We start from the raw sequence: 144,179 nt of genomic DNA on the forward strand, positions 1-144,179 counted from the left end.
CCCCCATACACCTCAGCTCTCCTCCTCCTCCCCCATACACCTCAGCTCTCCTCCTCCTCCCCCCATACACCTCAGCTCTCCTCCTCCCCCCATACACCTCAGCTCTCCTCCTCTTCCTCACCCCATACACCTCAGCTCTCCTCCTCCCCCCATACACCTCAGCTCTCCTCCTCCTCCCCCCATACACCTCAGCTATCCTCCTCCTGCCATACACCTCAGCTCTCCTCCTCCTCCCCCATACACCTCAGCTCTCCTCCTCCTCCCCCCATACACCTCAGCTCTCCTCCTCCTCCCCCATACACCTCAGCTATCCTCCTCCCCCCATACACCTTAGCTCTCCTCCTCCTCCCCCCATACACCTCAGCTCTCCTCCTCCTCCCCCCATACACCTCAGCTCTCCTCCTCCTCCCCCCATACACCTCAGCTCTCCTCCTCCTCCCCCCATACACCTCAGCTCTCCTCCTCCTCCTGCCATACACCTCAGCTCTCCTCCTCCTCCCCCATACACCTCAGCTCTCCTCCTCCTCCCCCCATACACCTCAGCTCTCCTCCTCCCCCCCATACACCTCAGCTCTCCTCCTCCCCCCATGCACCTCAGCTCTCCTCCTCCCCCCATACACCTCAGCTCCACTCCTCCCCCCCATACACCTCAGCTCTCCTCCTCCTCCATACACCTCAGCTCTCCTCCTCCCCCCATACACCTCAGCTCTCCTCCTCCCCCATACACCTCAGCTCTCCTCCTCCCTCTATACACCTCAGCTCTCCTCCCCCCATACACCTCAGCTCTCTCCTCCCCCCTCTATACACCTCAGCTCTCCTCCCCCATACACCTCAGCTCTCCTCCTCCCCCCATACACCTCAGCTCTCTCCTCCCCCCTCTATACACCTCAGCTCTCCTCCCACATACACCTCAGCTCTCCTCCTCCCCCCATACACCTCAGCTCTCTCCTCCCCCCCATACACCTCAGCTCTCCTCCTCCCCCCATACACCTCAGCTCTCCTCCTCCCTCTATACACCTCAGCTCTCCTCCTCCTCCCCCCATACACCTCCTCTCTCCTCCTCCCCCCATACACCTCAGCTCTCTCCTCCCCCCTCTATACACCTCAGCTCTCCTCCCCCATACACCTCAGCTCTCCTCCTCCCCCCATACACCTCAGCTCTCCTCCTCCCCCCCATACACCTCAGCTCTCCTCCTCCCCCCCATACACCTCAGCTCTCCTCCTCCCCCCCATACACCTCAGCTCTCCTCCTCCTCCCCCCCATACACCTCAGCTCTCCTCCTCCCCCCCATACACCTCAGCTCTCCTCCTCCCCCCATACACCTCAGCTCTCCTCTTCCCCCCATACACCTCAGCTCTCCTCCTCCTCCCCCCATACACCTCAGCTCTCCTCCTCCTCCCCCCATACACCTCAGCTCTCCTCCTCCTCCCCCCATACACCTCAGCTCTCCTCCTCTTCCTCCCCCCATACACCTCAGCTCTCCTCCTCTTCCTCCCCCCATACACCTCAGCTCTCTCCTCCCCCCATACACCTCAGCTCTCCTCCTCCCCCCCCCATACACCTCAGCTCTCCTCCTCCCCCCATACACCTCAGCTCCCCTCCTCCTCCCCCATACACCTCAGCTCTCCTCCTCCTCCCCCCCATACACCTCAGCTCTCCTCCTCCTCCCCCCATACACCTCAGCTCTCCTCCTCTTCCTCCCCCCATACACCTCAGCTCTCCTCCTTTTCCTCCCCCCATACACCTCAGCTCTCCTCCTCCTCCCCCATACACCTCAGCTCTCCTCCTCTTCCTTCCCCCATACACCTCAGCTCTCCTCCTCCCCCCCATACACCTCAGCTCTCCTCCTCCTCCCCCCCATACACCTCAGCTCTCCTCCTCCCCCCCATACACCTCAGCTCTCCTCCTCCCCCCATACACCTCAGCTCTCCTCTTCCCCCCATACACCTCAGCTCTCCTCCTCCTCCCCCCATACACCTCAGCTCTCCTCCTCCTCCCCCCATACACCTCCGCTCTCCTCCTCCTCCCCCCATACACCTCAGCTCTCCTCCTCTTCCTCCCCCCATACACCTCAGCTCTCCTCCTCTTCCTCCCCCCATACACCTCAGCTCTCTCCTCCCCCCATACACCTCAGCTCTCCTCCTCCCCCCATACACCTCAGCTCTCCTCCTCCCCCCATACACCTCAGCTCCCCTCCTCCTCCCCCATACACCTCAGCTCTCCTCCTCCTCCCCCCCATACACCTCAGCTCTCCTCCTCCTCCCCCCATACACCTCAGCTCTCCTCCTCTTCCTCCCCCCATACACCTCAGCTCTCCTCCTTTTCCTCCCCCCATACACCTCAGCTCTCCTCCTCCTCCCCCCATACACCTCAGCTCTCCTCCTCTTCCTTCCCCCATACACCTCAGCTCTCCTCCTCCTCCCCCATACACCTCAGCTCTCCTCCTCCTCCCCCCATACACCTCAGCTCTCCTCCTCCTCCCCCCATACACCTCAGCTCTCCTCCTCTTCCTTCCCCCATACACCTCAGCTCTCCTCCTCCTCCCCCCATACACCTCAGCTCTCCTCCTCCTCCCCCCATACACCTCAGCTCTCCTCCTCCTCCCCCCATACACCTCAGCTCTCCTCCTCCTCCCCCATACACCTCAGCTCTCCTCCTCCTCCCCCCATACACCTCAGCTCTCCTCCTCCCCCCATACACCTCAGCTCTCCTCCTCTTCCTCACCCCATACACCTCAGCTCTCCTCCTCTTCCTCCCCCCATACACCTCAGCTCTCCTCCTCCTCCCCCCATACACCTCAGCTATCCTCCTCCTGCCATACACCTCAGCTCTCCTCCTCCTCCCCCATACACCTCAGCTCTCCTCCTCCTCCCCCCATACACCTCAGCTCTCCTCCTCCTCCCCCATACACCTCAGCTATCCTCCTCCCCCCATACACCTTAGCTCTCCTCCTCCTCCCCCCATACACCTCAGCTCTCCTCCTCCTCCCCCCATACACCTCAGCTCTCCTCCTCCTCCCCCCATACACCTCAGCTCTCCTCCTCCTCCCCCCATACACCTCAGCTCTCCTCCTCCTCCTGCCATACACCTCAGCTCTCCTCCTCCTCCCCCATACACCTCAGCTCTCCTCCTCCTCCCCCCATACACCTCAGCTCTCCTCCTCCCCCCCATACACCTCAGCTCTCCTCCTCCCCCCATGCACCTCAGCTCTCCTCCTCCCCCCATACACCTCAGCTCCACTCCTCCCCCCCATACACCTCAGCTCTCCTCCTCCTCCATACACCTCAGCTCTCCTCCTCCCCCCATACACCTCAGTTCTCCTCCTCCCCCATACACCTCAGCTCTCCTCCTCCCTCTATACACCTCAGCTCTCCTCCCCCCATACACCTCAGCTCTCTCCTCCCCCCTCTATACACCTCAGCTCTCCTCCCCCATACACCTCAGCTCTCCTCCTCCCCCCATACACCTCAGCTCTCTCCTCCCCCCTCTATACACCTCAGCTCTCCTCCCCCATACACCTCAGCTCTCCTCCTCCCCCCATACACCTCAGCTCTCTCCTCCCCCCCATACACCTCAGCTCTCCTCCTCCCCCCATACACCTCAGCTCTCCTCCTCCCTCTATACACCTCAGCTCTCCTCCTCCTCCCCCCATACACCTCCTCTCTCCTCCTCCCCCCATACACCTCAGCTCTCTCCTCCCCCCTCTATATACCTCAGCTCTCCTCCTCCCCCCATACACCTCAGCTCTCCTCCTCCCCCCCATACACCTCAGCTCTCCTCCTCCCCCCCATACACCTCAGCTCTCCTCCTCCCCCCCATACACCTCAGCTCTCCTCCTCCTCCCCCCCATACACCTCAGCTCTCCTCCTCCCCCCCATACACCTCAGCTCTCCTCCTCCCCCCATACACCTCAGCTCTCCTCTTCCCCCCATACACCTCAGCTCTCCTCCCCCCATACACCTCAGCTCTCCTCCTCCCCATACACCTCAGCTCTCCTCCCCCCATACACCTCAGCTCTCCTCCCCCTCCCCCCCATACACCTCAGCTCTCCTCCTCCCCCCATACACCTCAGCTCTCCTCCTCCCCCCATACACCTCAGCTCTCCTCCTCCTCCCCCCATACACCTCAGCTCTCCTCCTCCTCCCCCCATACACCTCAGCTCTCCTCCTCCTCCCCCCATGCACCTCAGCTCTCCTCCTCCTCCCCCCATGCACCTCAGCTCTCCTCCTCTTCCTCCCCCCATACACCTCAGCTCTCCTCCCCCCATACACCTCAGCTCTCCTCCTCCTCCCCCCATACACCTCAGCTCTCCTCCTCTTCCTCCCCCCATACACCTCAGCTCTCCTCCTCCTCCCCCCATGCACCTCAGCTCTCCTCCTCCTCCCCCCATGCACCTCAGCTCTCCTCCTCTTCCTCCCCCCATACACTTCAGCTCTCCTCCTCCTCCCCCCATACACCTCAGCTCTCCTCCTCCTCCCCCCATACACCTCAGCTCTCCTCCTCCTCCCCCCATACACCTCAGCTCTCCTCCTCCTCCCCCCATGCACCTCAGCTCTCCTCCTCCTCCCCCCATGCACCTCAGCTCTCCTCATCTTCCTCCCCCCATACACCTCAGCTCTCCTCCTCCTCCCCCCATACACCTCAGCTCTCCTCCTCCTCCCCCCATACACCTCAGCTCTCCTCCTCCTCCCCCCATACACCTCAGCTCTCCTCCTCCTCCCCCATACACCTCAGCTCTCCTCCTCCTCCCCCCATACACCTCAGCTCTCCTCCTCCTCCTCCCATACACCTCAGCTCTCCTCCTCCTCCCCCCATACACCTCAGCTCTCCTCCTCCTCCTCCCATACACCTCAGCTCTCCTCCTCCTCACTTTCCGGCATGCTGCAAACAGCTTCTTGCCTTCTACTACAAATGAACGCCTGCAGCTGGGCCGAGTGACAGATCGCTATCACGTGACCATGTGACGTCAGAGGCCCCTCCTCTCTGGTAGTCAGCCTCCACCATCTTACTGCAGGACGGGTCTATCAGTGACGTCACTTCCTGCAAGCCCCGCCTTATCTCCGCCCATTATTGTCACGTGGTGCTGATGTCATCGCAGGTCCTTTAGCTGCTGCAGTGCGGTAGGTGCAGGTTGTTGTCTCTGGTGTCAGGGTTGTGGCTAAATCCCAGTCGGCTAAAGGACCTGGTCCTTCTGTGCACTGGGATTTAGGCTAGGTTCACACTAGCGTTGCGCCGCCCTGCGTCGGCGACGCAACGCGCGACGCATGTAAAAACGCGCGCAAACGCGCGCGCGTTTTGCGACGCGTGCGTCGTTTTTGACGAAAATCGGACGCACAGAAAATGCTACAATGTAGCGTTTTCTTGCGTCCGACGCTAGCGTCGGAAACGACGCACGTGGCGAAAAACGCCACCAAAACAACGCACGCGTCCCCTATGTTAAACATAGGGGCGCGTCGCCGCTGCGTCGCCGGCGCAACAGCGACGCACATTGGCGGAACGCCAATGTGAACGTAGCCTTAGCTTTCTCACACAGTCGCTATTTCCCAGTCAGCAGAGGGACCAGGTCCTTTAGTGACTTGGATTTATCCTGCTCTATATAAGATGCTAAATCCCAGTAGATAGAAGGACCCTTATTGTATAGATATATATGAATACTGGGATGTGATTTTTTTTGAGCCGCAGACTAAATATGACATCTGATCACACATTTATTTATATGTGACGATTATACGCAAGAATTTTCCCCTTAATCCCAGTGTGTACAATATTCTGCGCCAATCTCATCCGCGTCCCGTTTTATTTACTGGTGATCATTTTTGTAGATTACACGACCACAGATTTTTTTCAATGCATGCACCTAGGAGTGTTTTAACCGTCGGGCGATTTTCCGTTTTTTAATATTTTTTTTCCTGTCCATAACTTATTTTTCCATCCACATCGCCGTTGGGATTTTTTTTTTTATTTTGGCGGGACGTTCTTATTGATACCATTTTGGCGCGGATACCATGTTTTGATCACCTCTTATTTTATTGCAATGTTGCGGCAACCAAAAAAAAGTCATTATGGCGTTTCGAGTTTTTTTCTCTTTGTGCCGTTTACTGATCAGATTATTTTACATTTTGATTGGTCAGACCTTTCTGAACACGTCAATTCCAAATTTCCAATTTTTTTTTTTTTAAATGGAGCAAAAGTGATATTTTTTTTTTATATATTTTTATGATATATGATGCAACTATATCATGCGTTGTGAAGGGGTCAATTCTATAACTATTGGCCAAATGGACCAGGTCCTTCTGCCGACTTGGATTTAGCCGGCTCTCTGTGAGAAAGCTAAATCCCGGTCGGCTAAAGGACCAGGTCCCTGTGAGTGTTTTAATACTATAGGAGGCTAAAGGACCAGGTCCCTGTGAGTGTTTTAATACTATAGGAGGCTAAAGGACCAGGTCCCTGTGAGTGTTTTAATACTATAGGAGGCTAAAGGACCAGGTGCCTGTGAGTGTTTTAATACTATAGGAGGCTAAAGGACCAGGTCCCTGTGAGTGTTTTAATACTATAGGAGGCTAAAGGACCAGGTCCCTGTGAGTGTTTTAATACTATAGGAGGCTAAAGGACCAGGTGCCTGTGAGTGTTTTAATACTATAGGAGGCTAAAGGACCAGGTCCCTGTGAGTGTTTTAATACTATAGGAGGCTAAAGGACCAGGTCCCTGTGAGTGTTTTAATACTATAGGAGGCTAAAGGACCAGGTCCCTGTGAGTGTTTTAATACTATAGGAGGCTAAAGGACCAGGTGCCTGTGAGTGTTTTAATACTATAGGAGGCTAAAGGACCAGGTCCCTGTGAGTGTTTTAATACTATAGGAGGCTAAAGGACCAGGTCCCTGTGAGTGTTTTAATACTATAGGAGGCTAAAGGACCAGGTCCCTGTGAGTGTTTTAATACTATAGGAGGCTAAAGGACCAGGTGCCTGTGAGTGTTTTAATACTATAGGAGGCTAAAGGACCAGGTCCCTGTGAGTGTTTTAATACTATAGGAGGCTAAAGGACCAGGTCCCTGTGAGTGTTTTAATACTATAGGAGGCTAAAGGACCAGGTCCCTGTGAGTGTTTTAATACTATAGGAGGCTAAAGGACCAGGTCCCTGTGAGTGTTTTAATACTATAGGAGGCTAAAGGACCAGGTCCCTGTGAGTGTTTTAATACTATAGGAGGCTAAAGGACCAGGTGCCTGTGAGTGTTTTAATACTATAGGAGGCTAAAGGACCAGGTCCCTGTGAGTGTTTTAATACTATAGGAGGCTAAAGGACCAGGTCCCTGTGAGTGTTTTAATACTATAGGAGGCTAAAGGACCAGGTGCCTGTGAGTGTTTTAATACTATAGGAGGCTAAAGGACCAGGTCCTTCTGCCATCTTGAATTTAGCCTGCTCTCTGTGAGAAAGCTAAATCCCATTCGGCTAAGGCCTCTTTCTCACTTCCTTTTCTTGCAATCCGTCGCAATCCGTCATTTTGGGCAAAAACGGATCCTGCAAATGTTCTCGCAGGATGCGTTTTTTTAACCATAAACTTGTATTAGCGACTGATCGCGACGGATTGCCACACGTCGCGTCCGTCGTGCTACGGATCCGTCGTGTTTTGGCGGACCGTCGTCACAAAAAAATGTTCAATGTAACGTGTTTTTGTACATCTCGTCCGCCATTTTCGACCGCGCATGCGCGGCTGAAACTCCGCCCCCTCCTCCCCAGACTGCAGAATGGGCAGCGGATGCGTCGAAAAACTGTATCCGCTGCCCACGTCGTGCAAAACTTTCACAACGTCTGTCAGTACGTCGGCCCGACGCATTGCGACGAAAGATGATCTACTAGATCTAGCAGGCTAAAGGACCAGGTCCTTCTGCCAACTTGAATTTAGCCTGCTCACTGTGAGAAAGCTAAATCCAAGTGGGATAAAGGACCAGGTCTCTTGAAGTGGTTTAATACCAGACTTAGGCTAGGGTCACATTGCGTTATGTGACCGCGATTAATTGACTATGTTACACCGCGGCATAACGCGGTGTAACGTAGTCCGTTAACGCCGCCATAGCCTGTAATGGCGAACGCATCGCTAGCGCACGCCCACATTGGGCATGCGCTAGCGATGTGCCGTCATTTGAGTGTCGGACCGCGAACACTGCTTGCAGCGTTCGCGGTCCGTTCCTCGCTAGCGCAGATCGGGGATCTGCACTAGCGGGATCGGCTAATGCGATCCCTTTTGGGACATTGCGTTAGCGCAGTCCATAGCGCTATGCGCTAAACGGACTGCCCTAACGCAATGTGACCCTAGCCTTAGTAAGCTAAAACACCAGGTCCTTCTGCCCACTTAGATTTAGCTTGCTGTATGTAACAAATTCTAGTGGGCAACGCAGTCCAACAGTGATTCACCATCTGATGCACTGTAATGATTCCACTGGTTCACTGTCGGACTTCCGTACTGTAGTGTCCCTGTGTCACGCAGGGGGCAGTCCGGCAATCCAACCTACTACAATGTTTCCGCCAGGTTATGCGTATTGCTGGTCACTGTGCTCCTTGAGTTCACCTCAAGTGACAGTTGACAGCTCAGAGGGTTCTGTGATAACCGCAAACTGTAATCTCCAGTGACCTCACAGGTGGTGGCTTCCATGTCACCCTTAGGCCGTGGTCACACTCGGCGTAAGACAATACGGTCCGTAATTTACGGCCGTAATACGCAGAAAAGTCCCCAAAATAGTGGTCCATATCTCCTCCGTAGGCAGGGTGTGTCAGCGTATTTTGCGCATGGCATCCTCCGTATGTAATCCGTATGGCATCCGTACTGCGAGATTTTCTCGCAGGCTTGCAAAACCGACCTATGGACATACAATGGATCCATGTGCTCAAAAAATCGTAACAACATATATACTGTCTATATATATATATATATATATATATATATATATATATATATATATATATATATATATAGGTATATATATATATATATATATATATGTCAGTAGACACATATATGTATATATATTAATATTTCATCCAGCGCGAGATAGCAAAAGCCGGCAATTGAATTATCGGCTTTAAAGCTATCTCCTTCCTAAGCCCGACATGATATGAGACATGGTTTACATACAATGAATGAACAAAACGCACCAACCCATTTCCTCAGGTTACCAATGGGCCACATTCCAAGCTCAATATAAACATATTGACCATAAGGTAATAAACCCTAGTCACGAAGTGTATTCTTTAAGACAAAATCTTTATTTAACATACATAAAACAACATATAAATATTAAAACAGTGCCTCACAATCAGATGAAATACTACACCAAGGTGAACAGCGAACATCACAGGTATATAATCTTAAGTGTATTTTATAGTTACCTAGAAATCATCGGATAGATATTTCCTATTTCATATCTCCACCAGAGTAGTAAAGCCAGTGACTGAGGGCAGATAGTCCATGGTTATTGGCCCCCTCCCTGGCTAAAAACATCTGCCCCCAGAAAAGGCACATCTGGAAGATGAGCCTATTCTGGCACTTGGCCACTCTCTTCCCATTCCCGTGTAGCAGTGGGATATGGGGTAATGAAGGGTTAATGTCACCTTGCTATTGTAAGGTGACATTAAGCCAGATTAATAATGGAGAGGCGTCAATTATGACACCTATCCATTATTAATCCAATTGTATTAAATGGTTAAAACACACACATTATTACAAAGTCTTTTAATGAAATACAAACACAGGTTGTTGGAATATTTTATTATCCTGGTAATCCACCTGAAGACCCTCACTCTGTAACAAAGGAAAAATAAAAAACAACAATATCTCATACCTTCCGATGATCTGTCACGTCCCACGATGTAAATCCATCCGAAGGGGTTAAAATATTTTACAGGCAGGAGCTCTGCTATAATGCAGCTGTGCTCCTGCCTGTAAAACCCCAGCGAATGAATGGAAAGTAGGTCAATGACCTGTAGTTACCTTCATTCGCGGTGATGCGCCCTCTGCTGGTTGTCCTCATATGACCTCGAGGCTGGGAGAATATTCTGAAAAGTTCCCACGCTCGAGGTCATATGAGGACAACCAGCAGAAGTGTCTATCAGCCATAGGCCGGCGTCACACTCAGCGTAAGACAATGCGGTCCGTATATTATGGCCGTAATACGCTGAAATGTCCCCAAAATAGTGGTCCATAGCTCCTCCGTAGGCAGGGTGTTTCAGCGTTTTTTGCGCATGGCATCCTCCGTATGTAATCCGTATGGCATCTGTACTGCGTGTTTTTCTCACAGGCTTGCAAAACCGACATACGGCTATACAGGGGATCCATGTTTAAAAAACAAACAAAAAACATATATACTGTCTATATATATGTCAGTAGACACATACAGTATATGTATATATATATATATTAATATTTCATACAGCGCGAGATTGAATTACCGGCTTTAAAGCTATCACCGGCTTTTGCTATCTCCTTCCTAAACCCGACATGATATGAGACATGGTTACATACAGTAAACCATCTCATATCCCCATTTTTTTGCATATTCCACACTACTAAGGTTAGTAGTGTGTATATGCAAAATTTGGCCGTTCATATGAGGGCGCCCTCTGCTGGTTGTCCTCATATGAACTCGAGCCTGGGAGCTTTCTAGGAAAGTTCCCACGCTCCAGGAACAGCCAGCAGAGGGCGCCTCACCGCGAATGAAGGTAAATATAGGTCATTGACCTACTTTACCTTCATTCACCGGGGTTTTGCAGGCAGGAGCAGCGCTGCATTAGCAGAGCTCCTGGCTGCAAAATGTTTTAACCCCTTCAGATGGATTTACATTGTGGGACCTTACAGATCTTCGGAAGGTATGTATGTTGTTGGTTTATTATTTTTACTTTGTTACAGAGCGAGGGTCTTCAGATGGATTGAGCGTAGAATAAATTATTACAACAACCTTTGTTTTTATTTCAATGAAATAATTTTTAATAATGTGTGTTTTTTAACCCTTTACTAGTATTGGATTAATAATGGATAGGTGTCATAATTGACGCCTCTCCATTATTAATTTGGCTTAATGTCACCTTACAATAGCAAGGTGGCATTAACCCTTCATTACCCCATATCCCACCGCTACACGGGAATGGGAAGAGAGTGGCCAAGTGCCAGAATAGGGGCATCTTCCAGATGTGCCTTTTCTGGGGTGGCTGGGGTCAGATGTTTTTAGCCGGGGGGGGGGGGGGGGCAATAACCATGGTCCCTCTCCAGGCTATTAATATCTGCCCTCAGTCACTGGCTTTACTACTCGGGCGGAGAAAATTGCATGGGGGCCCACGACAATTTTTTCCGCAATTTTACCCTTTAATTTAATAGATAGAGCCCCCAAATTTTACACCAAGACACTTCTTACATTACTAAAGAGGAATATGTAATAAAAGAAGAGATATGAGATGGTTTACTGTATGTAATCATGTCTCATATCATGTCGGGTTGGGGAAGGAGATAGGAAAAGCCGGCAATTGAATTACCGGCTTTTCTGCTATCTAGCGCTGCATGAAATTATATATATATATATATATATATATATATATATATGTGTCTCACTGACATATATATATATACCTATACTATGTATAGACATTTATTTTAGCTATTCTATTCTAACCTGTCAGTGTGATTTAACTGTACACCGCACTGAATTGCCGGCTTTTCTCTATCTGACACCGCTGCGTCTTTCTCGCAAGACACACTGTTGGTCCGTGTGTAATCCGTATTTTTCTCGCCCCCATAGACTTTCATTGGCGATTTTTTTTTTTGCGCAATACGCTGACAAACGCAGCATGCTGCGATTTTCTACGGCCGTAAAAGACCGTATAATACGAATCTATAAAATACGGCAGATAGGAGCAGGGGCATAGAGAATCATTGTACCGTGTGCAATCCGTATTTTCTACACCTCTCATACATCCGTAAAACTCGCTAGTGTGACGCCGGCCTAACTCTCGACTCTGCCCTGTCCATCAAACCGCACGTCCAAACTCTTGCCACCTCCCGTCGCCTCCAACTCAAACATATTGCCAGAATCCGTCCCTTCCTCTGCCCTCAATCTACTAAAACGCTTGTGCATGCCCTCATCATCTCTTGCCTCAACTACTGCAACACCCTCCTCTGTGGCCTCCCTGCTAACTCTCTTGCACCACTCCAGTCTGTCCTCAACTCTGCTGCCCGGCTAATCCACCTCTCTCCTCCCCTCTGCAAATCCCTCCACTGGCTCCCAATTCCCCAACGAATCCAGTTCAAACTACTAACACTGACCTACAAAACCATCCACAACCTGTCCCCTCCCTATATCTCTGAACTATTCTCCCAATATCTTCCCTCACGTAATCTTCGATCCTCCCAAGACCTCCTACTCTCCTCCACACTTATTCATTCCTCACACAACCGCCTCCAAGATTTCTCCCCAATATCCCCCATCCTCTGGAATTCAACACCTCAACACGTCTGATTAGCCACTAGTGCCACCACCCTCGGATCCTTCAGACAGAACCTGAAAACCCATCTCTTCAGGAAAGCCTACAGCCTGCAATAACCATTCTGCCGCCTCCCCACCACCAGAGCTGCTGCACCCCCGACCTTCTGTCTCTTTCCCATTATCCCATAGAACATAAATCCGCAAGGACAGGGTCCTCTCCCCTCTGTACCCGTCTGTCATTGTAAATTTGTTCACTGTAAATGATATCTATAACCCTGTATGTAACCCCTTTCTCATTGACAGCACCATGGAATTAATAATGCTATATAAATAATAATTCATGCCAGGCTGCCCAGAGGCAAAGACAAACTGTCCTTTGTGGGAGGTGTATGGTCTATGTCCTCCCTGCCATGCTCCAGTGATGCCCGTGAGCTACTTTGAGTGCCACCCTGTTGTGTTCACGACATGGTGAAGTGTTGTTCCACAGAACTACTCACCCGTGCGTGCTGCAGCTGAAACTCCAGTATTGCTTCTGCTCGCACAGCCTCTACAGCGTATTCACCTTTTGAGTTCCACCTTGTTGATGTCACATATGAGGCGCTGAGCGAGAAGGCAGAAGTGACGCTGCAGCGCAGACCGTCGAGCAGCTGCAGGGTGTGAACGCCATAATCATGCACAGACGACCTCTCACATATGGGTAATTTTTAAGAAAGATTTGCACCACTAAACTTGACACATGTGCCAGGCAAGGGATGTGGTCAAACCAGCTAGGCCTAGAGGTGCTACCAGATTCCGCCCGTTATTGCACACCACCAGGCCTGGATTTAGGTCCAGCAGCACCAACCACTCATCAGTCTCGTTTATTCCTTGTCCACAGCTCTTGAGCAGTATGGAACTTGTCCCCCAAAATGATGAGTTTGAGAACAGCCTACTGTCTTTTCCCCCTGGCTGTGTTGAAGTTGCAGGTGCAAGTCTTACTGCTAGGTGATGGAGTAAGCGGAGTAGGCCACATGGGCAGAGCAATGTCCAACAATAGATGTAGGACATGCGCTTGGACGCCTTCCTCCTCTGTCCCAGCTGCCACATTTACCCAGTGTGCAGATAGGGAGATGTAACGTCCCTGCCAATACTTACTGGTCCACGTATCGGTAGTTATCTGGACTGTGCCACTGATGGCGTTGCACAGTGCACACCTGATTTTGGTTGCAACGTGTGTGCTGGGCAGGGATGGCCAACTTGAAACATTAGTGGTGGATGGGAACCACGTACTTAGCAACAGCCACCACCATCATTTATTTAAAATGTTTTTTCTCCATCAGCTGGAATGGCAGTGTTTCAAAGGCCAGGAATTGGTAAATGCTGTTATTCAGGACCAGGGCCTGTGGGCGGGTAGTGGGGTATTTCCTCTTTCTCTATGGGGTTTGGGTGATGGAGAGATGAACACTTCAATGGGACAGGGTGGAGATGCTTGGTGACACTGCTGGTGGTGCTGGTGCCGTCACATCCTGTCTTTGCGGGTAGGCTGTTGTTCGTGAGCTGGATGAAGAGGTCAAGACAGCAGCAGAAGAGGAAGCAGGAGGAAAGCTCACATCTGTCATGCTTTTTTTTTTTAAGGTGTCTACTCTACTGCTGCTCGTACTTAGAACTCAGATGCAGGTGGTGCTCAGGTTAAGAAAATGTTAAAAAAAAAAAAAAAAAAAAAAAAAATCAGAAGAGACTGCTTCATGACTTTGGGCTGATACTGCTTGGCCGATTTGCAAAGGGGTGAGGTGGTAGAAAGATGCCCACGGTCCTCAGGTGAAAACTGCGCTTTCAGCAGTGGACCCAGTGGAAGGAACTAGAGGCGCTCTCAGCCATCATAGATGAGGAGGTTTTATTGTCCTGTGATTTAGGTCTGATCCAGGGTTGTGAAGTCTCCAGGAGGTCTGAGGGAAAAGCCGGATTACGTACCAGTAATGCTCTTTTAATGAGTCCACGACAGCACCCCACATGAGAGAGAGGGATCCGCCCATAGGAACAGGAAACCTACAGAATAAAAGGAGGCGGTCCCCTCTCCTCCTCAGTTTAGTTACAGAGTATAAAAAGGGGAACCGCAAAAGTGTTAGTATTCATTCTTATTCAGTCACATAAATTTCTTAACGCTATACAACCATTATTTGTGACCTTAAAGGAAAGAGCTGTGCATAATTTAGGGAGGGTAATACATGGGTGCTGTCGTGGACTCATTAAAAGAGCATTACCGGTACGTAATCCGGCTTTTTACCCTTCGCCACGACAGCACCCCACATGAGAGATTTTCAGAGAGTCATTATTTGGGTGGGATTACTGTATTAAGAACAGCTCTACCAATGGTCAGATCAGAAGACGTGGACAGATCAAGTCTATAATGGTTGTAGAAGGTAGAAGGTGTAGACCAAGTTGCAGCCTTACATATTAAATGGATCGGTACATCTGCTTGTTCCGCCCAGGAGGAAGCCATGGCTCGTGTTGAGTGCGCTTTTATACCCACTGGAGGAATCTCGCCTTTTGACGTATAGGCCAAGCAGATAGCCTCTCTGATCCACCGAGATATGGTAGCTCTCGTGACCCCATGTCCTTTCTTGTGGCCCTGAAAGGAGATAAACAGAGCCCTACTCTCCCTCCATGTCTGACACCTTTCTATATAAGTCAGGATGGCTCTTCTGACATCTAAGGTGTGGAACTTATGATGTTCTGGAGTTACAGGTGAATCAAAAAAGGAAGGGAGAAATATTTCTTGTGACCTGTGGTAGGTGGACGCTACCTTAGGGAGGTATGAGGGGTCTGGTTTCAGGACTATCCGATCATGAAATATCAGTAAGAAAGGTGGGTCTACTGATAGGGCCTGGATGTCACTAACCCGTCTAGCTGAGGTTAGGGCTACTAGTAAGGCTACTTTATATGTTAGGATTTTTAAAGGTATTGAATCTAATGGTTCAAATGGAGAGCTTGTTAAGGCCTCTAATACTAGATTTAAATCCCACGGAGGTAGACGGGGAATATGGACCGGTTTACTACGTTCACAAGATTTTATGAATCTGGAGATCCACCTATTAGCTGCTATATTGCATCCATATAGGGCTCCTAATGCCGAGACCTGAACTCTTAAGGTATTTACAGATAGTCCTAACTCTCGGCCTTTTTGCAAGAACTCTAGGATAGGTGTGAGTGGAACTTGCTTAGTGAACGGTACCGTGTAGAAGTCTAAAAATTTATTCCATACCCTACTATATATTAGGGTGGTAGATCTTTTCCTGCTCAATAAGAGGGTGTTTACTAGTTCTGTTGAGAACCCTCTGGAACTTAATAGTTGCCTCTCAAATTCCACGCCGTCAAGTGAAGACCTTTCACTTGCGGGTGGAAATAGGGGCCTTGGTACAGCAGCTCCTTGTCTGATGGGAGGATCCAAGGATCGCATAGGCACATGGTCTGGAGACAAGAGAACCATGGTCTTTTCGGCCAGAATGGTGCAATGAGGATTACTCTTGCCTGTTCCCTCCTGATCTTTCTGATCACTAGAGGAATCAGAGACATTGGAGGAAAGGCATATGCCAGTCTGAACCGCCAAGGATGGTGGAGAGAGTCCAACATATCTGGGTGATCCCTGGTGTTCAGGGAAGCGAACCTTTGTACTTGCCGGTTGTCTCTTGTGGCAAATAGGTCGATTTGTGGTATCCCCCATGCTTCTGTTATCCTTCTGAATATGGATTTGTTTAAGGTCCATTCTCCTTGACGCAACTCGTTTCTGCTGAGGTAGTCTGCCCTGATGTTCTCTACACCTTTGATGTGCAGGGCTGTTAAGGATGTTAGATGAGCCTCTGCCAGCTGAAAGATGTTTGCAGCTATGGTCATCAGACTTCCTGACTTTGTACCACCCTGACGGTTCAAGTATGCCACTGCGGTGGAATTGTCTGAGTAAATTCTTACATTTGTTCCATGAATCTGCGGAAGAAAATGATATAAGGCACATTCTATTGCTTTTAACTCCTTCCAGTTGGAGGAACATATTAATTCTGTCTGATCCCAAGTATTTTGGGCCAGATTGTCTTCCATATGTGCTCCCCACCCAATAGGGCTGGCGTCGGTGGTAATTATTTTAGACGGGTCTATTATCCATGGCACACCCCGTGATAGGTGGTCCATGTCTAGCCACCAGGATAGCGATTCTAAGACATTACTGGAAAGAGTTATTCTACTTTCTAGATAACCGTCTTTCCCCTGAGCCGACAATACTTCGTACTGCAATTGACGGGTATGGAATTGTGCCCAAGGTACAGCAGGGATACATGATGATAATGACCCCAGTAAGGACATGGCCTTTCTTAGTGTCATGTAGGGTTTGCGTATTGCGTCTGATACCTTTGATTGTATAGTCAACCTCTTTGACTGAGGAAGAAAGCATTTCTGACTTACGGAGTCTAGCTGGATTCCTAGAAATGTCTGAACGGTTTCTGGATTCAGCCGAGATTTTTCGAAGTTGACGATCCAACCTAACTCCTGTAGGGACGAGATCGTATTAGATAAACAAGTTTTACATTGAAGTGCAGAGCTTCCTACCACTAGAAAGTCATCTAGGTAGGGTATTATCAAGGTATCTCGTTGGCGTAGATGAGCCATCACTTCTAGTATCACCTTAGTGAAGACGCGGGGAGCCATAGAAAGCCCAAATGGCATTGCAACATACTGAAAGTGACGAACCTTTCCCTCCAGGGTGACTGCTACCCTTAGGTACTGCTGATGTTCGGCATGTATGGGAAGATGGTAATAGGCGTCCTTTAAGTCTATTCCGGCCATGACACACCTAGGGAATAAGAGTTTTATGGTAGAACTAATGGATTCCATTTTGAAGGTATGATTACGCAGGAAAGAATTTAATTTTTTAAGATTTATGATGGTTCTAAATGAACCATCTGGTTTATTAATCAGGAATAAAGGGGAGTAGAACCCTTTCCCTTTTTGATCCTGGGGAACTTCTATCAGGACTTTTTTAGATAGAAGAGATAGGATCTCTGATTCCAGAGCCCTCTGTTGGTCCTGACCTTTTGGAGATGTTATTATGAAGGAATCCCAAGGGATTCGATCAAATTCTAATTTAAGGCCGTATTGCACAATGTCCAGAATCCACTGGCTGGATGTTATCTGTTCCCATTGGGGAAGAAAAAATTTTAATCTGCCGCCTACTTCCTGGTTAGCGGTATTTACGTCTCGGATTATGGGACCCGCTAAAAAAGGCACCTTTTTGCTTTGGGTCCTTCGACTCCCATCGCTCTTTGTTCAAGCGGCTTGTTCCTAGTAAAGGGGCGTCTCCTGAAGGCTCTCCTGTAGGATGGAAGATACTGGTTAGGGAAGCCTTTCTTCCTTTCACCTGCTTTATTCAGGAGTTCATCCAGCGTCTTCCCAAAAAGGAACTCACCCTGACAGGGAATCGCACAAAGTTTCGCTTTAGCTTGTGCGTCCCCCTTCCAATTCTTTAGCCAGAGTGCACGCCGGGCTGTGTTGACTAGGCCGGCTGACCTGGCTGCAAGACGTAGCGAGTCCACTGAGGCATCAGCTAGGAATGCTACTGCTTCTTTAATTTGAGGCAATTTCAGCAGGATATATTCCCTCGAAGTTTTGCCTCTAATCTGTTCCTCCAATTGCTCCGTCCATAAAGTAGAGATCTTGCAGTACAGGTACTAGATATGGCGGGCCTGAACGCCCCCGTATTGACTTCCCATGACCTCTTTAGTAAAGCTTCTGCTTTACGGTCCAGCGGGTCTGTCAGGACCCCTGAATCCTCCACTGGTAGGACCGACTGTTTGGTTGTGGAGGCTACCGCAGCATCAACTTTTGGCACCTTTGACCAGGTGTTTAGGTCTTCATCGCTGAAGGGATAGCGCCTTTTAGAGGATGATGGTAAAAACCCTCTATTCTGCTTGTCCCACTCCTTTTTAACAATATCTTTGATGGTTTGTATGACGGGGAAGGACCTACGTTTCCTCTGTCCTAACCCCGCAAACATTATGTCCTGTGCTGATTTCTTTTCTTTCCCATCTGGGCACCCCATCGTGCTCCTGACAGATTTTATTAAATTGTCCACATTACTGTTGGGAAGACAAAGTCCCCCTTCAGTCTCGGATGAGCTCGGCTGAGATCCCTCTTCGTCTGAAGAAATACATACACCCTCTGACTCCGAACTAACCGGAGACCGGGACCTGCTAGGCTGACGGGTACTGGCGCTACTTGTCTGCGCCAAACCCTGCATCTCTTCTCGGATAATAGCTCTGACATCTGAGGGAGTCATGATATTTTCCTGCCGTAGAGTTTGCATGATACACTCTGCACACAGTTTTTTGGCATAATCATCCGGGAGGGGCTGCGTACATAAAGCACACTCTTTATGCTTAGATTTGTGTGTCCTTTTCTTAGTCTAGAGGAAGGATACAGGAGGAACATATATCAGCATATAGGAAGAGACTCTTTCAAAAACTCACCCAGTGAAGCTGACAGGTACCGGTTCTGGAGGCGGAATTCGTTTGGTGGTAGAACTCTTCTCTGGAGGTCGGCCACCACTCTTTGTGCTGCTCCTCGTGCTTCTCTCCCTGCTGGGAGAGCGCTGTTGCACTGCGGGCAGGTACGCTTCGTCGGCCGGTGAAGCCATTTCACACACACCGGCCCGACGCTAGCGCTGCATTTTTAAAACTGCCGCCCATTCTCCTGCCTCCCCGGACGTGCTCCCGCGACTTCCGGGTTAGACGCGCCGCTCTCACTCACCATGCGGCAGCCGGAGGCTATTAAGCCGGCCGCTGCAGCGCGCGCGTCCTCACAGTGCCGGCCGGACCTACGGTGACCGGACCCGGACCGTGAATGTTTGGCCAGACGAGGGGGGAGGCTGCAAGCAGGGGCTCCCCCGCCGCTGCTTCTGGTACCGCAGCCCCTGCCATTCCCACAGAAACCGGCGCAGGCGGGTGCATGGCCCAGGGATCCTCTTCATCTGTAGGTAAGCCGGGTCCCTGTAGGAACAGGAAACCTAAACTGAGGAGGAGAGGGGACCGCCTCCTTTTATTCTGTAGGTTTCCTGTTCCTATGTGCGGATCCCTCTCTCTCATGTGGGGTGCTGTCGTGGCGAAGGGTAAAACATTCCTTAATTGATGGAGCGAGATAAATACATGCAACACATTCATTCCAGCTGTGTCACAGGTCGTCAGAATTTTGTAAACCATTAGTACAAAAAAAATAAAAAAGTATGTAAATATTGCCTAACATTCCAGAGATACATTATTCCTCTGGAAAATATGTCACAGCCTGTCCCATCAGCTGTGGCAGCAGCACCCTCAGAGTAAGCCAGCTTATGTCTTTTACAGAAAAAACAATTATGGATTTAAAAAAAAACACCCAAGTGCGGGTCCGGTCTACTGGTGAGGACATCCCTACAGATAGTTTCCCCAATAACCTGCAATGTGTAAACTCAGCCTGACACAGATCCAACTCCTTACTCTCCACTAATGTCACCCCGCGCTTAAGAATTATAGAAATGAAAATTCAACTCATAGCTGTCAAACAATTTTATTACAAGTCAAATAGTTAGAAATAAAAGAGATAGTAACATAGTAACATAGTTAGTAAGGCCGAAAAAAGACATTTGTCCATCCAGTTCAGCCTATATTCCATCATAATAAATACCCAGATCTACGTCCTTCTACAGAACCTAATAATTGTATGATACAATATTGTTCTGCTCCAGGAAGACATCCAGGCCTCTCTTGAACCCCTCGACTGAGTTCGCCATCACCACCTCCTCAGGCAAGCAATTCCAGATTCTCACTGCCCTAACAGTAAAGAATCCTCTTCTATGTTGGTGGAAAAACCTTCTCTCCTCCAGACGCAAAGAATGCCCCCTTGTGCCCGTCACCTTCCTTGGTATAAACAGATCCTCAGCGAGATATTTGTATTGTCCCCTTATATACTTATACATGGTTATTAGATCGCCCCTCAGTCGTCTTTTTTCTAGACTAAATAATCCTAATTTCGCTAATCTATCTGGGTATTGTAGTTCTCCCATCCCCTTTATTAATTTTGTTGCCCTCCTTTGTACTCTCTCTAGTTCCATTATATCCTTCCTGAGCACCGGTGCCCAAAACTGGACACAGAACTCCATGTGCGGTCTAACTAGGGATTTGTACAGAGGCAGTATAATGCTCTCATCATGTGTATCCAGACCTCTTTTAATGCACCCCATGATCCTGTTTGCCTTGGCAGCTGCTGCCTGGCACTGGCTGCTCCAGGTAAGTTTATCATTAACTAGGATCCCCAAGTCCCTTCTCCCTGTCAGATTTACCCAGTGGTTTCCCGTTCAGTGTGTAATGGTGACATTGATTCCCTCTTCCCATGTGTATAACCTTACATTTATCATTGTTAAACCTCATCTGCCACCTTTCAGCCCAAGTTTCCAACTTATCCAGATCCATCTGTAGCAGAATACTATCTTCTCTTGTATTAACTGCTTTACATAGTTTTGTATCATCTGCAAATATCGATATTTTACTGTGTAAACCTTCTACCAGATCATTAATGAATATGTTGAAGAGAACAGGTCCCAATACTGACCCCTGCGGTACCCCACTGGTCACAGCGACCCAGTTAGAGACTATACCATTTATAACCACCCTCTGCTTTCTATCACTAAGCCAGTTACTAACCCATTTACACACATTTTCCCCCAGACCAAGCATTCTCATTTTGTGTACCAACCTCTTGTGCGGCACGGTATCAAACGCTTTGGAAAAATCGAGATATACCACGTCCAATGACTCACCGTGGTCCAGCCTATAGCTTACCTCTTCATAAAAACTGATTAGATTGGTTTGACAGGAGCGATTTCTCATAAACCCATGCTGATATGGAGTTAAACAGTTATTCTCATTGAGATAATCCAGAATAACATCCCTCAGAAACCCTTCAAATATTTTACCAACAATAGAGGTTAGACTTACTGGCCTATAATTTCCAGGTTCACTTTTAGAGCCCTTTTTGAATATTGGCACCACATTTGCTATGCGCCAGTCCTGCGGAACAGACCCTGTCGCTATAGAGTCCCTAAAAATAAGAAATAATGGTTTATCTATTACATTACTTAGTTCTCTTAGTACTCGTGGGTGTATGCCATCCGGACCCGGAGATTTATCTATTTTAATCTTATTTAGCCGGTTTCGCACCTCTTCTTGGGTTAGATTGGTGACCCTTAATATAGGGTTTTCATTGTTTCTTGGGATTTCACCTAGCATTTCATTTTCCACCGTGAATACCGTGGAGAAGAAGGTGTTTAATATGTTAGCTTTTTCCTCGTCATCTACAACCATTCTTTCCTCACTATTTTTTAAGGGGCCTACATTTTCAGTTTTTATTCTTTTACTATTGATATAGTTGAAGAACAGTTTGGGATTAGTTTTACTCTCCTTAGCAATGTGCTTCTCTGTTTCCTTTTTGGCAGCTTTAATTAGTTTTTTAGATAAAGTATTTTTCTCCCTATAGTTTTTTAGAGCTTCAATGGTGCCATCCTGCTTTAGTAGTGCAAATGCTTTCTTTTTACTGTTAATTGCCTGTCTTACTTCTTTGTTTAGCCACATTGGGTTTTTCCTATTTCTAGTCCTTTTATTCCCACAAGGTATAAACCTCTTACACTGCCTATTTAGGATGTTCTTAAACATTTCCCATTTATTATCTGTATTCTCATTTCTGAGGATATTGTCCCAGTCTACCAGATTAAGGGCATCTCTAAGCTGTTCAAACTTTGCCTTCCTAAAGTTCAGTGTTTTTGTGACTCCCTGACAAGTCCCCCTAGTGAAAGACAGGTGAAACTGCACAATATTGTGGTCGCTATTTCCTAAATGCCCAACCACCTGCAGATTTGTTATTCTGTCAGGTCTATTAGATAGTATTAGGTCTAAAAGTGCTGCTCCTCTGGTTGGATTCTGCACCAATTGTGAAAGATAATTTTTCTTGGCTATTAGCAGAAACCTGTTGCCTTTATGGGTTTCACAGGTTTCTGTTTCCCAGTTAATATCCGGGTAGTTAAAGTCCCCCATAACCAGGACCTCATTATGGGTTGCAGCTTCATCTATCTGCTTTAGAAGTAGACTTTCCATGCTTTCTGTTATATTTGGGGGTTTGTAACAGACCCCAATGAGAATTTTGTTACCATTTTTCCCTCCATGAATTTCAACCCATATGGACTCGACATCCTCATTTCCTTCGCTAATATCCTCCCTTAAAGTGGACTTTAGACAAGACTTTACATAGAGACAAACCCCTCCTCCTCTCCGATTTTTACGATCCTTTCTAAACAGACTGTAACCCTGTAAGTTAACTGCCCAGTCATAGCTTTCATCTAACCATGTCTCGGTTATTCCCACTATGTCAAAGTTACCTGTAGATATTTCTGCTTCTAGTTCTTCCATCTTGTTTGTCAGGCTTCTGGCGTTTGCGAGCATGCAGTTTAGAGGATTTTGTTTTGTTCCAATCTCCTCACTGTGGATTGCTTTAGAAATGTTCTTACCTCCCTTCTGAGTATGTTTTCCTGGGTCGTCTTTGTTCGAGTCTAATGTTTTTCTTCCCGTCCCCTCGTCTTCTAGTTTAACGCCCTCCTGATGAGTGTAGCGAGTCTTCTGGCGAATGTGTGTTTCCCAGGTTTGTTGAGGTGTAGTCCGTCTCTGGCGAGGAGTCCATCATACCAGTAATTCACACCGTGGTCCAGGAATCCAAATCCTTGTTGTCTGCACCATCGTCTTAGCCAGTTGTTTGCATCAAGGATCCTGTTCCATCTCCTGGTGCCATGCCCATCTACTGGAAGGATAGAAGAAAAAACTACCTGTGCATCCAGTTCTTTTACTTTCTTCCCCAACTCTTCAAAGTCCTTGTAGATTGTCGGTAGGTCCTTCCTTGCCGTGTCATTGGTGCCAACATGTATCAGAAGAAATGGGTGGACGTCCTTGGAGCTGAAGAGCTTTGGTATCCTATTGGTCACATCCTTGATCATCGCACCTGGAAGGCAGCATACTTCTCTTGCAGTTATGTCCGGTCTGCAGATGGCTGCTTCGGTGCCTCTCAGTAGTGAGTCTCCCACCACCACCACTCTTCGTTGCTTCTTGGCTGTACTTTTTGCTGTCACTTGTTGCTGTGTGCCCTTTTCTTTTTTGCTTGCTGGTATTGCTTCATTCTTAGGTGTGCCATCTTCATCCTCTACAAAGATTTGATATATAAATATCAAATATAAATATATGCATAAATAGAAATGAATAAGTTGTGTTTTAGAAATCAAAACAATAAATTAAACATTAAAGACAGATTAATGATAAAAAAGCAAAACACATTTTGTACCAAAGTCCCCTGTGCTTTAGCTGCAAAAATTGTATTGTGGTGCTTAAAGGGAACCTGTCACCCCCAAAATCAAGGGTGAGCTAAGCCCACCAGCATCAGGGGCTCATCTACAGCATTCTGTAATGCATTCTGTAATGCTGTAGATAAGCCCCCGATGTATCCTAAACAAATGAGAAAAAGAGGTTAGATTATACTCACCCAGAGACAGTCCCGATCCTGTCCGATGGGCATCGCGGTCCGGTCCAGCGCCTCCCATCTTCATCAAATGACGTCCTCTTCTTGTCTTCTCACTGCGGCTCCAGCACATAGTACTGCAGTGCGCAGGCCCCAGGCATCTCTGACCTTTCCCGGCGCCTCCGCACCGCAGCGTGAAGACAAGAAGAGAACGTCATCCTAACAAGATGTGAGGCCCCGGACCGCAACGCCCATCAGATCGGACTGCCTGCGTGAGTATATTATAACCTCTTTCTCATCTTTTAGAATACATCGGGGGCTTATCTACAGCAACAGCATTACAGAATGCTGTAGATAAGCCCCTGATGCTGGTTAACTTAGCGCAACTTGAATTTTGGGGGGAGGCGGAGGGACCCGGCAGGGCTGGGGAGGCGGAGGGACCCGACGGGGCCGGGGAGGCGGAGGGACCCGACGGGGCCGGGGAGGCGGAGGGACCCGACGGGGCCGGGGAGGCGGAGGGACCCGACGGGGCCGGGGAGGCGGAGGGACCCGACGGGGCCGGGGAGGCGGAGGGACCCGACGGGGCCGGGGAGGCGGAGGGACCCGACGGGGCCGGGGAGGCGGAGGGACCCGACGGGGCCGGGGAGGCGGAGGGACCCGACGGGGCCGGGGAGGCGGAGGGACCCGACGGGGCCGGGGAGGCGGAGGGACCCGACGGGGCCGGGGAGGCGGAGGGACCCGACGGGGCCGGGGAGGCGGAGGGACCCGACGGGGCCGGGGAGGCGGAGGGACCCGACGGGGCCGGGGAGGGACGTTTTGCTTTCTTGGGGGTTTTTTGTAGGAAATATACTCATCTGTCTGACATTATCAGACACCCACAGTGCCATCACTTTGGGTCCTCGCATGGATTGTGGGGGCACAAGCATTCCACTTGGTGAAGAGAAGTCCAGTGATGAAATGACATCTGTAGGGAGGTCTCTGCTCTCGAGGACACAGGATGGGGTAAAGCCACAATACCTAGAATAAAACAGAAAAAATCATGTAGAAAACTCAAGTAGTGGCTGACACCAGTGGCCACCAGGCTAATACTGAACAGAATAGCGTGCGAGGAGAGAATAAAGGCCGGGATCTGCTGACATTATTATCACGCAGTTTTACTCCCAGAGGTCATAGGTCAGTCATCATCCTGACGTCATGTGCGCCCAATAATATTAATGAGAAAGTTTTATTTATAAAAAAAAAAAAAAAACCACAACAGGACCGACTCACCATCAGGCAGAGATTCTCATGTTAAGTAATATCAATCCCTCAGATCTCCATCATCATTCATCCCCTCCCCTGTTCCCCCCTCACAGGTAGCACTATACTTCCCTACACACCCCCCACCGCAAGTGACATCACACACTGACCTGCACAGTATGTGACAACAGCCCCCCACACCATGCAGACCCATGCAAATAACATCAGCCCCACTCAGCAGGTAGACCCCCCTGCACACAGATCCCCCACGCATGCAACATGACCCCCTTCCCAACAGAGACTCCAGCACACAGCCTCTCTTCCCCAGAGACCCCCAGCACGCTGCCCCCCTTCCCAACAGACACCCAGCCCCGCTCGCAAGGAACATGACCCCCTTCCAACAGAGACCCCCAGCATGCAGTCTCCCTTCCCCAGGCAGGCCCCTCCAGCACACAGTCCCAGGCAAGCAATGTCACCCCCTTCTCCAGGCAGGCCCCTCCAGCGTGCAGTCCTACGCAAACATCACCCCCTTCTCTCCAGGCAGACCCCCCTCCACTATACACATGTAGCCCCATGCAAGCAACATTACCCCCTTCTTCCCAGGAAGACCCCCCGTCCAGCATGCACATGCAGCCCCACGCAAGCATCACCCCTTTCTCCCCAGGCAGACTCCCACTTACCTGATCTGTGACTATGGAGAACGACCCAAAACACTCCAAATCTTGCACAAAATCCTCGAAATCCGCCATGACATCCACAGCTCCCTCCTGTCTGCTCTGCTCTATGGAGGAAGAAGCTCCGCCCCTTCCGGTCACATGGGCATGACGTCAGCAGAGGTCCCTTAGCCGACTTGGATTTAGCCTCTACCCTGGTGTCAGCGGCTCCTGTCTGCTGTCCATTATCTGCAAGGTGAGAGGCCGCAGAGGATTGTGGGAGGCTGAGAGGGAAGTCAGGGGGGGGGGGGAGAGCTGAGGTGTATGGGGGGAGGAGGAGGAGAGCTGAGGTGTATGGGGGAGAGGAGGAGAGCTGAGGTGTATGGGGGGAGGGGGAGGAGAGCTGAGGTGTATGGGGGAGAGGAGGAGAGCTGAGGTGTATGGGGAGAGGAGGAGAGCTGAGGTGTATGGGGAGAGGAGGAGAGCTGAGGTGTATGGGGGGAGGGGGAGGAGAGCTGAGGTGTATGGGGGGGAGGAGGAGAGCTGAGGTGTATGGGGGAGAGGAGGAGAGCTGAGGTGTATGGGGGAGGAGGAGAGCTGAGGTGTATGGGGGGAGGGGGAGGAGAGCTGAGGTGTATGGGGAGAGGAGGAGAGCTGAGGTGTATGGGGGGAGGAGGAGGAGGACAGCTGAGGTGTATGGGGGAGAGGAGGAGAGCTGAGGTGTATGGGGGGGAGGAGGAGAGCTGAGGTGTATGGGGGAGAGGAGGAGAGCTGAGGTGTATGGGGGGAGGGGGAGGAGAGCTGAGGTGTATGGGGGGAGGAGGAGAGCTGAGGTGTATGGGGAGAGGAGGAGAGCTGAGGTGTATGGGGGGAGGGGGAGGAGAGCTGAGGTGTATGGGGGGAGGAGGAGAGCTGAGGTGTATGGGGAGAGGAGGAGAGCTGAGGTGTATGGGGGGAGGAGGAGAGCTGAGGTGTATGGGGAGAGGAGGAGAGCTGAGGTGTATGGGGGGAGGGGGAGGAGAGCTGAGGTGTATGGGGGAGAGGAGGAGAGCTGAGGTGTATGGGGGGAGGAGGAGAGCTGAGGTGTATGGGGGAGAGGAGGAGAGCTGAGGTGTATGGGGGAGAGGAGGAGAGCTGAGGTGTATGGGGGGGAGGAGGAGAGCTGAGGTGTATGGGGGAGAGGAGGAGGAGGAGAGCTGAGGTGTATGGGGGGGAGGTGGAGAGCTGAGGTGTATGGGGGGAGGAGGAGGAGGAGAGCTGAGGTGTATGGGGGGAGGAGGAGGAGGAGAGCTGAGGTGTATGGGGGAGAGGAGGAGAGCTGAGGTGTATGGGGGGGAGGAGGAGAGCTGAGGTGTATGGGGGAGAGGAGGAGAGCTGAGGTGTATGGGGGGGAGGAGGAGAGCTGAGGTGTATGGGGGGGAGGAGGAGAGCTGAGGTGTATGGGGGAGAGGAGGAGAGCTGAGGTGTATGGGGGGGAGGAGGAGAGCTGAGGTGTATGGGGGAGAGGAGGAGAGCTGAGGTGTATGGGGGGGAGGAGGAGAGCTGAGGTGTATGGGGGGAGGAGGAGAGCTGAGGTGTATGGGAGGAGGAGTGCTGAGGTGTATGGGGAGAGGAGGAGAGCTGAGGTGTATGGGGGGAGGGGGAGGAGAGCTGAGGTGTATGGGGGGGAGGAGGAGAGCTGAGGTGTATGGGGGAGAGGAGGAGAGCTGAGGTGTATGGGGGAGGAGGAGAGCTGAGGTGTATGGGGGGAGGGGGAGGAGAGCTGAGGTGTATGGGGAGAGGAGGAGAGCTGAGGTGTATGGGGGAGGAGGAGGAGGAGAGCTGAGGTGTATGGGGGAGAGGAGGAGAGCTGAGGTGTATGGGGGGGAGGAGGAGAGCTGAGGTGTATGGGGGAGAGGAGGAGAGCTGAGGTGTATGGGGGGAGGGGGAGGAGAGCTGAGGTGTATGGGGGGAGGAGGAGAGCTGAGGTGTATGGGGAGAGGAGGAGAGCTGAGGTGTATGGGGGGAGGGGGAGGAGAGCTGAGGTGTATGGGGGAGAGGAGGAGAGCTGAGGTGTATGGGGAGAGGAGGAGAGCTGAGGTGTATGGGGAGAGGAGGAGAGCTGAGGTGTATGGGGGGAGGGGGAGGAGAGCTGAGGTGTATGGGGGGGAGGAGGAGAGCTGAGGTGTATGGGGGAGAGGAGGAGAGCTGAGGTGTATGGGGGAGGAGGAGAGCTGAGGTGTATGGGGGGAGGGGGAGGAGAGCTGAGGTGTATGGGGAGAGGAGGAGAGCTGAGGTGTATGGGGGGAGGAGGAGGAGGACAGCTGAGGTGTATGGGGGAGAGGAGGAGAGCTGAGGTGTATGGGGGGGAGGAGGAGAGCTGAGGTGTATGGGGGAGAGGAGGAGAGCTGAGGTGTATGGGGGGAGGGGGAGGAGAGCTGAGGTGTATGGGGGGAGGAGGAGAGCTGAGGTGTATGGGGAGAGGAGGAGAGCTGAGGTGTATGGGGGGAGGGGGAGGAGAGCTGAGGTGTATGGGGGGAGGAGGAGAGCTGAGGTGTATGGGGAGAGGAGGAGAGCTGAGGTGTATGGGGGGAGGAGGAGAGCTGAGGTGTATGGGGAGAGGAGGAGAGCTGAGGTGTATGGGGGGAGGGGGAGGAGAGCTGAGGTGTATGGGGGAGAGGAGGAGAGCTGAGGTGTATGGGGAGAGGAGGAGAGCTGAGGTGTATGGGGAGAGGAGGAGAGCTGAGGTGTATGGGGGGAGGGGGAGGAGAGCTGAGGTGTATGGGGGAGAGGAGGAGAGCTGAGGTGTATGGGGAGAGGAGGAGAGCTGAGGTGTATGGGGAGAGGAGGAGAGCTGAGGTGTATGGGGGGAGGAGGAGAGCTGAGGTGTATGGGGAGAGGAGGAGAGCTGAGGTGTATGGGGGGAGGGGGAGGAGAGCTGAGGTGTATGGGGGAGAGGAGGAGAGCTGAGGTGTATGGGGAGAGGAGGAGAGCTGAGGTGTATGGGGAGAGGAGGAGAGCTGAGGTGTATGGGGGGAGGGGGAGGAGAGCTGAGGTGTATGGGGGAGAGGAGGAGAGCTGAGGTGTATGGGGAGAGGAGGAGAGCTGAGGTGTATGGGGAGAGGAGGAGAGCTGAGGTGTATGGGGGGAGGGGGAGGAGAGCTGAGGTGTATGGGGGGAGGAGGAGAGCTGAGGTGTATGGGGAGAGGAGGAGAGCTGAGGTGTATGGGGGGAGGAGGAGAGCTGAGGTGTATGGGGAGAGGAGGAGAGCTGAGGTGTATGGGGAGAGGAGGAGAGCTGAGGTGTATGGGGGGAGGAGGAGAGCTGAGGTGTATGGGGGGAGGAGGAGAGCTGAGGTGTATGGGGAGAGGAGGAGGAGGAGAGCTGAGGTGTATGGGAGGAGGAGAGCTGAGGTGTATGGGGAGAGGAGGAGAGCTGAGGTGTATGGGGAGAGGAGGAGAGCTGAGGTGTATGGGGGGAGGAGGAGAGCTGAGGTGTATGGGGAGAGGAGGAGAGCTGAGGTGTATGGGGAGAGGAGGAGAGCTGAGGTGTATGGGGGGAGGAGGAGAGCTGAGGTGTATGGGGGGAGGAGGAGAGCTGAGGTGTATGGGGAGAGGAGGAGAGCTGAGGTGTATGGGAGGAGGAGAGCTGAGGTGTATGGGGAGAGGAGGAGAGCTGAGGTGTATGGGGAGAGGAGGAGAGCTGAGGTGTATGGGGAGAGGAGGAGAGCTGAGGTGTATGGGGGGAGGAGGAGAGCTGAGGTGTATGGGGGGAGGAGGAGAGCTGAGGTGTATGGGGAGAGGAGGAGGAGGAGAGCTGAGGTGTATGGGAGGAGGAGAGCTGAGGTGTATGGGGGGGAGGAGGAGTGCTGAGGTGTATGGGGGGAGGAGGAGAGCTGAGGTGTATGGGGGGGAGGAGAGCTGAGGTGTATGGGGGGAGGAGGAGGAGGAGAGCTGAGGTGTATGGGAGGAGGAGAGCTGAGGTGTATGGGGGAGGAGGAGAGCTGAGGTGTATGGGGAGAGGAGGAGTGCTGAGGTGTATGGGGGGAGGAGGAGAGCTGAGGTGTATGGGGAGAGGAGGAGAGCTGAGGTGTATGGGGGGGAGGAGAGCTGAGGTGTATGGGGGGAGGAGGAGGAGGAGAGCTGAGGTGTATGGGAGGAGGAGAGCTGAGGTGTATGGGGGGGAGGAGTGCTGAGGTGTATGGGGGGGAGGAGGAGTGCTGAGGTGTATGGGGAGAGGAGGAGAGCTGAGGTGTATGGGGGGAGGAGGAGAGCTGAGGTGTATGGGGGGGAGGAGAGCTGAGGTGTATGGGAGGAGGAGAGCTGAGGTGTATGGGGGGGAGGAGTGCTGAGGTGTATGGGGGGGGGGAGGAGTGCTGAGGTGTATGGGGGGGAGGAGGAGAGCTGAGGTGTATGGGGAGAGGAGGAGAGCTGAGGTGTATGGGGGGAGGGGGAGGAGAGCTGAGGTGTATGGGGGGAGGAGAGCTGAGGTGTATGGGGGGAGGAGGAGAGCTGAGGTGTATGAGGAGAGGAGAGCTGAGGTGTATGGGGGGGGAGGAGAGCTGAGGTGTATGGGGGGGAGGAGGAGAGCTGAGGTGTATGGGGGGGGAGGAGAGCTGAGGTGTATGGGGGAGGGGGAGGAGAGCTGAGGTGTATGGGGGGGGAGGAGAGCTGAGGTGTATGGGGAGAGGAGGAGAGCTGAGGTGTATGGGGGGAGGAGGAGGAGGAGAGCTGAGGTGTATGGGGGGAGGAGGAGGAGAGCTGAGGTGTATGGGGGGAGGAGGAGAGCTGAGGTGTATGGGGGAGGAGGAGAGCTGAGGTGTATGGGGGAGGAGGAGAGCTGAGGTGTATGGGGGGAGGGGGAGGAGAGCTGAGGTGTATGGGGGGAGGAGGAGAGCTGAGGTGTATGGGGGAGGAGGAGAGCTGAGGTGTATGGGGGGGAGGAGAGCTGAGGTGTATGGGGAGAGGAGGAGAGCTGAGGTGTATGGGGGGAGGAGGAGGAGGAGAGCTGAGGTGTATGGGAGGAGGAGAGCTGAGGTGTATGGGGAGAGGAGGAGAGCTGAGGTGTATGGGGGGAGGGGGAGGAGAGCTGAGGTGTATGGGGGGAGGAGGAGGAGAGCTGAGGTGTATGGGGGGAGGAGGAGAGCTGAGGTGTATGGGGGAGGAGGAGAGCTGAGGTGTATGGGGGAGGAGGAGAGCTGAGGTGTATGGGGGGAGGGGGAGGAGAGCTGAGGTGTATGGGGGGAGGGGGAGGAGAGCTGAGGTGTATGGGGGAGGAGGAGAGCTGAGGTGTATGGGGGGAGGAGGAGAGCTGAGGTGTATGGTGGGAGGAGTGCTGAGGTGTATGGGGGGAGGAGGAGAGCTGAGGTGTATGGTGGGAGGAGTGCTGAGGTGTATGGGGGGAGGAGGAGAGCTGAGGTGTATGGTGGGAGGAGTGCTGAGGTGTATGGGGAGAGGAGGAGTGCTGAGGTGTATGGGGGGAGGAGGAGAGCTGAGGTGTATAGAGGGAGGAGAGCTGAGGTGTATGGGGGAGGAGGAGAGCTGAGGTGTATGGGAGGAGGAGAGCTGAGGTGTATGGGGAGAGGAGGAGAGCTGAGGTGTATGGGGGGAGGGGGAGGAGAGCTGAGGTGTATGGGGGGAGGGGGAGGAGAGCTGAGGTGTATGGGGGAGGAGGAGAGCTGAGGTGTATGGGGGGAGGAGGAGAGCTGAGGTGTATGGTGGGAGGAGTGCTGAGGTGTATGGGGGGAGGAGGAGAGCTGAGGTGTATGGGGAGGAGGAGGAGTGCTGAGATGTATGGGGGGAGGAGGAGAGCTGAGGTGTATAGAGGGAGGAGAGCTGAGGTGTATGGGGGAGGAGGAGAGCTGAGGTGTATGGGAGGAGGAGTGCTGAGGTGTATGGGGGGGAGGAGGAGTGCTGAGGTGTATGGGAGGAGGACTGCTGAGGTGTATGGGGGGAGGAGGAGAGCTGAGGTGTATGGGGGTGAGGAGGAGTGCTGAGGTGTATGGGGGGGAGGAGGAGTGCTGAGGTGTATGGGGAGAGGAGGAGAGCTGAGGTGTATGGGGGGGGAGGAGGAGAGCTGAGGTGTATGGGGGGAGGAGGAGTGCTGAGGTGTATGGGGAGAGGAGGAGAGCTGAGGTGTATGGGGGGGAGGAGGAGTGCTGAGGTGTATGGGGGGAGGAGGAGTGCTGAGGTGTATGGGGAGAGGAGGAGAGCTGAGGTGTATGGGGGGGAGGAGGAGTGCTGAGGTGTATGGGGGGGAGGAGGAGTGCTGAGGTGTATGGGGAGAGGAGGAGAGCTGAGGTGTATGGGGGGAGGAGGAGAGCTGAGGTGTATGGGGGGAGGAGGAGTGCTGAGGTGTATGGGGAGAGGAGGAGAGCTGAGGTGTATGGGGGGGAGGAGGAGTGCTGAGGTGTATGGGGGGGGAGGAGGAGTGCTGAGGTGTATGGGGGAGGAGGAGTGCTGAGGTGTATGGGGAGAGGAGGAGAGCTGAGGTGTATGGGGGGGAGGAGGAGTGCTGAGGTGTATGGGGGGGAGGAGGAGTGCTGAGGTGTATGGGGAGAGGAGGAGAGCTGAGGTGTATGGGGGGGAGGAGGAGTGCTGAGGTGTATGGGAGGAGGAGTGCTGAGGTGTATGGGGGGGAGGAGGAGAGCTGAGGTGTATGGGGGGAGGAGAGCTGAGGTGTATGGGGGGGAGGAGGAGTGCTGAGGTGTATGGGAGGAGGAGAGCTGAGGTGTATGGGGGGAGGAGAGCTGAGGTGTATGGGGGGAGGAGGAGAGCTGAGGTGTATGGGGGAGGAGGAGAGCTGAGGTGTATGGGGAGAGGAGGAGAGCTGAGGTGTATGGGGGGAGGAGAGCTGAGGTGTATGGGGGGGAGGAGGAGAGCTGAGGTGTATGGGGGGGAGGAGGAGAGCTGAGGTGTATGGGGGGAGGAGAGCTGAGGTGTATAGAGGGAGGAGGAGAGCTGAGGTGTATGGGGAGAGGAGGAGAGCTGAGGTGTATAGAGGGAGGAGGAGAGCTGAGGTGTATGGGGAGAGGAGGAGAGCTGAGGTGTATGAGGGAGGAGGAGAGCTGAGGTGTATAGAGGGAGGAGGAGAGCTGAGGTGTATGGGGGAGGAGGAGGAGAGCTGAGGTGTATAGAGGGAGGAGGAGAGCTGAGGTGTATGGGGAGAGGAGGAGAGCTGAGGTGTATGAGGGAGGAGGAGAGCTGAGGTGTATGGGAGGAGGAGAGCTGAGGTGTATGGGGGGAGGAGGAGTGCTGAGGTGTATGGAGGAGGAGAGCTGAGGTGTATGGGGGGAGGAGGAGGAGAGCTGAGGTGTATGGGGGGAGGAGGAGTGCTGAGGTGTATGGGAGGAGGAGAGCTGAGGTGTATGGGGGGAGGAGGAGAGCTGAGGTGTATGGGGAGAGGAGGAGAGCTGAGGTGTATGGGGGGAGGAGAGCTGAGGTGTATGGGGGGGAGGAGGAGAGCTGAGGTGTATGGGAGGAGGAGAGCTGAGGTGTATAGAGGGAGGAGGAGAGCTGCGGTGTATGGGGAGAGGAGGAGAGCTGAGGTGTATAGAGGGAGGAGGAGAGCTGAGGTGTATGGGGGAGGAGGAGGAGAGCTGAGGTGTATAGAGGGAGGAGGAGAGCTGAGGTGTATGGGGAGAGGAGGAGAGCTGAGGTGTATGAGGGAGGAGGAGAGCTGAGGTGTATGAGGGAGGAGGAGAGCTGAGGTGTATGGGAGGAGGAGAGCTGAGGTGTATGGGGGGAGGAGGAGGAGAGCTGAGGTGTATGGGGGGAGGAGGAGTGCTGAGGTGTATGGGAGGAGGAGAGCTGAGGTGTATGGGGGGAGGAGGAGAGCTGAAGTGTATGGGGGGAGGGGGAGGAGAGCTGAGGTGTATGGGGGGAGGAGGAGTGCTGAGGTGTATGGGAGGAGGAGAGCTGAGGTGTATGGGAGGAGGAGAGCTGAGGTGTATGGGAGGAGGAGAGCTGAGGTGTATGGGGGGAGGAGGAGAGCTGAGGTGTATGGGGGGAGGAGGAGAGCTGAGGTGTATGGGGGGAGGAGGAGGGCTGAGGTGTATGGGGGGAGGAGGAGAGCTGAGGTGTATGGGGGGAGGAGGAGAGCTGAGGTGTATGGGAGGAGGAGAGCTGAGGTGTATGGGGGGGAGGAGTGCTGAGGTGTATGGGGGGAGGAGGAGAGCTGAGGTGTATGGGGGGAGGAGGAGAGCTGAGGTGTATGGGGAGAGGAGGAGGAGGAGAGCTGAGGTGTATGGGAGGAGGAGAGCTGAGGTGTATGGGGGGGAGGAGGAGTGCTGAGGTGTATGGGGAGAGGAGGAGAGCTGAGGTGTATGGGGGGAGGAGGAGAGCTGAGGTGTATGGGGGGGAGGAGAGCTGAGGTGTATGGGGGGAGGAGGAGGAGGAGAGCTGAGGTGTATGGGAGGAGGAGAGCTGAGGTGTATGGGAGGAGGAGAGCTGAGGTGTATGGGGGAGGAGGAGAGCTGAGGTGTATGGGGAGAGGAGGAGTGCTGAGGTGTATGGGGGGAGGAGGAGAGCTGAGGTGTATGGGGAGAGGAGGAGAGCTGAGGTGTATGGGGGGGAGGAGAGCTGAGGTGTATGGGGGGAGGAGGAGGAGGAGAGCTGAGGTGTATGGGAGGAGGAGAGCTGAGGTGTATGGGGGGGAGGAGTGCTGAGGTGTATGGGGGGGAGGAGGAGTGCTGAGGTATATGGGGAGAGGAGGAGAGCTGAGGTGTATGGGGAGAGGAGGAGTGCTGAGGTGTATGGGGGGAGGAGGAGAGCTGAGGTGTATGGGGAGAGGAGGAGAGCTGAGGTGCATGGGGGGGAGGAGAGCTGAGGTGTATGGGAGGAGGAGAGCTGAGGTGTATGGGGGGAGGAGTGCTGAGGTGTATGGGGGGGAGGAGGAGAGCTGAGGTGTATGGGGAGAGGAGGAGAGCTGAGGTGTATGGGGGGAGGGGGAGGAGAGCTGAGGTGTATGGGGGGAGGAGAGCTGAGGTGTATGGGGGGAGGAGGAGAGCTGAGGTGTATGAGGAGAGGAGAGCTGAGGTGTATGGGGGGGGAGGAGAGCTGAGGTGTATGGGGGGGAGGAGGAGAGCTGAGGTGTATGGGGGGGGAGGAGAGCTGAGGTGTATGGGGGAGGGGGAGGAGAGCTGAGGTGTATGGGGGGGGAGGAGAGCTGAGGTGTATGGGGAGAGGAGGAGAGCTGAGGTGTATGGGGGGAGGAGGAGGAGGAGAGCTGAGGTGTATGGGGGGAGGAGGAGAGCTGAGGTGTATAGAGGGAGGAGGAGAGCTGAGGTGTATGGGGAGAGGAGGAGAGCTGAGGTGTATAGAGGGAGGAGGAGAGCTGAGGTGTATGGGGAGAGGAGGAGAGCTGAGGTGTATGAGGGAGGAGGAGAGCTGAGGTGTATAGAGGGAGGAGGAGAGCTGAGGTGTATGGGGGAGGAGGAGGAGAGCTGAGGTGTATAGAGGGAGGAGGAGAGCTGAGGTGTATGGGGGGAGGAGGAGAGCTGAGGTGTATGGGGGAGGAGGAGAGCTGAGGTGTATGGGGGGGAGGAGAGCTGAGGTGTATGGGGAGAGGAGGAGAGCTGAGGTGTATGGGGGGAGGAGGAGGAGGAGAGCTGAGGTGTATGGGAGGAGGAGAGCTGAGGTGTATGGGGAGAGGAGGAGAGCTGAGGTGTATGGGGGGAGGGGGAGGAGAGCTGAGGTGTATGGGGGGAGGAGGAGGAGAGCTGAGGTGTATGGGGGGAGGAGGAGAGCTGAGGTGTATGGGGGAGGAGGAGAGCTGAGGTGTATGGGGGAGGAGGAGAGCTGAGGTGTATGGGGGGAGGGGGAGGAGAGCTGAGGTGTATGGGGGGAGGGGGAGGAGAGCTGAGGTGTATGGGGGAGGAGGAGAGCTGAGGTGTATGGGGGGAGGAGGAGAGCTGAGGTGTATGGTGGGAGGAGTGCTGAGGTGTATGGGGGGAGGAGGAGAGCTGAGGTGTATGGTGGGAGGAGTGCTGAGGTGTATGGGGGGAGGAGGAGAGCTGAGGTGTATGGTGGGAGGAGTGCTGAGGTGTATGGGGAGAGGAGGAGTGCTGAGGTGTATGGGGGGAGGAGGAGAGCTGAGGTGTATAGAGGGAGGAGAGCTGAGGTGTATGGGGGAGGAGGAGAGCTGAGGTGTATGGGAGGAGGAGAGCTGAGGTGTATGGGGAGAGGAGGAGAGCTGAGGTGTATGGGGGGAGGGGGAGGAGAGCTGAGGTGTATGGGGGGAGGGGGAGGAGAGCTGAGGTGTATGGGGGAGGAGGAGAGCTGAGGTGTATGGGGGGAGGAGGAGAGCTGAGGTGTATGGTGGGAGGAGTGCTGAGGTGTATGGGGGGAGGAGGAGAGCTGAGGTGTATGGGGAGGAGGAGGAGTGCTGAGATGTATGGGGGGAGGAGGAGAGCTGAGGTGTATAGAGGGAGGAGAGCTGAGGTGTATGGGGGAGGAGGAGAGCTGAGGTGTATGGGAGGAGGAGTGCTGAGGTGTATGGGGGGGAGGAGGAGTGCTGAGGTGTATGGGAGGAGGACTGCTGAGGTGTATGGGGGGAGGAGGAGAGCTGAGGTGTATGGGGGTGAGGAGGAGTGCTGAGGTGTATGGGGGGGAGGAGGAGTGCTGAGGTGTATGGGGAGAGGAGGAGAGCTGAGGTGTATGGGGGGGGAGGAGGAGAGCTGAGGTGTATGGGGGGAGGAGGAGTGCTGAGGTGTATGGGGAGAGGAGGAGAGCTGAGGTGTATGGGGGGGAGGAGGAGTGCTGAGGTGTATGGGGGGAGGAGGAGTGCTGAGGTGTATGGGGAGAGGAGGAGAGCTGAGGTGTATGGGGGGGAGGAGGAGTGCTGAGGTGTATGGGGGGGAGGAGGAGTGCTGAGGTGTATGGGGAGAGGAGGAGAGCTGAGGTGTATGGGGGGAGGAGGAGAGCTGAGGTGTATGGGGGGAGGAGGAGTGCTGAGGTGTATGGGGAGAGGAGGAGAGCTGAGGTGTATGGGGGGGAGGAGGAGTGCTGAGGTGTATGGGGGGGGAGGAGGAGTGCTGAGGTGTATGGGGGAGGAGGAGTGCTGAGGTGTATGGGGAGAGGAGGAGAGCTGAGGTGTATGGGGGGGAGGAGGAGTGCTGAGGTGTATGGGGGGGAGGAGGAGTGCTGAGGTGTATGGGGAGAGGAGGAGAGCTGAGGTGTATGGGGGGGAGGAGGAGTGCTGAGGTGTATGGGAGGAGGAGTGCTGAGGTGTATGGGGGGGAGGAGGAGAGCTGAGGTGTATGGGGGGAGGAGAGCTGAGGTGTATGGGGGGGAGGAGGAGTGCTGAGGTGTATGGGAGGAGGAGAGCTGAGGTGTATGGGGGGAGGAGAGCTGAGGTGTATGGGGGGAGGAGGAGAGCTGAGGTGTATGGGGGAGGAGGAGAGCTGAGGTGTATGGGGAGAGGAGGAGAGCTGAGGTGTATGGGGGGAGGAGAGCTGAGGTGTATGGGGGGGAGGAGGAGAGCTGAGGTGTATGGGGGGGAGGAGGAGAGCTGAGGTGTATGGGGGGAGGAGAGCTGAGGTGTATAGAGGGAGGAGGAGAGCTGAGGTGTATGGGGAGAGGAGGAGAGCTGAGGTGTATAGAGGGAGGAGGAGAGCTGAGGTGTATGGGGAGAGGAGGAGAGCTGAGGTGTATGAGGGAGGAGGAGAGCTGAGGTGTATAGAGGGAGGAGGAGAGCTGAGGTGTATGGGGGAGGAGGAGGAGAGCTGAGGTGTATAGAGGGAGGAGGAGAGCTGAGGTGTATGGGGAGAGGAGGAGAGCTGAGGTGTATGAGGGAGGAGGAGAGCTGAGGTGTATGGGAGGAGGAGAGCTGAGGTGTATGGGGGGAGGAGGAGTGCTGAGGTGTATGGAGGAGGAGAGCTGAGGTGTATGGGGGGAGGAGGAGGAGAGCTGAGGTGTATGGGGGGAGGAGGAGTGCTGAGGTGTATGGGAGGAGGAGAGCTGAGGTGTATGGGGGGAGGAGGAGAGCTGAGGTGTATGGGGAGAGGAGGAGAGCTGAGGTGTATGGGGGGAGGAGAGCTGAGGTGTATGGGGGGGAGGAGGAGAGCTGAGGTGTATGGGAGGAGGAGAGCTGAGGTGTATAGAGGGAGGAGGAGAGCTGCGGTGTATGGGGAGAGGAGGAGAGCTGAGGTGTATAGAGGGAGGAGGAGAGCTGAGGTGTATGGGGGAGGAGGAGGAGAGCTGAGGTGTATAGAGGGAGGAGGAGAGCTGAGGTGTATGGGGAGAGGAGGAGAGCTGAGGTGTATGAGGGAGGAGGAGAGCTGAGGTGTATGAGGGAGGAGGAGAGCTGAGGTGTATGGGAGGAGGAGAGCTGAGGTGTATGGGGGGAGGAGGAGGAGAGCTGAGGTGTATGGGGGGAGGAGGAGTGCTGAGGTGTATGGGAGGAGGAGAGCTGAGGTGTATGGGGGGAGGAGGAGAGCTGAAGTGTATGGGGGGAGGGGGAGGAGAGCTGAGGTGTATGGGGGGAGGAGGAGTGCTGAGGTGTATGGGAGGAGGAGAGCTGAGGTGTATGGGAGGAGGAGAGCTGAGGTGTATGGGAGGAGGAGAGCTGAGGTGTATGGGGGGAGGAGGAGAGCTGAGGTGTATGGGGGGAGGAGGAGAGCTGAGGTGTATGGGGGGAGGAGGAGGGCTGAGGTGTATGGGGGGAGGAGGAGAGCTGAGGTGTATGGGGGGAGGAGGAGAGCTGAGGTGTATGGGAGGAGGAGAGCTGAGGTGTATGGGGGGGAGGAGTGCTGAGGTGTATGGGGGGAGGAGGAGAGCTGAGGTGTATGGGGGGAGGAGGAGAGCTGAGGTGTATGGGGAGAGGAGGAGGAGGAGAGCTGAGGTGTATGGGAGGAGGAGAGCTGAGGTGTATGGGGGGGAGGAGGAGTGCTGAGGTGTATGGGGAGAGGAGGAGAGCTGAGGTGTATGGGGGGAGGAGGAGAGCTGAGGTGTATGGGGGGGAGGAGAGCTGAGGTGTATGGGGGGAGGAGGAGGAGGAGAGCTGAGGTGTATGGGAGGAGGAGAGCTGAGGTGTATGGGAGGAGGAGAGCTGAGGTGTATGGGGGAGGAGGAGAGCTGAGGTGTATGGGGAGAGGAGGAGTGCTGAGGTGTATGGGGGGAGGAGGAGAGCTGAGGTGTATGGGGAGAGGAGGAGAGCTGAGGTGTATGGGGGGGAGGAGAGCTGAGGTGTATGGGGGGAGGAGGAGGAGGAGAGCTGAGGTGTATGGGAGGAGGAGAGCTGAGGTGTATGGGGGGGAGGAGTGCTGAGGTGTATGGGGGGGAGGAGGAGTGCTGAGGTATATGGGGAGAGGAGGAGAGCTGAGGTGTATGGGGAGAGGAGGAGTGCTGAGGTGTATGGGGGGAGGAGGAGAGCTGAGGTGTATGGGGAGAGGAGGAGAGCTGAGGTGCATGGGGGGGAGGAGAGCTGAGGTGTATGGGGGGGAGGAGGAGAGCTGAGGTGTATGGGGAGAGGAGGAGAGCTGAGGTGTATGGGGGGAGGGGGAGGAGAGCTGAGGTGTATGGGGGGAGGAGAGCTGAGGTGTATGGGGGGAGGAGGAGAGCTGAGGTGTATGAGGAGAGGAGAGCTGAGGTGTATGGGGGGGGAGGAGAGCTGAGGTGTATGGGGGGGAGGAGGAGAGCTGAGGTGTATGGGGGGGGAGGAGAGCTGAGGTGTATGGGGGAGGGGGAGGAGAGCTGAGGTGTATGGGGGGGGAGGAGAGCTGAGGTGTATGGGGAGAGGAGGAGAGCTGAGGTGTATGGGGGGAGGAGGAGGAGGAGAGCTGAGGTGTATGGGGGGAGGAGGAGGAGAGCTGAGGTGTATGGGGGGAGGAGGAGAGCTGAGGTGTATGGGGGAGGAGGAGAGCTGAGGTGTATGGGGGAGGAGGAGAGCTGAGGTGTATGGGGGGAGGGGGAGGAGAGCTGAGGTGTATGGGGGGAGGAGGAGAGCTGAGGTGTATGGGGGAGGAGGAGAGCTGAGGTGTATGGGGGGGAGGAGAGCTGAGGTGTATGGGGAGAGGAGGAGAGCTGAGGTGTATGGGGGGAGGAGGAGGAGGAGAGCTGAGGTGTATGGGAGGAGGAGAGCTGAGGTGTATGGGGAGAGGAGGAGAGCTGAGGTGTATGGGGGGAGGGGGAGGAGAGCTGAGGTGTATGGGGGGAGGAGGAGGAGAGCTGAGGTGTATGGGGGGAGGAGGAGAGCTGAGGTGTATGGGGGAGGAGGAGAGCTGAGGTGTATGGGGGGAGGGGGAGGAGAGCTGAGGTGTATGGGGGGAGGGGGAGGAGAGCTGAGGTGTATGGGGGAGGAGGAGAGCTGAGGTGTATGGGGGAGGAGGAGAGCTGAGGTGTATGGTGGGAGGAGTGCTGAGGTGTATGGGGGGAGGAGGAGAGCTGAGGTGTATGGTGGGAGGAGTGCTGAGGTGTATGGGGAGAGGAGGAGTGCTGAGGTGTATGGGGGGAGGAGGAGAGCTGAGGTGTATAGAGGGAGGAGAGCTGAGGTGTATGGGGGAGGAGGAGAGCTGAGGTGTATGGGAGGAGGAGAGCTGAGGTGTATGGGGAGAGGAGGAGAGCTGAGGTGTATGGGGGGAGGGGGAGGAGAGCTGAGGTGTATGGGGGAGGAGGAGAGCTGAGGTGTATGGGGGGAGGAGGAGAGCTGAGGTGTATGGTGGGAGGAGTGCTGAGGTGTATGGGGGGAGGAGGAGAGCTGAGGTGTATGGGGAGGAGGAGGAGTGCTGAGATGTATGGGGGGAGGAGGAGAGCTGAGGTGTATAGAGGGAGGAGAGCTGAGGTGTATGGGGGAGGAGGAGAGCTGAGGTGTATGGGAGGAGGAGTGCTGAGGTGTATGGGGGGGAGGAGGAGTGCTGAGGTGTATGGGAGGAGGACTGCTGAGGTGTATGGGGGGAGGAGGAGAGCTGAGGTGTATGGGGGGGAGGAGGAGTGCTGAGGTGTATGGGGGGGAGGAGGAGTGCTGAGGTGTATGGGGAGAGGAGGAGAGCTGAGGTGTATGGGGGGGAGGAGGAGAGCTGAGGTGTATGGGGGGAGGAGGAGTGCTGAGGTGTATGGGGAGAGGAGGAGAGCTGAGGTGTATGGGGGGGAGGAGGAGTGCTGAGGTGTATGGGGGGAGGAGGAGTGCTGAGGTGTATGGGGAGAGGAGGAGAGCTGAGGTGTATGGGGGGGAGGAGGAGTGCTGAGGTGTATGGGGGGGAGGAGGAGTGCTGAGGTGTATGGGGAGAGGAGGAGAGCTGAGGTGTATGGGGGGGAGGAGGAGAGCTGAGGTGTATGGGGGGAGGAGGAGTGCTGAGGTGTATGGGGAGAGGAGGAGAGCTGAGGTGTATGGGGGGGAGGAGGAGTGCTGAGGTGTATGGGGGGGAGGAGGAGTGCTGAGGTGTATGGGGGAGGAGGAGTGCTGAGGTGTATGGGGAGAGGAGGAGAGCTGAGGTGTATGGGGGGGAGGAGGAGTGCTGAGGTGTATGGGGGGGAGGAGGAGTGCTGAGGTGTATGGGGAGAGGAGGAGAGCTGAGGTGTATGGGGGGGAGGAGGAGTGCTGAGGTGTATGGGAGGAGGAGTGCTGAGGTGTATGGGAGGAGGAGTGCTGAGGTGTATGGGGAGAGGAGGAGAGCTGAGGTGTATGGGGGGGAGGAGGAGTGCTGAGGTGTATGGGAGGAGGAGAGCTGAGGTGTATGGGGGGAGGAGAGCTGAGGTGTATGGGGGGAGGAGGAGAGCTGAGGTGTATGGGGGAGGAGGAGAGCTGAGGTGTATGGGGAGAGGAGGAGAGCTGAGGTGTATGGGGGGAGGAGAGCTGAGGTGTATGGGGGGGAGAAGGAGAGCTGAGGTGTATGGGGGGGAGGAGGAGAGCTGAGGTGTATGGGGGGAGGAGAGTTGAGGTGTATAGAGGGAGGAGGAGAGCTGAGGTGTATGGGGAGAGGAGGAGAGCTGAGGTGTATAGAGGGAGGAGGAGAGCTGAGGCGTATGGGGGAGGAGGAGGAGAGCTGAGGTGTATAGAGGGAGGAGGAGAGCTGAGGTGTATGGGGAGAGGAGGAGAGCTGAGGTGTATGAGGGAGGAGGAGAGCTGAGGTGTATAGAGGGAGGAGGAGAGCTGAGGTGTATGGGGGAGGAGGAGGAGAGCTGAGGTGTATAGAGGGAGGAGGAGAGCTGAGGTGTATGGGGAGAGGAGGAGAGCTGAGGTGTATGGAGGAGGAGAGCTGAGGTGTATGGGGGGAGGAGGAGTGCTGAGGTGTATGGAGGAGGAGAGCTGAGGTGTATGGGGGGAGGAGGAGGAGAGCTGAGGTGTATGGGGGGAGGAGGAGTGCTGAGGTGTATGGGAGGAGGAGAGCTGAGGTGTATGGGGGGAGGAGGAGAGCTGAGGTGTATGGGGAGAGGAGGAGAGCTGAGGTGTATGGGGAGAGGAGAGCTGAGGTGTATAGAGGGAGGAGGAGAGCTGAGGTGTATGGGGAGAGGAGGAGAGCTGAGGTGTATGGGGGGAGGAGAGCTGAGGTGTATGGGGGGAGGAGGAGAGCTGAGGTGTATGGGAGGAGGAGAGCTGAGGTGTATAGAGGGAGGAGGAGAGCTGCGGTGTATGGGGAGAGGAGGAGAGCTGAGGTGTATAGAGGGAGGAGGAGAGCTGAGGTGTATGGGGGAGGAGGAGGAGAGCTGAGGTGTATAGAGGGAGGAGGAGAGCTGAGGTGTATGGGGAGAGGAGGAGAGCTGAGGTGTATGAGGGAGGAGGAGAGCTGAGGTGTATGAGGGAGAGGAGGAGAGCTGAGGTGTATGGGGGGAGGAGGAGGAGGAGAGCTGAGGTGTATGGGGGGAGGAGGAGGAGAGCTGAGGTGTATGGGGGGAGGAGGAGAGCTGAGGTGTATGGGGGAGGAGGAGAGCTGAGGTGTATGGGGGAGGAGGAGAGCTGAGGTGTATGGGGGGAGGGGGAGGAGAGCTGAGGTGTATGGGGGGAGGAGGAGAGCTGAGGTGTATGGGGGAGGAGGAGAGCTGAGGTGTATGGGGGGGAGGAGAGCTGAGGTGTATGGGGAGAGGAGGAGAGCTGAGGTGTATGGGGGGAGGAGGAGGAGGAGAGCTGAGGTGTATGGGAGGAGGAGAGCTGAGGTGTATGGGGAGAGGAGGAGAGCTGAGGTGTATGGGGGGAGGGGGAGGAGAGCTGAGGTGTATGGGGGGAGGAGGAGGAGAGCTGAGGTGTATGGGGGGAGGAGGAGAGCTGAGGTGTATGGGGGAGGAGGAGAGCTGAGGTGTATGGGGGAGGAGGAGAGCTGAGGTGTATGGGGGGAGGGGGAGGAGAGCTGAGGTGTATGGGGGGAGGGGGAGGAGAGCTGAGGTGTATGGGGGAGGAGGAGAGCTGAGGTGTATGGGGGGAGGAGGAGAGCTGAGGTGTATGGTGGGAGGAGTGCTGAGGTGTATGGGGGGAGGAGGAGAGCTGAGGTGTATGGTGGGAGGAGTGCTGAGGTGTATGGGGGGAGGAGGAGAGCTGAGGTGTATGGTGGGAGGAGTGCTGAGGTGTATGGGGAGAGGAGGAGTGCTGAGGTGTATGGGGGGAGGAGGAGAGCTGAGGTGTATAGAGGGAGGAGAGCTGAGGTGTATGGGGGAGGAGGAGAGCTGAGGTGTATGGGAGGAGGAGAGCTGAGGTGTATGGGGAGAGGAGGAGAGCTGAGGTGTATGGGGGGAGGGGGAGGAGAGCTGAGGTGTATGGGGGGAGGGGGAGGAGAGCTGAGGTGTATGGGGGGAGGGGGAGGAGAGCTGAGGTGTATGGGGGAGGAGGAGAGCTGAGGTGTATGGGGGGAGGAGAGCTGAGGTGTATGGTGGGAGGAGTGCTGAGGTGTATGGGGGGAGGAGGAGAGCTGAGGTGTATGGGGAGGAGGAGGAGTGCTGAGATGTATGGGGGGAGGAGGAGAGCTGAGGTGTATAGAGGGAGGAGAGCTGAGGTGTATGGGGGAGGAGGAGAGCTGAGGTGTATGGGAGGAGGAGTGCTGAGGTGTATGGGGGGGAGGAGGAGTGCTGAGGTGTATGGGAGGAGGACTGCTGAGGTGTATGGGGGGAGGAGGAGAGCTGAGGTGTATGGGGGGGAGGAGGAGTGCTGAGGTGTATGGGGGGGAGGAGGAGTGCTGAGGTGTATGGGGAGAGGAGGAGAGCTGAGGTGTATGGGGGGGAGGAGGAGAGCTGAGGTGTATGGGGGGAGGAGGAGTGCTGAGGTGTATGGGGAGAGGAGGAGAGCTGAGGTGTATGGGGGGGAGGAGGAGTGCTGAGGTGTATGGGGGGAGGAGGAGTGCTGAGGTGTATGGGGAGAGGAGGAGAGCTGAGGTGTATGGGGGGGAGGAGGAGTGCTGAGGTGTATGGGGGGGAGGAGGAGTGCTGAGGTGTATGGGGAGAGGAGGAGAGCTGAGGTGTATGGGGGGGAGGAGGAGAGCTGAGGTGTATGGGGGGAGGAGGAGTGCTGAGGTGTATGGGGAGAGGAGGAGAGCTGAGGTGTATGGGGGGGAGGAGGAGTGCTGAGGTGTATGGGGGGGAGGAGGAGTGCTGAGGTGTATGGGGGAGGAGGAGTGCTGAGGTGTATGGGGAGAGGAGGAGAGCTGAGGTGTATGGGGGGGAGGAGGAGTGCTGAGGTGTATGGGGGGGAGGAGGAGTGCTGAGGTGTATGGGGAGAGGAGGAGAGCTGAGGTGTATGGGGGGGAGGAGGAGTGCTGAGGTGTATGGGAGGAGGAGTGCTGAGGTGTATGGGAGGAGGAGTGCTGAGGTGTATGGGGAGAGGAGGAGAGCTGAGGTGTATGGGGGGGAGGAGGAGTGCTGAGGTGTATGGGAGGAGGAGAGCTGAGGTGTATGGGGGGAGGAGAGCTGAGGTGTATGGGGGGAGGAGGAGAGCTGAGGTGTATGGGGGAGGAGGAGAGCTGAGGTGTATGGGGAGAGGAGGAGAGCTGAGGTGTATGGGGGGAGGAGAGCTGAGGTGTATGGGGGGGAGGAGGAGAGCTGAGGTGTATGGGGGGGAGGAGGAGAGCTGAGGTGTATGGGGGGAGGAGAGCTGAGGTGTATAGAGGGAGGAGGAGAGCTGAGGTGTATGGGGAGAGGAGGAGAGCTGAGGTGTATAGAGGGAGGAGGAGAGCTGAGGTGTATGGGGGAGGAGGAGGAGAGCTGAGGTGTATAGAGGGAGGAGGAGAGCTGAGGTGTATGGGGAGAGGAGGAGAGCTGAGGTGTATGAGGGAGGAGGAGAGCTGAGGTGTATAGAGGGAGGAGGAGAGCTGAGGTGTATGGGGGAGGAGGAGGAGAGCTGAGGTGTATAGAGGGAGGAGGAGAGCTGAGGTGTATGGGGAGAGGAGGAGAGCTGAGGTGTATGAGGGAGGAGGAGAGCTGAGGTGTATGGGAGGAGGAGAGCTGAGGTGTATGGGGGGAGGAGGAGTGCTGAGGTGTATGGAGGAGGAGAGCTGAGGTGTATGGGGGGAGGAGGAGGAGAGCTGAGGTGTATGGGGGGAGGAGGAGTGCTGAGGTCTATGGGAGGAGGAGAGCTGAGGTGTATGGGGGGAGGAGGAGAGCTGAGGTGTATGGGGAGAGGAGGAGAGCTGAGGTGTATGGGGAGAGGAGAGCTGAGGTGTATGGGGGGGAGGAGGAGTGCTGAGGTGTATGGGGGGAGGAGAGCTGAGGTGTATAGAGGGAGGAGGAGAGCTGAGGTGTATGGGGAGAGGAGGAGAGCTGAGGTGTATGGGGGGAGGAGAGCTGAGGTGTATGGGGGGGAGGAGGAGAGCTGAGGTGTATGGGAGGAGGAGAGCTGAGGTGTATAGAGGGAGGAGGAGAGCTGCGGTGTATGGGGAGAGGAGGAGAGCTGAGGTGTATAGAGGGAGGAGGAGAGCTGAGGTGTATGGGGGAGGAGGAGGAGAGCTGAGGTGTATAGAGGGAGGAGGAGAGCTGAGGTGTATGGGGAGAGGAGGAGAGCTGAGGTGTATGAGGGAGGAGGAGAGCTGAGGTGTATGAGGGAGGAGGAGAGCTGAGGTGTATGGGAGGAGGAGAGCTGAGGTGTATGGGGGGAGGAGGAGGAGAGCTGAGGTGTATGGGGGGAGGAGGAGTGCTGAGGTGTATGGGAGGAGGAGAGCTGAGGTGTATGGGGGGAGGAGGAGAGCTGAGGTGTATGGGGGGAGGGGGAGGAGAGCTGAGGTGTATGGGGGGAGGAGGAGTGCTGAGGTGTATGGGAGGAGGAGAGCTGAGGTGTATGGGAGGAGGAGAGCTGAGGTGTATGGGGGGAGGAGGAGAGCTGAGGTGTATGGGGGGAGGAGGAGAGCTGAGGTGTATGGGGGGAGGAGGAGAGCTGAGGTGTATGGGGGGAGGAGGAGAGCTGAGGTGTATGGGGGGAGGAGGAGAGCTGAGGTGTATGGGGGAGGAGGAGAGCTGAGGTGTATGGGGGGAGGAGGAGTGCTGAGGTGTATGGGAGGAGGAGAGCTGAGGTGTATAGAGGGAGGAGGAGAGCTGAGGTGTATGGGGAGAGGAGGAGAGCTGAGGTGTATGGGGGGAGGAGAGCTGAGGTGTATGGGGAGAGGAGGAGAGCTGAGGTGTATAGAGGGAGGAGGAGAGCTGAGGTGTATGGGGAGAGGAGGAGAGCTGAGGTGTATAGAGGGAGGAGGAGAGCTGAGGTGTATGGGGGAGGAGGAGGAGAGCTGAGGTGTATAGAGGGAGGAGGAGAGCTGAGGTGTATGGGGAGAGGAGGAGAGCTGAGGTGTATGGGGGAGGAGGAGAGCTGAGGTGTATGGGAGGAGGAGAGCTGAGGTGTATGGGGGGAGGAGGAGTGCTGAGGTGTATGGAGGAGGAGAGCTGAGGTGTATGGGGGGAGGAGGAGGAGAGCTGAGGTGTATGGGGGGAGGAGGAGTGCTGAGGTGTATGGGAGGAGGAGAGCTGAGGTGTATGGGGGGAGGAGGAGAGCTGAGGTGTATGGGGGGAGGGGGAGGAGAGCTGAGGTGTATGGGGGGAGGAGGAGTGCTGAGGTGTATGGGAGGAGGAGAGCTGAGGTGTATGGGAGGAGGAGAGCTGAGGTGTATGGGGGGAGGAGGAGAGCTGAGGTGTATGGGGGGAGGAGGAGAGCTGAGGTGTATGGGGGGAGGAGGAGAGCTGAGGTGTATGGGGGGAGGAGGAGAGCTGAGGTGTATGGGGGGAGGAGGAGTGCTGAGGTGTATGGGAGGAGGAGAGCTGAGGTGTATAGAGGGAGGAGGAGAGCTGAGGTGTATGGGGAGAGGAGGAGAGCTGAGTTGTATGGGGGGAGGAGAGCTGAGGTGTATGGGGAGAGGAGGAGAGCTGAGGTGTATAGAGGGAGGAGGAGAGCTGAGGTGTATGGGGAGAGGAGGAGAGCTGAGGTGTATAGAGGGAGGAGGAGAGCTGAGGTGTATGGGGGAGGAGGAGGAGAGCTGAGGTGTATAGAGGGAGGAGGAGAGCTGAGGTGTATGGGGAGAGGAGGAGAGCTGAGGTGTATGGGGGAGGAGGAGAGCTGAGGTGTATGGGAGGAGGAGAGCTGAGGTGTATGGAGGAGGAGAGCTGAGGTGTATGGGGGGAGGAGGAGGAGAGCTGAGGTGTATGGGGGGAGGAGGAGTGCTGAGGTGTATGGGGGGAGGAGGAGAGCTGAGGTGTATGGGGGGGGGGAGGAGGAGTGCTGAGGTGTATGGGAGGAGGAGAGCTGAGGTGTATGGGAGGAGGAGAGCTGAGGTGTATGGGGGGAGGAGGAGAGCTGAGGTGTATGGGGGGAGGAGGAGAGCTGAGGTGTATGGGGGGAGGAGGAGAGCTGAGGTGTATGGGGGGAGGAGGAGTGCTGAGGTGTATGGGAGGAGGAGAGCTGAGGTGTATGGGGGGGAGGAGGAGAGCTGAGGTGTATGGGGGAGGAGGAGGAGAGCGGAGGTGTTTGGGGGGAGGAGGAGGAGAGCTGAGGTGTATGGGGGGAGGAGGAGAGCTGAGGTGTATGGGGGAGGAGGAGAGCTGAGGTGTATGGGGGGAGGAGGAGAGCTGAGGTGTATGAGGGGGAGGAGGAGAGCTGAGGTGTTGGGGGAGGAGGAGGAGAGCGGAGGTGTATAGAGGGAGGAGGAGAGCTGAGGTGTATGGGGGAGGAGGAGAGCTGAGGTGTATGGGGGAGGAGGAGAGCTGAGGTGTTTGGGGGGAGGAGGAGGAGAGCTGAGGTGTATGGGGGGGAAGGAGCGCCGGCCGGCCGTAAAGCAGAGCACAGCGGTGATGTCACCGCTCTGCTTTACGGCCGGCGCTTACACAGTGCGGGAAGCTGAGGCCGGGGGACGCGACAGACACCGGAATGTAAGTATGTAGTGTTTGTTTTTGTATTTTTTACATTTACAATGGTAACCAGGGTAAACATCGGGTTACTAAGCGCGGCCCTGCGCTTAGTAACCCGATGTTTACCCTGGTTACCCGGGGACTTCGGCATCGTTGGTCGCTGGAGAGCTGTCTGTGTGACAGCTCTCCAGCGACCACACAACGACTTACCAACGAAAACGGCCAGGTCGTATCGCTGCTCGTGATCGTTGGTAAATCGTTTAGTGTAATGGTACCTAAAGGCTCAGGACACGTCCGCTGCCACCAGCTCCTATTTCTTAATTAATAAGGGGTCCGGACGCCACCCCACACCATTACTGACCCACGGCCAAACAGGTCATTCAGAAGGATGTTGCAGGCAGCAGATCGCTGTCCACGGCGTCTCCAGACTCTGTCACCCTCAGTGTGAACCTGCTTCCATCTGTGAAGAGCACAGGGCGCCAGTGGTGAATTCGCCATTCCTGGTGTTCTGTGGCAAATGCCAAGCGTCCTGCACGGTGTTGGTCTGTGAGCACAACCCCCATCTGTGGACGTCGGGCCCTCAGACCATCCTCATGGAGTCGGTTTCTGCAGACACATGCACATTTGTGGACTGCTGGAGGTCATTTTGCAGGGCTCTGGCAGTGCTCCTCCTGTTCCTCCTTGCACAAAGGCGGAGGTAGCAGGTCCTGCTGCTGGGTTGTTGCCCTCCTACGGCCCCCTCCACGTCTCCTGGTGTACTGGCCTGTCTCCTGGTAGCGCCTCCAGCCTCTGGACACTACGCTGACAGACACAGCAAACCTTCTTGCCACAGCTCACATTGATGTGCCATCCTGGATGAGCTGCACTACCTGAGCCACTTGTGTGGGTTGTAGAGTCCATCTCATGCTACCACGAGTGTGAAAGATCAACCAACACTCAAAAGTGACCAAAACATCAGCCAGAAAGCATTGGTACTGAGATGTGGTCTGTGGTCCCCACCTGCAGAACCACTCCTTTATTGAGGGTGCCTTGATAATTGCCAATAATTTCCATCTGTTGTCTATTCCATTTGCACAATAGCATGTGAAATTGATTGTCAATCAGTGTTGTGTCCTAAGTGGACAGTGTGATTTCACAGAAGTTTGATTTACTTGGAGTTATATTCTGATGTTTGTGTTCCCTTTATTTTTTTTGAGCAGTATATATTTTACTCCAAAAGTAGGCAGTGTTTACAAAAGTATAAAGATATATTATAAGAGGAGACAAGTATCGTATGTACAGAAAATTACAAAATAAAAAGGGAATAAAGGAAGAAAAACATAGTGGCTTAAGTCATTTCATAGCAGACCGTGCGGGGGAGGGGCAATGCATTGCAGAGTGTCTCTCAGCTAGTTCCCTGGACAAAAAACTCCTGCCAAAATGAGGTCTCCCTGTCTTATACTTGTGCCCAAAACCAAGGCCCCCCCCCTGTGCTGACCTCACTGGGTGGCTGAATACTCCCCATTTTGAAAGATATGAAATCCTGCTATTACCCATATCTTTTAGGGTGAACCTCGTAGAAGAAAGACAAAATTATCGTTATGCTTAGCATGACATGGGGGTTCATTTAAGTATAAACACAATGTGGATACATGACCTGCTTATGGAGAAATCGGCTCCTTAAATTTCGATGGGTTTGGATCCTAGAGATTTAAGTGGGTCTTACATCTAACGGTGGACATTCGGAATATGTAACTTTTATATCTATCACCACTTGGAGACGAAATATTCATCTTGAATAACTCACACAAACCAGAAAGCGCATGGCTGCAGACAAGAGCTGAGTTCTGCTAATTAACACATTCATGAGGGGGGGGCTGTATAGGATTAGGGTACCGTCACACTTAGCGACGCTGCAGCGATACCGACAACGATCCGGATCGCTGCAGCGTCGCTGTTTGGTCGCTGGAGAGCTGTCACACAGACAGCTCTCCAGCGACCAACGATGCCGTTAACCAGGGTAAACATCGGGTAACTAAGCGCAGGGCCGCGCTTAGTAACCCGATGTTTACCCTGGTTACCATCCTAAAAGTAAAAAAAAACAAACACTACATACTTACCTACCGCTGTCTGTCCTCCAGCGCTGCGCTCTGCACTCCTCCTGTACTGTGTGTGTGAGCACAGCGGCCGGATAGCAGAGCGGTGACGTCACCGCTCTGCTTTCCGGCTGACCGACGCTCACAGCCAGTACAGGAGGAGTGCAGAGCACAGCGCTGGAGGACAGACAGCGGTAGGTAAGTATGTACTGTTTGTTTTTTTTTACTTTTAGGATGGTAACCAGGGTAAACATCGGGTTACTAAGCGCGGCCCTGCGCTTAGTTACCCGATGTTTACCCTGGTTACCAGTGAAGACATCGCTGGATCGGTGTCACACACGCCGATCCAGCGATGTCCACGGGAGATCCAGCGACGAAATAAAGTTCTGGACTTTGTTCAGCGACCAACGATCTCCCAGCAGGGGCCTGATCGTTGGTCGCTGTCACACTGGACGATATCGCTAGCGAGGACGCTGCAACGTCACGGATCGCTAGCGATATCGTCTAGTGTGACGGTACCTTTACACAGACAGTGAGAAGGAGAAAAGCTGTTTTTTTTCTCAGGTGAAGGGGGGGCTGTCTTCACCCACAGGCATGTCTGCAATAGAGCTTTGCTTTTGAAACAGCAAATGCAATGAAAAGTTCCGAAAATGCAATTGGGCCAACAAGACATTCTCCCGATTTCCTGACATCTATGGGGGGAGAAAAATGGCCAGACCCCATTTCACATCTATGCGGAGGAGGTGGGGAGAAACATGGCCAGGCCCCATTTCACATCTATGCGGAGGGGGTGAGGAGAGAAATGGCCAGGCCCCATTTCACATCTATGGGGAGGAGGTGGGGAGAAACATGGCCAGGCCCCATTTCACATCTATGGGGAGAGAATTGTCCAGACCCCACTTCACATCTATGGGGAGGGGGTGAGGAGAGAATTGGCCAGACCCCACTTCACATCTATGGGGAGGAGGTGGGGAGAAACATGGCCAGACCCCACTTCACATCTATTGGGGGGGGGGGGGGGGGGCAGGAGAAATGGCCAGACCCCATTTCTCATCTATGGGGGGGGGGGGGGGGGGGGGAGAAATGGCCAAACCCCATTTCACATCTATAGAAGGGGGGAGAACTGACCGGACCCCACTTCTCATCTATGGGGAGAGAATTGTCCAGACCCCATTTGTCATCTATTGAGGAGGCGGGAGAAATGGCCAGACCCCATTTTACATCTATAGGGAGTATCAAAGATATTATAAAAATGAGACCAGTATCGTATGTACAGACAATTACAAAAATAACAGGGATTAAAGATGAAAATAAACCTACAGTTGCTTATGTCATTTCATAGCAGACCATGCAGTGCGGGGAGGGGCGATACATCCCGATGCATCTCAGAGCGTCTCTCCGATAGCTTCCTGGGCAAAGACTGCTGCAAAATGAGGTCTCACTGTCTTATACTTGTGCCCAAAAACAAGGCCCTCCTCCTGTGGTGACCTCACTGGGTGGCTGAATACTCTCCTTTCTTGAAGATATGAAAACCATGTCTACACATATCTCGGAGTATGAACCTCGTATAATGACAATGAACGTATTGCATGTCCTCTCACGAGGTTAGCTTCCATTTAAGTCTACACATGGGGTAGCTGGGTGCCCCGGTTAAGTAGTAACCAGTTTCTCTGTTTCTGCTAGGTGCTGTGCTTAGAAAACGCACTGGTGTGTAGCCCTATTGTTGCACATCCAAAATATGTAACTTTCATATCTCTCTTTACCTGGGGTCGAATTATTCATCATGAATAACTTTCACACAAAGCGCATGGCTGCAAACAAAAGAACTAGTCTTTCTGCTACCCCCCACATTCTCGAGGGAGGGGGAACAGTCACACACTGGAGTTTCACATTACAGCTGCATGCAGGGAGGAGGGAGCAGTGAAAAGAAAAGCTTTCTAGGCAGTGTGAAGAGCCCACAGCGTGTGTCTGAAAAGCCATGGAACCTTCTATGTGTATTCTCCAAATATGGCATATTTATATTATCGTGACAGTTGTAGTGCTGGAGCATGACATGTGTGTTTGTATATGGTGTAGTGCTGGGGTTTGGTGTGTGTGTGTGTGTGTGTGCGGTGTAGTGCTGGAGTATGACGTGTGTATATACGGTGTAGTGCTGGAGTATGACGTGTGTGTATATACGGTGTAGTGCTGGGGTTTGATGTGTGTATATACGGTGTAGTGCTGGAGTATGACGTGTATATACGGTGTAGTGCTGGAGTATGACGTGTGTGTGTGTATATACGGTGTAGTGCTGGGGTTTGATGTGTGTATATACGGTGTAGTGCTGGAGTATGACGTGTATATACGGTGTAGTGCTGGAGTATGACGTGTATATACGGTGTAGTGCTGGAGTATGACGTGTGTGTGTGTGTGTGTGCGGTGTAGTGCTGGAGTATGACGTGTGTATACGGTGTAGTGCTGGAGTATGACGTGTGTATACGGTGTAGTGCTGGAGTATGACGTGTGTATACGGTGTAGTGCTGGAGTATGACGTGTGTATACGGTGTAGTGCTGGAGTATGACGTGTGTATACGGTGTAGTGCTGGAGTATGACGTGTGTATACGGTGTAGTGCTGGAGTATGACGTGTGTATACGGTGTAGTGCTGGAGTATGACGTGTGTGCGGTGTAGTGCTGGGGTTTGATGTGTGTATATACGGTGTAGTGCTGGAGTATGACGTGTGTGTGTGTATATACGGTGTAGTGCTGGAGTATGACGTGTGTGTATATACGGTGTAGTGCTGGGGTTTGATGTGTGTGTGTGTGCGGTGTAGTGCTGGAGTATGACGTGTGTATATACGGTGTAGTGCTGGAGTATGACGTGTGTATATACGGTGTAGTGCTGGAGTATGACGTGTGTGTGTGTGTGTATATACGGTGTAGTGCTGGGGTTTGATGTGTGTATATACGGTGTAGTGCTGGGGTTTGATGTGTGTATATACGGTGTAGTGCTGGAGTATGACGTGTGTGTATATACGGTGTAGTGCTGGGGTTTGATGTGTGTGTGTGTGCGGTGTAGTGCTGGAGTATGACGTGTGTATATACGGTGTAGTGCTGGAGTATGACGTGTGTATATACGGTGTAGTGCTGGAGTATGACGTGTGTGTGTGTATATACGGTGTAGTGCTGGGGTTTGATGTGTGTATATACGGTGTAGTGCTGGGGTTTGATGTGTGTATATACGGTGTAGTGCTGGAGTATGACGTGTGTGCGGTGTAGTGCTGGAGTATGATGTGTGTATATACGGTGTAGTGCTGGAGTGTGACGTGTGTATACGGTGTAGTGCTGGAGTATGACGTGTGTATACGGTGTAGTGCTGGAGTATGACGTGTGTGTGCGGTGTAGTGCTGGGGTTTGATGTGTGTATATACGGTGTAGTGCTGGGGTTTGATGTGTGCATATACGGTGTAGTGCTGGAGTATGATGTGTGTATACGGTGTAGTGCTGGAGTATGATGTGTGTGTGTGTGTGCGGTGTAGTGCTGGGGTTTGATGTGTGTATATACGGTGTAGTGCTGGGGTTTGATGTGTGTATATACGGTGTAGTGCTGGGGTTTGATGTGTGTATATACGGTGTAGTGCTGGAGTATGACGTGTGTATACGGTGTAGTGCTGGAGTATGACGTATGTGTATACGGTGTAGTGCTGGGGTTTGATGTGTGTATATACGGTGTAGTGCTGGAGTATGACGTGTGTATACGGTGTAGTGCTGGAGTATGACGTGTGTATACGGTGTAGTGCTGGAGTATGACGTGTGTATACGGTGTAGTGCTGGAGTATGACGTGTGTATACGGTGTAGTGCTGGAGTATGACGTGTGTGTGTGCGGTGTAGTGCTGGGGTTTGATGTGTGTATATACGGTGTAGTGCTGGAGTATGACATGTGTATACGGTGTAGTGCTGGAGTATGACGTGTGTATACGGTGTAGTGCTGGAGTATGACGTGTGTGTGTGCGGTGTAGTGCTGGGGTTTGATGTGTGTATATACGGTGTAGTGCTGGAGTATGACATGTGTATACGGTGTAGTGCTGGAGTATGACGTGTGTGCGGTGTAGTGCTGGGGTTTGATGTGTGTGTGTACAGTGTAGCGCTGGGGTATGGTGTGTGTGTATACAGTGTAGCGCTGGTGTATGATGTGTGTATACAGTGTAGCGCTGGGTATGGTGTGTGTATACAGTGTAGCGCTGGGGTATGGTGTGTGTGTATACAGTGTAGCGCTGGTGTATGATGTGTGTATACAGTGTAGCGCTGGGTATGGTGTGTGTATACAGTGTAGCGCTGGTGTATGATGTGTGTATACAGTGTAGCGCTGGGTATGGTGTGTGTATACAGTGTAGCGCTGGGGTATGGTGTGTGTGTGTGTATACAGTGTAGCGCTGGGGTATGGTGTGTGTGTATATAGTGTAGCGCTGGGGTATGATGTGTGTATACAGTGTAGCGCTGGGGTATGGTGTGTATACAGTGTAGCGCTGGGGTATGATGTGTGTGTGTGTGTACAGTGTAGCGCTGTAGTATGATGTGTGTGTATACAGTGTAGCTCTGGGGTATGGTGTGTGTGTACAGTGTAGCGCTGGTGTATGATGTGTGTACAGTGTAGCGCTGGTGTATGATGTGTGTATACAGTGTAGCGCTGGGGTATGGTGTGTGTACAGTGTAGTGCTGGTGTATGATGTGTGTGTATACAGTGTAGCGCTGGGGTATGATGTGTGTACAGTGTAGCGCTGGTGTATGATGTGTGTACAGTGTAGCGCTGGTGTATGATGTGTGTATACAGTGTAGCGCTGGGGTATGGTGTGTGTACAGTGTAGTGCTGGTGTATGATGTGTGTACAGTGTAGTGCTGGGGTATGGTGTGTGTACAGTGTAGCGCTGGTGTATGATGTGTGTACAGTGTAGTGCTGGGGTATGGTGTGTGTACAGTGTAGCGCTGGTGTATGATGTGTGTGTATACAGTGTAGCGCTGGGGTATGGTGTGTGTACAGTGTAGCGCTGGTGTATGATGTGTGTACAGTGTAGTGCTGGGGTATGGTGTGTGTACAGTGTAGCGCTGGTGTATGATGTGTGTGTATACAGTGTAGCGCTGGTGTATGATGTGTGTATACAGTGTAGCGCTGGTGTATGATGTGTGTGTATACAGTGTAGCGCTGGTGTATGATATGTGTGTATACAGTGTAGCGCTGGGGTATGATGTGTGTATACAGTGTAGCGCTGGTGTATGATGTGTGTATACAGTGTAGCGCTGGGGTATGGTGTGTGTACAGTGTAGCGCTGGGGTATGGTGTGTATACAGTGTAGCGCTGGGGTATGATGTGTGTGTATACAGTGTAGCGCTGGGGTATGATGTGTGTATACAGTGTAGCGCTGGGGTATGGTGTGTACAGTGTAGCGCTGGGGTATGATGTGTGTGTATACAGTGTAGCGCTGGAGTATGATGTGTGTATACAGTGTAGCTCTGGGGTATGATGTGTGTATACAGTGTAGCGCTGGGGTATGGTGTGTGTGTGTACAGTGTAGCGCTGGGGTATGGTGTGTGTACAGTGTAGCGCTGGTGTATGATGTGTGTGTATACAGTGTAGTGCTGGTGTATGATGTGTGTATACAGTGTAGCGCTGGGGTATGATTTGTGTATACAGTGTAGCGCTGGTGTATGATGTGTGTATACAGTGTAGCGCTGGTGTATGATGTGTGTACAGTGTAGCGCTGGTGTATGATGTGTGTACAGTGTAGCGCTGGTGTATGATGTGTGTATACAGTGTAGCGCTGGGGTATGGTGTGTGTACAGTGTAGCGCTGGTGTATGATGTGTGTATACAGTGTAGCGCTGGGGTATGGTGTGTGTACAGTGTAGTGCTGGTGTATGATGTGTGTACAGTGTAGTGCTGGGGTATGATTTGTGTATACAGTGTAGCGCTGGTGTATGATGTGTGTACAGTGTAGCGCTGGTGTATGATGTGTGTATACAGTGTAGCGCTGGGGTATGGTGTGTGTACAGTGTAGCGCTGGTGTATGATGTGTGTATACAGTGTAGCGCTGGGGTATGGTGTGTGTACAGTGTAGCGCTGGTGTATGATGTGTGTACAGTGTAGTGCTGGGGTATGGTGTGTGTACAGTGTAGCGCTGGTGTATGATGTGTGTGTATACAGTGTAGCGCTGGGGTATGGTGTGTGTACAGTGTAGCGCTGGGGTATGATGTGTGTATACAGTGTAGCGCTGGGGTATGGTGTGTGTACAGTGTAGCGCTGGTGTATGATGTGTGTACAGTGTAGTGCTGGGGTATGGTGTGTGTACAGTGTAGCGCTGGTGTATGATGTGTGTGTATACAGTGTAGCGCTGGTGTATGATGTGTGTATACAGTGTAGCGCTGGTGTATGATGTGTGTGTATACAGTGTAGCGCTGGTGTATGATATGTGTGTATACAGTGTAGCGCTGGGGTATGATGTGTGTATACAGTGTAGCGCTGGTGTATGGTGTGTGTATACAGTGTAGCGCTGGGGTATGGTGTGTGTACAGTGTAGCGCTGGGGTATGGTGTGTATACAGTGTAGCGCTGGGGTATGATGTGTGTATACAGTGTAGCGCTGGGGTATGGTGTGTACAGTGTAGCGCTGGGGTATGATGTGTGTGTATACAGTGTAGCGCTGGGGTATGATGTGTGTGTATACAGTGTAGCGCTGGGGTATGATGTGTGTGTAGCGCTGGGGTATGGTGTGTGTATACAGTGTAGCGCTGGAGTATGATGTGTGTATACAGTGTAGCTCTGGGGTATGATGTGTGTATACAGTGTAGCGCTGGGGTATGGTGTGTGTGTGTACAGTGTAGCGCTGGGGTATGATGTGTGTACAGTGTAGCGCTGGGGTATGGTGTGTGTACAGTGTAGCGCTGGTGTATGATGTGTGTGTATACAGTGTAGCGCTGGAGTATGATGTGTGTATACAGTGTAGCGCTGGTGTATGATGTGTGTGTATACAGTGTAGCGCTGGTGTATGATGTGTGTGTACAGTGTAGCGCTGGGGTATGATGTGTGTATACAGTGTAGCGCTGGGGTATGATGTGTGTATACAGTGTAGTGCTGTAGTATGACGTGTGTGTGTATACAGTGTAGTGCTGGTGTATGATGTGTGTGTGTATACAGTGTAGCGCTGGGGTATGATGTGTGTATACAGTGTAGCGCTGGGGTATGGTGTGTGTGTGTGTATACAGTGTAGTGCTGGTGTATGATGTGTGTATACAGTGTAGCGCTGGGGTATGATGTGTGTGTACAGTGTAGCGCTGGTGTATGATGTGTGTGTGTATACAGTGTAGCGCTGGTGTATGATGTGTGTGTATACAGTGTAGCGCTGGGGTATGATGTGTGTATACAGTGTAGCGCTGGTGTATGATGTGTGTATACAGTGTAGCGCTGGAGTATGATGTGTGTATACAGTGTAGCGCTGGTGTATGATGTGTGTATACAGTGTAGCGCTGGGGTATGATGTGTGTATACAGTGTAGCGCTGGGGTATGATGTGTGTATACAGTGTAGCGCTGGGGTATGATGTGTGTGTATACAGTGTAGCGCTGGTGTATGATGTGTGTATACAGTGTAGCGCTGGGGTATGATGTGTGTATACAGTGTAGCGCTGGGGTATGATGTGTGTATACAGTGTAGCGCTGGTGTATGATGTGTGTATACAGTGTAGCGCTGGGGTATGATGTGTGTATACAGTGTAGCGCTGGTGTATGATGTGTGTATACAGTGTAGCGCTGGAGTATGATGTGTATACAGTGTAGCGCTGGTGTATGATGTGTGTGTACAGTGTAGTGCTGTAGTATGACGTGTGTGTGTATACAGTGTAGCGCTGGTGTATGATGTGTGTGTATACAGTGTAGCGCTGGTGTATGATGTGTGTATACAGTGTAGCGCTGGGGTATGATGTGTGTATACAGTGTAGCTCTGGGGTATGATGTGTGTACAGTGTAGTGCTGGTGTATGATGTGTGTATACAGTGTAGTGCTGTAGTATGACGTGTGTGTGTATACAGTGTAGCGCTGGTGTATGATGTGTGTGTATACAGTGTAGCGCTGGTGTATGATGTGTGTATACAGTGTAGCGCTGGGGTATGGTGTGTGTATACAGTGTAGCTCTGGGGTATGATGTGTGTACAGTGTAGCGCTGGTGTATGATGTGTGTATACAGTGTAGCGCTGGTGTATGATGTGTGTATACAGTGTAGCTCTGTGGTATGATGTGTATACAGTGTAGCGCTGGTGTATGATGTGTGTGTACAGTGTAGTGCTGTAGTATGACGTGTGTGTGTATACAGTGTAGCGCTGGTGTATGATGTGTGTGTATACAGTGTAGCGCTGGTGTATGATGTGTGTATACAGTGTAGCGCTGGGGTATGATGTGTGTATACAGTGTAGCTCTGGGGTATGATGTGTGTACAGTGTAGTGCTGGTGTATGATGTGTGTATACAGTGTAGTGCTGTAGTATGACGTGTGTGTGTATACAGTGTAGCGCTGGTGTATGATGTGTGTGTATACAGTGTAGCGCTGGTGTATGATGTGTGTATACAGTGTAGCGCTGGGGTATGATGTGTGTATACAGTGTAGCTCTGGGGTATGATGTGTGTACAGTGTAGCGCTGGTGTATGATGTGTGTATACAGTGTAGCGCTGGTGTATGATGTGTGTGTACAGTGTAGTGCTGTAGTATGACGTGTGTGTGTGTATACAGTGTAGCGCTGGTGTATGATGTGTGTGTGTGTATACAGTGTAGCGCTGGTGTATGGTGTGTGTGTATACAGTGTAGCGCTGGTGTATGATGTGTGTGTATACAGTGTAGCGCTGGTGTATGATGTGTGTACAGTGTAGTGCTGGTGTATGATGTGTGTGTACAGTGTAGTGCTGTAGTATGACGTGTGTGTGTATACAGTGTAGTGCTGGTGTATGATGTGTGTGTGTATACAGTGTAGCGCTGGTGTATGATGTGTGTATACAGTGTAGTGCTGGTGTATGATGTGTGTGTACAGTGTAGTGCTGTAGTATGACGTGTGTGTGTATACAGTGTAGTGCTGGTGTATGATGTGTGTGTGTGTATACAGTGTAGTGCTGGGGTATGATGTGTTTGTGTATACAGTGTAGCGCTGGTGTATGATGTGTGTATACAGTGTAGTGCTGGTGTATGATGTGTGTATACAGTGTAGTGCTGTAGTATGACGTGTGTGTGTATACAGTGTAGTGCTGGTGTATGATGTGTGTGTGTATACAGTGTAGTGCTGGTGTATGATGTGTGTGTACAGTGTAGTGCTGTAGTATGACGTGTGTGTGTATACAGTGTAGTGCTGGTGTATGATGTGTGTGTGTATACAGTGTAGTGCTGGGGTATGATGTGTTTGTGTATACAGTGTAGCGCTGGTGTATGATGTGTGTATACAGTGTAGTGCTGGTGTATGATGTGTGTACAGTGTAGTGCTGGTGTATGATGTGTGTGTACAGTGTAGTGCTGTAGTATGACGTGTGTGTGTATACAGTGTAGTGCTGGTGTATGATGTGTGTGTGTATACAGTGTAGTGCTGGGGTATGATGTGTTTGTGTATACAGTGTAGTGCTGGTGTATGATGTGTGTGTGTATACAGTGTAGCGCTGGTGTATGATGTGTGTATACAGTGTAGTGCTGGTGTATGATGTGTGTGTACAGTGTAGTGCTGTAGTATGACGTGTGTGTGTATACAGTGTAGTGCTGGTGTATGATGTGTGTGTGTATACAGTGTAGTGCTGGGGTATGATGTGTTTGTGTATACAGTGTAGCGCTGGTGTATGATGTGTGTATACAGTGTAGTGCTGGTGTATGATGTGTGTGTACAGTGTAGTGCTGTAGTATGACGTGTGTGTGTATACAGTGTAGTGCTGGTGTATGATGTGTGTGTGTATACAGTGTAGTGCTGGGGTATGATGTGTTTGTGTATACAGTGTAGCGCTGGTGTATGATGTGTGTATACAGTGTAGTGCTGGTGTATGATGTGTGTATACAGTGTAGTGCTGGTGTATGATGTGTGTATACAGTGTAGTGCTGGTGTATGATGTGTGTATACAGTGTAGTGCTGGGGTATGATGTGTTTGTGTGTACAGTGTAGCGCTGGGTATGATGTGTGTACAGTGTAGCGCTGGGTAGGGTTGAGCGAAACGGATCGTTCATTTTCAAAAGTCGCTGACTTTTGCCACAGTCGGGTTTCATGAAACCCGATCCGACCCCTGTGCGTGGTCGGCCATGCGGTACGCGACTTTCACGCCAAAGTCGCGTTTCAATGACGCAAAAAGCGCCATTCTCAGCCAATGAAGGTAAACGCAGAGTGTGGGCAGCGTGATGACATAGGTCCTGGTCCCCACCATCTTAGAGAAGGGCATTGCAGTGATTGGCTTGCTGTCTGCGGCGTCACAGGGGCTATAAAGGGGCGTTCCCGCCGACCGCCATCTTACTGCTGCTGATCTGAGCATAGGGAGAGGTTGCTGCTGCTTCGTCAGAAGCAGGGATAGCGTTAGGCAGGGTCCATTAACCCCCAAACCGCTTGTGCTGTAGCGATTTCCACTGTCCAACACCACCTTCGGTGTGCAGGGACAGTGGAAGCTACATTTTTTTTTTTTTTCTCAGCGCTGTAGCTCATTGGGCTGCCCTAGAAGGCTCCCTGATAGCTGCATTGCTGTGTGTACGCCGCTGTGCAAACCAACTGCTTTTTTCAAAGCACAAATCCTCTTGTTCCTTCCTTTCTGCACAGCTATCTTTTTTGTTTGTCCACACTTTTTATTTAATTTGTGCATCAGTCCACTCCTTATTGCTGCCTGCCATACCTGGCTGAGATTACTGCAGGCAGGGAGATAGTAGCTGCCTGCCATACCTGGCTGAGATTACTGCAGGGAGATAGTAATTGTAGGACAGTCCCTTTTTTTTTTTTTAATTCTCCCTGAAAACAAAAAAAATAGTGGGAGATTAATCTTGGCATTTGTGCTTGAGTGCCAGTCGTGTGTGCCATCTCTCTCCAATTGTGGGGCACAGAGAGCCTAGTGTCTATAATCCTTTTTTTTTTTTTTAATTCTCCCTAAAAAAAAAAATAGTGGGAGATTAAGATTGGCATTTCTGCTACAGTGCCAGTCCTGTGTCTGCCATCTCTCTCCAATTTTGGGGCTCAGAAAGCCTAGTGTCTGTAATACTGTTGTTTTTTTTTTGTTTTGTTTTTTGGTTTTTAATTCTCCCTTTAAAAAAAAAAAAAAATGTGAGATTAATATTGGCATTTGTGCTTGAGTGCCAGTCGTGTGTGCCATCTCTCTCAAATTGTGGGCCACAGAAAGCCTAGTGTCTGTTTTTGTTTTTTTTTTTTTATTTTGGTTTTTAAATTCTCCCTGAAAAAATAAAAAAAAAATTGTTGGAGATTAATATTGGCATTTGTGCTTCTGTGCAAGTCGTGTGTGTGCCATCTCTCTCAAATTGTTGGCCATAGAAAGCCTAGTCTCTGTTTGTTTGTTTGTTTTTTTTTGGGGGGGGGGTTTAAATTCTCCCTGAAAAAAAATAAATAGTGGGAGATTAATATTGGCATTTGTGCTTGAGTGCCAGTCGTGTGTGCCATCTCTCTCAAATTGTGGGCCACAGAAAGCCTAGTGTCTGTTTTTTTGTTTTTTAAAATCTCCCTGAAAAAAAAAATTAGTGGGAGATTAATATTGGCATTTGTGCTTCAGTGCCAGTCCTGCTTGTGTTGCATCTCTCTCATTATGTGCCACAGAAAACCGAGTGTGTAACATTGTGCCTGATTTTCCTTGCAGTCTCACCCACCTATAAAGGGATATCTAAATCCTACAGAAGTTTGAGTTCACCTTGTAAGTTGTTTTACAGTAACAAATACCGTTACTTTGGCTACGTTTTTAAAACAATGAAGAAGTCTGGTGGAAGAGGTCGTGGCCGTGGGCGTTCATTGCCAGCTGGTAATGATGGTAGTGGTGGTGGAGCATCAGGTGGTCGTGGGAAAAACAATATAGCACCTAAGTCTCGAGTTGTTGAGCTAGGTTCGTCGTCTGGCTACACAAGGCCTCGAACGCTTCCTTTTCTGGGAGTAGGAAAACCGCTTTTAAAGCCGGAGCAGCAAGAGCAAGTTTTGGCTTTCCTTGCTGACTCAGCCTCTAGCTCTTTTGCCTCCTCTTCTGAAACTGGTAAATGTAAAAGCAGCGCGTCGTTAGTGGATGTTCACGGTCAGGGACAAGTCGCTCCATTGTCCTGTTCAGCAAAAACAACAACAGAGAATGATGCGTCAGGTGACACAACGGGTTACTCCATGGAGCTCTTTACACATACCGTTCCTGGGTTAGAAAGTGAAACAGTTAACAGGCCATGCCCATTACAAGTTGAATCGGACATGGAGTGCACTGATGCACAGCCACAGCCAGACTACTATGCTGGTCCTTTGACTCAGACCACCACATTGCCCTCGCAGTGTACTGATCCAGAATCAGACCCTGATGAGACTATGGTGCCCCGTCACGAACGCTATACCACCGGCTTACACGGTGACACAGACGAAGTTGCACATGAGATAGAAGAGGAGGTCATAGATGACCCAGTTGTTGACCCCGATTGGCAGCCATTGGGGGAACAGGGTGCAGGCGGCAGTAGTTCTGAAGCGGAGGAGGAGGGGCCGCAGCATGCATCAACATCGCAACAGGTTCCATCTGCCGGGCCCGTATCTGGCCCAAAACGCGTGGCAAAGCCAAAACCAGTTGGAGGACAGCGTGGCCATCCGGTAAAAGAAGCTCAGTCTGCAATGCCTAAAAAGGTATCCGATGCTAGAAAGAGTGCAGTCTGGCATTTTTTTTAAACAACATCCAATTGATTAGCGCAAAGTCATCTGTCAAAAATGTTCAACTACCTTAAGCAGAGGTCAGAATCTGAAAAGTCTAAATACAAGTTGCATGCATAGACATTTAACCACCATGCATTTGCAAGCCTGGACTAACTACCAAACGTCCCTTAAGGTTGTAGCACCCTCGGCCAATGAAGCTAGTCAGCAACGCTACATCCCTTCCATCACTGTAAGGCCACCATGTTCCGCACCACCTGCAGTATCTGTGCAGATTTCGTTGCCAGGCCAAAGCAGTCAGGGTCAGGGAATCACCAGTTTCGTAGTAGGAAACACTGCATCTAGGGCACCGGCAAGAATACCGTCTCCAACCGTCTCTCAGTCTGCCATGTCCACCGGCACCCCCGCTAGTTCCACGATCTCCAGCTCTCCAGTCCAGCTCACCCTACATGAGACTCTCGTTAGAAAAAGGAAGTACTCATCCTCTCATCCGCGTACACAGGGTTTTAACGCCCACATAGCTAGACTAATCTCGTTAGAGATGATGCCCTACCGGTTAGTTGAAAGCGACGCTTTCAAAGCCCTGATGGACTACGCTGAACCACACTACGAGCTACCCAGTTGACACTTCTTTTCGAGAAAAGCCATCCCAGCCCTCCAACAGCATGTTAAAGAGCGCATCGTCCATGCACTCAGGCAATCTGTGAGTACAAAGGTGCACCTGACAACAGATGCATGGACCAGTAGGCATGGCCAGGGATGTTACGTGTCCATCACGGCACACTGGGTGAATGTGGTGGATGCAGGGTCCACAGGGGACAACAATATTGGGACAGTTCTGCCTAGCCCACGGTCTAGGAAACAGTTGGCTGTAGGCGTTCGCCCCCCCTCCTCCTCTTCCTCGTCCTCCTGCAGAAGCGAGAGCTCGTCCACAGACCGCAGTGGCACAACCACTCCATCCGCAGCTGCCACTGTTGCACACCAGGTCTCCCATTATGGGGCAGCTACTGGCAAGCGTCAGCAGGCTGTATTGGCTATGAAGTGTTTGGGCGACAACAGACACACCGCGGAAGTTCTGTCCGAGTTCTTGCAGAAAGAAACTCCGTCATGGCTGGGCACTGTAGATCTTGAGGCAGGCAACGTAGTGAGTGATAACGGAAGGAATTTCATGGCTGCCATCGCCCTTTCCCAACTGAAACACATTCCTTGCCTGGCTCACACCTTAAACCTAGTGGTGCAGTGCTTCCTGAAAAGTTATCCGGGGTTATCCGACCTGCTCCTCAAAGTGCGCGGACTTTACTCGCATATCCGCCGTTTGCCCGTACACTCCAGCCGTATGCAGACCTATCAGCGGTCTTTGAACCTTCCCCAGCATCGCCTAATCATCGACGTTGCAACAAGGTGGAACTCAACACTGCACATGCTTCAGAGACTGTGCGAACAGAGGCGGGCTGTTATGCTTTTGTGGGAGGATACACATACACGGGCAGGCAGTAGGATGGCAGACATGGAGTTGTCAGGTGTGCAGTGGTCGAAGGTACAAGACATGTGTCAAGTTCTTCAGTGTTTTGAGGAATGCACATGGCTGGTAAGTGCAGACAACGCCATAAGAAGCATGAGCATCCCCCTAATGCGTCTGCTGATGCAAAGTTTGACGCACATAAAGGAGCAGGCGTCTGCAGCCGAGGTAGAGGAAAGCCTTGATGACAGTCAGCCATTGTCTGGTCAGGGCAGTGTACAGGACGAGGTAGCGGGCGAACAGGAGGAGGAGGATGACGGGGATGAGTATTTTTTTTAATAAGGAAGCTTCTCCGGGGCCACTGGAAATTGGTGGCGTGGCAAGGCCGGGTTCTGGTTTTTTAAGGGACACAAGTGACGTAGATTTGCCTGAAACTGCCCCTCAACCCAGCACAACTGTAGATTTGACAACTGGAACTTTAGCCCACATGGCGGATTATGCATTATTAAAATGATGACCGATGATGATTACTGGTTGGCCTGCCTCCTTGATCCTCGCTATAAAGGCAAATTGCAAAATATTATGCCACATGAGAACTTGGAACTAATATTAGCAACCAAACAATCAACTCTTGTTGACCGTTTGATTCAGGCATTCCCAGCACACAGCGCACGTGATCGTTCTCACACGAGCTCCAGGGGGCAGCAGACCAGGAGTGTTAGAGGTGCACAAATCAGAAGTGGCGTTGGACAGAGGGGTTTTCTGACCAGGTTGTGGAGTGATTTCGCAGTGACCGCAGACAGGACAGGTACTGCAGCATCAATTCAAAGTGACAGGAGACAACATTTGTCCAGTATGGTTACTAACTATTTTTCATCCCTTATCGATGTTCTCCCTCAACCGTCATTCCCATTTGATTACTGGGCATCCAAATTAGACACCTGGCCAGAATTGGCAGAATATGCATTGCAGGAGCTTGCTTGCCCGGCAGCTAGTGTGCAATCAGAAAGAGTATTCAGTGCTGCTGGTTCAATATTAACCGAAAAAAGGACTCGTCTGGCTACCCAAAATGTTGATGATCTAACCTTCATTAAAATGAACCACTACTGGATTTCGAATTATTTTGCCCCACCTTGCCCGGCTGACACCTAGCTTTCCTATGAAAAGGTATTGCTTGTGGACTGCTCTGACTGACTTTTCCAATCTCGTAATTTGCAGCAGCTGTTTGTCCAGCATACGACATGTTTACACCTCCCTAAATGGCCAAACTTCCCCCACGGGGCCGTGGTCTCGCCACTTGGCGCAAGCACCCATGAGAGTGCCGTTTGTCTGAAGAGGTGGGTGTGCACGCTTTTGGTCGACGGCACTGCCACTGGGTCCCTCATAGTACAATAGTGTCTCTGGCGGTGGTGGCGCGCAACTAACGTCAGACACACCGTTGTAACATGAGGGGCCCTGGGCCTGTACCGCCGGCCACAAGACAGTTTCCTTCCCCCACAGCTCAAACAGTGCTCTACGATTTGCAAAATTATCTCTCACAGTTCCACCAATGTTTAGTCTATGCGCTGACATCCTTCAATGCCTGGCACTGACAATACCAATGTGTTGACATGTATGATGCTAGTTAAAATAGTCTGGGGCAGTGTCCTATATTTACACCAGTAAATACTTTGCGCCAAATTACTAGGTCAGAAACACAGCAGAGAAGCCCACCCCTGTACCTAAGTATGCCACCCTTTTGTTTTTTGGTTTTGTTGTATTGCGAGACATTAACATCTATTTATTTTTTGGGAGTACTAACTGTCAGACACTCATTACAATCGGCCTCCGCTGACAACACCAATGCTGCCTGTGTACCCCTGCAAGATAATTCCAAGTGCATAGAGCCTACTTTTGTTATGTTAGGCCTCCTTTTTTTAATTGTCGGCGTACTAAGTCTGTCTGCGGTCCATAATTGAAATTGTCCTCCACTGACCAGAGCAATGCTGCCTGTGTACCCCTGTAACCTTTTTTTAAACTGCATTGAGCCACATTTTTTGTTTAAGGCCTACTACCTGTGTCTGTCTGCGCCACTCAATACAGCTGTCCTCTGAAAAAAGCTGAGCATCAATAGTCTGGTTTTCAGCCTATAGGAATTTGAAAACTGCATTGGGGCTACTACTTCGGTAGGGCCTACTAACGGTGTCTGCCGCTCCAAGGTGTTCTCCAGGTTGCCTCTCCATAGCTTTGATCTTCTAGCTCTCGTTCAGTAGTTGTTGAAACAACACTGCATTAGGCCTACAAGTTGGGTCTGGGTTGTAGAGACGGTGTCTGCCGCTCCAAGGTGTTCTCCAGGTTACCTCTCCATAGCTTCGATCTTCTAGCTCTCGTTCAGTAGTTGTTGAAACAACACTGCATTAGGCCTACAAGTTGGGTCTGGGTTGTAGAGACGGTGTCTTCCGCTCCAAGGTGTTCTCCAGGTTACCTCTCCATAGCTTTGATCTTCTAGCTCTCGTTCAGTAGTTGTTGAAACAACACTGCATTAGGCCTACAAGTTGGGTCTGGGTCGTAGAGACGGTGTCTTCCGCTCCCAGGTATTCTCCAGGTTGCCTTTCCTGAGCTTCTATCTTCAGGCTCTTGTTAAATAGTTGTTAAATGGAACAACTGCATTTGGCCTACTAGTTGGGTTGGGGCCTACTAACAGTGTCTGCCGCTCCTTGCTGTTCTCCTGGTTTCCTGTCCTGAAATTCCATTTTCAGGCTCTCGTTAAGTAGTTGTTAATGTTAGACTGCATTTGGCCTACTAGTTGGGTTGGGGCCTACTATCATTGTCTGCCGCTCCTTGCTGTTCTCCTCCACTGAACAAAGCTGGGCCGCCTGTTTACTTCTGTTGCCAATTTTGAACTGCATTTAGACTACTTACTGATTTGGGCCTACTCTCTGTTTCAGCCTCTCATTCCAGTTGTCCTCCACTGCAATGCCCCCTGGTTAGTCCTGTTACCAATTTTGAACTGCATTTAAACCACTTTATTCTTTGGGCCCATATCTGTTTCCTCCTCATCCTGCCCATTGCCCAGCCAGTGATAGATGAGTCTGCTGGTACATTGACCCATAACGCAACATTCCCCGTGCACGCTACACAGCAAAATTGTGACCCTGCTGAAAGTCACGTTCCTCTTCCCGCATACCATACCACCTTACACGGGGACAAAGAGGAAGGTGCAGATGAAAGTGCAGGTTCCTTCATCAGGTGGGGGGAGGAATACTCGTTGGCGACGTCACTGGCACAGGGCCCCTCATAGTACGCAAAAGTGTCGCTGCCAGTGGGAGGCGCCCCCGCCGTGCAAACACACCGCTGTAGTTTGAGGGGCCCTGTGCCAGTGCCAATGCCAACAAGTGGGCCCCCCCTGCTTGCTCAGGTTCACAGCACTTGCAAAGTTGAAATACTTACCTCTCCCTGCTCCACTGCCGTGACGTGGTCCACATTTCCTGGGCCCACTAAATACTTGAACCAGCCCTACCCCCCACAACTTTAGCCAAATGACCCCCAATTTCAAATGCCTTCCAATTATTATAAGGTAAATTAAGATTGACAAGCTTCAGTAACAAGAATCGATGTTTTGCCATTAAAATGGGCTCTGTACATGTTTTCCTGGCCTCCACTCACTGCCGACTATGCTTCCCCATTGACTTGCATTGGGTTTCGTGTTTCGGTCGATCCCCGACTTTTCACGATAATCGGCCGATTCCACTCGACTCGACTGTTGAGATAGTCGGGTTTTGCGAAACCCGACTCGACCCTAAAAAACTAAGTCGCTCAACTCTAGCGCTGGGGTATGGTGTGTGTGTATACAGTGTAGCGCTGGGGTATGGTGTGTGTGTGTGTACGGTGTAGCGCTGGGGTATGGTGTGTGTATACACGGTGTAGCGCTGGGGTATGGTGTGTGTGTGTGTTCGGTGTAGCGCTGGGGTATGGTGTGTGTGTGTATACGGTGTAGCGCTGGGGTATGGTGTGTGTATACAGTGTAGCGCTGGGGTATGGTGTGTGTGTATACAGTGTAGCGCTGGTGTATGATGTGTGTATACAGTGTAGCGCTGGGGTATGGTGTGTGTGTATACAGTGTAGCGCTGGGGTATGGTGTGTGTGTGTGTACGGTGTAGCGCTGGGGTATGGTGTGTGTGTATACGGTGTAGCGCTGGGGTATGGTGTGTGTGTGTACGGTGTAGCGCTGGGGTATGGTGTGTGTGTATACAGTGTAGCGCTGGTGTATGATGTGTGTATACAGTGTAGCGCTGGGGTATGGTGTGTGTGTGTATACAGTGTAGCGCTGGGGTATGGTGTGTGTGTGTGTACGGTGTAGCGCTGGGGTATGGTGTGTGTGTGTGTACGGTGTAGCGCTGGGGTATGGTGTGTGTGTATACGGTGTAGCGCTGGGGTATGGTGTGTGTGTGTACGGTGTAGCGCTGGGGTATGGTGTGTGTATACACGGTGTAGCGCTGGGGTATGGTGTGTGTGTATACGGTGTAGCGCTGGGGTATGGTGTGTGTGTGTATACAGTGTAGCACTGGGGTGAGTGTGTGTACGCTGTAGTGCAGGCGATGTGTACGTGGCTGAACGCTGAGCACCTGATTCGTATCATCACTTCCTGAGGAAGAGCAGAGGATCTAGTACACGGCTTATATTCCTTTCTCTTGGGTCAGATCTTCACTTTCTCTGAAAAAGTTGTTCTAAAGTAGAAATTCTGATTGGATTGATCCAAGTTTTCTACAAGAATTGTAGATGAGTGATGAAAGCTCCGAGACGCAGTGATTCTACAGTAATGTCATATTTCACTAATGACTATGTCCCCTCTGTGATTTCCAGCCTCTTGTTCCATCATAAAGACGCCGGCAATCCCTCCACATCATCCAGATTTCTCATATTCTCACCTAAAACGCTCCTGAATGACCCCCGAGAATGGACAAACACATCACCAGAAGAATTATAGATTTTGCCTTGGAGATCATCTGTCTGCTGAGCGGAGAGGTAAACTCTTCTATATTTCTATTATCTGCTGAGCGGAGAGGTAAACTCTTCTATATTTCTATTATTATCTGCTGAGTGGAGAGGTAAACTCTTCTATATTTCTATTATCTGCTGAGTGGAGAGGTAAACTCTTCTATATTTCTATTATCTGCTGAGTGGAGAGGTAAACTCTTCTATATTTCTATTATCTGCTGAGTGGAGAGGTAAACTCTTCTATATTTCTATTATCTGCTGAGTGGAGAGGTAAACTCTTCTATATTTCTACTATCTGCTGAGCGGAGAGGTAAACTCTTCTATATTTCTATTATCTGCTGAGTGGAGAGGTAAACTCTTCTATATTTCTATTATCTGCTGAGTGGAGAGGTAAACTCTTCTATATTTCTATTATCTGCTGAGTGGAGAGGTAAACTCTTCTATATTTCTATTATTATCTGCTGAGTGGAGAGGTAAACTCTTCTATATTTCTATTATTATCTGCTGAGTGGAGAGGTAAACTCTTCTATATTTCTATTATCTGGTGAGTGGAGAGGTAAACTCTTCTATATTTCTATTATTATCTGCTGAGCGGAGAGGTAAACTCTTCTATATTTCTATTATTATCTGCTGAGCGGAGAGGTAAACTCTTCTATATTTCTATTATCTGCTGAGCGGAGAGGTAAACTCTTCTATATTTCTATTATCTGCTGAGTGGAGAGATAAACTCTTCTATATTTCTATTATTATCTGCTGAGCGGAGAGGTAAACTCTTCTATATTTCTATTATCTGCTGAGCGGAGAGGTAAACTCTTCTATATTTCTATTATCTGCTGAGTGGAGAGGTAAACTCTTCTATATTTCTATTATTATCTGCTGAGCGGAGAGGTAAACTCTTCTATATTTCTATTATTATCTGCTGAGTGGAGAGGTAAATTCTTTTATATTTCTATTATTATCTGCTGAGTGGAGAGGTAAACTCTTCTATATTTCTATTATTATCTGCTGTGTGGAGAGGTAAACTCTTCTATATATCTATTATCTGCTGAGTGGAGAGGTAAACTCTTCTATATTTCTATTATTATCTGCTGAGCGGAGAGGTAAACTCTTCTATATTTCTATTATTATCTGCTGAGTGGAGAGGTAAACTCTTCTATATTTCTATTATCTGCTGAGTGGAGAGGTAAACTCTTCTATATTTCTATTATTATCTGCTGAGTGGAGAGGTAAACTCTTCTATATTTCTATTATCTGGTGAGTGGAGAGGTAAACTCTTCTATATTTCTATTATCTGCTGAGCGGAGAGATAAACTCTTCTATATTTCTATTATTATCTGCTGAGCGGAGAGGTAAACTCTTCTATATTTCTATTATTATCTGCTGAGCGGAGAGGTAAACTCTTCTATATTTCTATTATTATCTGCTGAGTGGAGAGGTAAACTCTTCTATATTTCTATTATCTGGTGAGTGGAGAGGTAAACTCTTCTATATTTCTATTATTATCTGCTGAGCGGAGAGGTAAACTCTTCTATATTTCTATTATCTGCTGAGCGGAGAGGTAAACTCTTCTATATTTCTATTATCTGCTGAGTGGAGAGATAAACTCTTCTATATTAATATTATTATCTGCTGAGTGGAGAGGTAAACTCTTCTATATTTCTATTATTATCTGCCGAGCGGAGAGGTAAACTCTTCTATATTTCTATTATCTGCTGAGTGGAGAGGTAAACTCTTCTATATTTCTATTATTATCTGCTGAGTGGAGAGGTAAACTCTTCTATATTTCTATTATCTGCTGAGTGGAGAGGTAAACTCTTCTATATTTCTATTATTATCTGCTGAGTGGAGAGGTAAACTCTTCTATATTTCTATTATTATCTGCTGAGCGGAGAGGTAAACTCTTCTATATTTCTATTATCTGCTGAGCGGAGAGGTAAACTCTTCTATATTTCTATTATTATCTGCTGAGTGGAGAGGTAAACTCTTCTATATTAATATTATTATCTGCTGAGTGGAGACGTAAACTCTTCTATATTTCTATTATTATCTGCTGAGTGGAGAGGTAAACTCTTCTATATTTCTATTATTATCTGCTGAGTGGAGAGGTAAACTCTTCTATATTTCTATTACCCGCTGAGCGGAGAGGTAAACCTTGTCACAACTGTAACTGGCATGCTTCCTCAGTCGCGCCCCACTGTCCATGGTCCTGGGGGTTCTCCTGTCAGGTCGGCTTGCTGAGTTTCGCCTTTTACAGCACTCCTCTGCGTTGGTACAAGAGCAGGTTGCTTCTGTTTGGCCTTAGTGGGGCATGATGGGTCTCTGCAGGCATTTAACATAGTAACATAGTAACATAGTAACATAGTTAGTAAGGCCGAAAAAAGACATTTGTCCATCCAGTTCAGCCTATATTCCATCATAATAAATACCCAGATTTACGTCCTTCTACAGAACCTAATAATTGTATGATACAATATTGTTCTGCTCCAGGAAGACATCCAGGCCTCTCTTGAACCCCTCGACTGAGTTTGCCATCACCACCTCCTCAGGCAAGCAATTCCAGATTCTCACTGCCCTAACAGTAAAGAATCCTCTTCTATGTTGGTGGAAAAACCTTCTCTCCTCCAGACGCAAAGAATGCCCCCTTGTGCCCGTCACCTTCCTTGGTATAAACAGATCCTCAGCGAGATATTTGTATTGTCCCCTTATATACTTATACATGGTTATTAGATCGCCCCTCAGTCGTCTTTTTTCTAGACTAAATAATCCTAATTTCGCTAATCTATCTGGGTATTGTAGTTCTCCCATCCCCTTTATTAATTTTGTTGCCCTCCTTTGTACTCTCTCTAGTTCCATTATATCCTTCCTGAGCACCGGTGCCCAAAACTGGACACAGTACTCCATGTGCGGTCTAACTAGGGATTTGTACAGAGGCAGTATAATGCTCTCATCATGTGTATCCAGACCTCTTTTAATGCACCCCATGATCCTGTTTGCCTTGGCAGCTGCTGCCTGGCACTGGCTGCTCCAGGTAAGTTTATCATTAACTAGGATCCCCAAGTCCTTCTCCCTGTCAGATTTACCCAGTGGTTTCCCGTTCAGTGTGTAATGGTGATATTGATTCCCTCTTCCCATGTGTATAACCTTACATTTATCATTGTTAAACCTCATCTGCCACCTTTCAGCCCAAGTTTCCAACTTATCCAAATCCATCCGTAGCAGAATACTATCTTCTCTTGTATTAACTGCTTTACATAGTTTTGTATCATCTGCAAATATCGATATTTTACTGTTTATTTAACCCTTCTGTGTCCTGCAGACATTAGATTCCCTTGCCCATCGTGTGCCAGCATGCCCTATATTAGGCAGCTCTTCCCATCACTCCTTGCCCAGATGTTGGTTTCTAGCACTTAGTTGCATTCCACCATCTTCTGTTTCCGTTAACGACCTGACTTATTCACCCATCCTCTCTGATCTCTCTGCTCCTGACTAGGCTATGTGTTTCTAACCTGGGCTGCCTGCCCTTACCTCGGATTGTCTTTTCCGTCCTGTACTGCTTTCCTGCTTCTATGATCTTACCACCAGCTGCAGCAGGTTCTGGGACTGCACTGGAGTGATACCTGATGTCCTCCTGCAGCCTAGCCTATTCTAGCTATCAATGGCTCTAGTGGAGAGCCAGTAGACACTTAGTCGCGCCCCTCCAGGGACAGCCTGGCCCATGTCGCAGTGGGTCCACGTCCACCAGTGTTACATTATATTCGGACCAGACACATTGCTGACAAATTGGGACCCAGGGATCCCATATCAAGTATTGTGTGAAGAGTTCGTCCCTTAGCGTTTGCGTCAGGTCCAGTTAATGCCATCAATGTGGTGCCAATTCAGCTGCCTTCCTTATGTCTGGCTATCCTTCCTCTTGTCAGTCAACCTCTCTGAGGGAACCGCCTAATGCACCAGGTTGTGGGGAACTGCAGAAGTTCAGCTTCCCAATGGATACCCCAAGGAGAGCTGTAGCTTCATCAATCAGTGTCACATTCATTTCACACGCCACGATCGCCTCTTTCCTTCTGACCAGACATAAATAGTAATAATGGTCTCTCTGTTGTCTGGACAAGCCCTGGACTGTCCCCTGTGTAAAAAACCCCAAAACACATCCATAGCCCTCACCTGTCCGAAGGGAAGATGAGACACTATCCCCCGCCGTATCCCATCTCTGCGACCGTCCAGGCTGAAACGCTGGAGACAGTGAGGTGCTGCGAGCTCAGCCTCCGTGACTGGCGGTGATGTTAGAGGTTACCGCAGCTCCCTGATGGTGCCTCAGTGACTGGCGGTGATGTCAGAGGTTACCGCAGCTCCCTGATGGTGCCTCAGTGACTGGCGGGGATGATAGAGGTTACCGCAGGTCCCTGATGGTGCCTCAGTGACTGGCGGTGACGTCAGTGGTTACCGCAGCTCCCTTATGGTCCCTCAGTGACTGGCGGGGATGATAGAGGTTACCGCAGCTCCCTGATGGTGCTACAGTGACTGGCGGGGATGTTAGAGGTTACCGCAGCTCCCTGATGGTGCCTCAGTGACTGGCAGTGATGTCAGAGGTTACCGCAGCTCCCTGATGGTGCCTCAGTGACTGGCGGTGATGTTACAGGTTACCCCAGCTCACTGATGGTCCCTCAGTGACTGGCGGTGATGATAGAGGTTACCGCAGCTCCCTGATGGTGCTTCAGTGACTGGCGGTGATGTTAGAGGGTACTTCAGCTCCCTGACGGTGCTTCAGTGACTGGCGGGGATGTTGGAGGTTACCGCAGCCCCCTGATGGTTCCTCATTGACTGGCGGGGATGTTAGAAGGTACCGCAGCTCCCTGATGGTGCCTCAGTGACTGGCGGGGATGATGGAGGTTAGCGCAGCTCCCTGATGGTGCTTCAGTGACTGGCGGTGATGTTAGAGGTTACCGCAGCCCCCTGTTGGTGCTTGAGTGACTGGCGGTGATGTTAGAGGGTACCACAGGTTCCTGATGGTGCTTCAGTGACTGGCGGTGATGTTAGAGGTTACCGCAGCTCCCTGATGGTGCTACAGTGACTGGCGGGGATGTTAGAGGTTACCGCAGCTCCCTGATGGTGCCTCAGTGACTGGCGGGGATGTTAGAGGTTACCGCAGCTCCCTGATGGTGCCTCAGTGACTGGCGGTGATGTCAGAGGTTACCGCAGGTCCCTGATGGTGCCTCAGTGACTGGCGGTGACGTCAGAGGTTACCGCAGCCCCCTGATGGTGCTTCAGTGACTGGCGGGGATGTTAGAGGTTACCGCAGGTCCCTGATGGTCCCTCAGTGACTGGCGGTGATTTTAGAGGTTACCGCAGGTCCCTGATGGTGCTTCAGTGACTGGCGGTGATGTTAGAGGTTACCGCAGCCCCCTGATGGTCCCTCAGTGACTGGCGGTGATGTTAGAGGTTACCGCAGGTCCCTGATGGTGCTTCAGTGACATCACCGAAGCCACCAATCTCGATGATGCATATCTTCCCTCAAGGACCTGCCTGTCGTCCATCTTGCATACCAAGCCGGGGTGGTTGGCACCTTCTGCCATCAAGCAGTGGACTCTCGACAGAGTGTCAGCATTGCCATGCAGTTTCCCTGGCCTATGCTCTACATGGAAGTTAAAATCCTGAAGAGCTAGGAGCCTACTGGTCACTCTGACATTGTTCCCTTTCTTTTCCCTCATTCACTTTAGTGGGGCATGGTTTGACTCGAGCCTCAACTTCCTGCTAATAGGGAGTACCTTAGCGCGTCCAATGCCTACTTGATGGCCAAACATTCCTTCTCCACTGTGGAGTAAATCTTCTCGCTAGATGAACACTTCCGACTTGGATACATTATGAGGCACTCTTTCCCCGTTCACCTCTTGTTATAAGACAGCACCCAGCCCGATATCTGACACGTCCGTCTGGACCATAAACTACTTGAAGGAAGAAATCCTGTGTCACCTGCTGTCAGGAATCCCTGACCGCTGCCACCAATTTGTCACGATTCACACAGTGACCGTCGCCCCTACGTCACGGATCGGGGTGACTTTAAGCCAACAGACGGCTATCACATGTGCAGGGGGGCTTATCTTAGTTATCCCTCCACTCCACAATGTGATGAAAAAACACACACACAGGGCTATTGACCTCTTAGTTTACAGCAGGGGCTTATTCTAGGTATCCCACTGCTCTTCAATATACAACGAACTGCAGGGATTTATGTATATCCCGCTTACAATTCCACTTAACACTTGCAGCTCTCTGGCGCCCTCCTTACTCTCAGGTCAGATGAGGTACTGCACCTGGGGTAATTAGTCGCCAGAAAGGCTGCCTGCTATGTGCTGGCTATTGGGCACGCTGCAGCGATGCGATAAACTACACCCACTGAGACAGGAACAATAATTATTAACGCCGCAGTCGCTACAACATCACCCAAAAGCCTGCACAAGGTATCGCTGCCACCAGCTTCGATTAAACGGGTCCGAAGCTAACCCAACACAGTAGCATAATTCCCTTCAGAAAACTTAGGGTACGTTTTTAGAGCATGGAGAAAGAACTGGCATGAAATAATATACCCCACAAAATTTAGGCAGTGCTTTATCAAAATATTTTACAAAGATGTTACAAATGAGACAATTGCAAATATGTAACATAAAGGGGATTAAAGGAGAAAAGATAACACTCACATGTTCAAAGCATTGCAGGCACCCAGGCTAGTGGAATTTCCATACGTCCCAGTTCATTGGACATGCTCAGGGCTTTCCAGAACAAAAAGTCAAGAGAAAGACAGTGCTGGGGATCTGGGCAGACAGTTATAGCTAAGCCTGTAACATCCCAGAAAGGGGTTGGATCACCTCGTCCCTCCTACCTCTTCAGTTAACTAATTTTACCCTAACCTATAACTAATTTCTATAACTCTGCTACAAAACATGTCATAGTCAGAACAAACCCAGCATTCATCTCAGATTAACGTGGGCATTCTAATGAGATCAAATATGTCCTATCTGGGATACATATTTACAGAGAAATCCCTACATCTTTACCAGATGGAGTTAGAAGCCCGTGTTTTGAGGGATGGGTAGATCCACCGAGGGAGATTAAGAATATATATTTTCGTGTTCTTAACGTAAACGGTTTGCGTAATATCTTACAAAAACAAAACAAAGAACTTCCATGTATTCTAGAGACTTAGAATCCAGTTCTTGCTGGTCACTTTCCACTGCAGGAATGCCGGTCGTAAATACTTTTAGGCAATAAAACGCTCTTCCCCCATGCACATTGGCAAGGCAGCTCTTGGCTGAGTGAAAGGGAAGGGGGGGGCTTTTTAGCCCGCAGCCTGCTAACAAGAGAAACTACTTATATGATATTTCATACCATATCGTGACACCTCCCCCTTTTGGTGTGCGCTAGGGAGGTTGAACCCGACGGTATGCCTCCATGCGCACCTCAGGGTGTTCACCCTGGCGGGACAGTCCATCTGCATTCCCATGCTCTCTGTCCATTTTGTGTTCAATGGTGAGTCAAACTGCTGAAGGGCAAGGCTCCAGCGTAGCAACCTGCCGTTGGTTCCACACATGGCGTTAAGCCAGCGCAGAGGGTTGTGGTCGGTCACCACAGTGAAGGGGCGACCGTACAAGTAGGGCTGCAAGCGCTGCAGGGCCCAGACTATGGCCAGGCACTCCTTCTCGATGGTGGAGTAGGCCACTTCCCTCGGCAAAAGTTTCCGGCTCAGGTATAACACGGGGTGCTCTTGGTCCTCCGAGTCAACCTGGCTGAGCACAGCACCAAGGCTAAACTCGCTGGCGTCGGTCTGCACCAAGAACGGTCGACTGCTGTCGACTGCTTTCAACACAGGGGCGTTGCACAGAGCGGTTTTCAACGCCTGGAAGGCCCCCTCACAGCCATTTGTCCAGTTGACAATGTGGGGTAGCTTCTTCCTGGTGAGGTACGTCAAAGGTTTTGCCAGGCTACTATAGTGCTGTACGAAGCGCCTATAGTACACTGCAGTGCCCAAGAAGGACATCACCTGTTTCTTGGTCACGGGAGTGGGCCAGTTCACGATCGCGCCCACTTTCTCCGACTCTGGCTTCAGGGTGTTCCCGCCTACCCGGTGCCCCATGTAGTGAACCTCCCTCATGCCCATCTGGCACTTTCCCGGCTTGATAGTCAGTCCTGCTTGGTGAATTCGCCTGAGCACCTCCTCGAGATGCTGCAGGTGTTCCTCCCAGGAGGAACTGAGGATGGCATTGTCATTCAAGTACGCCACGTCGTACTTCTCCAGTCCCTGAAGCAGGAGGTTGACCATCCGCTGGAAAGTGGCAGGGGCATTCTTCATGCCGAAGGGCATGACCGTGGACTCGTACAGTCCGAAGGGCGTGATAAAGGCGGACTTCACCTGCGCCTCGGGGCTCAGGGGAATTTGCCAGTATTCTCTACTCAGATCCATTATTGTTAGGTAATCTGCGCCAGCTAACCTATCCAGCAGCTCCTCGATGCGCGGCATTGGGTGCGCGTCAGAGGCTGTGATGGCGTTAAGCCCCCTGTAGTCCACGCAGAACTGGGTGGTCCGGTCCTTCTTTGGCACGAGAACTACAGGTGATGCCCACGCGCTCTTTGACCGTCTGCTGCACCTGGTCAGAGATTCGATAGGGTGTTCGCCGTAGTGGGGCGTGATTCCCGGTGTCCACCTCATGGACTGCTAACTTAGTCCTCCCAGGTCGGTTGGAGAACACGACCCGGAAGGGTTCCAGTGTGGTTTGCAACTGCAACCGCTGGGGTTCAGTTAACGAGGCGCTTACCTCCACGTCCTCGATGGACCCATTGGCATTGGCTTGGGCCAGCATGTCCAGGAGGGTGTCTTCCTCCCCGTCTTCGGGCATGCTGCAGACCGGTAGGACGAAAGGCTCACGTTCGTGATGAGCCTTTATCATGTTGACGTGAAAGGCCTTTCGCCTACCCCGAGCGTGACCACGTAAGTGACCGGGTTGAGCTGTTGGTGGACGACGTACGGGCCCTCGCAGGCTGCCTGGAGCTTATCCGTTGGTACGGGGACCAGCCCCCACACCTTTTGACCCACGTGGTAGGTCCGCTCCCGGGTGTTCTGGTCGTACCAGTGCTTGTGGTCAGACTGAGCCTGCGTCATGTTGTCATGCACCAACTGCGTCAAGGTCTGCATCTTGTCACGGAAGCGCATGACATACTCCACTATGGACACTTCAGAAGGGTTCAGCTCCTCTTCCCAGGATTCCCTTACCAACCCAAGGGATCCCCGGACTCGCCTGCCGTACAGGAGCTCGAAGGGGGAGAACCCCGTCGAGGCCTGCGGAACCTCTCGGTAAGCGAACAGCAGGTGCGGGAGGTACCGCTCCCAGTCGCGCCCTTGAGTCTCAACCAGCATGCATAGCATCTGTTTGAGGGTACCATTGAAGCGTTCACACAAGCCATTGGTCTGTGGGTGATACGCACTCGATACCAGGTGCTTCACCTGCATTCTCTTACAGGGAGCCTCCATTAGGCGAGACATAAATTGGGTCCCTTGATCAGTAAGCATTTCCCTGGGAAATCCTACACGTGAAAAGATGGCCAACAGGGCATCTGCCACCTTATCTGCCCTAGTTGACGACAGAGCTACTGCCTCTGGGTACCGGGTAGCGTAGTCTACCACAGTAAGGATGTATTGCTTTCCAGAGCTGCTGGAGATGGCCAGCTGGCCCACAATGTCCACCGCGATTCTCTGGAAAGGCTCCTCTATCACTGGTAAAGGGATCAGGGGAGCCTTAAGAGCAGGCCCCGCCTTCCCCACTCTTTGACAGGTGACACAGGAGCGGCAGTAGTTTGACACATCTGTCCCCATCTTAGGCCAATAGAAGTGTTGAGACAGCCGGGCCTTAGTTTTGCTGATCCCCAAGTGTCCAGCTAGCGGGATCTCATGGGCAATCCTCAACAACTCACCCCGGAATTGCTGCGGGACGACCAGCTGTCTTTCCCTCAACCACTCCTTTTGTGATTCTCCGGGTACTGTCTCCCGGTACAACCTTCCTCGTTCCCAGAACACCTTCTCCTTATCAGTCTCGGAGAAGAGCGTCCCGGCAAGTTGTCTCAAACTCTCTAGGCTCGCATCTGTGTGCAGAGCGGCCTGAAACTCCTGGCTAGGGGAAGCCAAAAGCGATGTCAGGGTCCCTTCCCCACGGGAACCCTCTCGGACCTGCTCTGGGTCCACCTCTGGTTCAGTCACAGTAATGACTGAGGAGGGTCCGGAAGGCTGACAGTTATCTGCGTTCCGGGCACTCTGACTGCGGGTGACAGCAGCTACGTAAGCTGTCTCCCCGGGGGTTTCTACAGACCCATCAGCCGGCGCTGCTATGGGCTCTACCTCCCCATCCACCCCCAACACTCCAGGGGCAGTGCTACTTATGGGCCAGTTACCTTCCTCGGTGGCACTGGTCACTTTCATGGCATCACCTTCCTCACGGTTCCCATGCATCTCCCCATTTCCTGTAGCACCGACACTTGCCCCTGTTAGGGGTTCCTCAGCCGTCTCACTCCGCAGAGCGACGTGGCTGGGCACACCTGTACCTATGGACACATTAACCTTCACAGAAAAATCATTATCGGGTTCAGCTGGCACAGGTACAACATTTTCACCATCAATCCTAGGGAAAAAATGGTTATTAGATGCATCATTACAAGATAAAGCATGGTCAGGTAACACATGCGATTTCCCATCATCATCATCAGGGTTAACTTTACCCGCATTAGTAGATTGGGGAAGGGTGTCAGGAACGTAGTATGCAACCATCCTCCCCAAATCAGTCCCCAACAAAACATCAGTGGGCAAATTATCAGACAGCCCCACTTCCTTCACCCCACTCCCGGCACCCCAATCAATATAAACCCGGGCCATCGGTAAGGGACAGCTGATGCCCCCAATCCCCGTGACAGTTAGGGTTTTCCCCGGAATGATTTCTTCAGGGGCCGCCAGTTCGGGTCGGATGAGGGTTCGTTCAGCCCCGGTGTCCTTGAGGCCTGTAGCAACATGGCCTCCCACCGTGACGTGCTGTACGTTGTCACACACCCTCCCAACCACACCACCCACCAAAATAACTGCTGCATTAGGCCCTGGGGCCTTGGCTTGGGGGTTCTTCGGCTTGGCTGGACAGCAGGTACTGATATGACCAGGCCGATTGTAGAAGTACGATACGATACGATACACTTTATTGATCCCGTGGGAAATTATGGTATCACAGCAGCATGACTTAAATCATAAAAATCATAAAGGAATTACATAGTTGACATGACAGTTTGTTGACAGAAGAACATTATACATTAGAATAGGACATACACAACAAGTGAACTGAAATGTAGAGAAATAAGTAACACTGGCGAGGATCGGTGGTAGGTCTGGTGTTGTTGGCCACAGGGGCAGGACCTTTGGTGTGTTGGCTGGCAGGGGTACTGGCGTTGGTTGCAGGCTTACCCCCTCTCCAGCTGGTGGTGACTGGCTTCCGCTCTTCCGATCTACGGTTGGCCTCATAGGCATCAGTAATCTGCACTGCTTTCGTCACATCTTTGGGTTCTCTGTCCATCACGAACTGTCGCACCTCAGCTGGGCAAAGATGAAAGAACTGGTCTTTGATCATCAGGTCTCGCAGCTGTGCAAAGGTGGTCACTGACAGTCCTTGGGTCCACTGGTCAAAGTGGGTCCCCAGTCCATGCACCACATCACTGTAACTGTCGTGTGGGCCACGTTGGAGGGTCCGGAACTTTCTACGGTACACCTCGGGTGTAAGCTGGTACTTGGCTATCAGAGCCTGCTTGATGGCCTCATAGTCACCATCTTGTTCTTGAGGGATGGCAGCAAACGCCTCCAGAGCTTTGCCTCGCAGCCCTGGTGTCAGGTATCGGGCCCATTCTTGTGCAGGCAGCTGGTACTGTCTGCAGGCTTTCTCAAAGGCCCGCAGAAAAGTGTCCAAGTTTCCGTCCTTCTCCATAACAGGAAAGTGATCGGGCCGGGGCTTAGGTATCTGAGCGCTGCTGGGCTCACGGCTCTGGGCGGTGGAGGGCTTCCCCCCCTGCCGGAACATCTCCAGTTCGTGTTCTCGCTGGGCTTGGCGCTCGGCTCTCTCAGCCTCCCGCTCGGCTTTCTCAGCCTCCCGCTCAGCTCGGGCCTCTCTCTAGGTCATCTGCGGAGCCTTGATGCAGAGCCAGCTGCAGGAGGAGGTCTGCGCCCCCCTGTTTGCCAGTAGGGCCCGTATTCAGTGGTTGGACCTCTGCTGCAGCACCATGTTCACTTGTGCTGGCTTCTGCGGCCTCTGGGCTCTGTGACCTGGCTTGGTCTGCTTCAAATTGCACCAGTTCAGCGACCATTTGAACCTTGGTCTTGCCCTGGGAGTTCAGGCCATGGTACATGCATATCCCAGCCAGAGTGTCCTTCTTCTGCTGTGCGTACCTGGCTTCTCCTTTCGCAGCCATGGTTGCCAAATAAAAGATAGGATAGAAAAACGAAGAGAAAGGGGGGGGGGGGATAATTACCAGTACACAATTGTCTCAAGACTAATAAAACACTGAGTTCGTTCTCCAAACTTATTTGCACAGAGTCCTCGCAAGAAGTTTCTGCAAGTTTTTAGTGAGGGGAATGATTGCTCAAACCAAATCACTAATGCTCTAATATCCCACCTCTTTGCCACCAATTTGTCAGGAATCCCTGACTGCTGCCACCAATTTGTCACGATTCACACCGTGACCGTCGCCCCTACGTCACGGATCGGGGTGACTTTAAGCCAACAGACGGCTATCACATGTGCAGGGGGGCTTATCTTAGTTATCCCTCCACTCCACAATGTGATGAAAAACACACACAGGGCTATTGACCTCTTAGTTTCCAGCAGGGGCTTATTCTAGGTATCCCACTGCTCTTCAATATACCACGAACTGCAGGGATTTATGTATACAGTTCCACATAACACTTGCAGCTCTCTGGCGCCCCCTTTACTCGCAGGTCAGATTAGGTACTGCACCCTGGGTAATTAGTCGCCAGTCAGGCTGCCTGCTATGTACTGGCTATTGGGTACGCTGCAGCGATGCGATAAACTACTCCCACTCAGGCAGGAACAATAATTAACGCCGCAGTCGCTACAACATCACCCAAAAGCCTACACAAGGTATCGCTGCCACCAGCTTCGATTAAACGGGTCAGAAGCTAACCCAACACAGTAGCGTAATTCCCTTCGGAAGACTTAGGGTTCGTTTTTAGAGCATGGAGAAAGAACTGGCATGAAATAATATACCCCACAAAATTTAGGCAGTGCTTTATCAAAATATTTTACAAAGATGTTACAAATGAGACAATTGCAAATATGTACAAGGTAATCATAACATAAAGGGGATTAAAGGAGAAAATATAACACTCACATGTTCAAAGCATTGCAGGCACCCAGGCTAGTGGAATTTCCATACGTCCCAGTTCATTGGACGTGCTCAGGGCTCTCCAGAACAAAAAGTCAAGAGAAAGACAGTGCTGGGGATCTGGGCAGACAGTTATAGCTAAGCCTGTAACATCCCAGAAAGGGGTTGGATCACCTCGTCCCTCCTACCTCTTCAGTTAACTAATTTTACCCTAACCTATAACTGATTTCTATAACTCCGCTACAAAACATGTCATAGTCATAACAAACCCAGCATTCATCTCCGATTAACGTGGGCATTCTAATGAGATCAAATATGTCCTATCTGGGATACATATTTACAGAGAAATCCCTACTTCTTTACCAGATGGAGTTAGAAGCCCGTGTTTTGAGGGATGGGTAGATCCACCGAGGGAGATTAAGAATATATATTTTCGTGTTCTTAACGTAAACGGTTTGCGTAATATCTTACAAAAACAAAACAAAGAACTTCCATGTATTCTAGAGACTTAGAATCCAGTTCTTGCTGGTCACTTTCCACTGCAGGAATGCCGGTCGTAAATACTTTTAGGCAATAAAACGCTCTTCCCCCATGTACATTGGCAAGGCAGCTCTTGGCTGAGTGAAAGGGAAGGGGGGGCTTTTTAGCCCCCAGCCTGCTAACAAGAGAAACTACTTATATGATATTTCATACCATATCGTGACACCTGCACTGGCTGTTTACACAGGGCTAGCTTCAGCTTCTGGAAGGCCGTCTCCGCTTCTGGAGACCACTTAGCCATAGCAGACTTTGTCCATTTAAGGAAGTCCGTCAGAGAGGCAGCTACCATGGCGAAGTTTCAGATAAACTGGCAGTAATAGGCCATAATATGCAGGAGCGCTCTGACCTTCTTCTTTCAGAGGGGTTGCAGCCAACTCTGGATTGCCTCAACTTTATTTATTTGGGGCTTTATTTTGCCCCTACCTTCGACAGCCCAGGTATTTGGCTTCCTCTATTCCCTTCTCACATTTCACTAGAGCATCAAGTATCACCTGAACTTTTCTCAGATGGCTTCCCCAATCCTGGGTGAAGATCACAATGTCATTATTAACATTATTTCTTGTTATGGCACCATTTATTCCATGGCACTTTACATGTGAGGAGGGGTATACATAATAAAAACAAGTACAATAATCTTAAACAATACAAGTCACAACTGGTACAGGAGGAGACGACGCTGCCCGCGAGGGCTCACAATCTACAAGGGATGAGTGAGGATACAGTAGCTGAAGGTTGAGCTGTTCGTACAGTGGTGTGGTGGTTACTGCAGGTTGTAGTCTTGTCGGAAGAGATAGGGTTTTAGGTTCCTTCTGATGGTTTCTGTGGTAGGCGAGAGTCTGATATGTTGTAGTAGAGAGTTCCAGAGTAGGGGGGATGTGCGGGAGAATGTCATCCAGGCAAGCTGCTACTTACCTCTTATAGGCGGTTGGGATACGGTTCATGGCTCTCTGGAAGGTAGCTGGAGCTCCTTGTAACTCGAGCGGCATCCTTGTGTACTGAAAGAATCTGTCTGGCGTGGAGAAGGCAGTCTTCTTGATGTCTTGGGTCATGAGAATTTGCCAATACCATTTTGTGAAGTCAAGTTTGGTAATAGATGCGTAGAGAGATAGATGAAAGTGGCACTCACCCGAGAGTTGCTGCGTAAAGATGTCCTTTATTCAAAGAAATACATGGACACACAAGCGGTGGAGCAGCGGCTGGTAGCGGTTAGGGTGCGGAAGGAAGGTGCAGGACGACGGCCGTTTCGCGCGATTGCGCTTCCACGGGTCCACGGGTCAAGTTTGGTAATAGTAACATAGTTAGTAAGGCCGTAAAAAGACATTTGTCCATCCAGTTCAGCCTATATTCCATCAATATAAATCCCCAGATCTACGTCCTTCTACAGAACCTAATAATTGTATGATACAATATTGTTCTGCTCCAGGAAGACATCCAGGCCTCTCTTGAACCCCTCGACTGAGTTCGCCATCACCACCTCCTCAGGCAAGCAATTCCAGATTCTCACTGCCCTAACAGTAAAGAATCCTCTTCTATGTTGGTGGAAAAACCTTCTCTCCTCCAGACGCAAAGAATGCCCCCTTGTGCCCATCACCTTCCTTGGTATAAACAGATCTTCAGCGAGATATTTGTATTGTCCCCTTATATACTTATACATGGTTATTAGATCGCCCCTCAGTCGTCTTTTTTCTAGACTAAATAATCCTACTAATTATAGTAATGTGCAAGGCCAGCCCTAGCCTCTTAATCAATTCATCAACACTGTGCATTTGGTCTGTATCCAACTTGGAGAACTTATTTAGCTTCCTATACTCATTGTAAAACCGCAATTCTCCATCTGGTTTTGGCACTAAAACTATGGGAATGGACCAGCCACTCTTGGATTCTTAAATGACTCTTTCAAGATCTTCTCTAGGCGGGCTGCTGGAATCCAACTTGGCTTCCAGTTTATCTGGACATTAGCCTCCGTCAGACCCTCATGCTCTTTCATCTTAGTACAACCTGGTAGTTCTGAAACAGGTCTCTGTTCCGATGTAGCAACCCTTGGAACTGTTGCTTTTGGCCATGTAACAGCGTCTCTGCCACCATAACCTTTTCCATGTCAGTTTCAGGCTTAGCCAAACACAACTTCCACGTGCTCCCTAACTCGCCATGGCTTAATCGGGTTGATGTGGTACACCTGGTAGGGCTTCCTTCTTTCTGGTTGGGGAACTTAATATTTGGCGTCTCTAACCTTTTCAGCTATTTCATAAGGGCCCTGCCGCTTGGCCAGGAATTTGCTCTCCATTATATGTACCACCGCCAGTACTCGATCCCCAAGGTGGAAGTTTCTCACCCTCGCCGATCTATTGTACACCCTCGCCTGTGTCTCCTGTGCTTTGAGGTGTTCTTTTACGATGGGCATTCCCTTGGCAATGCTCTCTTGCATCTGGGACACATGTTCGATTACACTCCTGAAAGGTGTGGACTCTGCCTCCCAGGTCTCCTTTGCTATGTCCATGAGTCCACAGGGGTGTCAGCCATACTAGAGTTCAAAAGGGGAGATCAAGTAGAGGCTTGTGGGACTTCTCTGGAGAATAGAAGGTACGGCAGTAGACAGTCCCAGTCTCGGCCATCCTTCTCTACGAACTTCTTCAACATGGCCTTCAAGGTTTTATTAAACGTTTCCATCAAGCTATCTGTTTGTGAATGGTAGACTGCGGCCCGGAGTTCTGTGATTTGCAGGGTTTTGCCCAACTCCCTAATCACTTTTGACATAAACTGGGTCCCTTGATCTGTTAGGATCTCTTAGGCAACACTGTTCTAGGAAAAATATGGACCAACTCCCAGGCTATACACTTGGTGGAGATGTTTTGTAGTAGTACGGCCTCTGTATACCGTGTAGCATAGTTCAGTACCACCAAGTTGTACTGGTGCCCTCTGGCAGACTTGACCAGGGGTCACACTCGATCCATGGCTATGCGATCAAAGGGAGCCTCAAAGATACACAAATTCACAATATCTTGGTGATAATCAGGCCAGTAGAATCTCTGGAGGATCCGTTCCTGTTTGGTTTTTTTCCCCCCTAGCCCTAGATGACCACCTAACACATGAGTATGGGCCTTATCTAACACCTTGCGTCTGTATGGCCCTGGCACTAGTAGCTGCTCTATTACCTCCCCTCTCACATTGGTGATCCAATATATTAACTCCCCACTCACTGCAAAATATGGGTATGTGGTGTCAGCCCCCGGTTCTTGAGCAACACCATAAAGTACCGTCACATCAAACGCCACTTTTAGAGTTAGATTCCTGAGTTGGGCAGTTCCAAAGTTTCCCCTGGACACCTCCAGCTCAGGGATGTAGGCTGCCTCATCCTCATTGCCTACAAGCACACAAAATGGAAACCTGTCAGCTGCTTCCTGAGACAGTTTTTTTTTAGGAGCAACCAGATGTCCCCAAGTCCCAAAATAATGCAAAGTCCCGCCCTATTATAATGGGTACTTGACTACGTCAACCTCATGGGACTCTGTGCCACAGTTTGTGTTTAATGACCACTTGGGCCACAGTCTTTAGCGTTGCCATGGATACAGCGGAAGCCCACCTTCTTCCCAAAAATCGGCCGATGAGGAATGGTGATCCTCATTAGGTGACAAACTCCCCGAGTCCAACAGACCAGTAATTTGCACTGCGTTCACTGAAGCGGGGCATGCCTGCATCCCCTCGCCTGGTTGAGGGACAGCACTGCAGGCGGGATGTGCAAAGTACGAACAGCGTCGTCCTGGGCTGCAATCCATTGGCTCGGTGGTCATGGGGCAATGGGTGACTATGGGGCCTGGGGTATGACACCTCAACAAATTGCACTATTGGATGGGGCCTTTGATAATAACTCAGACGCTCTTGGACGCTTCCATATGTGGCTCTAGCTCCCCTCTTTTGGGCTTCAGCCCCCTTTGGGCTAGAGGCGACCTTAGAACAGTGCCGATGATTGCACTATAAGGATCTGGCCCAGAAGCTCAGAGTTTAGCGCTGATCCAGCATGAACATAGGGGACAGTGTTGTGTCTAGAGAGAATGACACGTGGCACATGACCGGGAATCTCATGCGATGTATAACCTCTCTCGCTTATAATATGAGGAGCTGAGTAATAGGCTGATCTGATAAAGCGTGGAGCGTGATCTGATAAAGGTGAAGTATTTAGTCATCTAACAGGCAGCATCACGTCACATGTATCTGTGTATGTTGTGTTATTAATAAGTCTGTCCTGACACTGGGCGAAGGAGAATGTGTACTATAGTGCTAATGGGTAATAGATACAGTCTTTTCATTTATGTTGTGTGTATGGAGGTGAGGGTAACGTGCAATAAGTCCAGCACGTGGGTATAGTGGTGGACTCTAATAGACCCTTACTGTCCCTTTAATAAAGGGACTAGTGCAATATAACTTACACCTATCCCTCTTTCCCTCCCTCTCCCTCCCTATCCCTCTCTATCCCTCCCTCTCCCCCCTCTCTCCCCCTCTTTCTTCGCCTCTCTCCCCCTCTTTCCCTCCCTCTCTCCCTCCCTCCCCCTTCCTCCCTCCCTCTCTCTCCCTCTCTCTCCCTCTGCCTTTCTCTCCCTCTCTCCCCTCTCTCTCCCCCTCTTTCTCCCCCTCTTTCTCCGCCTCTCTCCCCCTCTATCCCTCTTTCCCTCCCTCTCTCTAGGGACTTGGGGATCCTAGTTAATGATAAACTTACCTGGAGCAGCCAGTGCCAGGCAGCAGCTGCCAAGGCAAACAGGATCATGGGGTGCATTAAAAGAGGTCTGGATACACATGATGAGAGCATTATACTGCCTCTGTACAAATCCCTAGTTAGACCGCACATGGAGTACTGTGTCCAGTTTTGGGCACCGGTGCTCAGGAAGGATATAATGGAACTAGAGAGAGTACAAAGGAGGGCAACAAAATTAATAAAGGGGATGGGAGAACTACAATACCCAGATAGATTAGCGAAATTAGGATTATTTAGTCTAGAAAAAAGACGACTGAGGGGCAATCTAATAACCATGTATACGTATATAAGGGGACAATACAAATATCTCGCTGAGGATCTGTTTATACCAAGGAAGGTGACGGGCACAAGGGGGCATTCTTTGCGTCTGGAGGAGAGAAGGTTTTTCCACCAACATAGAAGAGGATTCTTTACTGTTAGGGCAGTGAGAATCTGGAATTGCTTGCCTGAGGAGGTGGTGATGGCGAACTCAGTCGAGGGGTTCAAGAGAGGCCTGGATGTCTTCCTGGAGCAGAACAATATTGTATCATACAATTATTAGGTTCTGTAGAAGAACGTAGATCTGGGGATTTATTATGATGGAATATAGGCTGAACTGGATGGACAAATGTCTTTTTTCGGCCTTACTATGTTACTATGAGTCCTTCCTCACTTGAGAACCTTATTAGTGATGAGTGAGTATGCTCGTTACTCGAGATTTCCAAGCATGCTCGGGTGATCTATGAGTATTTTGGGCGTGCTCAGAGATTTAGTTTGTGTCGTCGCAGCTGCATGATTTGCGGCTGGTAGACAGCCTGAACACATGTAGGGATTCCCTAACAAACAGGCAATCCCTACATGTATTCAAATCATGCAGCTGCGGCTACACAAACTAAATCTCCAAGCATGCCCAAAATACTTGGGGATCACCCGGGCATGCCCGGAAGTCTCGAGTAATGAGCATAGTCGCTCATCACTAAACCTTGTTACAATGCGCGTCTGGTCCCTGTTTGGGCGCCAAATTTTTAAGAGTGAAACCAACTCTCTTCTATTGCCTTTTGACCTCCAAATAGTAAAGCATGATCACGGTTTGCTCTGCAAATCAGACAGCACAATATCAGGATAACATACCAAGAATGATTCCCTAATTGTTGCACAGGCATGTTTTTTTTTTCTATTCAGCACTGACAATGAGAAACAAAGATTGATTTCCTGCAAATGTGATTTATTTTGATCTGGCACAAATGCAACTACAGATATTGTCCAATGTTTTGACCAGCTTCTTGACCACAAGCTGGTGGAAACATTGGACAATGTCGGCTTAATTTGTGCCAGATCAAAATAAATCACATTTGTAGGAATTCCATCTTTGTTTCTCATTGTCACTGTTGAGGATATCGCTGTACGATTGTCTTACAATAGTCTCTGCCTCTAGCACAACTACGGATATAGGCAGTATTGCCATCTTGGCCTTATTTAAGTCTTTCTATACTGTTCAATGCAAATAAACTTCTCATTGAAATATGTAGCTCCCCATCTAGCTTCAATTGTCATCATCCTATAGTAAGTTAGGGCAGGAACAGGTCATGAAAAAAGACTAAATGGATACACGGAGGAATAAAAAATGGATTATGTTCATCCACAACCTGTAAAAGAAATAGTTTACTGTCTTGTTAAGTTTGAGTTTCTTTCTCTGATGATTCTTTACTGGTTCTCATCTCTCTGTCCTGTTTATTTGTGCAATGTTTGGTCTTTACCGGATGGGAGACTGTTCCCATAGGGGATGGAATGATGGCAGACTCTTTATTCTCCAGCAGGTAGCTCAGCGTGGGTAGACCCAGAATGTCGAGGAGATGACAATGACGCATACACAAAGTTATAGATTGGAAGTACGTCTGTTACTGGGGGACGTCCATGGACTGGAATGTGATGGCAGCTGTATATCTATTACTGAAATATTTACACATCCAGTTATCAATGCAGAAAAGATGGAAGAATTAGACTATAATGAAAGAGAGGACAAAGTCATAATGTGCAAAACTTATAAAGTGGAGTATATTGTGTGTATATATAGATTCATCAGCATCTCCTCACACAGGATTACGCTGTAGTGAGGAAGACCTCACAGGGCCCAAACCCCATCACCGAGCCGCCCTCAGTCTCCCCGATACATGAGAGGAAGGAGAAGATCCTAGAGCTGACCACCAAGATCACTGAGCTGCTGACCGGAGAGGTGACTGCTGGGAGATTATACAGCATACACTGCGGGATTCTGGGGGATGTTGGCCTTGGGTACCATCTGCCATTTCTTCCTACAGGTGTCGGAGGACCATGGAGGACATCAGGACGTTGTGATGGAGGATCAGCGACTTCCTATGTTCCCCGGTAAGGAGAGGCCAGGGTATAACAGGAGGAGAATCTCGCACACATTAGTGCGGGGGTCACTTCCGGGATATTGGTCTTTCTTGTCCTGATGTAGAAGCGATTGTGAATCCTTGTTTTCAGCTTTGATGTAAATAAAAGTGACCACAGGAGACCTGGAGGGATCAGGAATACGACCCCCAAGAAGGGAGCGGTGTCGGCGGTGGCCACAGACAAGTCCTCTCCCCTCCTTCCTTACTGATTCTTCCATAGTTTTTTGTTTTGCTTTTTACCTCCCAAAATTATTTCCCACTTGTGATTGTATCCTCTCTACATTATGTCCTTCTGTGGTTTGAGTTTTATTTTCATTCTGATTTTAAGTCACTGGAGAAGACATGAGAAAGAGACAAACGCTTCCATGTGGTTTCCTGACCCTATAGCGGTGAATCCTTCTGGCAGTGTGGTCATGGAGGTTACTGAAATGTCTGACTCTCTATAAGAGAAGACCCTTGTATGAAGTATAGGTGTCTTGTCACTGTGACGCTGAGTCACTACTCACAGACAAGTCATGAGACAGGGTAGTCAGGTGATCTGAGGTCAGATATTAGGATCGCTGGTTGTACAGAGGGGCAAGACAAAGGTGTGGTCAGGTAACAGTGTGGGGTCAAATGCCAGGAGGGTAAGTCAAGAAAAATGTGTAAGATAAAAGGAGGGTCAGAGGCCAAGTCTGGGACAGGTACCTGAAGTCAGAGAACGGCAAGAGCAGAAGGGCTAAGCCAGACGAATGGAGAATCCACATGCCTAGAGATGAGCGAACCTGAACTTAATAGTTTGTGATTCGTACCGGACTGTTTGTGTCTGGTACTAATCGCCGAACACAGATTTTTCACGGAAGTCCGTTCCAATGTTCGGAGTTTTGGTGGAAATCAGAGAGAGAGAAATTTGCAGCTCAAAAGTTTGGCTCCCCATTATTTCCAAGGGGTTCAGGTTCTGGCTTAAGTTCAGGTACAGTTCTGGTACCCGATCTGAACTTTGAAATAAAGTTCGGGTCCGCTCATCCCTATTCACGACAAATCTTAGTTCTAGCAAGATCAGAAAATCTGACACAGAAATATGCACACTGTAGACTAAGCTGAGCTACAGCTCACCCTGGACTACTTTCAGCAAGCCAGCTAAACAGCTAGCAAATCACCAAGGAGGTGAGACACCTGGGCAACCACCCCTAGGCTAGGTCAGATTGAGCAGCAGGGCTGTAAATCAAAATGCTGACATCCCAGCATCAGATTCGATGACTGTACTGTCACTCGCAACACTGACAGTCCATCACACTCCAGATTCCATAGGCCGGCTGAGCTGTCACTCACATCGTCCCTAAGCTACAGTAAAGATGAAACCATAACAGTACCCCCTCTTCTAGGGGTGCACTGGACCCTCGGGTTTCCCATGAAACCTAGAATGAAAGGCCCTGACCAGTCGATCTCTCCTCCGGTCCGTATCTCTTCCAATGGATGAGGTACTGGAGGGAATTAAGGAGCCACCGGGAATCCACAACTCTGTGCTCCTCATACTCTAGACTGTCATCGACAGCAACCAGAGTAGACTGGGACGAGGGCGACACCACCAAGGGGACAAACTCCTTCAACAGGGATCTATGGAAAATGTTAGAGGTGTGGAGAGATGGAGGAAGCTTCAATCTAAAAGTCACCATATTCACCACTTCCAGAACCTCATAAGGACCGATGAACTTCTGACCGGATTTCGCTGGCTGTCCCTTTCAGTTTAATGTTTCTGGGTGATGGTTAAACCCTATCACCCACTTTAAGAAAACAGGATCAGTTATATGTCTTCTATTAGATCTTCCGTTTTTGGCGAACTTGAGCAACCCAACTATTCTTTTCAACCTCCTTCCAAACATCCCCAAGTGACATTATGGTAAAGTCCACCCCTGGACACTCAGAACTTATCCTGGAAATCTCATCGAAATGGGAATGAAAATCATAATTCTAGAAAAATGCCGAAGTGCCAGTTGATTGACCAACTGTTACCGGCGAACCCTGAATGAGGACCAGTCCTCCTGTTGAGCCACAACAAAACACCTCAAAATTTGCTCCAAAGATTGATTTGTCCTCTCTGTGTGGACTTTGGTTTCAAGGTGGTAAGCAGAGGAAAAAGACAAGCCAGTCCACAGTTTTTTACAAAAGTTCTTCAGCACTTTGAGACAAACTGCACTTGGAATTCCATGCCACCTCACCATATGACTGGAGAGCGTTTCTGCATTAGGTAATCCTGACAAAGGAACAAAATGAGCCTGTTCACGGAATCTGTCCACCACCACCCAAATACCAGTTTTCCCTTCCGACAGAGGCGAATCCGTGATGAAATCCATGGACAGAGCAGTCCATGGTCTTTCTGGAATCGGCAATGGAACCAATTCCACGGTTGGCCGGTTATGACAAACTTTAGCGTATATGAAGATACAAAATCTTTAATATCATTACTCATAGACATCCAAGCAGTCAATGGTGGCGCACTCACTTAATATGGGTGCCAAAAGGAAAAAAAGGTCATATATGAGAGAAGATAACCTTCGGCACTCAGAGTCAATAGTTCGATTGTATCTTTGAAAAAGAGAAATTTTTATGCATTTATCTTCAACACTCAGCCGATATACAGGGATAATAGACATCAAAAATCATCCAACGTTTCGGCAATTTTTTGCCGAAATAATAAGTGGACTAAGAACCCTCAAAAAAAAAAAACATATACAATTAGTTAGTGTAACGGTCACCACCGAACTAGAACCTAAACCCATCTCCTGGACCACCACGAGGTGAACAAAACGTCAGTCACGGCGAGCGGTTCTGTTCACCTCGTGGTGGTCCAGGAGATGGGTTTAGGTTGTAGTTCGGTGGAGACCGTTACACTAACTAATTGTATATGTTTTTTTTTTTTTTTTGAGGGTTCTTAGTCCACTTATTATTTATTTATAGATCACTAGTTTTTTTCCCCCCTCCTTTTTTTTTTTATCTGTGTGTATGTTTAGCCTCACGTCCTGGGTGGACCTTATTCTTATTCGTTTCTCAGCCTACATCGTTGAACACTTTATATGTTACTTATATTACTTTTTTCTGATATTATAGACTTCCTTGAGAAAGGCAAAAAATTGCCGAAACGTTGGATGATTTTTGATGTCTATTATCCCTGTATATCGGCTGAGTGTTGAAGATAAATGAATAAAAATTTCTCTTTTTCAAAGATACAATCGAACTATTGACTCTGAGTGCCGAAGGTTATCTTCTCTCATACATTACTCATAGACAGCCACCAAAAGAGTCTGGAAATCACTTTCTGCGTAGCATTGACCCCAGGATGACCAGTTAAGATGGAATCATGAAACTCCTGGAACAGGTGCAATCTTAAAGGGGTTGTCTGGTCCAAATTGCTAAATCTACAGTCTTTCTCTGTGTGATTGCGGTCCTAAAGGGAATCCTAATTTAATTGAGCAAGGGAAATAAAACAAAAGTCAATTTGAAAATGGTATCCACCGCATCCGTGCAGTAGCTGCTATCGGTGCGTATAGAGATCCGATAGCTGCTATTGCACAGGCGCGGGCAGTGCCATCTTGGTGGAGGAAATGGTTTTTCAAATTGACTTTTTTTTTCTCGCTCAATTAAATAAGCAAAAGGGATTAAGTCCATGCGATTATGCTGCATGCAGGGCCTTCATTATGCAAACTAGGGGGCGGGCAGTGAGGGATCGGTGACCTGTCAGCAGTCTGCATTATGAATACCCAATCAGAGCACCACATACACCAACCCCGCCTTAGGGCGCGAGCATATCATTAACACAAAACTGAAAATAAAGATTACACAACAACCGAGGTATCATTTCATTCCGCGTTGACCTGACACTGTGTGTAGGTTACTGTGCACAATCCTGCTGACAGGTTCCCTTTACGAATCCCTCCAGCGCGGGCACACTGTGCTCTGCGGGGATTTGCTGGTTTCTGAGTGGGAACCAGAGGGGATGTATGAGTTATACGTACACTAGTATGGAGTGAGACTGCGTCCTCATGTCCGCCACACCCGCTAGATGGGTCCCGGACGAGAGTAAGTATAACACATACATACCCCACGGTCCTCAGACACCGGCGAATCCCTGACGTGACTGCATTCGGGGGATTCAGAAGTCTGCAGTCACATCTTTAAGTACACAGGTACAAATAAAATGGCCCCTAGAGTGTCGGACCGGGCCAACGACTTACTTTTATAGATCTCTGCTTCCACCTCCAAAGATACCACAGAAACCAAAATGCTCTTAGGCAGGATGGAGGTTCTGGAGGTGAAACTGAATCAAGACTGTGTGACAGTGCGTCAGCTTTCATATCCGTTGACTCTGGCCTGAATGTGATGGAGAACTTGAATCTAGAGAAAAATAAGGACCATCTGCCGTCTAGGAGTTAGAGTTACATTTTTATGGTTGACTAATTTGCAGCCATGTGCATTTTTCTCAGAGTTTTGGGCCCCTGAGATAAACATCCCGTTCCCCGGCCGCTGAAGCATCCACCTCCACAAGGATTAGTTGGATTAGAACAGGAGCAGAAATAAAATACCTTTTCAAAAGCTCCAATAGCATCCGGTGACCAAACCTTGATGAAGTCAGTAAGAGGTTTAACAATCTAAGAAAACCCCTTAATAAATTTCCTATAATACTTGGCGAATCCTAGAAAAGTTGCAACGTTTTCAGGTCACCGGGTTGAACCCAATCTACTATAGCCTGCATCTCCCCAGAATACATTTAAAACCCATCAGCCGATAAAATGTATCTCAGAAATGAAACCTCCTGAACAGAAAAAATACATTTCTCAATGTTCGCAAGCAAAAAATTTCCCCTCAATCTTTGTAATACAACACGGAAATGTTCACTATGAAAATCCAAATCAGATGCGAAAATTGAAATCTCATCACGGTAAATAACAAACCTCACAATTCACTCAGAAAAAGACATACAGTACAGACCGAAAGTTTGGACACACCTTCTCATTTAAAGATTTTTCTGTATTTTCATGACCATGAAACTTGTCCATTCACACTGAAGGCATCAAAAGTATGAATTAACACATGTGGAATTATATAGTTAACAAAAAAGTGTGAAACAACTGAAAATATGTCTTATATTCTAGGTTCTTCAAAGTAGCCACCTTTTGCTTTGATGACTGCTTTGCACACTCTTGGCATTCTCTTGATGAGCGTCAAGAGGTAGTCACCGGGAATGGTTTTCACTTCACAGGTGTGCCCTGTCAGGTTTAATAAGTGGGATTTCTTGCCTTATAAATGGGGTTGGGACCATCAGTTGTGTTGAGCAGAAGTCTGGTGGATACACAGCTGATAGTCCTACTGAATAGACTGTTAGCTGCTTTTTTCTTGCCATAATACAAATTCTAAGTAAAGAAAAACGAGTGGCCATCATTACTTTAAGAAATTCAGGTCAGTCAGTCCAAAAAATTGGGCAAGCTTTGAAAGTGTCCCCAAGTGCAGTGGCAAAAACCATCAAGCGCTACAAAGAAACTGGCTCACATGAGGACCGCCCCAGGAAAGGAAGACCAAGAGTCACCTCTGCTTCTGAGGATAAGTTTATCTGAGTCACCAGCCTCAGAAATCGCAGGTTAACAGCAGCTCAGATTAGAGACCAGGTCAATGCCACATAGAGTTCTAGCAGCAGACACATCTCTACAACAACTGTTAGGCCTCTTTTCCACTTGTGAGAAAAAAAACGGTCCGATTTACGGACCGAAAAAACGGATGTAACATATGCGATTGTCATGCGATTTTTTTTTTTATCACAACATCCGTATGACATCCATATTGCTGTCTGATTTTAACGCACCACTGTCCTTTGAAAGCTGGTAATTTAGCGCAGTGTACAGTAAAATCACACTGACAGGTTAGATTATAGTGGGACGAGACTGATCATCGGAAGGTATGGGATATTGTTGTTTTTTTATTTTACCTTTTTTACAGAGTGAGGGTCTTCAGGTGGATTGAGAGTACAATAAAATATTCCAACAACCTGTGTGTTTATTTCATTAAAAGACTTTGTAATAATGTGTGTGTGTGTTTTTTAACCATTTACTACTATTGGATTAATAATGGATAGGTGTCATAATTGACGCCTCTCCATTATTAATCTGGCTTAATGTCACCTTACAATAGCAAAGTAACATTAACCCTTTATTACCCCATATCCCACCGCTACACGGGAATGGGAAGAGAGTGGCCAAGTGCCAGAATAGGCGCATCTTCCAGATGTGCCTTTTCTGGGGTGGCTGGGGGCAGGTGTTTTTAGCCAGGGACCCTCTCCAGGCTATTAATATCTGCCCTCAGTCACTGGCTTTACCATTCTGGCAGAGAAAATTGTGCGGGAGCCCACGCCAATTTTTTCCGCGATTTAACCCTTTAAATGGCTAAAGCGCCCAAATTTTGCACATACACACTACTATTATTATTATTTATTTATATAGCACCATTGATTCCATGGTGCTGTACATGAGAAGGGGTTACATACAAGTTACAGATATCGCATACAGTAAACAAACTAACAATGACGGACTGATACAGAGGGGCGAGGACCCTGCCCTTGCGGGCTTACGTTCTACAGGATGGTGGGGAAGGAGACAGTAGGTTGGGGGTTGCAGGAGCTCCGGTGTTGGTGAGGCGGTAGCTCCGGTGTTGGTGAGGCGGTAGCTCCGGTGTTGGTGAGGCGGTAGCTCCGGTGTTGGTGAGGCGGTAGCTTCGATAGTGATGAGGCAGCAGCGGTGTCAGTGCAGGCTGTAGGCTTTCCTGAAGAGATGAGTTTTCAGGTTCCGTCTGAAGGATCCGACTGTGGTTGGTAGTCGGACGTGTTGGGGCAAAGAATTCCAGAGGATGGGGGATATTCGGGAGAAGTCTTGGAGGCGATTGGATGAGGAGCGAATAAGTGTGGAGGAGAGAAGGAGGTCTTGGGAGGACCGGAGATCACGTGAGGGAAGATATCGGGAGATTAGTTCAGAGATAACTACTACTAACATTACTAACATTAATAGTGTGGAATATGCAAAAAAAAATGGGGATATGAGATGGTTTACTGTATGTAACCATGTCTCATATCATGTCGGGTTTAGGAAGGAGAGAGCAAAAGCCGGTAATTGAATTACCGGCTTTTAAGCTATCTAGCACTGCATTAAATATAAATAAATATATATATATATGTATCTCCCTGACATAGAATAGGTATATATATATATATATATATATATATATTTATATATATGTATATATCTACTCTAATCTAACCTGTCAGTGTGATTTTACTGTACACCGCGCTAAATTGCCGGCTTTTCAAAGGACACCGGTGCGTAAAAATCGGACAGCACTCGCATGGTGCGAGTGCTGTGCGTTTTTTTTCTCGCACCCATTGACTTGCATTGGCGAGTCTCGTCCGAGAATCACAGCAATAATTTTTTTTCAGTCCGATTTCGGCTGAGAAAAAAATCACAAATGGAATGTCACCTATTGAATAACATTGGTCCGAGTGCGATTTTTTTTTTATCGGATTGCACTCGTCCGTTTTCCTCGTAAGTGGAAAAGAGGCCTTAAGAGGAGACTTTGTGCAGCAGGCCTTCATGGCAAAATAGCTGCTAGGAAACTACTGCTAAGGACAGGCAACAAGCAGAAGAGACTTGTTTGGGCTAAAGAACACAAGGAATGGACATTAGACCAGTGGAAATCTGTGCTTTGGTCTGATGAGTCCAAATTTGAGATCTTTGGTTCCAACCACCGTGTCTTTGTGCGACGCAGAAAAGGTGAACGGATGGACTCTACATGCCTGGTGCCCACCGTGAAGCATGGAGGAGGTGTGATGGTGTGGGGGGGCTTTGCTGGTGATACTGTTGGGGATTTATTGATGTACAATAACAAATTGTATTGTGGTACCGTGTTAGCCAGAAAAATCGATGTGAATACTTTTCTGCCCAATGATGACAGAAGTATTCTAGGAGTGATACCTTTATTGGCGAACCAGAAAATAATATGTTTGCAGCTTTCAGAGCACAGTGGCTCCTTCTTCAGGCAAGATTACAAATAGATTAATAAGAAAAAAATGCACAATATTTAAAGAATAGTACAGCAGGACATTTGTTAGGGGGTGGGAAGTGTGATGAGTCCATAGATAAGCCAAGGTAATCAAATTAGGCATTTTCTTACAAATGGAGAGGCAGTAGGAATAATGTTCTTAGTTATCTGGAGTCCGTCTGGTGCAGGTGTGAATTGTATCCATGTAGTGACTCATAAATCCAGGTGTTAAATTGAGTCCTAGTGTCAACGAATTAAACATATTCATTAGTTTGTATTCCCAAATTTTTCTTTCCCTGTGGTCCTTAAAATTACCTTTTAGTATTAAGACTTTTAAATCTGTCATACTGTGTCCAGGTCCAGAGAAATGTTTTCCTACCGGTGTGTCCATTCAGTTGAAGGCATACTGAACCAGCATGGCTACCACAGCATCTTGCAACGGCATGCTATTCCATCCGGTTTGCGTTTAGTTAGACCAACATTTATTTTTCAACAGGACAATGACCCCAAACACCTCCAGGCTGTGTAAGGGTTATTTGACCAAGAAGGAGAGTGATGGGGGGCTACTCCAGATGACCTGACCTCCACAGTCACCAGACCAGAACCCAATCGAGATGGTTTGGGGTGAGCTGGACGCAGAGTGAAGGCAAAAGGGCCAACAAGTGCTAAGCATCTCTGGGAACTCTTTCAAGATTGTTGGAAGACCATTCCCGGTGACTACCTCTTGAAGCTCATCAAGAGAATGCCAAGAGTGTGCAAAGCAGTCATCAAAGCAAAATGTGGCTACTTTGAAGAACCTAGAATATAAGACATATTTTCAGTTGTTTCACACTTTTTTGTTAAGTATATAATTCCATATGTGTTAATTCATAGTTCTGATGCCTTCAGTGTGAATGTACAATTTTCATAGTCATGAAAATACAGAAAAATCTTTAAATGAGAAGGCGTGTCCAAACTTTTGGTCTGTACTGTAAATCATAAAGTTCTTAAATCCCACTGGTGCCTTGGTTAACCCAAAAGGCATAACAACGTTTTTAAATAAACCCTCCGGCATTAACAACATTTTGCACTCATCATTTATCAAATTACAAGCCACTCTGAGATCAAGTTTAGCAAACCATTTATCCCCAGTAAGCTGATGATAAAGGTCTGGGATCTGGGGAAGTGGGTATGTAATCTTTACCGCGATTTTGTTCAGTTCTCGGAAATCAAGGCAAGGGCGGAGACCCCTATCTTTCTCTTTGACAAAGAAACATCCAGCAGCTACAGGCGAAAAGGAAGGATAGACCATTCATTAAACTTTAATTCATATAATTTTCCATCATAGATGGCATCAAAAAAGGCGTCAACTGAAGACCATTCTGGAGCTTGTGTGGAAAAAGAAAATGCCCAAGTTTCAGGACTTCCTGGCAATAGGGACTTGACTATTCTCATCCACTGGGACTCATCCCCTGAGGACCGAGGTTGTAGGGTAAAGGATAGTCTACAGCTCTCCCTGAACACCCTAAACTGATTACTCTCCCGAAAATATATCAGGTAGGGCCACTACTTGTCCAGGGGAGACCAACTGAATGGCATAAGGTGCAGATGTTGCAGTCTCCGGTGGCAGCCAAGAGCTATGTGGCTAGCCACCTGGCCCTGCAGCTGAGACTGAAAAGATTCAAGACTCTTGTGTTATTCAGGCATATCTTCAATCACTAGTGACAGGATTGCCACATGATTACCAAGCGTGTGAATGGGATCCATGCTGGCGAAAACAAAGTAAACTGTGTCAGCTGTAATGAGACTCTGAGTCGCTACTCATGGACAAGCCATGACATAGGGTAGCCAGGAAGACCGTGGAAAGATTCCAGGAGGCCTCGTGGTACGACGGGGCAAGACAAATGAGTGGTCAGGTGTCACGGTGTGACCCGACTCAACGGGTGGTCGGTCAACGGACAGCAAAACTCACAAACAACGGGATGGAAAAGGTGAGAGGAAGGCCCTACCTGTAGGGAATGGGGAATGGTCACCATCTGAGATCAAGCCTGAGCCAGTCTCTGCACTCCCCTATCGCCCTATGCAGGTCTTTCCCCCCGCCACCGTCCGGATACCTCATCCCTAGTAGTCACCTATTACTGCCCTGGCTAGTGCACTGTCTGGCAAGGAGAAATAGCCTCACCTCTGCAGATAATACACACAGGGGGAAGTGACAAACACCAAAGGGACAAGGTAATTAAAACACCACTCCTAGCTTATGAACACAGCTGCTAAGCTCCACACCGCAGATAAACCGATAACAGCAACTTGACTCCAATCACCAGACGTGGCTGACACCAGAGAGCTGCTCCTCCTAGGCTGGTCTCCAGAAAGACACTATCAACAATCAGCTGTGTTAAGGCCCCGTCACACATAGCGACGCTAAAGCGATCCCGACAACGATTACCCTGGTTACCATCGTTAAAGTAAAAAAACAACCACTACATACTTACCTACCGCTGTCTGTCCCCGGCGCTCTTCTCTGCTCTGGCTGTGAGCACAGCGGCCGGAAAGCAGAGTGGTGACGTCACCGCTCTGCTTTCCGGCTGCCCGGCACTCACAGCCAGAGCAGAGAAGCAGAGCGCCGGGGACAGACAGCGGTAGGTAAGTATGTAGTGGTTGTTTTTTTACTTTAACGATGGTAACCAGGGTAAACATCGGGTTACTAAGCGCGGCCCTGCGCTTAGTAACCCGATGTTTACCCTGGTTACCAGCGAAGACATCACTGAATCGGTGTCACACACGCCGATTCAGCGATGTCAGCGGGACCTCAACGATCAAAAAATGGCCCAGGCCATTCCGACACGACCAGCGATCTTACAGCAGGGGCCTGATCGCTGCTACGTGTCACACATAGCGAGATCGCTACTGAGATCGCTGTTGCGTCACAAAACTTGTGACTCAGCAGCGATCTCGCTATGTGTGACGGGGCCTTTAGGGTGGTCTGCAAGTCAGACCCTCAGGGATATTGGATGGCTGCCAAATGTGTGAGTTTCTCCGGAGAATGACGGACAGAGACAGATGTGAATCTGTATCAAGCCGTACCATTTAATAAAAGGTCATTCAGTTATATACACTTTTGAGTAGGCGTGTACATCATGTTTGTGCGCAGATCAGCTGTTTATTACATATGAGATCATTCTTAATTGATCAGGTGATCCTTACATAAGAAGTGGACTATGGATGGACATGTAGTGTTGGAGGTCCTAAGTCTCATCGTGATTAGCCTCACCCTGTCAAAAACTTTAATCAATAGTCAGCAGAATTAGTCTCAAAACGGTGAAACATGTCTGGACATATACAGAGACATATGTGTGAATTATAAGAACACATTAAGGTGGTTCCTGATTTCCCCATCAGTCCCCCCTTTTGAGATTAGATATGACTCTACCCCTAACCCACAGGTGCTGTCACTGGCCTAATGCCAATGTCGGACTTTCTTGTCAATTCTTCGGCCGAATCCCCCATAGGATGGGAAGATCATATCCTATTCTCAATCATAGCATTTTCATACATTCATTATTGTGAGTGTTAATTTTCATGCGTGTAATTTCACTTATGGCATCTTTATTTGTCTGTGCAGTGATCTGCTAGGTTTGTCAGTGCTTCCCTAGTATACTTTATAAATCTTTGTTGATTTATAGTAAATGTAGTGTATCCAGTCCACATTTTTCACAATATCAAGTCTAAGCGGGGCGGCTTTATTATAAGTGTCGCTTTGGCTTGTCTGGGCCGTCTGTCTTCTCTGGAGAAGGGTCATCAGCATCATCAGGAGCAGGACGATCACTCTTCTGTTCCAGGATCTTGCAGTGGCTTGCATGGATCCAGGTGGGCTTTCCCTCTAGCTTCACTGATGTGGCTGTGGTGAGGAGGACTTGGAAGGGTCCGTCAAACCTCGGCTCCAGAGGCTTCCTCGTGTGTCTCTTGACCACCACCCAATCTCCTGGCTGGAGAGAGTGGGTTCCCTCTCGGCTCTCTGGGTCTGGAATAGAATCAAACACTTGTTTATGCACGAATGAGAGCCTCTTTTGCAGGCCCTGGACATAGCTGGTGAGGCTGTCACACTGAAGCTGCAGTGTCTGTGGGAATTACAGGCCTAGTCTCGGTGCTGACCCAAACAAATCCTCAAAGTGGGACACCTTTGTCTTTCTGTTAGGCGTGTACCTGATAGAGAACAGAGGTAAAGGCAAACACTCTGTCCATGGTTTCCCCAATTCCTCACTCGCTTTCTGGATCTTTAGCTTAACTGTACCATTCTGCCGTTCTACCTTGCCGCTAGCTTGTGGTCTGTAGGGGGTGTGAAACGCTTGTGTGACCCCTAGCATTTGCATGACATTTTGCATTACCTCTCCAGTGAAGTGGGTACCTCTGTCAGATTCTATGGTTTCAGGCAGTCCGAATCTACAGAAGACTTCTGACATCAATTTCTTTGCAGTGGCTCGTGCAGTAGCTTTTGGCATCGGGAAAGCTTCCGGCCACCCTGAGAAGAGGTCAACACACACAAGACAATATTCATACGTTCCTACCTTGGGAAGTTGTATGAAGTCGATCTGCAGTCGTTGAAACGGGTAGAGGGGCTTAGGTGTGTGTTTTTGTGGTACTTTCACTACACTGCCTGGATTGTGTTGTGCACATGTGAGACATGCCTGTGTAAACCTAGTAGCAATCATTGTTGCTACCAGGCGTGACCCATTGCTTCTCCACCAGAGCACACATGGCATTTTTGGATAGATGCGTTGGACCGTGGGCCGCTTGGGCCATTGCAGGATACAGAGATCTTGGTAGACACACCCACTGTCCCACCATCCACAAACCGTCGTGCTCCCGAGCTCCAGCTTTTGACCAGACCTTCGTCTCTTCCCCGGTGGCTTGCCGAGTCAGTGCCTGTAAGATACTTAAGTCCAACTGGTTATACTCAGTGCTTACCATAATCAGTGGGGTGGCCGCAGGGGTCTCGTGTTGCCGTGGCTTCTTTGCAGCTTCCTTGGCTGCTCTGTCCGCTTTGTCATTGCCTCGTGCTTCGTTGGTCGCAAGCCTGGTGTGTGCTTTTACCTCAACTATGGCAACCTCTTTTGGAAGTAGTAGGGCGTCCATTAGCTGCTTGATGAGGTGCCCATGCTTAATAGGAGTACCTGTTGATGTAAGAAAGTCTCTTGCCCTCCATATGGGGCCGTAATCATGTGCGACTCCAAAACCATACCTGGAGTCTGTGTAAATGGGGTACCGTTTACCATCAGCCCCTTTAAGCGCTTCAATGAGTGCCGTCAGCTCTGCCTCCTGTGCAGACATATGAGGAGGGAGTGGTTCTGCTTTTACTACCTCATGCTGTGTGACCACTGCATACCCAGTGTAGAACCGGCCATCCTCACCGACGCTCCTTGAACCATCTACAAAAAGCTCAACATCCGGATTAGTGAGAGGTACATCAGAAGCATGTGAAAACCCTGCAGTTTCTTGAGCCATAAGGGCCATACAGTCATGTTCGTGGTATGCATCAAATAGCTCTTCCTCTGTCAAATTTTGCAAAAACAGAGGTTTTCCTTGGCCTGCCTCCTCCCCCCCCCCCCCCTTTGAATCCACTACATCAATTGGAATGAGAGTAGCTGGGTTCAAAGTCATGCATCTCTTTAAGGTGACATTGGGAGGCATGAGGCGGGCACATTGAAGTCTGAGGTGTCTGGCTACAGCAATGTGCTTAGGTTGGACCTGGCTGAGTATTCTGTGTAGATCATGTGGAGTGTAGATGGTAAGTCGATAGTCCAATACAATCTCTGATGCCATGTCTAGCAGAAGTGAGACGGCCGCTACTGCTCGAACATACGATGGGGCTCCTCTGGCAACAGGATCCAACCGGGCAGAGTAATATGCAACAGGCCTGTTGTGTTGACCATGTTTCTGGGCTAGGACCCCTGTAGCATGTCCCTGCATTTCTGTGCAATACAGAAGGAAAAGTTTAGCATAGTCTGGGGTACCTAGGGCTGGAGCAGAGACAATTGCTAGTTTGAGTGAGTAGAAACTGTCTAATGCTTCCTGACTGAGGTGAAAAGGCTGTGTGGGTAGGCAATCATAGAGTGGTGCATGAGAATGGATGCAGAGCGAATCCAAGGTCTACAGTATGATGCTAACCCCAGGAAAGTGCGCAGGTGTTGAACCCCTGTGGGATGATTTAGCAGCTGGATTGCCTTTTTCCTGTCCTCAGTCAGGTGGCGTGCTCCCTGTGATATGCAATGTCCCAGAAATACAACTTTCAGTTGACAAGACTGTAACTTTTCTCTCGAAGCTTTACACCCTTTTGAAGCGAGATGTAGGAGCAGTGAGATTGTAGCTTCACAGCACACATCTCTGTCTGGGGCACAAAGGAGCAGGTCATCCACATACTGGAGTAGGACTACCTCAGCATGTGGAATGATCCAATCCTGCAAAACAAGTTGCAACGCACCTGTATACAGGGTTGGAGAGTTGTGAGCCCCCTGCGGTAGCACCATCCAAGTATACTGCTGGCCCCTGAAGGTGAAAGCAAAAAGATATTGACAGTCCTGGTGTAGCAGCACAGAGAAGTAGGCATATGCGAGGTCAATGCAGGTGAAGCAGGCAGCCGTTGTCGGGATTTGTGACATGATGGTGTGTGGATTTGGTACCACTGGTGTGAGTAACTCAGTGACTGCATTTATGGCCCTGAGATCATGGACCATTCTGTAGGTGACCGGCTCCCCTTTCCTGCCCTTTTTCTTTACTGGGAATAAGGGAGTGTTTGCTACAGACTTTGTAGGTTTTATGGCCCCAGAAGCAATTAGATCTGTGATATTCTTCCCTATTGCTTCTTCCTGAGCAGCACTTAAAGGGTACTGTCTAACTTGAGGTGGCTTCGCTCCTGGCTTCAAGTTAATCATTACCGGAGGAACAGGCATATGTCCGATATCAGTCTTGGACTTTGCCCACAGCGAGTCTGGGACTTGTGCTAGTGATTCATCTGCTTCAGGTGGGGAGAGGGAGTCTGATACATGCAGGCACGCCAGCACTTTACACAGCGCGGATTCTGGGATACCAGCTGTCAACAGTACCGTCAGGTTCGTACATGATATGTGCTTGTATTGCCTGTAGTATGTCAGAACCTAGCAAATTAACAGGTGACTTGTCACTGATCAGCAGCCTTGCAAGACAGGTGTGGTCAACTAAGCGGAGGGGCAGTGGTTTAGTCAGTTTGCATTCTTGGATCAGCCCCTCAAAACCTTGAGTGCAGAGGGTGTCATCTGATATGTCTGATGATTTGACATGTTCCTGGCGGATTACTGTTTTGGCTGCCCCCGAATCCACCAGGAATGGGATTTTTCTACCATCTGGGAGATGTACTGGGACTACTCCTTGTGGGCTTCGGTGTGTAGGTGCCCTAAGGGGGTAGATGGCTACGGGGTTGCCTGTTTCCTGTTGTGGGTTTTGGGTTGGGGCGTCCGTCTTGGGCTGAGTCTCCTTTCTGGGTGCCCTGCACTGACGGCTGATGTGCCCCCTCTTCCCACAGTTATAGCACTTCATTTGTCGCTGGTCTCCTCTGGCAGAATTTGTCCTGTGCCCGTGAACGTCATCAGAAGCATAGTGTATCTGTACTGGCTTTGTCTTCTGATCTAATTCAACCCCTTTTGCCACCCGCACCAACTCCTCTATTTGGCATGTTCTCCAGTCGGGCTTAGCTGCCTGGACCTTCTGCCTAAGCTGTGGTCTAAGCCCTGCCATGAATGCCCCATGGAAAAGCTTCCTACCTGCTTCTCCCATGTTCTCATAACCCAAATCTGTGTGTCTAAGCTTCAAGTTCCCCCAGAAAAGTTCCACTGTGTCATTGGGACCTTGTACTATGTCTAATAGGGAAATTGTAGATTCCCCCACCCTGTCCTGGCACCATGCATGTAGCACCCTTAGAAAGTGCACCCCTGAGTCTACAGTTCTGACATACTGCGCTCTCAAGTCTTGCTCTGAGTGATATGACCTCCCTGCCCTGTTTATTGCCTCCAGAACTGACGCCATTCTTGCGTCCACAATTTTCCCTCTTAAGATGGACTCTAAGTCTGTCCACGTACATGTGTGGGTATTATTCAGTCCTACCATCCATCTATAGAAGGCCATGGGTAAGTCATATGGGTCTGAGGCGTCCTTAACCAGTGTCATGTGGTCTTTTGGGCCCCATGGTTTGTAATGGGAGACGTAGCAGGCATGGGTGCAGTTGAACGTCTGGGGGTAGATGATGTTGCTGCAGCACCAGTTGCGTCCATAGTCTGGAGAGTAGGGGGTTGATAGTCTCCATCGTCTAGTGCGAGTAAACTTTCTTCTGGTTTCACTGTCACATTGTACCCAGGTTCTTGTGTCATAGTGTGAGTGTGAATGACAGGATAAAGTCCTGTCGTCGTTGCCCCGTAGGGTCTCGGTCTCCCGCAGGCAGAACATTGTTCACGCCAGTCGGGGTTTTGCTGTCCACACACACACATCCACCCTTCCGGACCTGGCAGAGCAGGAGCCGTGAGATGGGGTTGATATGGCGGAGGCATTTTTGTTTTCTGTCTGAACCTCATTCCTTGCGGTGTTTCTACCTTAACCCATCCTCCTTCTCTTTTTAACTCCTTTGCCACATCTGCCCTTGCCTGTACCAATAACTTATTATCCGTAATCCATCCTATACTCCCTGCTAGAGCTGAGTCCCAGAGGAAAGAATCTAGCGGGTCATTCTTCATTCCTAATCCTTTCAACAACTTACTAGAGTCCTTTACAGCAACTTTACCTTTCCTTTTCTTCACTATCTCATGGGCGCTGCAACCCTCCCTGTGCTCTTTGCTATCTATGTTCCCCATTTCTGCCGGCTCTTTCTTCCTGACACTGATATCTCACTGTTCTAATGTGTATTTTGCCCACCTCTCACGGCCTCTATTTCCTGTTCTTATGGTACTAGTACCCTAAATATCTACACTTTCTAACCTCCACCGTTTTCACAGTTCAGGTGTGTAGAAACGTAATTCCCCTTTTCCGCTCGTTTTGTAACCTATGCTAAAGAACTCAGCCAATAGGCGTGCGGACTGCGGGGGTGATTAGTGATTTGGCCCTTGTGACCGCCACAGCGTCACTCACTAATCCCACTCAGGCCTCCTGGTCTTCCTAAGGGCACCTCCTCCAGACTTAATATGGCATACACAGAAACCCTATATATTAACCAGAGAACAAAACTAGCTAACACAAGGCAGATAAATGTGACCAAAATCCTCTCCCGGTCTACTAGCACCATCTAGGGAAGGGCAGCATGTACGCACAGAGACAGACAGACACAGACAGACTTGACCTCTGACCCAGGATGCCCCAAGGAGTCACCGGAGGGAACTGCAGAGACCCAGAGAAGAGGGGACGGGAAGAAAAACATTAGACTCGAACAAAGACGACCCAGGAAAACATACTCAGAAGGGAGGTAAGAACATTTCTAAAACAATCCACAGTGAGGAGATTGGAACAAAACAAAATCCTCTAAACTGCATGCTCGCAAACGCCAGAAGCCTGACAAACAAGATGGAAGAACTAGAAGCAGAAATATCTACAGGTAACTTTGACATAGTGGGAATAACCGAGACATGGTTAGATGAAAGCTATGACTGGGCAGTTAACTTACAGGGTTACAGTCTGTTTAGAAAGGATCGTAAAAATCGGAGAGGAGGAGGGGTTTGTCTCTATGTAAAGTCTTGTCTAAAGTCCACTTTAAGGGAGGATATTAGCGAAGGGAATGAGGATGTCGAGTCCATATGGGTTGAAATTCATGGAGGGAAAAATGGTAACAAAATTCTCATTGGGGTCTGTTACAAACCCCCAAATATAACAGAAAGCATGGAAAGTCTACTTCTAAAGCAGATAGATGAAGCTGCAACCCATAATGAGGTCCTGGTTATGGGGGACTTTAACTACCCGGATATTAACTGGGAAACAGAAACCTGTGAAACCCATAAAGGCAACAGGTTTCTACTAATAACCAAGAAAAATTATCTTTCACAATTGGTGCAGAATCCAACCAGAGGAGCAGCACTTTTAGACCTAATACTATCTAATAGACCTGACAGAATAACAAATCTGCAGGTGGTCGGGCATCTAGGAAATAGCGACCACAATATTGTGCAGTTTCACCTGTCTTTCACTAGGGGGACTTGTCAGGGAGTCACAAAAACATTGAACTTTAGGAAGGCAAAGTTTGAACAGCTTAGAGATGCCCTTAATCTGGTAGACTGGGACAATATCCTCAGAAATGAGAATACAGATAATAAATGGGAAATGTTTAAGAACATCCTAAATAGGCAGTGTAAGCGGTTTATACCTTGTGGGAATAAAAGGACTAGAAATAGGAAAAACCCAATGTGGCTAAACAAAGAAGTAAGACAGGCAATTAACAGTAAAAAGAAAGCATTTGCACTACTAAAGCAGGATGGCACCATTGAAGCTCTAAAAAACTATAGGGAGAAAAATACTTTATCTAAAAAACTAATTAAAGCTGCCAAAAAGGAAACAGAGAAGCACATTGCTAAGGAGAGTAAAACTAATCCCAAACTGTTCTTCAACTATATCAATAGTAAAAGAATAAAAACTGAAAATGTAGGCCCCTTAAAAAATAGTGAGGAAAGAATGGTTGTAGATGACGAGGAAAAAGCTAACATATTAAACACCTTCTTCTCCACGGTATTCACGGTGGAAAATGAAATGCTAGGTGAAATCCCAAGAAACAATGAAAACCCTATATTAAGGGTCACCAATCTAACCCAAGAAGAGGTGCGAAACCGGCTAAATAAGATTAAAATAGATAAATCTCCGGGTCCGGATGGCATACACCCACGAGTACTAAGAGAACTAAGCAATGTAATAGATAAACCATTACTTATTTTTAGTGACTCTATAGCGACAGGGTCTGTTCCACAGGACTGGCGCATAGCAAATGTGGTGCCAATATTCAAAAAGGGCTCTAAAAGTGAACCTGGAAATTATAGGCCAGTAAGTCTAACCTCTATTGTTGGTAAAATATTTGAAGGGTTTCTGAGGGATGTTATTCTGGATTATCTCAATGAGAATAACTGTTTAACTCCATATCAGCATGGGTTTATGAGAAATCGCTCCTGTCAAACCAATCTAATCAGTTTTTATGAAGAGGTAAGCTATAGGCTGGACCACGGTGAGTCATTGGACGTGGTATATCTCGATTTTTCCAAAGCGTTTGATACCGTGCCGCACAAGAGGTTGGTACACAAAATGAGAATGCTTGGTCTGGGGGAAAATGTGTGTAAATGGGTTAGTAACTGGCTTAGTGATAGAAAGCAGAGGGTGGTTATAAATGGTATAGTCTCTAACTGGGTCGCTGTGACCAGTGGGGTACCGCAGGGTCGGTATTGGGACCTGTTCTCTTCAACATATTCATTAATGATCTGGTAGAAGGTTTACACAGTAAAATATCGATATTTGCAGATGATACAAAACTATGTAAAGCAGTTAATACAAGAGAAGATAGTATTCTGCTACAGATGGATCTGGATAAGTTGGAAACTTGGGCTGAAAGGTGGCAGATGAGGTTTAACAATGATAAATGTAAGGTTATACACATGGGAAGAGGGAATCAATATCACCATTACACACTGAACGGGAAACCACTGGGTAAATCTGACAGGGAGAAGGACTTGGGGATCCTAGTTAATGATAAACTTACCTGGAGCAGCCAGTGCCAGGCAGCAGCTGCCAAGGCAAACAGGATCATGGGGTGCATTAAAAGAGGTCTGGATACACATGATGAGAGCATTATACTGCCTCTGTACAAATCCCTAGTTAGACCGCACATGGAGTACTGTGTCCAGTTTTGGGCACCGGTGCTCAGGAAGGATATAATGGAACTAGAGAGAGTACAAAGGAGGGCAACAAAATTAATAAAGGGGATGGGAGAACTACAATACCCAGATAGATTAGCGAAATTAGGATTATTTAGTCTAGAAAAAAGACGACTGAGGGGCGATCTAATAACCATGTATAAGTATATAAGGGGACAATACAAATATCTCGCTGAGGATCTGTTTATACCAAGGAAGGTGACGGGCACAAGGGGGCATTCTTTGCGTCTGGAGGAGAGAAGGTTTTTCCACCAACATAGAAGAGGATTCTTTACTGTTAGGGCAGTGAGAATCTGGAATTGCTTGCCTGAGGAGGTGGTGATGGCGAACTCAGTCGAGGGGTTCAAGAGAGGCCTGGATGTCTTCCTGGAGCAGAACAATATTGTATCATACAATTATTAGGTTCTGTAGAAGGACGTAGATCTGGGTATTTATTATGATGGAATATAGGCTGAACTGGATGGACAAATGTCTTTTTTCGGCCTTACTAACTATGTTACTATGATTCACCCGGCTTTTTACACCGTATCTCTATCACTCTTCAAGAGGACGTCTCCTCACGGGTGAGTCACACACTCATTCACTCTTCAGTCATGTGCTAGACATATAACAAGACGTATTACAGCACATAAAATTTACCAATCCAATATGCCTTTTAAATATCACTTGGATATTCTATGGTTCTTTGCCAAATAATATGGACGGCCTTGTAGGAAAACCTGACTATAACATACCTAGAAATTCGGCTGCAGATTGTGAGACAGGTGGAGACACAGAGAGAGATTGTAAGAAGCTAAGGTTCTTACCTTCACCGGTGATGTTGTCTGTGTGTCCTGGTCTCAGGTCTGCGGCTGCCGGACTTCCAGATATTGGTGGTCTTCCGTTTGGCCGCCCGCCCAAGGGACGCCAAAAATGTTAGGGTGGTCTGCAAGTCAGACCCTCAGGGATATTGGATGGCTGCCAAATGTGTGAGTTTCTCCGGAGAATGACAGAGATTCACGTCTGTCTCTGTCCATCAAGCCGTACCATTTAATAAAAGGTCATTCAGTTATATACACTTTTGAGTAGGCGTGTACATCATGTTTGTGCGCAGATCAGCTGTTTATTACATATCAGATCATTCTTAATTGATCAGGTGATCCTTACATAAGAAGTGGACTATGGATGGACATGTAGTGTTGGAGGTCCTAAGTCTCATCGTGATTAGCCTCACCCTGTCAACAACTTTAATCAATAGTCAGCAGAATCAGTCTCAAAATGGTGAAACATGTCTGGACATATACAGAGACATATGTATGAAATATAAGAACACATTAAGGTGGTCCCTGATTTCCCTATCAGCTGATACATCAGGTGACCTTTTAAAGGATGGTGGGAGTGGTCACCACCTGTGTCAGCTGACCCAGCAGCACTGCAGTAACATCAGATTGCCTTTTGGCAAAGAAACTGACATTAACCACCGATGGTCCAAAAGGAAAAAAGTTTTAAATTGAATGGAACCAGAGCTGCAACAAATCCAAAAATGGATCGTTACATCAGGTAAGAGTTCAGGGTCAAATGACAGGAAAGTAAGTCAAGACAAGGGAGTAAGATAAATGGATAGTCAGAGGCCAAGTCTGGGATCAGGTATCTGAAGTCAGAGAGTCTAGATACAATAAATTGGCCTGCACTCTGTCCAAATGGGAGGTGCTGGTGGAATGGACCCTTGAGACCCTGAGTCCAAGTGAAGAGAATTCACAGCACACTTTATCTGTAAGGTGATGCCAAAAAGGAAATTTATTTATGTGGTCAAACACAATATTCGTAGAGAAGAGAAAAACGTATTTGAGTGACTTTATTCGACGTTTCGACCGATCTCCGGTCTTATTCAATATGCCGCCGTGCTGCACGCCAGCAGCAGAGAGCAGAATTGAATAAGACCGGAGATCGGTCGAATGAAGTCGCTCAAATACGTTTTTCTCTTCTCTGCTCTACGAATATTGTGTGACCACATAAATAAATTTCCTTTTTGGCATCACCTTATGGATAGAGTGTGTGGGGAATTCTCTTCCTTTGAAGTCAGAGAGTGTCAGGAGCAGAAGGGTTACTCCACCCGAATGGTCTTGACAAGTCCTAGGTCCAGCAACATGATCATAGAATAAGACACAATCACACACAGATCTAAGCACACCCCAGACTAAGCTAAGCTACAGCTGACCCTGGACTGCTTACAGCAAGCCAGCTAAATGGCTAGCAAATCACCAAGGAGGGGAGGCACCTGGGGAAACGCCCCCAGACTAGGCCAGATTGAGCAGCATGGCTGTCAATCAGAATTCTGATAGCCTAGCAACCAGTTCGATGACTGGACCGTCACAACACTTGACAGTCCAGCGCACTTCAGATCCCATAGGGCGGCTGAGCTGTCACAGCATCCCCAGGCCACACTAAAGGTGAAAAAGTGACGGTCACTGTTTGTTTCCTACAGATGGACTCAGTTTAAGAACTCCCCCAGAAAGATGTCTGGCTCCTCACTATTCCCACGACTACCCAAAGGAGAATGTCTCGGAGAATAATCAGGTAGATGACGCTATTGTCTCCCCAACAGAAGACCATAAAACACTGATTCGTAGCTCACTTCACATTTTTCTTGTGTTTTAGGGTGACGATCTGATTGATATTAAGGTTGAGGTCATAGATGAAGAAGAGGAGACTGATTTCAAGTCCGAGCAGCAGTGTAAGGAGGTTGTTGTTAATGTCTGTTAGAGGGTCACCTACATGTCACTCCCATCATCCCATGTTACAATCTTTCGACTGTTTCCTACAGATGGTCTCAGTGTAAGAAATTCCCCGGAGAGATGTCCGTCTCCTCTGTATTCCCAGGACTGTCCGGAGAGTCACCAGGTAGATGAAGCTCGGCATCACCACATCTATATGGGGCTGTGCTCAGAGATTTGGGGTCTTCTGGTGGTATGTGCTGTATTGTACTGAGCTGTTGTATATGTGACATCAGGGCGGAGATCTGACCATCATTAAAGTGGAGGATGAAGAAATGGAGATGATGGACGATCAGCCGTGTGTGAGCGATGTGAAGGAGGAGAGTCCAGGAGATACCGCAGGTATGTAATAATGGGGTCACCGGGGTCTTCTGGTGACGCTGCACCTTATAGCTACGTGACAGTAACACATCCGATAATAGTGATGGACTATTCAAATTGGATCACCTAGAAGAAGTGATGGATGATGGAAAATACAGAATGTAGATGTCACTGATCTGCAAATGAATAAAAATGGAAAACAACCTTTTCTAAGCATCTGGATGTCTTCAGGCTGGAGCCTGAGCCACGTGGAGAAATCTCAGCACTTTCAGGCTCAGCTGCCATCACTGAAGTTATTAATGCTTTTAGTTTTAAATAGTTTTTTTCACTTAATGCACTTGAACATATCATCAGGATCTTCTGCTGGCAGCTACTGTATAATCACCGACCAATGACTTCCCAGATGTTCTTGATGGCAGACAAGTCTAGAAATGTGGCTGACAAGACAGTAGTATGAGGAACATGTGGCCTGAAGTTTTAGCGTAGAACATCGGATCCTGGACGTTTTTGAGAAACAACCGCCTCATTGGTTACCCCACAAAATCAATGTAATGCTCTGCTGTTGGTGCACCTGAAATGAAGACTAGAGGGGTCCGGCTGCCAGACATAATGCCTACCAACACTAATTCCAGGCTTAGGATTCGTTGTGATGTTCCCTCATGAAGGCCTCTTCATGGTGTTTCCCAGGTGTTTTGCAGACCAATTTCCAAAGTATCATTGCGTCTAAGACAAATGCAAGAGTCATCGCTAACATGGACAGACCTCCATTCCAATTTTCTCAATATTTGATGGTCGCCCATCGCTTTCATCACTTCTTTTAGGTACACAGTCCAGGATATTGTAGAATTACAGTTAGGTTGCATGAGTTGCCAGTTCTACCAAACATGTGATAATGATCATTATTATTATGTGGCCACATATTATTACACCCAGACCCTTCTTCACCAGTGACTTTCCTAGTTATACCCCCTAGAGCATATGGGGCCACATATTATTACACCCAGACCCTTCTCCACCAGTGACTTTCCTAGTTATACCCCCTAGAGCATATGGGTCACATATTATTACACTCGGAGCCTTCTCCACCAGTGACTCTCCTAGTTATACCCCCTAGAGCATATGGGGTCACATATTATTACACCAAAACCCTTCTCCACCAGTGACTCTACTAGTTATACTCCCCTAGAGCATGTGGCGCCACATATTACACCCAGACCCTTCTCCACCAGTGACTTCTAGTTATACTCCCCTAGAACATATGGGGCCACATATTATTACACCCAGACCCTTCTTCACCAGTGACTTTCCTAGTTATACCCCCTAGAGCATATGGGGTCACATATTATTACACCAAAACCCTTCTCCACCAGTGACTTCTAGTTATACTCCCCTAGAACATATGGGGCCACATATTATTACACCCAGACCCTTCTTCACCAGTGACTTTCCTAGTTATACCCCCTAGAGCATGTGGCGCCACATATTACACCCAGACCCTTCTCCACCAGTGACTTTCCTAGTTATACCCCCTAGAGCATATGGGTCACATATTATTACACCCGGACCCTTCTCGACCAGTGACCCTCCTAGTTATACCCCCTAGAGCATATGGGTCACATATTATTACACCCGGACCCTTCTCCACCAGTGACCCTCCTAGTTATACCCCCTAGAGCATATGGGGCCACATATTATTACACCCGGACCCTTCTCCACCAGTGACTCTCCTAGTTATACCCCCTAGAGCATATGGGGTCACATATTATTACACCCAGACCCTTCTCCACCAGTGACTTCTAGTTATACTCCCCTAGAACATACGGGGCCACATATTACACCCAGACCCTTCTCCACCAGTGACTCTACTAGTTATACTCCCCTAGAGCATGTGGCGCCACATATTACACCCAGACCCTTCTTCACCAGTGACTTCTAGTTATACTCCCCTAGAGCATACGGGGCCACATATTATTACACCCAGACCCTTCTCCACCAGTGACCCTCCTAGTTATACTCTCCTAGAGCGTGTGGGGTCACATTATTACACCCAGACCCTTCACCAGTGACTCCCCTAGAGCAGATGGGGCTACATATTATTACACCCAGACTCTTCTCCACCAGTGACTCTCCTAGTTATACCCCCTAGAGCATACGGGGCCACAAATTATTATACCCACACCCTTCTTCACCAGTGACTCCTAGTAATACCCCCTAGAGCATATGGGTCACATATTATTACACCCAGACCCTTCCTAGCATGTGACTCTCCTAGTTTCACTACATTGACTTATGTACAGGTGCTTCTCACAAAATTAGAACATCATCAAAAAGTAATTTATTTCAGTTCTTCAATACAAAAAGTGAAACTCATATTTTCTATAGAGTCATTACACACACAGTGATCTATTTCACATGTTTATTTCTGTTAATGTTGATGATTATAACATAGTAACATAGTAACATAGTTAGTAAGGCCGAAAAAAGACATTTGTCCATCCAGTTCAGCCTATATTCCATCATAATAAATCCCCAGATCTACGTCCTTCTACAGAACCTAATAATTGTATGATACAATATTGTTCTGCTCCAGGAAGACATCCAGGCCTCTCTTGAACCCCTCGACTGAGTTCGCCATCACCACCTCCTCAGGCAAGCAATTCCAGATTCTCACTGCCCTAACAGTAAAGAATCCTCTTCTATGTTGGTGGAAAAACCTTCTCTCCTCCAGACGCAAAGAATGCCCCCTTGTGCCCGTCACCTTCCTTGGTATAAACAGATTATGGCTTAGAGCCAATGAAAACCCAAAAGTCATTATCTCAGAAAATTAGAATAATTAACAAAAAAACACCTGTAAAGGCTTCCTAAGTGTTTATAAAGGTTTCTTAGTCTGTGTCAGTAGCTCCACAATCATGGGGAAGACTGCTGACCTGACAGATGTCCAGAAGGTGTCACTGACACACTCCACAAGGAGGGGAAACCACAAAAGGTCATTGCTAAAGAAGCCGGCTGTTCACAGAGTGCTGTATCCAAGAATATTAATGGAAAGTGGAAGGAAAAAGTGTGGTAGAAAAAGGTGCACAAGCAACCGGGATAACCGCAGCATTGAACGGATTGTTAAAAGGCCATAGGATATTAGGAAGGACATATACTTGAGTGGTTTCACAGTGGTAAAGATCAGGATTCTGTGCAACACCTGGCCTTGCTTCACAAGACGTGGTTCGGGAAATGTTTAAGTATTTATTCAACAGTCATAAAACAAAATACTTTTGAAAAAAGTATTAACCCCTTAGTGACCGCCAATACGCCTTTTAACTGACCTGAGATATAAGAGACTTATATCCCCATACAGGTGACAATCCAGTAGCTGTCAGCTGTCCACTATAGCTGACAACTTGCTGCATCAGCCATGATCAGTGTTTGCACCATCCAAATCTATTTAACCCCTTAGATGCTGCTGTCAATAGTGACTAGATCATTATAAACGGTTAACAGACTGTGGGGGCTTCCTCTTTATCCCAATTGGTGGTCTCAGATCATGATTGCATGGTCCTGATGTTTGTCATGGAAATTCATGACCAAATAGTGGCCTTAGAGTCTGTCGGCTGTAGTAACCTGTTCAGAAGTTAGTGACATTTAGGTGATAAAAATACACATTTTCATTTTTCTCATGCCACTTTGCATTAATTACTGAAAATCCCCCGAAGGGTTAACAAACTACCTGACTGCAGTTTTCAATATGTCAGGGGGTGCTGTTTTTAAAATGGTATCACTTGTGGGGATTTCCCTATATATAGGACCCCCAAATTCACTTCAAACATGGATAGGTCCCTAAAAAAATACATTTTGTAAATTTCCTTGAAAAAAATTTAAATTGTTGCTACATTTTTAATCCTCCTAAAATGCTAACAAAATAAAATAACATTTTGCAAATGGTGCTGTTGTAAAGCAGACATGTGGGAAATGGTATTTATTAATGTTTTGCTGTGGTATGACTATCGGGATTAAAGGGATAATCATTCAAAGTTTGAAAATTGCTAATTTTGTAACATTTTTTTCAAATTTCTGATATTTTTTATAAATAAACATAAAGCATATCAACCTAAATTTACCATTATCATAAAGTATAATGTGTCACGAAAAAACAATCTCAAAATCACTGGGCTTTGTTGAAGCATTCCAGAGTTATTACCACATAAAGTGACACTGGTCAGATTTCAAAAATTTGGCTCCGTCACTAAGGGGTTAAAAACACTTTTCTACTATCTTTGTAAATTGCGAAAAAAAAAACTGAAAAGTCATCTGTTTCCGCACAAATTGGAAGGCGTTAAAATGTCTCGCTTTTATAATCAGAACACAAGTAAATTTGTTAGTAAATGTGGCTTTGTGTGAAACGACCTTTAGGGTAGCAGTGCTGCATTTACCATGCCAGCTTATGCCTTCTATCTCCATATCGTATTTATTTTTTGCATATTCATTGAGTTTAATTTTATGGAGTTTTAAGTAGCTTTTTTTTATTAAAGGTCATGTACCTAAATTGATCGTTTGATTCCAAGTTTCTCATAGGATCACATACAATAGAATGTAAAATGCACAACAAATAATATACATGTCATAGTAATCAGTTAAAAAATACAATGAGACTTTATGGAAGAAAAGATGTGAAAATTGGCCAAATAATATCCACACTTTGAGCATGCTGTGATTCAAAAACTGTAACACTGAAAAACCACAACGTGTGGGGGAAAATGCCACCTGAAAAAATAGTGTCTTGCATTTCAGCCCTTCCTTTGAGTTTCAGTTAACAATTGTTCCCAGCATTAATGACCAATTAAAAGGGCTAAGAAAAACTCTTCAAGAAAAACAGCAATTTTTATATCGAAGTTGCATTGGCTCAATGTGCGCTCCTATACCCATATACAGGTGCTTCTCACAAAATTAGAATATCATCAAAAAGTTGATTTGTGGCATTGTTTGGTGCAGGTTTCTTTAGTGATTTGAACTGTGTTTCCAGTCTAATAAGAATGTTATACATTTGTCTACTTTGTATTAAAAAAAAATCAGAAAATTCATTTTTTATCTTTACAGAAAATTCTAGTAAGAACACTTTGTCAATAAATTATAAAATAGAAGATGAAGATATCATCCAGGAATCTTCAGAAGAAAACCATGTCACTCTTAATACACATACGGGACCTCACAGTACAGATCGACCGCATAATGCCCTCAATCGTGAAGGGCCTTTTCCTGATCAATCACAGTTTGTTACCACCACTACAGGTCAGGAACGAGGTAAAAACTTTCAATGTGGGGAATGTGGAAAACAATTTACGAAAAGCTCAGGGCTTTTTACACACCAAAAATCTCATACTGGTGAGAAGCCGTTCTCCTGTACAGAATGTGAGAAATGCTTTACCAATAAGTACAGTTTCGTAAAACATCAGAGAATTCACACAGGAGAGAAGCTGTATTCGTGTTCTGGATGTGGGAAATGTTTTACAAGAAAATCCCATCTTGTTACACATGAGCGAATTCACACAGGAGAGAAACCATTTTCATGTTTGCTATGTGGGAAGTGCTTTTCAGACAAATCAAGCCTAGTTACACATGAGAGAATTCATACAGGAGAGAAACCGTATTCATGTTCGCTTTGTGAGAAAAGCTTTTCAGATAAATCCAGCCTGGTTACACATGAGAGAATTCATACAGGAGAGAAGCCATACCCATGCTCATTATGTGGGAAGTGCTTTACAAATAAGTCTCATCTTGTTGCACATGAGAGAATTCACACAGGGGAGAGGCCATATTCCTGTTCAGTATGTGGGAAATGTTTTACTGATAAATCCAGTCTTGTTACACATGAGAGAATTCACACTGGGGAGAGGCCATATTCATGTTCACAATGTGGGAAAAGCTTTACAAATAAATCCAGTCTTGTTACACACAAGAGAAATCACACTGGAGAGAGGCCTTTTTCATGTTCAGAATGTGATAAATGTTTTACACAAAAATCTAACCTTATTGCACATGAGAGGATTCACACAGGAGAGAAGCCGTTCTCATGTTCAGAATGTGGAAAATGTTTTACGAATAAGTCTCATCTAGTTACACATGAGAGAAGTCACACAGGAGAAAAGCCGCATTCATGTTCAGAATGTGGGAAAGGTTTTAGTACTAAAGCCAATCTTAGGGATCATCACAGAATTCACACAGGGGAGAAGCCGTATTCATGTCCGGAATGTGGCAAATGCTTTACAGCAAAATCAAGTCTTGTTTCACATGAGCGAAACCACACAGGAGAGAGACCTGAATCATGTTCTGTGTGATGGTAAATGTTTTTCAAAGGAATTCGATTTTTACACTGTATGCAGAATTATTAGGTAATTCTTTTTTTTATGATAATGTTATTACTTATCCTCTCTAGTGCTGTTGGTCAATCCAAAAGGTTAATAAACCTAAAATTTAAGATCATAAAAGTGCGGGCGGTTTTGTTTTGGTTTTTTTTTTTTGTTTTTTTTTGGGGGGGGGATGTATATCTGTCTGCAAAATTATTGGGCAGCTAAATGAAAACCATACATTTCCCAGCTCAGCTGCTTATTTTAATGTGTTGCAGGGAGAATAACAACGAAACATCAATGTACAAAATCAATTTCTGACATTTTTTAAAAAAAATTTGTAACAGCCGTAAGTCGTCCATCCATGGAGTCTATCAGTTTCTTACCAACCACAGCCCCGTTTAGAGAGAGGGGCTGTTCTTCGCCCTAAATTTCCAGTTTAAATAGGCCCCACAAGTTTTCACTAGGGTTTAGGTCTGGTGAGGAAAGACCTGTCATTATTCTTCATCTTTAACCCCTTAATGACCAGGGCTATTTCAGTTTTTGTGCTTTCATTTTTTGCTCCCCTTCATCACAGAGCCATAACTTTTTCATTTTTTGGCAATATGGCCATGTGAGGGCTTGTTTTTTGGGGACAAGATGTAATTTTGAATGACATCATTGGTTTTAACATATCATCTACTGGAAAACGGGCAAAAATTCTAAGTGTGGTGAAATTGCAAAAACAAGTGCAATTCCACAGTTGTTGTTTGGCTTTTTTTACCATGTTGACTAAATGCTAAAACTGACCTGCCATTATGATTCTCCAGGTCACTACAAGTTCACAGACATCAAAAGTGTATAGATTCTTTTTTATTTAAGTGGTGGAAAAAAAAATCCAAAGTTTGTTAAAAATAAAGACTGCACAATTTTCTGATACTCGTAGCATCTCCATTTTTTGTGATCTGGGCTTGGTTGAGGGCTTACTTTTTGTGTGCCGAGTAGACCTTTTTAATTATACCATTTTGGTGCCGATTAGTGATGGGCAAGCACTAAAATGCTCGGTTGCTCGGGTCGAGCAGATTGGAATACTCGGTTACTCGACCCGAGCAACGAGCCCAATGTAAGTCTATGGGAAACCCGAGTATTTACCGTGACACAAGAACATCATGGGGATCGCCTCTGGAAGCATTCCTGACTCCTAGGTCACAGCTATAAACAATGTTGTCAGAGTTTCACGCCATTTTTACAGATGCACCAAAAAACATATAAAAACGAAACCAAAATGGATTTTGCTGGGAAATATGTTAAGGTGCATCTTCTCTAGGGTAATGACTTGTATATAAGGCAAAATAATTAACCCCAGACCACAATGTTCCTCCATCACTTGGACTATGTTCACACACAGCGTTTTGATGCGTTTTTCAACTTTAACATTGCTTTCAACCAATACAAATGCATTCACTGGGAAATGTCATTGTAACATGTAACCCCCCTAGCTGGCCATGTGGGGTGTGACACATAAGGAGACCCATCTTGTTTCATTTATGAAGGAGGGACTCTTAAAGTCACAAAGCCTATTTTTAGAGGGGCATCAGGCGGCATTAACATTCTTAAAGGGCCATTATTAAACAGTGGGTCTCCTATGCTGTTATTGCCTATGAAGTAAGTGGCTGGGCTGCCAAGAATTACGACACACCACAATACCCCTTTCACTAGAGGTACAGAAGGGCTTCCTGAAAAAGTGTTGCATTGAATGCAAGGCCTGCCCTGCTACCAATTCATATGCACCCCAATAAGCCTTTGAACCCATGTACTGGAGGCCACAGGAAAACCCTCTTCACATTCTTCAGTTACATAGTTACATAGTTATTAAGGTTGAAGGAAGACTATAAGTCCATCTAGTTCAACCCATAGCCTAACCTAACATGCCCTAACATGTTGATCCAGAGGAAGGCAAAAAAAAACCATGTGGCAAAGAGTAAGCTCCACATTGGGGAAAAAAATTCCTTCCCAACTCCACATACGGCAATCAGACTAGTTCCCTGGATCAACGCCCTATCAAGGAATCTAGTGTATATACCCTGTAACATTATACTTTTCCAGAAAGGTATCCAGTCCCTTCTTAAATGTAAGTAATGAATCACTCATTACAACATCATACGGCAGAGAGTTCCATAGTCTCACTGCTCTTACAGTAAAGAACCCTTTTTCCTCCAAACGTAGAGGATGCCCCCTTGTCCCTGTCTCAGGTCTATGATTAAAAAGATCATCAGAAAGGTCTTTGTACTGTCCCCTCATATATTTATACATTAACATAAGATCACCCCTTAGTCTTCGTTTTTCCAAACTAAATAGCCCCAAGTGTAATAACCTATCTTGGTATTGCAGACCCCCCAGTCCTCTAATAACCTTGGTCGCTCTTCTCTGCACCCGCTCCAGTTCAGCTATGTCTTTCTTATACACCGGAGACCAGAACTGTGCACAGTATTCTAAGTGTGGTCGCACTAGTGACTTGTATAGAGGTAAAATTATGTTCTCCTCATGAGCATCTATGCCTCTTTTACTGCATCCCATTATTTTATTTGCCTTTGTAGCAGCTGCCTGACACTGGCCACTAAATGTGAGTTTGTCATCCACCCAAAACTAACGGTTAAAGAGGGTGCTCAACTGTTATTATATACCGTATTTTTCGGACTATAAGACGCACCGGACCATAAGGCGCACCCCAAATTTGGGTTGAAAATTGCAGAAAAAAAGATTTTTTATTAGATGGGGGTCCGTCTTATTGTCCGAATTTACAGTATCTCACCTGAGGGCTGGCGGTGGCAGAGCAGGGTCACAGGAGGCAAGGTGTCGGCAGAGGTGGGGTGATGCTGGGATGAGGAGGTGCTGGGATGAGAAGGTGCTGGGATGAGGAGGTGCTGGGATGAGGAGGTGCTGGGATGAGGAGGCGCAGTGAGAGGGGTCCCAGGCTTACCGTGCAGGCAATGCAGGCTTACCGTGGTGGCAGAGGTGCAGCGGCAGATGAAGCGCTCTGCTTCCCAGGGCTTCAGGAAAATAGCCGCGGGAGATCGCGGCGGCCATTTTCCTGAAGCCCCGGGAAGCAGAGCGCTCCATCTGCGCACACGTGGCCTCAGGAAAATGGCCGCCACCACCGATAACAACAGGATTCACCCGGCTCTGCTGCTTTCTGGGCTGCTGCATCACCTCACCGGAGAAAGGGACCCCGCTTACTGCGCCTCCTCTGCCGCCGCACCTCTGCCGCCGCACCTCTGCCGCCACGGTAAGCCTGCATTGCGACTATTAGATGCATCCCCCATTTTTCCCCCTTTTTTGGAGAGAAAAAGTTTGTCTTGTCCGAAAAATACGGTATGTGCCAGGAGAAAAAATAGTCCAATGTTAATTATAATAGAAACTCCGGCACTCAATAAAAAGGAATTATTCAATTGTTCATGAATTTTTATTTAAAAGAAAAATATATATGTTGGTGGGATTCCATATGCAAATACTCTGTAGACTTTGTACAATTCTCAACGTTTCGGCTTTTTTTTAGCCTTTCTCAAGAGATTTCTGTCTTCAATATATACAAGTGCAAAGATATACAAATGAAAAAAAGTTGAAATACAACTTAAAACAATATATAGATGAAATGTTGCCATGCACCCTATGACAAGGATGTGCTGAATGTGCTCTGTGGTATATAACTGTAGGCACTTTTTGGATCCACCAACCCATAATATCATGTCAGAGGGCTGTGAAAATAACCTAAAAAAATAGGTTATAATAGTAATGAAATGACATAAATATCCATTAATTCCAAGAGAAGCATAAAAAAAGGATTCTAAATGCAAGAATGAATTCAAAAGAAATTCAAGAAAAAAATCAAGGAAAAAAATCCAAGAAAAAAATATATAAGAAAAATATAAGAAAAATAAAAATTCTAACCGGCCGAAGTCCGGAAAAAGGAAAAAGGAACATACATCTCAAGAAGAGCAATCCTACAGAGGCATATCTCCATTAGTCTTAGGGAATGTCCAGTCCCATAAGTCTAATAAAACTAATAAGTATGCTACCGCAGAGATATACTGCTTAAGTTGACACAATAGCCATATGATAAATTACCACATCCTAATGGGAAGCGCAAATACCAGCACCTAACAGTGAATATATGTAAACACCACTTTGTGTGCAAAAGAAAAAAGGGGACATTACTTATCAGCATACGGAGCAGGGGTGGAACTCCCACTGTAAAAAAACAGAGAGGGAACATGTAATAACACCTTAACATGTAAACCTCCTCAGAGCCAAAAGAGGAAGCTAGCAGGAGATATATACCTTCAAGACAGATGCCGCTAAAGTATCCGGTAGGGAGGTCCGGGAGGCTGTGACCGCTTGACATGAAGGTAGGTAATACCCATACACCCAGGTCTTTTTCATTGACGGTTTTGCCCAGAGTTTTAGAATTAAGCACATAGTTATACATCTTATTACTTCTACCCAAGTGCATGACCTTACATTTATCCCCATTAAAGCTCATTTGCCATTTATCAGCCCAAGCTTCTAGTTTACATAAATCATCCAGTAATATAAAATTGTCCTCCTCTGTATTGATTACCCTGCAGAGTTTAGTGTCATCTGCAAATATTGAAATTCTACTCTGAATGCCCCCTACAAGGTCATTAATAAATATGTTAAAAAGAAGAGGGCCCAATACTGACCCCTGTGGTACCCCACTGCTAACCGCGACCCGGTCCGAGTGTGCTCCATTAATAACCACCCTTTGTTTCCTATCCCTGAGCCAGCTCTTAACCCACTTGCACATATTTTCCCCTATCCCCATTATTCTTATTTTATGTATCAACCTTTTGTGTGGCACCGTATCAAAAGCTTTTGAAAAGTCCATATACACTACATCCACTGGGTTCCCTTGGTTCAATCCGGAACTTACCTCTTCATAGAAACTGATCAGATTAGTCTGACATGAACGGTCCCTAGTAAACCCGTGGTGATACTGGGTCATGAGGTTATTCCTCTTCAGATACTCCAGTATATCATCCCTTAGAATGCCCTCCAGGATTTTACCCACAGTAGAGGTTAAGCTTACTGGCCTATAATTTCCGAGTTCAGTTTTTGTCCCCTTTTTGAATATTGGCACCACATTTGCTATACGCCAGTCCTGTGGTACAGACCCTGTTATTATGGAGTCTTTAAAGATTACAAATAATGGTCTATCAATGACTGTACTTAATTCCTGCAGTACTCGAGGGTGTATCCCATCCGGGCCCGGAGATTTGTCAATTTTAGTGATTTTTAGACGCCGTCGCACTTCCTGCTGGGTTAAGCAGGTGACATTTAATTGGGAATTTTTATCACTAGTCATTTTGTCGCCATGGGATTTTCTTGTGTAAATACTGATGAAAAAAGTCATTTAGCATATTGGCTTTTTCCTCATCCTCATCCACCATTTCACCCAGACTATTTTTAAGGGGGCCAACACTATCATTTTTTAGTTTCTTACTATTTACGTAGTTAAAGAATATTTTAGGATTATTTTTCCTCTCTCTGGCAATGAGTCTCTCTGTCTCAATCTTTGCTGCCTTGATTTGCTTTTTACAGAATTTATTTAATTTTCTGTATTTATTTAATGCCTCCTCACTACCTACTTCCTTTAATTCTCTATATTCTTTCTTTTTGTCACTTATTGCGCCCCTTACAGCTCTATTTAGCCATATTGGTTTCCTCCTATTTCTAGTATGTTTATTCCCATACGGTATATACTGTGCACAGGTCCTATCCAGGATGCTAATAAATGTCTCCCATTTTCTTTGTGTATTTTTGTGTCTCAGGATATCGTCCCAGTTAATTGCACCAAGATCCTCTCTCATCCGTTGGAAATTTGCCCTCCTGAAGTTTAGTGTCCTTGTAACCCCTCTATTACACATCTTTTTAAAGGATACATGAAAACTTATTATTTTGTGATCGCTATTTCCCAAGTGACCCCCAACTCTTATATTTGCTATGCGGTCTGGCCTGTTGGTTAATATTAGGTCTAGCAGTGCCCCCCTTCTTGTTGGGTCCTGAACAAGTTGTCAGAGGTAATTGTCTCTCATAGTTGTCAGACACCGATCACCTTTGCTGGAACTGCAGGTTTCTGTTCCCCAATCTATTTCACGGTAGTTGAAGTCCCCCATAGTAATGACTTCTCCTTGAGTCGCAGCTTCATCTATTTGCTTTACGAGGATATTTTCCATTGCTTCCATTATTTTTGGAGATTTATAACAAACCCCTATCAGTAATTTATTTTTTTCCCCTCCCCTTATCTCCACCCACAAGGATTCTACATTTTCATTAGATTCACCTATATTATCACACAGGATGGGTTTTAAGGACGATTTTACATATAGACACACCCCACCCCCTCGCTTATCTGTACGGTCATTTCTGAACAGGCTATAGCCCTGCAAGTTAACAGCTCAGTCATGGCTCTCATCCAGCCACGTCTCAGATATCCCCACCATGTCATAATTATGCTCCAACAACATTAGTTCTAATTCGTCCATTTTGTTGGCGAGGCTTCTGGCATTAGTATACATGCAATAATTAACTGTTCTAACCCCACCCCCCATGCCACCGCCACCCCCAACTTATTTGTGCCCAGGTCTCTGTCTACACTATCTTCCCCTCCTATACATTGATTACCCTCCCCCCAATCCCTAGTTTAAACACTCCTCCAACCTTCTAGCCATTTACTCCCCCAGCACAGCTGCACCTCCCCCATTGAGGTGCAGCCCATGCCTAGCGTAGAGCCTGTAGCCAACTGAGAAGTCGGCCCAGTTCTGCAGGAACCCAAACCCCTCCTTCCTACACCAATTCTTGAGCCACTTATTAACCTCCCTAATGGTACAGACAGTATTTCGGAGAATACCACGTTGGTAGTCCTTGCTTTCAGCTTGCAGCCTAACTTGTTATGATACGGTGGTCTAGGAGCAACATGGAACAAGCTCTGAAGGATGTGGTAACTGTACTGACCGCAGTCCCTAAGCTCAACACAACACTAGAAGTAGCCGTGGAATGCTCCTAACTCTCCCTAGGCATCTCGTCACAGCCTAAGAACTAACTACCCCTAAAGAAAGAAGCAGGAAAACTATCTTGCCTCAGAGAAAATCCCCAAAGGATAGACCAGCCCCCCACAAACAATGACTGCGAGTGGAGAAGGAAAAGACACACACAGAATGAAACCAGGATGAGCACAGGAGGCCAGTCTAGCTAAATAGATAGGACAGGATGGAATACTGTGCGGTCAGTATAAAACACTACAAAAATCCACGCAGAGTTTACAAAAAAAACTCCACACCTGACTAAAGGTGTGCAGGGCAAATCTGCCTCCCAGAGCTTCCAGCAAGACAGAATAAATTCACACTGATAAGCTGGACAAACATAGAAAGCACAGAATGGATAAGTCCACAATCTATGGACAGAAAAGAGCAAGCAAAAACTTAGCTTAGCTGAACTGGTCAGGATAACAGGGAACTCCAAAGAGATGTGAATCCAACCAGAAACCATTTACAAGTGGCACTGGCTGAAGACAGAGCCAGACCTAAATAGCCGAGCAGAAGAGAAGATAAGTGGAGGCAGCTGATGACAGCTAACTCCAAGGAGCAGCCATACCACTAGAAACCACAAGAGGGAGCCAAAGAGCAGAACTCACAAACGTGCCACTTACAACACCGGAGGGAGCCCAAGAGCGGAATTCACAACACTAATTCCCTGAAATCATCTTTAAGGACCTTCCACCTACCTCTAACTTTGTCATTTGTGCCAATGTGCACCATGACTGCTGGGTCCTCTCCAGCCCCTCCCAGTAATCTGTCCACCCGATCAGCGATGTGTCGGACTCGAGCGCCAGGAAGGCAGCACACCGTTCGACGATCCCTGACCTTGTGACAGATTGCCCTATCTGTTCCCCTAATAATTGAGTCGCCCACTACCAGCACCTGTCTGGCCTGCCCTGCTCTCCTATTTCCCTCCTTACTGGAGCAGTCACTCCTCCGGCTTTCAGAGGACATGCCTGGCTGCAGCAGTGCTACCCCTGTACTGGCACCCCCCTCATCTGCCAACTTAGCAAACTTATTGGGGTGTTCCAGATCAGGACTAGCCTCCCTGGCACTCTTCCCTCTACCCTGCTTCCTAACTGTCACCCAGCTTGCTACTTCATCGTCCTGCAGCTCCATCCTACCATCCCCCCCTCATCTATCCCATTGAGCGTCTGCCATACTGGTCCTGCCATACTGTTTCCTTATGCATTAAATGCAAGGGCTGCCTTGAGCCAAATTTGCATGCAACACAATCCCCCCTTGGAAGAAGCATGGAGGACGGCCTAATAAAAAAACCTGTCCCATTACAAAGAAAAGGGTCTCCTAGACTCGTAATGCCCATACACGAAGTGCATGGACTGACAAACATTTCCCCATGGGGGGTACATTTTTTTAAAATATTTTATGGGCATCATAGACACTCTTGCCAAAAATTGGACTGGCTGTAGCAGAAAGTAACATGTTAACCCTGGTTATCTAGTGGCGGAGAATGATGAGACGCTGATGAAGGCCTCATTAAAAACTAGGCCCAATGTAAAGGAGCGGGTCTCCTAGACTTGTAATGTCCATTGTCACGGTTCACGGGGAGGATACCCTTATTTTCCCCACCACTCACACCAATTTGCCATGAACCGTGTTTGATTGGTTGCCCCTGGTTCCTTTATGAAGGGGATTTCTCTATATCCCACTTCCCAGTTCCGGTTTGGAACTTGCAGCTCTCTTTTGCACTCCCCTTACCCTCAGGTCAGACCGGGTACTGCACCTAGGACAATTAGTTGCCAGAAAGGCTGCCTTACCTTGTACTGGCTAATGGGCACACTGCAACGAGGGCGATATAACTACTCCAACTCAGGTGGGAACAATAATTATCAACAACGCCAGTCGCTACAAAGCCTCCCAAATACACAGGACAAATCCGCTGCCACCAGCTGAGATTTCTTTCGTAGTAACGGGTCCGGAGCCAACCCAAATTAGTAGCATAATTCACTTCAGGGGACATGACAGTTCGTTATACAGCAAGGAGAAACAAAACTAGTAATTTTATATTTTACTCCAAAAAAGGTAGGCAGTGTTTACAGAAGTATAAAAAGGTATTATGAGAGTAGCCAAGTTGTCTGTTCAGTACAATTACAAATAAAATGGGATTAAAGTTAAAAAACAGTTACATTTTGTTCATATCAGTTCAACTCATGGCTGACCATGTGCTGTGTGGGATGGGTGAACATATATCCAGATGCATTACAGATCTGTCTCACAGCTAGACTCAGGACACAAAGACGAGTGAAGACTGAGGGCTTACTCAGTTATCTCCGTGCCCAAAACCAAGACGCTTGCCCTTGTGGTGACCTCACTCAGGCTGAATCCACCCCTTTCTTAGAGTTTTGACAAATCATTTCTATACCTAACTTGCTGGATGAACCTCGTATGAGAATGACACCATGATCAGGATGTTCACCACGTCAGGGGGGTTCTTTTAAGTATAAACATGGCGTAGTGACCCGCTTACGGAGAAATCCATTCCTTGCATTCCGTTAGGTGTAGCTCCTAGCGATTTTAGTGAGTTATAGATATCTCGGTGGACATCCGGAATATGTAATCCTTATATCTCTAGACCTGATCGGTGCCAATGTACATAACTTTTCAAGAACAATAGAGTCCCATGCCTTCTGGAACAGGCTGTACCAGTTTTGGCTGGTATTAGGCGAGAGGGTGAATTAGGGATTTAGGGAGAGACGGGCTTTCGCAGCACAGGGCCATATAAATTCTTCAGTGAAGCTGGCAGGCTCATCTCACATTATGGCTGTATAGCAGGGGGGAGGGAGAAAGTGGCTTAGAATTCCAGCCTCGTGCTAGCAGGCAGAGGAAACTGCAGCCGAGAGCTCTGTATGTGTAATTGAAGTAATCAGAACTTCTTTCTATTTCCTGACACCCATACACTAAGTGCATGGACTAACAAACATTTCCCTGTGGGGGGGTAAATTAAAAAAAATATATATTTTATGGGCATCATAGACACCCTTGCCAAAAATTGGACTGGCTGTAGCAGAAAGGAACACGTTAACCCTGGTGATCTAGTGGCGGAGAATGATGAGACATTGAAGAAGGCCTCATTAACCCCTTTCTGCCAATGGACGTACTATTCCGTCCATGTGGGGTGGGCCCTACTTCCCAAGGACGGAATAGTAGATCGCAGCTGACATCCGGCACTATGTGCCAGGAGCGGTCACGGACCGCCCCCAACACATTAACCCCCGACACACCGCGATCAAGCATGATCGCGGTGTGCCGGCGGTATAGGGAAGCGTCTTCCTGCGGGCTTCCCTGAGACCCCCGCAGCAACGCGATGAGATCGCGTTGCTGCGAGGGTCTCCTTACCTCCCTCCCTGCTCCAGGCCCGGATCCAAGATGGCCGCGGCATCCGGGTCCTGCAAGGAGGGAGGTGGCTTCACAGAGCCTGCTCAGAGCAGGCACTGTGAAGCCTGCAGTGCTCTAAGTCAGATCAGTGATCTGACAGTGCTGTGCAAACTGTCAGATCAATGATCTGTGATGTCCCCCCCTGGGAAAAAGTAAAAAAAAAAATTTTCCACACGTGTAAAAAAAATTAAAAAAAAATTCCTAAATAATGAAAAAAATATATATATATATATATTATTCCCATAAATTCATTTCTTTATCTAAATAAAAAAACAAACAATAAAAGTACACATATTTGGTATCGCCGCGTCCGTAACGACCCAACCTATAAAACTGTCCCACTAGTTAACCCCTTCAGTAAACACTGTAAGAAAAAAAAAAACGAGGCAAAAAACAACGCTTTATTATCATGCCGCCGAACAAAAAGTGGAATAACACACGATCAAAAATACAGATATAAATAACCATGATAGCATTGAAAGCGTCATCTTGTCCCGCAAAAAACGAGCCACCATACAGCATCATCAGCAAAAAAATAAAAAAGTTATAGTCCTCAGAATAAAGTGATGCAAAAATAATTATTTTTTCTATAAAATAGTTTTTATCGTATAAAAGCGCCAAAACATAAAAAAATGATATAAATGAGGCATCGCTGTAATTGTACTGACCCGAAGAATAAAACTGCTTTATCAATTTTACCAAACGTGGAACAGTATAAATGCCCCCCCAAAAGAAATTCATGAATAGCTGGTTTTTGGTCATTCTGCCTCACAAAAATCGGAATAAAAAGCGATCAAAAAATGTCATGTGCTCGAAAATGTTACCAATAAAAACGTCAACTCGTCCCGCAAAAAACAAGACCTCACATGACTCTGTGGAACAAAAAATGGAAAAATTATAGCTCTCAAAATGTGGTAACGCAAAAAATATTTTTTGCAATAAAAAGCATCTTTTAGTGTGTGACGGCTGCCAATCATAAAAATCCGCTAAAAAATTCGCTATAAAAGTAAATCAAACCCCCCTTCATCACCCCCTTAGTTAGGGAAAAATAAAAAAAATGTATTTATTTTCATTTTCCCATTAGGGTTAGGGCCAGGGTTGGGGCTAAAGTTAGGGCTAGGGTTAGGGTTGGGGCTAAAGTTAGGGTTAGGGCTAGGGTTAGGGTTGGGGCTAGGGTTAAGGCTACAGTTAGGGTTGGGGCTAAAGTTAGGGTTAGGGTTTGGATTACATTTACGGTTGGGAATAGGGTTGGGATTAGGGTTAGGGATGTGTCTGGGTTAGGTGTGTGGTTAGGGTTACCGTTGGGATTAGGGTTAGGGGTGTGTTTGGATTAGGGTTTCAGTTATAATTGGGGGGTTTCCACTATTTAGGTACATCAGGGGCTCTGCAAACAAGAATGGCGTCCGATCTCAATTCCAGCCAATTTTGCGTTGAAAAAGTAAAACAGTGCTCCTTCCCTTCCGAGCTCTCCCGTGTGCCCAAACGGGTTTACACCAATATATGGGGTATCAGCGTACTCAGGACAAATTGGACAACAACTTTTGGGGTCCAATTTCTCCTGTTACCCTTGGGAAATTACAAAACTGGGGGCCAAAAAATAATTTTTGTGGGGAAAAAAAGGATTTTTAATTTTCACGGCTCTGCGTTATAAACTAGTGAAACACTTGGGGGTTCAAAGTTCTCACAACACATCTAGATAAGTTCCTTGTGGGGTCTAGTTTCCAATATGGGGTCACTTGTGGGGGGTTTCTACTGTTTAGGCACACCAGGGGCTCTGCAAACGCAATGTGACGCCTGCAGACCATTCCATCTAAGTCAGCATTCCAAATGGCGCTCCTTCCCTTCCGAGCCCTCCCATGCGCCCAAACGATGGTTCCCCCCCACATATGGGGTATCAGCGTACTCAGGACAAATTGGACAACAACTTTCGTGGTCCAATTTCTCCTGTTACCCTCGGGAAAATACAAAACTAGGGGCTAAAAAATAATTTTGGGGGGAAAATTATTTTTTTTTATTTTCATGGCTCTGCGTTATAAACTGTAGTGAAACACTTGGGGGTTCAAAGTTCTCACAACACATCTAGATAAGTTCCTTGGGGGGTCTAGTTTCCAATATGGGGTCACTTGTGGGGGGTTTCTACTGTTTAGGTACATATGGGGCTCTGCAAATGCAATGTGACGCCTGTAGACCAATCCATCTAAGTCTGCATTCCAAATGATGCTCCTTCCCTTCCGAGCTCTGCCATGCGCTCAAACGGTGGTTCCCTCCCACATATCAGGTATCAGCATACTCACGACAAATTGGACAACAATATTTAGGGTCCAATTTCTCCTGTTATCCTTGGAAAAATACAAAACTGGGGGCTAAAAAATAATTTTTGTGGGAAAAAATGTTTGTTTTATTTTTACGGCTCTGCATTATAAACTTCTGTGAAGCTCTTGGTGGGTCAAAGTCCTCACCACACATCTAGATAAGTTCCTTAGGGGGTCTACTTTCCAAAATGGTGTCACTTGTGTGGGGTTTCAATGTTTAGGCACATCAGGGGCTCTCCAAACGCGACATGGCGTCCCATCTCAATTCCTGTCAATTTTGCATTGAAAAGTCAAACTGCGCTCCTTCCCTTCCTAGCTCTGCCATGCGCCCAAACAGCGGTTTACCCCCACATATGGGGTATCAGCATACTCAGGACAAATTGTACAACAACTTTTGGCATCCAATTTCTTCTCTTACCCTTGGGAAAATTAAAAATTTGGGGCGAAAAGATCATTTTTGTGAAAAAAAAATGATATTTTATTTTTACGGTTCTGCATTATAAACTTCTGTGAAGCACTTGGTGGGTCAAAGTGCTCACCACACCTCTAGATAGGTTCCTTAGGGGGTCTACTTTCCAAAATGGTGTCACTTGTGGGGGGTTTCAATGTTTAGGCACATCAGTGGCTCTCCAAACGCAACATGGTGTCCCATCTCAATTCCAGTCAATTTTGCATTGAAAAGTCAAATGGCGCTCCTTCGCTTCCGAGCTCTGTCATGCGCCCAAACAGTGGTTTACCCCCACATGTGGGGTATCGGCGTACTCAGGACAAATTTTAGAACAACGTTTGGGGTCCATTTTCTCCTGGTACCCTTGGTAAAATAAAACAAATTGGAGCTGAAGTAAATTTTTTGTGAAAAAAAGTTAAATGTTCATTTTTATTTAAACATTCAAAAAATTCCTGTGAAACACCTGAAGGGTTAATAAACTTCTTGAATGTGGGTTTGAGCACCTTGAGGGGTGCAGTTTTTAGAATGGTGTCACACTTGGGTATTTTCTATCATATAGACCCCTCAAAATGACTTCAAATGAGATGTGGTCCCTAAAATAAAATGGTGTTGTAAAAATGAGAAATTGCTGGTCAACTTTTAACCCTTATTACTCCCTAACAAGAAAAAATTTTGGTTCCAAAATTGTGCTGATGTAAAGTAGACATGTGGGAAATGTTACTTATTAAGTATTTTGTGTGACATATCTCTGTGATTTAATTGCATAAAAATTCAAAGTTGGAAAATTGAGAAATTTTCAAAATTTTCGCCAAATTTCCGTTTTTTTCACAAATAAATGCAGGTCATATCAAAGAAATTTTACCACTATCATGAAGTACAATATGTCCCGAGAAAACAATGTCAGAATCACTGGGATCCGTTGAAGCGTTCCAGAGTTATAACCTCATAAAGGGACAGTGGTCAGAATTGTAAAAATTGGCCCGGTTCATAACGTGCAAACCACCCTTGGGGGTAAAGGGGTTATTATTATTATTATTATTATTTATTGTTCTAGCGCCATTTATTCCATGGAGCTTTTCATGTGAGGAGGGGTATACATAATAAAAACAAGTACAATAATCTTAAACAATACAAGTCATAACTGGTACAGGAGGAGTGAGGACCCTGCCCGCGAAGGCTCACAATCTACAAGGGATGGGTGAGGATACAGTAGGTGAGAGGACCCTGCCCGCGAGGGCTCACAATCTACAAGGGATGGGTGAGGATACAGTAGGTGAGGATAGAGCTGGTCGTGCAGCGGTTTGGTCGATCGGTGATTACTGCAGGTTGTAGGCTTGTCGGAGGAGGTGGGTCTTCAGGTTCTTTTTGAAGGTTTCGATGGTAGGTGAGAGTCTGATGTGTTGTGGTAGAGGGTTCCAGAGTAGGGGTGATACGCGAAAGAAATCTTGTATACGATTGTGGGAAGAGGAGATAAGGGGGAGTAGAGTAGGAGATCTTGTGAGGATCGGAGGTTGCGTGTAGGTAAGTCCTGGGAGACGAGGTCACAGATGTATGGAGGAGACAGGTTGTGGATGGCTTTGTACGTCATGGTTAGGGTTTTGTACTGGAGTCTCTGGGCAATGGGGAGCCAGTGAAGGGATTGACAGAGGGGAGTGGCCGGGGAATAGCGGGGGGACAGGTGGATTAGTCAGGCAGCAGCATTTAGAATAGATTGGAGGGGTGCGAGAGTGTTAGAGGGGAGGCCACAGAGTAGGAGGTTGCAGTAGTGAAGGCGAGAGATGATGAGGGCATGGACTAGGGTTTTTGCAGATTCATGGTTGAGGAATGAACGGATTCGTGAAATATTTTTGAGTTGAAGTCGGCAGGAAGTGGAAAGGGCTTGGATATGTGGTTTGAAGGAGAGATCAGTGTCAAGGATTACCCCGAGGCAGCGAGCTTGTGGGACTGGGGAGAGTGGGCAGCCATTTACTGTAATGGATAGGTTCGTTGGGGGGGGTCGCGTGAGATGGGGGAAAGATGATGAATTCTGTTTTGTCCATGTTAAGTTTCAGAAATCTAGCGGAGAAGAAGGATGAAATAGTGGACAGACATTGAGGGATTCTGGTTAGTAGGGTGGTGATATCTGGTCCAGAGATGTAGATCTGTGTGTCGTCAGCGTAGAGGTGATACTGAAAGCCATGAGATTCTATGAGCTGTCCCAGGCTAAAGGTGTAAATGGAGAAGAGCAGGGGACCCAAGGACTGAACCCTGTGGGACTCCGACAGATAGAGGGCGAGGTGAGGAGGTGGTGTGTGAGTGGGAGACGCTGAATGTCCGGTCTGTTAGGTATGATGAGATCCAGGATAGGGCCAAGTCTGTGATGCCAAGGGATGAGAGGGTCTGTAGTAATAGGGAATGGTCCACTGTGTCAAAGGCAGCTGACAGGTCGAGGAGGAGGACAGAGTAGTGTCGCTTGCTCTTGGCGGTTAAGAGGTCATTGGTGACCTTAGGGCAGTTTCAGTGGAGTGGTGTGACCGGAAGCCAGATTGTAGGCGGTCGAAAACTAATCCCAAACTGTTCTTCAACTATATCAATAGTAAAAGAATAAAAACTGAAAATGTAGGCCCCTTAAAGAATAGTGAGGAAAGAATGGTTGTAGATGACGAGGAAAAAGCTAACATATTAAACACCTTCTTCTCCACGGTATTCACGGTGGAAAATGAAATGCTAGGTGAAATCCCAAGAAACAATGAAAACCCTATATTAAGGGTCACCAATCTAACCCAAGAAGAGGTGCGAAATCGGCTAAATAAGATTAAAATAGATAAATCTCCGGGTCCGGATGGCATACACCCACGAGTACTAAGGGAACTAAGTAACGTAATAGATAAACCATTATTTCTTATTTTTAGGGACTCTATAGCGACAGGATCTGTTCCGCAGGACTGGCGCATAGCAAATGTGGTGCCAATATTCAAAAAGGGCTCTAAAAGTGAACCTGGAAATTATAGGCCAGTAAGTCTAACCTCTATTGTTGGTAAAATATTTGAAGGGTTTCTGAGGGATGTTATTCTGGATTATCTCAATGAGAATAACTGTTTAACTCCATATCAGCATGGGTTTATGAGAAATCGCTCCTGTCAAACCAATCTAATCAGTTTTTATGAAGAGGTAAGCTATAGGCTGGACCACGGTGAGTCATTGGACGTGGTATATCTCGATTTTTCCAAAGCGTTTGATACCGTGCCGCACAAGAGGTTGGTACACAAAATGAGAATGCTTGGTCTGGGGGAAAATGTGTGTAAATGGGTTAGTAACTGGCTTAGTGATAGAAAGCAGAGGGTGGTTATAAATGGTATAGTCTCTAACTGGGTCGCTGTGATCAGTGGGGTTCCGCAGGGGTCGGTATTGGGACCTGTTCTTTTCAACATATTCATTAATGATCTGGTAGAGGGTTTACACAGTAAAATATCGATATTTGCAGATGATACAAAACTATGTAAAGCAGTTAATACAAGAGAAGATAGTATTCTGCTACAGATGGATCTGGATAAGTTGGAAACTTGGGCTGAAAGGTGGCAGATGAGGTTTAACAATGATAAATGTAAGGTTATACACATGGGAAGAAGGAATCAATATCACCATTACACACTGAATGGGAAACCACTGGGTAAATCTGACAGGGAGAAGGACTTGGGGATCCTAGTTAATGATAAACTTACCTGGAGCAGCCAGTGCCAGGCAGCAGCTGCCAAGGCAAACAGGATCATGGGGTGCATTAAAAGAGGTCTGGATACACATGATGAGAGCATTATACTGCCTCTGTACAAATCCCTAGTTAGACCGCACATGGAGTACTGTGTCCAGTTTTGGGCACCGGTGCTCATGAAGGATATAATGGAACTAGAGAGAGTACAAAGGAGGGCAACAAAATTAATAAAGGGGATGGGAGAACTACAATACCCAGATAGATTAGCGAAATTAGGATTATTTAGTCTAGAAAAAAGACGACTGAGGGGCGATCTAATAACCATGTATAAGTATATAAGGGGACAATACAAATATCTCGCTGAGGATCTGTTTATACCAAGGAAGGTGACGGGCACAAGGGGGCATTCTTTGCGTCTGGAGGAGAGAAGGTTTTTCCACCAACATAGAAGAGGATTCTTTACTGTTAGGGCAGTGAGAATCTGGAATTGCTTGCCTGAGGAGGTGGTGATGGCGAACTCAGTCGAGGGGTTCAAGAGAGGCCTGGATGTCTTCCTGGAGCAGAACAATATTGTATCATACAATTATTAGGTTCTGTAGAAGGACGTAGATCTGGGGATTTATTATGATGGAATATAGGCTGAACTGGATGGACAAATGTCTTTTTTCGGCCTTACTAACTATGTTACTATGTTAGATGGGAGGACAGTTCAAGGTAAACGTGTTGTTCCAGTAGTTTGGAGGCATAGGGGAGAAGTGATATAGGGCGATAGCTAGATACAGAGGATGGGTCAAGAGAAGGCTTTTTGAGGATAGGTGTGATGGAGGCATGTTTAAAGCTTGAGGGGAAAACACCAGTTGGTAGTGATAGGTTGAAGAGATGGGTTAGGGTTGGGATGAAGACTGTGGTGAGGTTTGGGATGAGGTGGGATGGGAGCGGGTCAAGTGCACAGGTGGTGAGATGCGATCTTGAGAGTAGAGTGGAGAGTTGATCTTCTGTAATGGTGGAGAAGTTGGTTTTGGAGGTGGAGGGCTGGGAAATCGGGAGGAAGGGCTCTGGGGGTTGTTGACCAAAACTGTCTCTAATGCTATCAATCTTCTGCTTGAAAAATGAGGCAAAGTCTTCAGCGGAGATAAGTGGGGAGGGAGGAGGTGCTGGGGGACGGAGGATTGAATTGAAGGTGTTGAATAACTGTTTAGGGTTGTGAGACAGGGAGGATATGAGAGATGAGAAATGGGTTTGTTTAGCTGTGGCGAGTGTGGTCTTGAAAGCAGTGAGGGACTGTTTGAATGCGATGAAGTGCTCGTTAGAGTGGGATCTTTTCCATCTGCGCTCAGCAGCCCTGGAAGCTCGCCTCAGTTCTTTGGTCAGGCTGGTGTGCCAGGGCTGTCTGTTGATTTTGCGAGCTTTGGTATGTGTAAGTGGGGCAGCAGATTCCAAAGCTACAGCTATTGTGGTGTTATATAGAGCAGCAGCGTCATCCGCATTGTGTAGGGAACTTATATCTGTGAGAGGGAGGAGGGATTCAGAGAATGAATGTATGTCAAGATGTTTAAGATTTGTGCGAGGGTGTGAAAGTTTGTGGGGTGGGGATTGTAGACATGGAGTGGAGAGAGATGAGAATGTGAGAAGGTTGTGGTCAGAGAGTGGAAGAGGTGAGTTAGAGAGGTTAGATAGAGAGCAGAGGCGGGTGAAGATGAGGTCCAGTGTGTGACCATCTTTGTGAGTGGCTGCAGAAGACCATTGAGTGAGGCCGAAGGAGGAAGTGAGAGATAGAAGTTTAGTGGCAGCTGAGAGGGAAGTGTCAATGGGTATGTTGAAGTCGCCCATGATGATAGTGGGGATGTCCGCAGAAAGGAAATGAAGTAGTCAGGTGGTGAAGTGGTCAAAGAAGGTGGTGGCTGGCCCTGGGGGGCGGTAAATGACAGCCAGTTGGAAGTTGGAGGGGGAGTAGATGCGCACAGAGTGCACCTCAAAGGAAGGGAGGGTAACAGAGGGTGGCAGTGGGATTGGGGTGAAGGAGCAGTTATCTGACAGGAGAAAACCAACTCCTCCGCCATGCTGGCTGCTGGGGCGGGATGTGTGAGAAAGGTGGAAGCCACCGTAAGAGAGTGCAGCAGGGGAGACTGTGTCAGAAGGGGTGAGCCAGGTTTCGGTGATGGCGAGGAAGGAAAGTTTGGTAGTAATAAAGAGATCATGGATGTAGGAGAGCTTGTTGCAGACAGAGCGAGCGTTCCACAGAGCTCCTGTTAGTGGGACTGGGGAGGCGGGGGCTGGGCGAATGGGTATAAGGTTAGAGAGGTTACGGAAGTTTGTGATAGAGCGTGGATGGGAGGTAGAAATGATTGTGGGAATATGGTGAGGAGGACCAGGATTTAGAGAGATATCACCAGCAGTGAGAAGGAGCAGAGAAAGTGTTAGCAGGTGGGAGAAGGAGAGGGCATGAGGGGGCTGTCTGTGCTTGGAGACAGAGGATTGTATGTTAAGGATCAGTTCTGAGGAGGAGGTGAGGTGGATGGGGACGATTGAAGAAGAGACGGACAGGTCCTTACTTGGTGTGGGGAGGTAGCAGAAAGTGAAGGATTATAGGGGTGAAAGTGAAAACAAACAGAAACATTGTTTAGAGTGACTGGCCAGTTACCTTCAGTTCCCTTCAGGTTCAATTCAGGTTTTAATTCTACTGTAATCCACACTTTTAAGGACACACTTCTAAGGGATCACACAGCAGACAGGTTAAAAACTAGGCCATATTTAAAGGAGCGAATCTCCTAGACTTGTAATTCCCATACACTAAGTGCATGGGCTGACAAACATTTCCCCATGGGGGAGTAAACATTTTTTGGTTTAAAATTAACGGGCACCATAAAAACACCCTTGAACAAAAAAATGAGTGACTTTTGCATCACAGAATGCGTTGACCCTGGTGTTCTAGTGGTTGTGGATAATGAGGATAGGGAGGAAGATAACACCAAACAGACCAAATCTGGAAGCGTATACCCATGTGTGGTTGTGAAGAGGTGCATGAGAATACACCTCCCCAAAAAGACAGTATATTTGAGGTTATGTTTTGCTGTTTTCACTTGGTGGTGTACAGACGTCTTTCCCAATCCAGTCCTTGTTCATTTTGATAAGAGTCAGCCTGTCAGCATTTTCAGTTGTCAGGCGGATGCACTTATCTGTGATAATTACACCAGCGGCACTAAAAACCCTGACAGAACGCTAGCAGCAGGGCAGGCCATGTTTGATCCATCATTATTTATTGTCATATATGTTGCTGGTCATCCTCCCCCCTATTTTGGAGGTCCCATACCCCTATCAGTTTTGTTGTTGATATTTAATCAGTTTTACTTTGTGTAAATAAAAATTACTTTTTCTATTGAGTTTTTCTGCTCCACTTCTCTTCTTGTCTATTTCCATAATAGACAATGTTTATCATGTTTCATTGAAGTGACCTTGGCCGTCATTTAATAGGACTATGGGAACAATTGGCTTAGCGGCCTAGCGGGATGGATTTTTTGGTTATTTACAGACTTGCATGCAAATTTTATTGTTTTGTTTTATGTAGCCGTAAAAGTGCTAATATATGTATTACCTAAGCTATTGAATAATGTATGTGTGAGAGAAAAATGTAAGGCTGAAGCTTCCATAGTGTATCATAGACCCCAGATAACAACTGCTGTGTGAGTGTCCACGCCGAGGGTGGAGGGCGAAGCAGGTAGGAAGCCCCCTTATGGGTACTAGACCCATGGAACAGGAGCTCCTTTGTAGACATCACCTGACTGTTATGATCTGGTGGCCTTGGAGCCGCATGGAACTTTCTCTGGAGTTAGTGGAAACTATACTGACCGCAAATCCTGAACTTACCGCAACTAGAAGTAGCCGTGGGGTGTGCCTAACAAATCCTAGACACCTCGACACAGCCGGAGGACTAAATACCCCTATAGATGGAAGTAGGAATTCTACCTTGCCTCAGAGCAGAACCCCAAAGGATAGGCAGCCCCCCACAAATATTGACTGTGAGTAGTAGAGGAAAGACACACGCAGGCAGGAAACAGGATTTAGCAAAAGAGGCCACTTCTAGCTAAATAGGAAAGGATAGGACAGATTACTAAGCGGTCAGTATTAAAACCCTTCCAAAAATATCCACAGCAGATGATACAAAAAGTTCCACCATCTAACTAAAGATGTGGAGCGTATATCTGCAACTCCTGAGAATCCAACAAGACTGAGAAAACACTGACACAATCTAAGCTGGACAAGAGGAAACAAATGAATAGCACAAAATTATTAGCACACAGCATGTGTGCCACAGGAAAAAAAACCAAACACTTATCTTTGCTGATTTAGCAGCAAGGCAGGAGGAACCAGACTGAGAACCTACTCCTCCCAGAACCATGGACAACTGGCAAGGACTAATGAATCCTGCACACCTAAATACCCCACCTACTCCAACTCTCCATACCCCAGCACAGGGGCCGGAGGATCAACAGAGGGAACAACGGGCACCACATATTTCCGCAATAAAGATCTATGGAAGACATTATGGATAGCAAAAGAGGCCGGAAACGCCAAACGAAAAGACACCGGATTAATAATCTCAGAAATCCTATAAGGACCAATAAACCGAGGCTTAAACTTAGGGGAAGAAACCTTCATAGGAACATGACGGGAAGACAACCAGACTAGATCCCCAACCCGAAGCCGGGAACCAACACACCGACGACGGTTAGCAAAGCGTTGAGCCTCCTCCTGAGACAACACCAAATTATCCACCACATGAGCCCAAATCTGCTGCAACCTGTCAACCACAGAATCCACACCAGGACAGTCAGAAGGCTCAACCTGACCAGAAGAAAAACGAGGATGAAAACCAAAATTACAAAAGAAAGGCGAAACCAAAGTAGCCGAACTACTAAAGCAGGATGGCACCATTGAAGCTCTAAAAAACTATAGGGAGAAAAATACTTTATCTAAAAAACTAATTAAAGCTGCCAAAAAGGAAACAGAGAAGCACATTGCTAAGGAGAGTAAAACTAATCCCAAACTGCTCTTCAACTATATCAATAGTAAAAGAATAAAAACTGAAAATGTAGGCCCCTTAAAAAATAGTGAGGAAAGAATGGTTGTAGATGACGAGGAAAAAGCTAACATATTAAACACCTTCTTCTCCACGGTATTCACGGTGGAAAATGAAATGCTAGGTGAAATCCCAAGAAACAATGAAAACCCTATATTAAGGGTCACCAATCTAACCCAAGAAGAGGTGCGAAACCGACTAAATAAGATTAAAATCGATAAATCTCCGGGTCCGGATGGCATACACCCACGAGTACTAAGGGAACTAAGTAATGTAATAGATAAACCATTATTTCTTATTTTTAGGGACTCTATAGCGACAGGGTCTGTTCCGCAGGACTGGCGCATAGCAAATGTGGTGCCAATATTCAAAAAGGGCTCTAAAAGTGAACCTGGAAATTATAGGCCAGTAAGTCTAACCTCTATTGTTGGTAAAATATTTGAAGGGTTTCTGAGGGATGTTATTCTGGATTATCTCAATGAGAATAACTGTTTAACTCCATATCAGCATGGGTTTATGAGAAATCGCTCCTGTCAAACCAATCTAATCAGTTTTTATGAAGAGGTAAGCTATAGGCTGGACCACGGTGAGTCATTGGACGTGGTATATCTCGATTTTTCCAAAGCGTTTGATACCGTGCCGCACAAGAGGTTGGTACACAAAATGAGAATGCTTGGTCTGGGGGAAAATGTGTGTAAATGGGTTAGTAACTGGCTTAGTGATAGAAAGCAGAGGGTGGTTATAAATGGTATAGTCTCTAACTGGGTCGCTGTGACCAGTGGGGTACCGCAGGGGTCAGTATTGGGACCTGTTCTCTTCAACATATTCATTAATGATCTGGTAGAAGGTTTACACAGTAAAATATCGATATTTGCAGATGATACAAAACTATGTAAAGCAGTTAATACAAGAGAAGATAGTATTCTGCTACAGATGGATCTGGATAAGTTGGAAACTTGGGCTGAAAGGTGGCAGATGAGGTTTAACAATGATAAATGTAAGGTTATACACATGGGAAGAAGGAATCAATATCACCATTACACACTGAATGGGAAACCACTGGGTAAATCTGACAGGGAGAAGGACTTGGGGATCCTAGTTAATGATAAACTTACCTGGAGCAGCCAGTGCCAGGCAGCAGCTGCCAAGGCAAACAGGATCATGGGGTGCATTAAAAGAGGTCTGGATACACATGATGAGAGCATTATACTGCCTCTGTACAAATCCCTAGTTAGACCGCACATGGAGTACTGTGTCCAGTTTTGGGCACCGGTGCTCAGGAAGGATATAATGGAACTAGAGAGAGTACAAAGGAGGGCAACAAAATTAATAAAGGGGATGGGAGAACTACAATACCCAGATAGATTAGCGAAATTAGGATTATTTAGTCTAGAAAAAAGACGACTGAGGGGCGATCTAATAACCATGTATAAGTATATAAGGGGACAATACAAATATCTCGCTGAGGATCTGTTTATACCAAGGAAGGTGACAGGTACAAGGGGGCATTCTTTGCGTCTGGAGGAGAGAAGGTTTTTCCACCAACATAGAAGAGGATTCTTTACTGTTAGGGCAGTGAGAATCTGGAATTGCTTGCCTGAGGAGGTGGTGATGGCGAACTCAGTCGAGAGGTTCAAGAGAGGCCTGGATGTCTTCCTGGAGCAGAACAATATTGTATCATACAATTATTAGGTTCTGTAGAAGGACGTAGATCTGGGGATTTATTATGATGGAATATAGGCTGAACTGGATGGACAAATGTCTTTTTTTGGCCTTACTAACTATGTTACTATGTTACTATGAACTAGCCCGATTATTAAGGGCAAACTCGGCCAATGGCAAGAAGGCCACCCAATCATCCTGATCAGCAGACACAAAGCATCTCAAATAAGTCTCCAAAGTCTGATTAGTTCGCTCGGTCTGGCCATTTGTCTGAGGATGAAATGCAGAAGAAAAAGACAAATCAATGCCCAGCCTAGCACAAAAGGCCCGCCAAAACCTAGAAACAAACTGGGAACCTCTGTCGGACACAATATTCTCCGGAATACCATGCAAACGAACCACATGCTGAAAAAACAACGGAACCAAATCTGAAGAGGAAGGCAATTTAGGCAAAGGCACCAAATGAACCATCTTAGAGAACCGGTCACAAACAACCCAGATAACAGACAACTTCTGGGAAACCGGAAGATCAGAAATAAAATCCATAGAAATATGCGTCCAGGGCCTC

The 144,179-nt window shown here is 48.7% G+C and overlaps 1 protein-coding gene across 4 annotated transcripts; it reads left to right on the top strand.

Moving 5' to 3' along the window:
* The first annotated feature begins 5,040 nt into the window (after nucleotides 1–5,040).
* LOC138638935 (zinc finger protein 84-like) lies at nucleotides 5,041–120,850 on the top strand. Of its 4 annotated transcripts, none has more exons than XM_069728691.1 (9): nucleotides 5,041–5,121; nucleotides 69,352–69,513; nucleotides 90,261–90,395; nucleotides 90,481–90,547; nucleotides 112,993–113,084; nucleotides 113,166–113,241; nucleotides 113,332–113,408; nucleotides 113,518–113,623; nucleotides 118,688–120,850. In XM_069728691.1, the coding sequence occupies exons 2-9, from the start codon at nucleotides 69,445–69,447 to the stop codon at nucleotides 119,923–119,925; spliced, it is 1,860 nt and encodes a 619-aa protein (XP_069584792.1). In that variant the 5' UTR covers nucleotides 5,041–5,121; nucleotides 69,352–69,444; the 3' UTR covers nucleotides 119,926–120,850. The 4 variants fall into 4 exon arrangements, with proteins under 4 accessions (XP_069584792.1, XP_069584791.1, XP_069584793.1 ...); XM_069728690.1 differs by lacking the exon at nucleotides 5,041–5,121 and adding an exon at nucleotides 26,071–26,161; XM_069728692.1 differs by lacking the exons at nucleotides 5,041–5,121; nucleotides 69,352–69,513 and adding an exon at nucleotides 89,985–90,051.
* Nucleotides 120,851–144,179: the final 23,329 nt, after the last annotated feature.

This window comes from Ranitomeya imitator, chromosome 5 (genome assembly GCF_032444005.1).
Source record: "Ranitomeya imitator isolate aRanImi1 chromosome 5, aRanImi1.pri, whole genome shotgun sequence".
Taxonomy (NCBI): domain Eukaryota; kingdom Metazoa; phylum Chordata; class Amphibia; order Anura; family Dendrobatidae; genus Ranitomeya; species Ranitomeya imitator.

Excerpts from the sequence above, each read along its gene's own strand:
- LOC138638935 (XM_069728691.1), top strand. The coding sequence starts at position 69,445 with ATGGACAAACACATCACCAGAAGAATTATAGATTTTGCCTTGGAGATC. Across the intron at positions 90,396-90,480 it reads CTGAGCTGCTGACCGGAGAG|GTGTCGGAGGACCATGGAGG; the intron begins GTGACTGCTGGG and ends TTCTTCCTACAG. Across the intron at positions 90,548-112,992 it reads GCGACTTCCTATGTTCCCCG|ATGGACTCAGTTTAAGAACT; the intron begins GTAAGGAGAGGC and ends TGTTTCCTACAG.